The sequence below is a fragment of the Musca autumnalis genome, unplaced genomic scaffold, assembly GCF_047663935.1.
Source record: "Musca autumnalis isolate F117 unplaced genomic scaffold, ASM4766393v1 scaffold_5, whole genome shotgun sequence".
Taxonomy (NCBI): Eukaryota; Metazoa; Arthropoda; class Insecta; order Diptera; family Muscidae; genus Musca; species Musca autumnalis.
In genome coordinates this window covers 51,569,139-51,713,317 of record NW_027412088.1, presented here as the reverse complement: position 1 = coordinate 51,713,317, position 144,179 = coordinate 51,569,139, and the positions used below count along the sequence as shown (strand labels likewise).

General features: G+C 35.8%; 2 protein-coding genes across 4 annotated transcripts; both read left to right on the top strand.

Annotated features, from left to right (window-relative positions):
* The first annotated feature begins 66,072 nt into the window (after positions 1-66,072).
* LOC141405177 (uncharacterized) lies at positions 66,073-119,564 on the top strand. Of its 3 annotated transcripts, none has more exons than XR_012413150.1 (4): positions 66,073-67,649; positions 117,317-117,928; positions 117,997-118,941; positions 119,014-119,521. XR_012413150.1 is itself a non-coding variant. In XM_073989254.1 (4 exons), exons 2-4 carry the CDS (start codon positions 66,583-66,585, stop codon positions 118,238-118,240), a joined length of 1,923 nt encoding a protein of 640 aa, XP_073845355.1. In that variant the 5' UTR covers positions 66,125-66,422; positions 66,543-66,582; the 3' UTR covers positions 118,241-119,564. The 3 variants fall into 3 exon arrangements, 2 of the variants coding, with proteins under 2 accessions (XP_073845353.1, XP_073845355.1); XM_073989254.1 differs by having other exon boundaries at positions 66,125-66,422; positions 66,543-67,649; positions 117,997-119,564; XM_073989252.1 differs by having other exon boundaries at positions 117,997-119,564.
* An 11,760-nt stretch (positions 119,565-131,324) lies between these two features.
* On the top strand, positions 131,325-141,013 carry LOC141387634 (sensory neuron membrane protein 1-like). Its single transcript, XM_073957582.1, has 8 exons — positions 131,325-131,713; positions 131,771-131,928; positions 131,999-132,140; positions 134,388-134,642; positions 139,978-140,274; positions 140,343-140,546; positions 140,614-140,792; positions 140,850-141,013. Exons 1-8 carry the CDS (start codon positions 131,603-131,605, stop codon positions 140,977-140,979), a joined length of 1,476 nt encoding a protein of 491 aa, XP_073813683.1. The 5' UTR covers positions 131,325-131,602; the 3' UTR covers positions 140,980-141,013.
* The last annotated feature ends 3,166 nt before the right edge of the window (positions 141,014-144,179 follow it).

Here is a 144,179-nt window from a genome sequence, read left to right as displayed (position 1 = left end):
TGATAAGACTGTGTGCTCCAATTATAGGGGCATAAGTCTGCTCCCTATTGCATATAAGATAGTATCTGGCATATTGTGTGAGAGACTAAAGCCTATGGTCAATGAAATTATTGGACCCTATCAGTGCGGCTTTAGACCTGGCAAATCCACCATTGACCAGATATTTACCTTGAGACAAATCCTGGAAAAGACCCAAGAAATGCAGATCGACACCTTCCATCTTTTCGTCGATTATAAAGCAGCATTCGACAGCCCTATACGTTCAAAGGTGTTCCAAGCCATGTCTGATTTTGGTATTCCTGCAAAGCTCATTCGACTTTGTAGAATGACATTAACTGAGACGAGATCCTCAGTTAAAATTGGAAAGAACCTCTCCGAAGAGTTTACTACCAAAAGAGGTTTTCAGACAAGGAGACGGCCTGTCGTGTGATCTATTTAACATCCTACTGGAAAAGGTCATACGAGACGCGAAGGTCAAAAGAAATGGAACAATATACACGAACAGCCACATGTTACTGGCTTATGCCGACGACATTGACATCATGGGTCGATCGGTAAAGGAAGTAACTGACACCTTTGCAAAAATCGAAAGAGAATCTGCTAAAGTTGGTCTGGCAGTAAACGGCGTAAAAACCAAGTTGATGGTATCGACGCGTAATATGTCCATAAACACCGCACCATCTGTGAATGTTGGTACCTATAATTTTGAGGTAGTAAAGGACTTCGTCTACCTCGGCACCGCCATAAACACAACAAATAACATCAGTTGTGAAATACGAAGAAGAATAGTGTTGGCTAACAGATGCTACTTTGGGCTGAGTAAGCAGTTTAGGAATAAAGCCACCTCTCGTCAAACAAAAATAACACTGTACAAAACACTGATACTACCCGTGCTAATGTATGGTTCCGAAGCATGGGTACTTGCTCAAGCAGATAAGGCAGTGCTTTGTGTGTTTGAGAGAAAAATTCTTCGAAAGATCTACGGGCCAATCTGTGTTGACGGCGAATATCGGCGTCGTATGAACATCGAGCTGTATCAACTATACAATGACATCAATATAGTTGAACGAATCGAGATACAACGAGATAAGAATGAGTGATGATGAACCCGCTAAAAAGGCGTATAAATACGGGCCGCATGGAGGTTCTCGCAGATCTGGAAGGCCAAAGCTTCGTTGGAGCGAACAAGTGAAACGAGATATCACAAAGCTACATATCCCAGATTGGGAAAATACAGCAGCAAACAGAGAGGATTGGAGATTTTTTCTTAGTTCGGCTTATGGAACAAATGTTCTGTAAAAGGCCAGCTAAGTAAGTAAGTAAGTAAGAAGACATCAAGACGTCTTCTGCGTATAGAACACCTCAAGGGGTTTTCTGTCTATAGAAGACCTAAAGAGGTCTTCTGTCTATAGAAGACCTCAAGAGGTATTTTGGCTATAGAAGACCTCAAGAGGTCTTCTGTCTATAGAAGACCTCTAAAAGTCTTCTGTCTACGAAGACCTCAAGATGTCTTCTGTCTATAGAAGACCTCAAGCGGTCTTTTGGCTATAGAAGACCTCAAGGGATCTTCTGCCTATAGAAGACGTCAAGAGGTGTTTTGTCAATAGAAGACTTCAAGAGGACTGCTGTCTGTACAAGACCTCAAGAGGTCTTCCTTCTATAGAGGACCTCAAAAGGTCTTCTGTGTATAGAGGGTCTCAAGAGGCCTTCTGTCAATGGAAGACCTAAAGTGGTCTTCTGTCTATAGAGGGTCTCAAGAGGTCTTCTGAGGAGACTTCAAGGGGTCTTCTGTCTATAGAAGATCTCAAGTGGCCTTCTCTCTATGGAACACCTCAAGTGCTCTTCTGTCTATAGAGGACCTCAAGAGGCCTTCTGTCTATGGAATACCTCAAGTGGTCTTCTGTCTATAGAGGGCCTCAAGAGGCCTTCTGTCTATGGAAGACCTCAAGTGGTACTCTGTCAATGGAAGACCGCAAGAGGTCTTCTCTCTCTAGGAGACCTCAAGGGGTCTTCTGTCTATAGAAGATCTCAAGTGGTCTTCTGTCTATAGAGGACCTCAAGAGGCCTTCTGTCTATGGAATACCTGAAGTGGTCTTCTGTCTATAGAGGGCCTCAAGAGGCCTTCTGTCTATGGAAGACCTCAAGAGGTCTTCTCTCTCTAGGGGACCTCAAGGGGCCTTCTGTCTATAGAAGACCTCAAGAGGCCTTCTGTCTATGGAAGACCTCAAGTGGTCTTCTGTCTATAGAAGGTCTCAAGAGGCCTTCTGTCAATGGAAGACCTCAAGTGGTACTCTGTCAATGGAAGACCGCAAGAGGTCTTCTCTCTCTAGGAGACCTCAAGGGGTCTTCTGTCTATAGAAGGTCTCAAGTGGTCTTCTGTCTATAGAAGACCTTAATTGGTCTTCTGTCTATGGAGGACCTCAAGAGGCCTTCTGTCTATGAAAGACCTCAAGTGATCTTCTGTCTATAGAAGACCTCAAGAGGTCTTCTATCTATAGAAGATCTCAAGTGGTCTGCTGTCTATGGAAGACCGCAAGAGGTCTTCTCTCTCTAGGAGACCTCAAGGAGTCTTCTGTCTGTAGAAGATCTCAAGTGGTCTTCTGTCTATAGAGGGCCTCAAGAGGCCTTCTGTCTATGGAAGACCTCAAGTGGTCCTCTGTCTAAAGAAGACCTCAAGAGGTGTTCTGTCCATAGAAGACCTCAAGTGGTCTTCTGTCTATAGAAGACCTCAAGAGGTATTCTGTCTATAGAAGTCCTCAAGAGTTATTTTGTCTGTAGAAGACCTCAAGAGGTGTTCTGTTTATAGAAGATCTCAAGAGGTCTTGTGTCTATAGAAGACCTCAAGAAGTATTCTGTCTATAGATGACCTCAAGAAGTCTTCTGTCTATAGAATATCTCACTAGGTCTTATCTCTCTAGGAGACCTCAAGGGTCTTCTGCCTATAGAAGATCGCAAGTGGTCTTCTGTCTATAGAAGACCTTAAGTGGTCTTCGGTCTATAGAGGACCTCAAGAGGTCTTCTGTCTATAGAAGACCTCAAGAAGTCTTCTGTCTAAAGAATACCACCAATTTTTCCATGGGGTCTTCTGTCTATAGAAGACGTTATGAAGTCTTCTGTATATAGAAGACGTCAAGATGTCTTCTGTCTGTAGAAGACCTCAATAATTCTCTTGTGTCTATTGAATACCTCAAAAGGTCTTCTGAAGAAAAATAGAAAATCTGAAGTGGTCTTCTTCCTACAGAAGACCGTAAGAGTCTTTTGAATACCTCAAGAGTTCTTCAACGTATAGAAAGCCACAAAAGTCTACTGCCTAAAGAAGACCTCAAAGTTTTTTTATGTATCTACAGAAAACCTTAAGGAGTCTTCTGTCTATAGAAGACCGCAAGAGGTCTTCTGTCTTCTGCATATAGAAGACGTCAATAGGTCTTCTGTCTATAGAAAACCTCAATAGTTATTTTGTCTATAGAAGACCTCAAAAAGTCTTCTGTAGTTGACATCTCAAGAGGTCTTCTTTCTATAGAAGACCCTAGGTGTTCTTCTGTCTATTGAAGACCTAAAGAGGGCTTCTGTCTATTGAAAACCACAAAAGGTCTAATACCTAAAGAAGACCACAAAGTTTTCTATACACAGAATAGTCTATAGAAGACCTCTAGAAGTTTTCTTTAGAAAGACCTCAAGAGGTCTTCTGTCTATAAATGACCACAAGAGGTATTCTCTGTATAGAAGACCTCTAGAGGTCCTCTGTCTATAGAAGAGATCTTTCGTCTATAGAAGACCTCAAGAGGTCTTCTGTCTTCTTTCTGAAAAAGAGCTCTGCCTTTATAAGGTCTTAACAGGTCTTCTGTCTATAGAAGACATCAAGAGGCGTTCTCTCTATTTGCAGGAAATTTGTTCCATGGTTAAAGAAATGTTTATAGGATGTTTTAAGAGATAAGATCTAATTAAGCGTTCTTATACATATACAAAAATTCGGAAAGTATTTCAGTATTTCACAAAACAGTAAACTGTTCAATCAGTTGGTTTTCTATACGATGTTGCCGCAGGAGAACTTAAAATTTTCTATAAACAGTGATACTGTTTGATGCAATTTTATCTGCAATCACGTACATATGAATGCATATGTATAGATGTATGCGAACATGTTAATATATCCCGATATAATAAATCCAATCAAGTTTTGAATAATAATAATTTTTCAACCTCAACAAGTGAAACTTTCGAAATCTTTTGCAACTTCGTTAAGAAGTCATTCGTTATTCGCAGAGCATAAACGCGATATTTATTATAGTAGCCGTATAAAGTAAGTTTCGGTGTCATCCACATTAGGAATGGCAACAATCTAACCCATTGTCATCTATGAACTCACCACACTAGTCAATGAAACGGGTAAATTAATGTGACAAGATCACAATAAATAAACAAAACAAAGCAACAACAACTACAACTCCGTCTACAAAATGTTGATAATACTACCATCCTAATGTACGATGTGTGAGGGCACGTAGATTTAACATTTCCCATTTATCATTAACTGGCCGAGCGACCGACGGATCACTGATGAATATCTTCGATTAAAATCATGTCATTAGATTGGAGTGTGTTGTCTTGTCTGTTTTTGTTTGTTGTTTGATTTTTTATTATGTTTGACGAATTGAAGTTGACAGAACAAGTTGTGTCGAATATGTGAAATGAATAAAAAGAATTGAAATTTCATTTCATCTTCTATAGGCTCTGTGTAAATGTTCCACATTAGGCAAACATTGATATATCGTTACAATTAAAAATACACATGTAAATAAATATGTTTGCATGAACCACATAACACTTTCTCTTGGAAAATGTTAATTTTCTCCGATCTATTGTAGCTCCATATGTATTGCTAAAGTAGAATTTACAACGACTTGTCCTAATTTTAGGCAGTTTTATTATTTCGGGTCATGCCACATTGCTTTTTAAACCACCAATTCGTCGGTTCTTAAACCCGTCTTTCACAGCAGGCCAATTAGGATCAAAGTTGTTCGCAGCCAGGTGACAGTCTATTGTTGGACCTATTTAACATCCTTCTGGATAAGTATCAGACAGCTTCTTCTTACAAAAAAACAATAACATGCTAAGAACTTATTCGTCTTAAAATAAAATAGAATTTTCGTAGGTTACAAAAGAGGTATTGGAAGTTTTTAGTGCCCATTTTTAGGCGTTTAAGTATCATAAACGGGATGCCTAATTTTTCCACTGACAACCAAATCACCCCTGACGACCACGGAATAAAATATTGCATTTAAACTAACAACGACTTAAGTGAGAGATGTATGAAGGAGTGGCCATAAATATTATGTTATTTCGGTGCAAATATGTATCTCTAAGGAAGTACCCCCTAGCAAAAAAAATATACACGCTGAAAAATATATGTTAGAAAATTTTTTGGATCCAAACAAATATTTGTTTGTGTTCAAATAAATATATGTTTGCAACATTTTGCAAAATATTTCAATCTAATATGTTTGAGTACCAACATATTTTTTATGTTAGAACATATTTTTTATGGGTGGAGAGAATTTTTGTCAAAGAGGGTAACAACAGGGCTCTCGCAGCTGCGGAATGCTGGTTTATAATAAATAGCTGTGTGCATGGTGTAACGCGTGAAACACGTCTGTTTCGTGATTTGCTGTTGTTAACCAACGTAGCAATCGAAGAGGAAAAGAAAAAAAAATGGAATTAATTATGTTGGTCTTTTTTCGTCAGTTTTCTAAATACAATCGTTGAGTAAAGACGGTAAGTGAGTGAATAAATCGATGTTTTGTCTTTTCTTAAAGAAATTGTGCTTTTTAGTAAATTAAATGTCCAATACATTTTATAATTGAATCAAAAAGGTGAATGGAAATATTTTATTGGACAAGGAAGAAATCGCATTTAATATTGGTAATTACTTCAAAACATTTTTCATATACATACATGCATATGTATGTTTGAAATATGGATGTACCTATTTATTGCATTATATAATCATTTGATTCCAGATGCCGATTTCCCGCCAATGAGAAGCGTTCAACGATGTTTCTATATATTTTTTTAAATGGTTTTATTTTCTTTTTAAAAGTGCGACTTTTTATAAGTTTTTTCATTCAGTTTTGTTTTTCTTTTATTAAAGTCTGTTTTGTCTTTCTTTGGATTTTTGTATGTACCTATGTGTCTTTGTTGTTTTGCCTTTTTTCTATGCCCTTCAATAAAAAAACACCACCATTTATAAATGTGTTTACATGTTAGAAATAACCAGTGAGCGCTTGCTGAGAGCAAGTGAGAATACATTTCAATGTGTTTCACATTGACATCTACGCTCCCTTGCTCTCAGAAAGCGCCTACTGGTGCTTGGGTTTGTTTTTTGTGGCTTTTGGGATTGTATTTGTTTGCACCCAAACATATATTTCTTTGCAGGACCCAAACATATGTTATGTTTGGACAGCTTGCAAACAAAAATATGTTTGGGACATATGTTAGAGAGGCCATTTTTTTCTGTGTGTAGTATTGGAGTCAGGATAACAATAAGTGGACGCTTTTACAATTCCATGATGGACTACGGGTCTTGGTCTAATTTTGGGAATCAATCCTTTCGGCAGTTATTGTGCCAACAATTTCTTCTATACAGATATAAGACTTTTCAGAGCCCTTCTATCGAGATAGAAGACCTTCTAATGCACTTCTATGGTGATAGAAGAACTTTTAGAGCCCTCCAAGGTGATAGAAGACCATTTAAAGTTATTCTATGGAGGTAAAAGACCTTTTAAATCTCTTCCATGGAGAAAGAAGATCTGTTAAAGCGATAGTAGAGATCTTAAAGCTCTTCTATGGAGATAGAAAACCTTTTACAGCTTTTCTATAAATATATGGAATACCTCTTAAGCTCTTCTATGGAAATAGAAAATCTCTTAATGCTCTTTTATGGAGATGGAAGACCTTTTAAAGGAAGAAAAAATTTAAAGCTCTTCTATCGAGAAAGAAGACCATTTAAAGCTCTTCTGCGGAGGTAGCATACCTACTGCTCCTCTTCTATAGAGATAGAAGACCTTTATAAGCTCTTGTATTGAGATCTCGTCCATTTTAAAGCTCTTCTGTAGAAATGGAAGACATTGTAAAGATCGTCTATGAAAATAAAAGACCATTTGAAGCTTTTCTATGGAGATAGAAGACATTTTAAAGCCCTTCTATAGAGATAGAAGATTTAAAGCTCTTCTACGGAGGTAGAATACATACTCCATCTCTTCTACAGAGATAGAAGACCTTTAAAAGCTGTTTTATTGATATATCATATCTTTTAAAGCTATTCCGTAGAGATAGAAGATATTTTAAAGCTCTTCTATGAAAATAGAAGACCATGTAAAGCTTTCCTATGGAGATCTAATGATCTTAAAGCTCTTCTGTGGAGATAAGAAGCCTTTTGAAGCTTTTCTATAAGTTACAAGTTAGAGGACCTTTCGAGCTCTTATATGGAGATAGAAGACCTTTTAATGCTATTATATGAAGATAGAATTCCTTTCAAAAGCTCTTTTATGGAGAAAGAAGAACATTTAAAGCTTTTTCTATAGAGAAAGAAGGCCTTTCAAAGCTCTTCTATAGATATATAAAATCTTTTGAAGTTCTTTTATGGTGAAAGAAGACAATTGAAAGAACTTCTATAGAGATAGAAGACCACTTAAAACATTCCTATAGAGAAACCTTTTAAAGCACTTCTAAATACATGTACGATTTTTAAAGCTCTTCTATAGAGAAAGAAGATTTGTTAATGCTCTTTTATAGAGATGAAAGTGCTTTCCATAGAGATAGAAGACCGGAGGTATAAAATAATGGACCTAATCACCAGTATCTGAGAGTGAGGAGGTTCTGGCTGATTGGGTCCATTATTTAGGAGATAATGACTGGTTAGGTCCATTAACACGGAGACAATGCCTGATTAGGTGTATTATCTCTGAGATAGTGACTGTTTATTTCTGAGATAATGGCTACTTACGTCCGCTAATTCTTAGACAATGGCTGATTAGGTCCACTATCCATTATGGTTCAATATCAATTGCTAGGGAAACATGTCATTGGGAAGTCTTAAGCGAGGAAACTTTAAGCGACCACCAACAAATTACGATGGCAATAAAGCACAACACAAGCCCTGTGAATCCACCTAGACCAAGATGGAATACAAAGAAAATGAATCCGAAAAGATGTAAGGACAAAATAATCGAGTTAAGAGTAAGGTACAAAATAGATGACCAAAGAGATATTAATAATACAGTGAAAGATCTGACGGACTTATTAACGCAACTATGTGATGCGGGTATGCCTAAAACTACAAATATCTGTGTATCAAAAAACAAAAAACAACAAGCCTATTGGTGGAACAACGATATCGCAGAGTTACGGAAAAAGTGCCGCAAAGCGAAGAGAACCGCAACCAGAAAAAAAAGCGACGCTGAAGCAACGGAGACATATAGACGAGCAAGAAACAGCCTACGGACGGCTATAAAAGAGTCCAACAAAAAATCGTGGGAAGCGTTGTGCGAAGAAATCGAAAATGATACTTAGGGCCTGCCGTACAAAATAATCATGAAGAAGACTGGCAACAGAAACTGTATACCAGGAATAAAACAACCCACAGTGCGCAAGAACAATTGTAAGCACGCTGCTCCCAAATAGTTTAACGCCTCCAGAACAAATGACCTTCCCCGGCATACAAAATGTGCAGTATTTTGCTATAACTGAAATTCAAAACATTTGACGAAAGCTTAAAACGCGAAAAGCACCAGGTTCAGATGGAATACCAAATGAGGTTCTCTCACTAGTTGGAAATGTGTGGCCGGAGCTCCTCCTACACACTTTTAATAAGTCCATCAATTATCTTATTTTCCCAAAAATATGGAAAAACCAACAGCTTGTGCTACTCCAAAAACACAATAAACCCTTAAACAACCCTTCATCATACAGACCACTCTGCATGTTAGATACCAGTGGTAAACTCTTTGAGAAGTTACTACACGTATTAAGCAGACTTGAAGACGAAGTAAGCAAAAGTGGAGGATTTTCAAAGATGCAGTTTGGCTTCATTAAGGGAATGTCAACAGTAGACGCAATAAAAGAAGTGGTAAAGACGTCAAAGAAAGCCATGGAACAAAAACGTTTTTGTGCAGTAATAACACTAGACATAAAAAATGCGTTTAATTCTGCCGATTGAAATATAATACGACAAACGTTAAGATCTCGAGCATTTCCGTCTTATCTCATCAAAATGATTGACAGCTACCTCGAGGACAGAATACTACTGTTTGATACCGACACCGGTTTCCAAAGTTATGAAATAACATCTGGAGTTCCACAAGGCTCCATATTATGCCCATTCCCAAAAAGTGCAAAGTTAGTTGGATACGCTGACGACGTAGCACTATTGGTTGACCAACCCACAACACCCTTAATAGAAATAGTCGCAAACGACTGCCTGTCGAAAATTTCAATTTAATTTCAATCAAAAAGATTGTCGCTCGCTGCACACAAAACGGAGGTTATCCTAATAACCAGAAGACGTGCTTTCGACAACCCTAGGCTAATGGTTGATGGACATAATGTACAGATAAGCACAAATCTCAAATACCTAGGAGTGTTTTTGGACTCTAAACTGTCTTTCGAACACCACGTGAAAACAGCAGCAGAGAAGGCTCTAGCGACAGCAAGCAATTTAGTACGATTAATGCCCAATCTAAAAGGACCTGGACAAATAACTAGAAGACTAATATTACACTATGCAACACTGAAAATGCAAACAACTTCTAGTATGGATTTTTTGAAAGTATATATTTAGACTACAGAAACCCTAGTTGGGATTTGTCCTGTCAGATCCAGTTCGGATTTATGTATATGGCCTCATCTAAACCGGGCTAAAACTACACTTTTTTGCATTTATCAGGCGTTTATCTCAGAAACGAATAGGAATTTGGCCTTGCTGGCTTTAGCAATATTGTAGCCCTAAACTAGTAGAACTTATCTGTTGAACACACTACACTAGAAAAACTTCATCTAGGGCATCAAAATCGATAAAATATGGAAAATTTTACATAATTTCTGGAATTCTGGTTGGTATCAGCTAAACTATTGGGAGTTAAGCCAAGTAACCTTTTGCAAAAATCATCCAAATAATGTCCTCAGCAATTCTTCAGAATATTCTGAAACTCTAAAATACTTACTTAATGTTGTTTCAGCGGTATTTTGCATCATATATTTTACAACACGTATTTCAAACACAGTTCAGACCAACAGTTTATTCTCGCATTTCGGATTTCTCTACATTATTGACATTTTTATTAAATCGTCGTTGAAAAATGTACTGAAAACAACGGCATAGAGGCATTTTACAACAATGACATGTTCTGAAGAGTTGTGTATTACATTCCAGGGAATATTTTTCCAAAAGAAAATGTTCAGAAAAAATTAACGGTTTTGGAGATACGGTGCGAAATGTATAAAAATTGTTGAATTTTTGCATATATTTTGAAATTTGAGGCAATAACTGTAGTTACTCTTGTCCTTATCTACAAATTTGCTTCAGAGGTCAGAAGAAGATTCGCATTGGTTTCAGAGATATAGCCCCGAATTTCTTTAAAAACGCAATATTTAATCATATTTAGATGGGGCCATAAAATCCGAGCTGGATCTGACACAACAAAACCCAACTAGGGGTTTTTTCGTTTGGGTCTGTACTTTCAAAAAATCCACAGTTCGAATTGTTTGCACAAGATCACCTTAAAAATGTTGCACAGTGTTATCAGTAGCTTATGCACAATTGTTGTACGCAGCACCTATTATAAGCAGCGCCATAGAAGATAGTAAAAAGCTGTCGAATATCATTGAAAAGGTTCATCGTGTGTGTTCTTTGAAGCTCTGTCCGTACTATCCGGTATATCACCCATAGTCTTACAATTCGTGGAAAGGAAGTATGTATATGAACAACGGAAATCCCTACCAAACCTTCTTACCAACAGAGAAATACAGCAAATTAAGGATGAAGCTAGACGTAAACTGCTTGAAAGTGGCAAGAAGCTTGGGTAAACAGCAGCAAAGGAAGATATACATATGAAATAATTTCATTTATACAGTCCTGGAGCAACAGAAAGCACGGAGAAGTAAATTTTTTCATAACACAAGTACTCAGTGGTCATGGAAACTTCGGCACCTATTTGCACAGGTTTCATATTAAAGGAAGTGCAACATGTGAAATTTGCAACGAATACAAAGACGCTGTGGAACACTCACTGCTCAAATGCAAGAATTGGGAAACCAAAAGACTTGAACACGATATAGTTCTATATTCGAACGATAATATACAAGATATTATAATGAAAATGCTTGAGTCAAAAGAAAACTGGAAAAAATATGCAATATACATCCAAGATGTGCTGATGGAGAAAACCCTGTATCAACGTAGACAGGAACCGAACTCCTAATCATGTTAGTAGTATACAATGGACGGGGGAGTATATCATCGTAAGAACTGCATAGAACAGCCAATGAACCCCATCCCTCTACAAAGCCATTTTGGCGCTGAGGCATTTGAAACTATTGTAACTATGTTTTGAAATAAAGGATCACATATTATAAAAAAAGTAATGCGAAAGCGGTCCCGGGGTGGTGGTTCCAGTGTAGGACTACTATTGGTAGCCCGCTATCATTACGTCAAAAAAAAAATTCATAATATTATGGCTGCTCAGGTCCATTATCTCCGAGATAATTTTTGTTTCAATTCTATTATCTATGAGATAATTACTGTTTGAGTCCATTATTTATATTATTTATAATATATTATATATTATTTATATACATTATTTATAATATATTGGTTGCCTATGTGCATTATATCTGAGATATTGGTCGCTTGTTCCATTATATCCAAAGCCAAGACTGCTTAGGCCCATTTTCTCTGAGGTAATGGTTGGTTTTGTCCTTTATATCTGAGATAGTGGTTGCTCATTTCCATTATCTCTGAGATAAGGAAGTATATTCTTTGTTCGTCTTGTGTGATATGAGGTTTGTGTGCTTCACTTAAGTAAGTATATTAAAATATGTTTGACATCCTTGGCTTCCATTAGCCTTTAGCCGATAATGTAGATTACCATGGTCGTAACATACATAGGTATCTATTCAATCTATTAGTTAATAAGATACCTTTAACCTTGCTTACTTTGAATACTCATTATTTCACAATAGATCCTTCATAGATCCGCCAAATGTAAATTCAGCTCCCAGCGGAAACATAAAAAACCAAATTTCAATAAAACAAATTACATATCAACATAAACATACATATGTATATGTATGCATATATTTATTTATGTGCATTCTTTAAAGTAAATGTTCTCAGAAAGCCATTAAAAATTCACCGATCACCGGTCAAGGCAATAAAGTCATGTTTTGTGAATATTTTATTGGTGGTTATGTTTCCGAACACTCTACGAATTCCATTAAATCACTTTCAATTGATGTGTCCCGTCAAAGTTACAACAAAATGGAAATTATGTGTATATGTTTGGTGTTGTTCTTACGTCTAACAATAATGGAAATGAAATAATGAAACATGACAGCGGTCTTTGTGTTCTGTACCGCGGCAATTGTTTAATGAGGGTTCGATAGGTCCATCAGAGTGACAATATTTCTAAGGGGAGAGAAAAAACCTTGACCAATACCCACCACATCAATCGAAAATCAATTTTCATATTAGACAGTTACAAGACAATTTACATAGATTTTTTTGTACATAGGTTTTATGAGAGAGGGTATACATTATTATGTATAGAATGATGTGACGGGCATCCAAAAAAACACATCTAACTAATTATACTTTACACAAAAAAAGCTCACAAAAACAAACATCACAGAACAGAAATTTCAAACAAATGAAATTCTTGTTGTAATCAAATAGAGAACATCAACGAGCGCGGGAACAAATAGTAGGAAACAAAAGTAGTATCAACATTTTGAAATCTGTCGCTTTAATTTGTGTAAATAGAAATTCAAAGTACATGCGTATGAACGTGTTCGTGTCAAAGTACAACTGATGTTGTGTACTTAGATTGCTTTACATTTTCGTGGAACATCGATATCATCATCATCACCGCCGCTATATCGGATTCGAACGTTTTACATCAATAAATAATCAGAGTTCAATAACATTTCTGGCCCAATTCACGTTGTCACATTTTGTTTGGTCGATTGTTATTATTTATTCCTGGTGTTGGAACACTGAGTAGGGCCAAACGGAAGACTGGGTAGGGCCTGCCTGAAGATTACACACGCAGGTACAATGTATGCCTGGCATGAAATGGAGTACGAGTACCACGATAACCACGCATATGTTAATTGGCCTTAACAAGACTCGTTTGGGTTCGACATCATTCAATCATGCGTATCATTTAAACATCTACTTACAGATGTTCAAATGTTTGTATGTAAGTTCTTACATCCGCAAAGTTATATGTTCGTTTGAGTATATAATCACATAAATAAATAAACTTTTAATGATGGTAAGATATGCTTTTAAAATTTTTTTTGTCAAGAACATAAGACTTCATACATAGCTAGGTAGAAAAGTTATTTGGTGTTTCCGATGCAAATTCCTCAACTGAATTGACGCAGTAAATAAAAAATCTTTCAAATGAATAGTACCCATACAGGTTTGCGTTTAGGTGGATCCCAGAATTTTCAACCACATTAACTCTTATTTGGCATTTTAGGTTCTAATTCCGGCAGAGAATTGCTAATATACAGTCTGTCGCAAAAGTTAGTATGCAACATTAAAATCAAAATTCATTGGGGATAAAAAGCATTATAACATATTGAAAACGCAATTAGTTTTTTTCGATAGACACGAAGGAAGTCTTCGATTATAACAATGAAAATTGCGCAATATTTACATTCTTTAGAAAATGTACGGTTCAAATCCCAAAAAGTCCAAAATTTATATCGCAAAAGTTAGTATGCACCGGAGAAGCCTTGTGGAACTGTGTAAAAAATGCTTGACATTTTGAAACAAAATATATTTAAACAAATTGCATTTGAAAGAGTAAAAGTAAGATGATAGCGAAGCCGTCCCACATCCGATATGTCTGAGGAGCCTTTATTACTAAAGGCGAAACATGTCATGTCACATAGTGGTGGGTGTGAGGGTTCGAGTCGTCGGCTTTCCTTTTTCAGATGCATTATTGATCATAAAGCTCGATTTTCTACGAGAAATTAATAAAAAAAAATAAATTTAAATCTGTATTTAAGATCATCAGGAGAATATTAATTAGTCTTAATGACAGTTATAGTACTTATAGTGACAAATCCACCGTACACTGGTTCATAAAATCCAGAAAAATTGGTCATCTATAAATACAACTACGACAAAATTCCGGGTGTTTTTATGAATTCTAAAGCCATGTAATGCTCAGAAATCCCTAAAGTCTCAATTTGGATTTATCTCGATCGAGTTTCAACTTGTCCTGTTTAAAAAAAAACGAGAATTTTTTGAACAACACCATAATTTTGGGGCCATTGTCCTTTTGAAACATGTAATAATCCTTAATCCTTACACATAAGGACTTTCCTTTTGAATTAAATTTTCTCACAAATTGTACCCTTTTTCATATACTCACCAAAAATAAGTAGTAGGAGAACTTCTATCAAATAAAACTAATTATTTGTTGTTTTCAATAAGTTATAGTGCTTTTTATTCCTAATACATTTTGATTTGAATGTTGCAAACTAACTTTTGCTACAGACTGTAGGTCAACGTTTTCGCTATCAAAAGATTTTCAGTATTTCGAAGCTATTAGCCTTTTTTCTAAAAAATCGTTTGGAATGTGGATTTTGGAAATCCTTTTGATGGGAGAACCTCCTTGCCGAATGTGGTCAAAATAGATCCACGTTTGAATACAGTGAATGCATTCGTGAATATATATCTATCTCAACAAGTAACCAAGTGAGCAAAGGCTATAGTCGGGACGGGGCCGACCATGTGATACCCTACACCACTACCCCTGTGCATAAGCTTTCCACTGGTAAACATTTCTTTTAGGGAATAAAATCCGACTACCACCGAAAATAATATGCCTCTTTCTCTCTGGGACCCCCATAAGCAACCAAAATTTCGTGACGATCCGATCAAAATTGCGACCTGTAGCGTGATTACAAACAAATCGGAAAATGGGATGCATTACTGACTATTGCGATATCTCTGTTGTTTGAGCAGCTACAACAACCTACTTTACATCGTTGTAAAGGTGATATTTTCTACTTTCCTTTTGATATACCTCTTAAAGAAACAAATAAGTTTTTGCCCATTCCGACCCCTGAATATTATGCGACCATCATTAAAATCAGTAGGCTTCTTCCTCTGTGGGACCCCCATTAACCCCTAAAATTTCGTGACGATCCGATCAAAATTGTGAACCGGGGGCGTGATTAAAAAAATCGGAAATGGGATGGATTATCGACTATTGCCATATCTCTGCTATTTGACCACCTACGACAACTTACTTTACATCCTTGTAAAGGTGATATTTTCTACTTTCCTTGCTAGGTTTTGCTTTAGATATACCTCTTAAAGAAACAGCGATATTGGCTTTGAAATAAAACGTTGACCGTTCTCCGATCCCTGAATATTAATTGAGCATCATCAAAATAAATAGGCTTCTTTCTCTTTGGGACCCCCATTAACCCCCAAAATTTCGTGACGATCCGATCAAAATTGCGACCTGTGGCGTGATTACAAAAAAATCGGAAAATGGTATGCATTATCGACTATTGCCATATCTTTGCTATTTGACCACCTACGACAATTTACTTTACATCGTTGTAAAGGTGATATTTTCTACTTTCCTTTCCAGGTTTTGCTTTTGATATACCTCTTAAAGAAACAGAGATATTGGCTTTGAAATAAAATGTTGACTTTTCTCCAAATAAGTGTTTGCCCATTCCGACCCCTAAACATTATCCGACCGTCACCAAAATCAATATGCTTCTTTATCTGTGAGACCCCCATTAACCCTCAAATTTTCGTGACGATCCGATCAAAATTGCGAGCTGTAGCGTGATTTCCAAAAAAATAGAAAAATGGGATGTATTACCGACTATTGCGATATCTCCGTTATTTGGTTACCTACGCCGACCTAGATTGCATCATTGTAAAGACGGGATCTTCTACTTTCATAGTCAGGCTTTGCTTTTGGAAAGTTTTTAACCAAAGCTGTGATATTTGTCAATATAATTAAAATCGCAAAAATGAAAATTGGGGTTTTATTTGCTACTATTGTGATATCTTCGTTGTTTGATCACCTACGAGCACCTACTTTACATCATTAGAAAGGCGATATTATCTGCTTTCATTGTCAGGTTTTGCTTTTGGCATACCCCATATAGAAGCTGAGATGTTGGCTTTGGAAAAAAACGTTGTCTTTTTATCCATCTAAGTTTTTTGCCCTTTCCGACCCCTAAATATTATCCGACCACCACCAAAATCAATTCTTCCCCTCCGAGACCCCCATCAACATCCAAAATTTCGTGACGATCCGATCAAAATTGCGACCTGTAGCGTGATTACAAGATTTAGATGGACAGACGGACGGACGGACTGACGGACGGACACACATAGCCAGATCGACTCAGCTCGTCGAGACATTCATTTTGGTATATATATGTATGGGTCTACGACCATTATTTCGATGCGTTACAAACTTTTTGGCCAAAACCAACATATAATACCCTCCCCACATAGTGGTGTAGGGTATAAAAATATAAACTATGAAATGTACTGGGAATTAAACAAAGAAATACGAATATCAGTACGCGCTGCAAAAAACAACCATCTTATAAACCAATGCAAGGAGATAAAAAGACTAAAAAATCTACATGACGACTTCAATCTCCATAAAAAAATTAAAAGAAACATCGGGAGTTTACCGGAAAACAAATTCAAAAATCTTATATAACAGCAATAATGAAGTTGTGTTTAGCACTGAAGAGAAGAACCTAATATGGATTGAATATATAAAACAGCTATTCACAGACGACAACAGATCCACTTACGAATCCATTTCCCCACCACTCACAGGATCCTCAATTACAAAGCAAGAAGTAGAGTCGGCAATAACGTCCTTAAAAGACAGAAAAGCTTGCGGTCCAAACGAAATTCCTTCGGAAATTCTGAAGTTGATAGACGACAACATGGCCATTCTAACAGTACCCAGTTGTTCAATAAATAGCAATTGTCTACTTTGACATAGTTATGTAACTAGTTACTCAATGATCCTAGTTACTTTACACCCAAAAATGGCACACAAAATAGCCTATAGCCTGCTTTTGTCACTGGAAATGGGCTTCCCTGCCTACCATGTCAATTCACTAGTTACTGGTAATGCGGAGTGTAATCTATTGACTATTTTATAGACTACCGATGGATAATGTAATCAACAATGTTTCTCTCTTGTAATCTCTTTTCAAAATTATTATTTCTCTTTTTGAAAACAAAATAGAAAAAATGTCAATCAAGGTACAGTTATAGAAGGTAGAAGTGACAATCAGCTGTATTCTTACTTTTTTTGTAAATTTAGTTTTCAAAATGTAATAGGGTCTACTCATGAAATTTGAAACTTCGAAATTTGCCTCCATAAAATACTGTTTTTCTTCCTAAACTTGTAGTAAAAATGACCTACCACAGTTCTGAATGCTTTATATTTTTTTGGAACGAGGAAATTTTTGGAACAGAGGAAATTTTTGGAACGACCCTATTATTCAATATTTTCTTTGACAATTAATTTTCAATACCAACAATGTTGTTTTTGTAAATTTGTTAGTTGTTGTAATTCATGCACATACCTTCTATAAATTTACCTTGATGTCAATTTAATTTAATTTTTTTCTGAATTTATAAAAGACGTATTTTGATGCGTTTATGTGGAAAAATTGTTTGTTAAATGAAGATACAACAAACGTGAAGAACAGAAGAATATTTGGTAAGTATCGATATTTTTGGGACAATAGATTTTTCTATTATCTCATTACATTTTGTACATTTTATTTCAGGTACTTCTGAATTATCTGAAGGACACTTAAGATGAACATTCCCAGGACCAAATATACAGTTCTAGTTCATGGATTCACACACAAGTTTCAATAACAAGAATCAAAAGATTAACATTAAATTGTCCTTTGTGATATATGTATGTATATACACGTCATGTAATTAAATAAAGCGTGGTTAGCGCATATACAGATTAACTGTTATAATTATATTTTTTAAACTGATATAATATTCGTTACACGTTAAGCATTTACCCATTTAGCTGATCAAAACATACTAGTGATTTTGGCTATCATTTCTAACTATCGATTTAACTGGTTACTGGTAATGCATACTGGTAATTGAGTTTCCCAAGACTATCCAATTACCTGGTCACTGGTAATGCAATGAAGGGACAATTGACTTTCCAAGACTATCGAATTGCCTGGTTACTGGTAATGCAGTGAGGGGGCAATAGACCCCTTCCTATGACATCCCCATGTTAAATTCACCAGTCTATAACATTGCGAGTAGATTGGGCGGTAACTAGGGGTGTTTACCAGTAGCCAGCAAAATTGCTAGTTATTCCCTAGTTACCCGAACAACTGGGTACTGGTCAACCGAATTTACGACAATCAACATTCATAACTATCCCCAAGAAAAGTTATCCAAAATATTGCAGTGATTACAGACTAATAAGTCTAATGAGTCACGCGTTAAAAAAAATCCTCAGAATAATTCATTCCCGAATTTATAAGAAATGTGAAAGCGTCATGTGCATTACCGCAATTTGGCTTCAAACAATGCATGGGAACACGGGAAGCACTTTTCTCTATACAGACACTGGTTCAAAAATGCCGCAACGCAAAAAAGGATGTTTTCTTATGCTTTGTTGATTACGAGAAAGCCTTTGATACAGTGAAGCATGATAAACTGATAGAAATTCTTACATCCATTGATATAGACCAAAAAGAGATCCAATGTATAAAGAGCTTGTACCGGCTCCAATTAGCACAAATAGAAATAAGCGGAGAACTGACGGAAAGCATCATTATATCTAAAGGTGTCAGGCAAGGTTGTATTCTTTCTCCATTACTCTTTAACATCTACTCTGAAAAAATATTTCAAGAGGCTTTTAACAACGTTCAAAAAGGTATATATTTAAACGGAATATTCCTTAATAATATAAGATATGCGGATGACACAACAATATTGTCTGATAGTATGCTTGGACTGCAATTTTTAATGCATCAACTATCCACATACAGTCAATATTATGGACTAAAAATTAATATGCAAAAAACTAAATACATGATTATCAGCAAGAACAATAATTACAACAACATCACGCTGAAGGGAAGACACATTTATCGAAAGATTAAAGAGCTTTAAATATCTTGGATTCAATATAAACGAGAAATGGGATTGCTCAAGAGAAATTAGAAGCCGCATAGAAATGGCAAGAGACGCATTTTATAAATACAAAAAAAATTTTGTCAAGTCATGATATAAATCTTACAACAAAGCGACGATTTATAAAATCATATGTTTGGTCAGTTTTGCTATATGCTGTAGAAACATGGACTTTAAAATCAGCAGACATAAAAAGATTGGAGGCATTCGAAATCTGTATATATGGGCGTGTACTGAGAATATCATGGACTGATTTCATACCAAATGCCGAAATCCTGAGAAAAATGCACTGCGAGAGAGAGTTGATCGATTTGATAAAGAAAAGGAAGACAGCATACCTAGGACATATTATGAGAAACCCCAAATACAAATTGCTACAAAATATAAATTGCTGGCAGACCGGAAAGAGGAAGAAAAAAAAACTAAATGGCTAGACAATATCCAAGCATGGACTGGAATTCGGGATTCTGTAAGACTTCTAAGTGATGCTAAAGATAGGGATGCCTTTGCAGGGATCCTGAAAAACATATGAAATGATAATATCTTAAGCATATAATTAATTTTTGTAATATTGTTTTGGTCGCCTATAATTCGAAAACCGAATTGGCAAATAAACAAGAAGAAAAGGTAGTATGCAACATTAAAATCAAAATTCATTGGGGATAAAAAGCATTATAACTTATTGAAAACACAATTAGTTTTATTTGACAGACACGAAGGAAGTCTTCGATGATAACAATGAAAAGTGCGCAATATTTACATTCTTTAGAAAATGTACGGTTCGAATCCCAAAAAGGCCAACATTTATATCGCAAAAGTTAGTATGCACCGGAGAACCCTTGTGGAACTGTGTAAAAAATTCTTGACATTTTGAAACAAAATATATTTAAATCTCTATTTAAGATCGTCATAAATACAACTACGGGTGTTTTTATGCATTCTAAAGCCATGAAATGCTCAGAAATCCCTAAAGTTTCAATTTGGATTTATCTGGATTGAGTTTCAACTTGTCCTATTTGAAAAAAACGAGAATTTCTTGAATAAAACAAAATTTTGTTGACATTGTACTTTTGAAACATGTAATAATCCTTAATCCTTACACATAAGGACTTTCCTTTTGAGTTAATTTTCTCACAAATTGTACCCTTTTCCATATTTTCACCAAAAATAAGTAGTAGGAGAACTTCTATCAAATAAAACTAATTGTTTGTGGTTTTCAATTAGTTATAGTGCTTTTTATTCCTAATACATTTTGATTTGAATGTTGCAAACTAACTTTTGCGACAGACTGTAGGTCAACGTTTTCGCTATCAAAAGGTTTTCAGTATTTCGAAGCTATTAGCCTATTTTGTAAAAAATCGTCTGGAATGTGGATTTTGGAAATTCTTTTTGTGGGAGAATTTCCATGGAGAATGTGGTCAAAATAGATCCACGTTTGAATACAGGGATTGCATTCGTGAATATATATCTATCTCAAAAACCTATTAATGTAGTTTGTATACCAATAATACAGCCCTTAAACTGGCCTTATGTTGATCATTTGTGAGGGAGTTATTCGAAGATGTTTTCCCATATGGACCCTCTTATTACTTAAAATACGTACGTCTGGAATGTTTCGGTGCAATCGAATATTTGAAATTTTTAAGGATCAACCGACTTCATGGTTTTGTTTTTTCTGTGTAACCAATGTTTGAGCTTTAATTTCGTTTACGCTTATTTCCAGCTAAAGTTTTGCAAATTATAGGAAACGAATCAGATGGGTACGCTACTTACATATAGCAGATATTAGCACTTTATGACGCACAACAATAAATTTTGCTCCATTATTTTTTTAGTACTATTTAGCAACAAATTAATCTAAAGTAAGATGTTTGTTCAATCATTGTATGGCTTTCATGACAAACGCTTAGCGTTGTCTTTGAAAGTTGAGAGTTTGGCTCTGTACACACGCAGAGAAAAAATATTTTTCGCTTTTGTTGGAACAAAAATATATGTTTTGGTTCCAAAAAATGTATTTGTTTTGTTTAAACATTGTAATCCAAATCCAAAAATACCATCTTTTGTTCCAAACATAGAAAACAAAAACAACTTTCGAATTTCCGCAATATTGTTAAAATCGTTAACAATACCGATTGTAGGAACTATCATAATCTAATTTTGTTTACAAAAAGTATTGTCAATACAGAAAACCAGCCCAGAAATTTTTGATTTGAGTGCATATACTTCTCATATACACTTTTCGCATAATTTGGATATAAATGTCGCGTATAATATTGCAATCATTGATGAACACAATACATGGTTTGCTGCATTGGCTGACAACAAAGACAAACAAAAAGCACAAGAACCCACCACAACATAAGGAATAATTAAACACCATAACAAACATGAAAAGGAAAGAAGAATGAAACAAAACAGAAACAAATAAAAACAAGAGTCTCACAAGTACATACACACAAAAACAAAGGTAAAGGCAGCATGTCATACAAACACACCACAACTCACCAAAATTGTTTTTTCAACACGGCATCGAATAGCGAGAGAAGAGAAACAAATTTTCGAAGAAAAGAGAGAAATATTGTTCAGTTGACACAAACTATTTTTGGATTTACAATACTACATGAGGAATCCAACAATATGTTAACAATACATATTTTGCTCTTGGAATATTGTTGGATCAAACATATTTTTTTCTCTGCGTGCACTAACACGCCGTAACAACACTTTTGTTTTTTAGTTATCAATAGGCAAAATGTCATTCTTTCGTACAACAGGAAATAATGTTTTAATTTTTTTTTTCAATTCATAGTATTTTTTCAAAAATAAAATGTTTATAGTGGTTTGTGCGTGGCTTTTTTAATAATTAAATGGAATGAAAGTTATTTGTGGCATGAATAGCAGAAGTTCATTCATTCTCGCTACAGGATATCATTTTTGAGAAAAAAAGGCCAAAATGTCATAACCCTAATATACATTTTGATACTACCAAAAATGTGCCTCATCGAAATAATGGTTTTAGACCTCAAGCATGTTTGGAAGAAATTCGTTTCAGCCAATTTGGAGTCGATTTAGCCATGTCCGGCCGTCTGTCTGTCTGTCTGGCTGGCTGGAGCGCGCGATAACTCTCGAACGGATCAACCGATTCGAAACAAATATGTATTGCACTTCGTAATAGTTTGCCCAACCTTAGTGCAAGTTCGACGATGAGCCTTCTCCTCGAGTACACAGAAAAAAATAATTACTTACATTTCAGGAATAGTGTTCATAAAGTCTTGCCAAGGTTCAAATTTCTGCATTTCATGAACGCTTTTCATAAAGCAAAAAATACTGTTTTTTTTCTGAGAGATTAAAAAAAAACAAATTTGTCAAGTTGTTTGTTGTTTTTGTTATTATTGACTAACAACCATCAACCAAACCATAGACAAATTTTGCTCCTTTATTAATTCTTTTGTATTATTGTAACTTACCGTTTCTTCTAAAGATTTTCACTGTAGTTGTTATCGTCTTGTGAACATAGCAGAACAATACGAAGCATATGTGCATACATATTGAGTCTATCAGCACTAGGTCGAGATATTAGATGTTGCCTTTATATTAAAGAAATTAAAAATTTGTAGTTGCGAACTATACAGCCAAACACTGTGTTTTTTTTCGACACCAAACGCACTGTAGTTGCTTGGTTTGTCAGTTAACTAACAAGAAAATTGTTGCTACCTACAGTGTTAGTTTAGGTATGTTGTGTGGTGTGGTTTGTTGATATCCCTGCAAACATTTGGAAGATTATTGGACGGTTTTTTCGATCAGATTATTATTCTGCGCTTCTTCCCGGCGATCTTTTAGCGAATGTGTATATAAAATACACCCACGCGATTAATTTGCCATTCGTAGACGATTCTCTAAAATTATTGTTTATGTTCAATCACTACGAAGAATCTTCTGCTATGCATCTCGGCCATCTTTCCGCGAATTTGTATTATGTTCGGCTGTTGTTAGTGCAGGCGAATAATATATTATCCTTCCGAAACCCGATCACCCGATTGTTACTAAAATTTTTGATTTGGTTCCATATAATTCTCATATACACATTCTACATAACTTTGATATAAATGGCGCGTATAATATTATGAGTATTGACAAACAAAACACACATGCGGATTTTGCCAAGTGAAATGAAGAAAATAAATGGAACCAGTATACAACCTCTACAATAAAAGGAAAAATTAAAAATTATAACAAATCAGAAAGAAAACAAAAAGGGTAACAAGTAAAAAGTCGTTAAGTTCGGCCGGGCCGAACTTTTTATACCCTCCACCACAAAATAGTCTTAATTAAAATGGAATAATTAGGGTCCTTTCACAATTTAAGGTGGGACAACTTTTCGACAATAGATAGACCACTATTGCTTAAATTACACTGTAAACACAAATGTTGGGGCAGAGATAATTCCTTTTGGAGATGAAAGCCCTTGATGTGTGTATATTAAAAACCCCGAAGGACAGGTGCGCCGTGAGTCGAACTTCCGCGTTATGGCTTGATGAAGTTTTTAAGCCATCATGAATTAGCTAGTTCGGTTAAAAATTGCAGCTAAAATTCTCAAAATACCGAAAATCGGGAGATACCGTTATATGGGGGGCTATACCAAAACATGGTCCTATGCCCATATCCTTTGGGATATAAGTTTATTGATCACTAGGAACCCTAAGTGCCAAATTATGGCTAATTCGCTCTGCAAATGTGGCGAAGAACGTCAAAATACCTCAAATCCGGAGGTATCGTTATATGGGGGCTACACGAAAGAGAGGACCGATATAGCCCATCTTCGAACTTGAACTGCCTATGGAAAAAAGACCCTCGCGTGCGAAATTTCAGCACTCTATCTCAATTATTGCGGACGCTAGAGTGATTACAACAGACGGACAGACGGACATGGCTAGATCGTCTTAGAATTTTATCCTGATCAAGAATATATATACTTTATAGGATCGCAAATGATTAGTTCGATGTGTTACAAACAGAATGACAAACTTAATATACCCTCCACACGCAGAGAAAAAAATATGTTTGATCCAACAATATTCCAAGAGCAAAATATGTATTGTTAACATATTGTTGGATTCCTCATGTAGTATTGTAAATCCAAAAATAGTTTGTGTCAACTGAACAATATTTCTCTCTTTTCTTCGAAAATTTGTTTCTCTTCTCTCGCTATTCGATGCCGTGTTGAAAAAACAATTTTGGTGAGTTGTGGTGTGTTTGTATGACATGCTGCCTTTACCTTTGTTTTTGTGTGTATGTACTTGTGAGACTCTTGTTTTTATTTGTTTCTGTTTTGTTTCATTCTTCTTTCCTTTTCATGTTTGTTATGGTGTTTAATTATTCCTTATGTTGTGGTGGGTTCTTGTGCTTTTTGTTTGTCTTTGTTGTCAGCCAATGCAGCAAACCATGTATTGTGTTCATCAATGATTGCAATATTATACGCGACATTTATATCCAAATTATGCGAAAAGTGTATATGAGAAGTATATGCACTCAAATCAAAAATTTCTGGGCTGGTTTTCTGTATTGACAATACTTTTTGTAAACAAAATTAGATTATGATAGTTCCTACAATCGGTATTGTTAACGATTTTAACAATATTGCGGAAATTCGAAAGTTGTTTTTGTTTTCTATGTTTGGAACAAAAGATGGTATTTTTGGATTTGGATTACAATGTTTAAACAAAACAAATACATTTTTTGGAACCAAAACATATTTTTTTGTTCCAACAAAAGCGAAAAATATTTTTTCTCTGCGTGCATACCATGGTGGAGGGTATAAAAACAAAGACAACAAATGAAAGAAGCAAAGAATAATGAAAAATAAATTTCCTTTAATTTTTTCTTTATATTTTCTTCTTAAGATCTTCCATATGATTCGTCAGCGAATCTTGGTCGCGATTCGCATTGCATAAACACTTACTTTAGCTTTGTTCCTTTACTTTATTAATAGTAAAAGTAGCAAAAGAGAGAATTTCCATCTTCTCTCAGAAAACTGTGAAAATTGCTCTCACGTAACAAATTTTGCACAAAAGTAAAGAAACGGAAAAATAGTAGATCTGGCAGCAATGTCAAAAAACAAACATGGCTGCTTAAAAAAATATCAAACAAAATAAATGTCACTGTTTTTTTTTTTATTTTGCTTTGACAAAGCGCGTAGTTTTCTTTTTTCTTTTTGCCTTAATTGTCAAATAAATATCAAATTAGCAGTTACACAACGAAATTTGTCGAGCAGAAAGTAGTAAAAGAGAAAGCCATTTTGGCACTCTCTCCTCTCTCACTCGCTTAAAAATTGCTTCCAGTTTTACTACATTTGGGGTTAAGGAACGTGTTAAAAATGGTAAAACTTGAAGAAACTTTAACGTAAAGGAACAAATTTTTTAGGTTGGATGTAAGCGGAAGATTTTTATGCGATATCGCCTGCGACAAATTATTCGCCCAGGAGAATCGCGAATTATTCTTAGACGATAGAAAATGTTTGCGGGGATAGTCCCACTGGGATGAGACATTTACCAAACAAGAGAGGAAATATGAAAGCAAATAGTGGAATATAGCGAAAAATATGAAAGTGATTTTGCATCCCATGAAAATCTTACATATGCTTGAAAAAATAGTGACTTTCGGATGGAAATTAGAAACTGCACATGTATGTTATGTGAGGTACCTGTACAGTATGAAAAAACTACATCACGAACGAAAATATGTAAAAATGCTTGAAATATTTTTTCTGTGTACCTTCCACACAAAAGTTTACAATTTTACTGTAAAGTGGTGTGAACGCTACGCTGAACGACCTACACAACATTTCGGAGAAGTGCAATTTAAGACACCTTCTCGTATGCCTTTGATTGTTGTAACAACTTTTTTCGGGGGCAAGTTCACACTTCCTGAGATCCACTTCTTTGATGAACCTTTTTATGCAGGAAATATTATCTTGTGTTACTTTTTCAGTTCAAGAACAATAAGGACATGAGCTTTAAGGACAAAATATTCGACAGAAGTATTCCTTATTATATTTAACTGAAAATATGTATGTCATCTCAAAATGATGAAACAATATCTCGAAACAAGTGATATAAACCCAGCAAAATGTTCGATGCCAAAGATGCCACTCAATCATGGGTGCAAGTGATCAGGCATGTCATCTTTTTAGCATCTTCATCGATGAATTTTATATGAGCGTGGACCCCAAAAGATGCTATTCAGTTTTGGATCCGAAGCCTGTCATTTACACCAATGCTTTGACATGTCATTTTCACCAATGATTTGGCATGTCAATTCCACCAATGCTTTGGCATGTCATTTTCACCAACCTTTTGCAATGACATTATCATTACGACGAGAGTTTTAACAACGTTGGTTGTGATTTCGAGTCTCCGACAACATCAAGCCTATTGTAAATAACACTGTGAACCGAAATTTTGGGGGGTGGAAAATTCCTATTGGAGATGAAAGCCCTTGGTGAGTATACACAGAAACCCGAAGGACAGATTCGCCGTGAGTCGAACTTTCGCGATATGGCGTGATGAATATTTTGCTGGAGACCCTAAAAGCCATCTGGAATCAGCGTTATATCTTTGTTCGCTGTTGTTTAAGCTTATATTTAAGATGACATGTCTTCAGTCAAATCAAATGAGAATTTTTTTCGTAGAACATTTCGACCTTCTAACTCGCTTCCTTCAATGTCCTTTTCGTCCTTTATTTCAAGAACCGCAATAAAAGTGGCACAAGATGGCATTTTTCAGCTTCGGAATATTCTACAAAAATGTCGCTCGGAAGATTTTAGGTACGGTTCCCAAAGACATAAAATCGATAAAATCATGTTTAAGCGGTCGTTTTTCACTTTTACCCGAATCTTGCTCAGACAGCCCTATATCTATTTATCTCAATATATTATTGTTAACCTATTGATGGCCTAGAATTCTCGAAGTCATTAAAACAGTTGTATCTTGTTTGGCTAAGCACGTTAATTTCATTATTTTTTGGAATAAATATCCGGATATCCGAATTATGGAACCGGTTATTCTGATATTAAAACCGAATTTTTATCCGGTTTTTATGAACCGAATAACCGTATATGTATATCATTAGAAAGCTATTAAAATTGTCAAACAGATATGACTAATATGCATTAGACGTTTTAAGCGGTTATGGTGCTGGAACACAAAAACCGTATTTTTTAACCGTTTCTTAATGTTTGTGAGGATACATTTCTGTGCGTGAAAAAATTATGATCATGACCTGGGGGGTGGAAAATTCTTTTTGGAGGTGAAAGTCCTTGATGTGGGCATACAGAACCCTGAAGGGCAGATCCGCCGTGAGTCGAACCTTTGTGTTATGGCGGGTTGAATTCTGGGATGGTGACCCATTATTGCAAGCGTAAAAATTTACGTAACTGAATTTCAAGTGAGTTTAGGTGCAGTATGTGCTAAGCCAAATAGTTTCAAGACGATTTCTGTAGAACATTTAGTGTCTTACTCTTATCCTGCTTTGTTGTTTATGTCCTTTTTGTTGAAGAAGGTATAAAAATATACTTTAAAGAAAAGGAAAGATACAATTTCAGGGTTAAAATACTAAAAAAAACCTCAGCCGATTTGGCTAGGGCATGTCACGAAAATAATCTTACGCCGACATAGCACCATAAACCACTTGAAATTCAGTTACGTAACTTTTTACGCTTGCAATAATGGGTCACCATCCCAGAATTCAACCCGCCATAACACAAAGGTTCGACTCACGGCGGCTCTGCCCTTCAGGGTTCTGTATGCCCACATCAAGGGCTTTCACCTCCAAAAAGAATTTTCCACCCCCCAGGTCATGATCATAATTTTTTTCACGCACAGAAATGTATCCTCACAAACATTAAGAAACGGTTAAAAAATACGGTTTTTGTGTTCCAGCACCATAACCGCTTAAAACGTCTAATGCATATTAGTCATATCTGTTTGACAATTTTAATAGCTTTCTAATGATATACATATATGGTTATTCGGTTCATAAAAACCGGATAAAAATTCGGTTTTAATATCAGAATAACCGGTTCCATAATTCGGATATCCGGATATTTATTCCAAAAAATAATGAAATTAACGTGCTTAGCCAAACAAGATACAACTGTTTTAATGACTCCGAGAATTCTAGGCCATCAATAGGTTAACAATAATATATTGAGATAAATAGATATAGGGCTGTCTGAGCAAGATTCGGGTAAAAGTGAAAAACGACCGCTTAAACATGATTTTATCGATTTTATGTCTTTGGGAACCGTACCTAAAATCTTCCGAGCGACATTTTTGTAGAATATTCCGAAGCTGAGAAATGTCATCTTGTGCCACTTTTATTGCGGTTCTTGAAATAAAGGACGAAAAGGACATTGAAGGAAGCGAGTTAGAAGGTCGAAATTTTCTACGAATAAAATCCTCATTTGATTTGACTGAAGACATGTCATCTTAAATATAAGCTTAAACAACAGCGAACAAAGATATAACGCTGATTCTAGATGGCTTTTAGGGTCTCCAGCAAAATATTCATCACGCCATATCGCGAAAGTTCGACTCACGGCGAAACTGTCCTTCGGGGTTCTGTATATACTCACCAAGGGCTTTCATCTCCAATAGGAATTTTCCACCCCCCAGACTTTGAGCTCCATTTTGTTGCACAGTGTAATTAATCTTATACACTCCACGTCAGTAGAATAGAACACCAAAATTGTTGTTAATGTTAGCTTATTTATCCCAAAACGAATGAATCTGCGTTTTCAATCTTGTGGGGATGTAAAGTCTATGATGTTCCGTATCAACCACATAAAAAATTATGTTTCTACCTCTTCGCGAAATGATTTTCTGACCAATTTTCCGATAGTACTATGAAAAATAGGCATTTATTTTTGGTCATCAGGATAGAACAGTCACTTTATTTTCGCGAATTTTTGCTAAAATTTCCCACAGTGTATTAAAATAGCGGTTTTGTTGATATCAGATTATTTTCCTCTAAATCTGGAGCATATTTCCAAACCATTAAATGACAGACTTGTTCGCGGAAAAACCATTTTATTGAACAAATCATCATGGTTTTTATACGAAATTTTGACGTTTTTCATAAATATTTTGAAAATGTTCCATCTTATCAGCATTCGAAGCACTCGATTGTATCCGTCGAGGTTATCTGTGTCATATTGTATCTTATTGTGAAGATATTGATATTCCAAGATGTTTCCAATATCTGTCAATTTAAACCCTTTAACGCTGTTATTTCGCTGACCGCGGAATAATTTATAGGTTTTCTTTGGTGAAAAATGATTAGAAAGCCTTGCTTTATCGATTGAAAGAAAATTCGGCGTTAATATCTCAAAAATTCGCGAAAATAAAGTGACTGTTCTATCCTGATGACCAAAAATAAATGCCTATTTTTCATAGTACTATCGGAAAAATGATCAGAAAATCATTTCGCGAAGAATTAGAAACATAACTTTTTCTGTGTTTGATATGGAACATTACCGATTTTAAATCCCTATAAAATTAAAATCGTAGATTCATTCGCTTCGGGATAAATAAGCCAACATTAACAGAAATTTAGGTGTTCTATTCTACTGACGTGTAGTGTATATCTAGAAAAAAGTGTATAAATAAAAACACAAAATTCATATCTATTGGATCGATGGAATGGGTTCAAATGCTGATGAAAAGATTGGATCTTTCACGACATCCTTTGCATGGGTTCAAATGCTGATGAAAAGATCGGATCTTTCACGACTTCGTTTGAACCAATGCAAAAGATGCCATGAAATCACGTCATCGCATGGAAACCCTTCCTTCAAATTTTGCTATCGGATCCTATCATTCCCAAGGGGATTTTTCCACCCCCAGATCTTGACCTCCATTTTGAGTCACAGTGTAATCAGTATAAGTAGAATGTAGAAAAAATGTTGCCCGAAGTCGGAGTCCGAGTTATTTATGTCTGACTCCGACTTCGAAACACTGCTTTCAACTCTCTCTTTTTGCTTCATTTGGGGTTTCCTTCTAATCTTACAGATACTATATACCAGCCCAATATTTTTTAAACGTCTTTTGGATAATCACAATGGACCGGAAGGTTTCCGAGTGGCGTAGTCACCAAAGTGGCTACATATCTTCTAACGCCTACACTAAAGACTTTTTAAACGTCGCATTGGATATATGAAAGTATTTGGGCGCCAAATACAAGACATTATTATTATTTTTTAGGAATTAATTTCAAAGCGTAGAAAATGAAACCAACTCATTTGGATAATACTTAGCACAAATTTACCTGGATAACATGGAACCTTCAACAAATTTTCTTCCACAAGTTATTATTTTAATTGACATAACTACCGATGAAATTGTTGGTTATTATCACCACATGTGTTTGTTGGCTGTGTGTGTAATACCAACAAAATATGACAAACATTTCATTAGGCCCTTATAATTTCACAGACATCAGTCGGTAGTTGTTGGTGTTTTACAAACAAGACAGCCTTGTGTTAACCGCATTCATTAATTTTTTGGTATATGCAGCGTTAAGGGACACATTGGTGGAATACTCATGGTCTTGGACATCATCACACCACAAGTGCTGAGTATAGGTGGGGCACACATGGAAGGCACTTCCTTTCCCCACAACAAAAAAAAAAAATAAACAAAAAACAAAATATTTCATAAAGACAACAAAACGAAAAGAAACGTCAACATGCAATTTTGACTTAATTATATCAGAGATGCCTGTAATTTTGACAATTTTGTTTAGTTTCCAATTTTCGTGTTTCCTTATCATTTAAGGCCGGGTTATTAAGTGGAGCTGGCTAAAGCAAAAGCGCTTAATGTTATTTGCCATTGTCAGGGCTTCGGCTGCTGCTGCTTCTGACATTTGGTTGTCTTCAACATGCGGGTACCCGAAAAGAAACCACTTAAATTAGCTACACTTTGAAATGGCCTCAACTCCACAGTTTGGCAGTTGTCCGTTGATAATATTGTTGTTGTCGTTGTTATTGTGGTTTGGGACCTTCTTTTTTGTGCCTTGAATTTGTGTGTTTGTTGGATTTTATTGGTCATTATGGACATCAGCAGCAGCAGCACCAACCATTCATTCATTGATGATAGCGCTGGAGACGTAACACACAAAACATCCATTTCAAAAGCGAATGAACAAACGAGCTCATCGCTCAGACCATTTTTTTTTTTTTTTTGTTTAGTTTTACCTTCTTCTTAATATAACGATAACGTGATGATATACACTTTACTAAGGTTGAGGTTTGGCAAAATCACGAGACCAAAAACAGCACCTTCAAAAAGCACGAGCTATAATAATGTTGTCTGTTTTTTTTTCGTTTGGCAGTTTTCGTTGGCAAAGAGTAAATTTCTTTTCTTTAACGTTATCTTTAAGTTATTTTTGTGTTGTTGTGCGGAATGTAAGGATCTTGAAAATGTTTGGCATGTTTTTCTTCTTCTTGTCACTTCATTGTCATGCCTTGCTACTTCACTTTCACTTGCAGGCCTTTCGTTTATAACACTTAGCACTGTGTATTTTTTATACCCTCGGCGAGGGCATATACACTTTGATACGATGAAAATGAGGCTCATCGCAATAATGGTTTTAGACCCCAAGTACTAAGTTTGGACGAATCCGTTTCAGACAATTTGGAGTTGATTTAGCAATGTGCGTCCATCATCATATTTTGCCCAAACTTAGTTTAAGTTCGAAGATGGACCATATCGGCCCACTCCCTAGGTTAACTCCCCCACAAAAGTTCCATTTTTTTGCAACAATTATGCGCACGAAGGGACTAACCGATTTGGCCCTTACTTTGCACATCGTAATATATCTACTAGACATACATAGATAACCTTCGAATATGGACTATATCGGTTCACTCCTTTGGGTACCTCCCACACAAAATTTCGGAAAAGTGCAGTTTAAGGCCTCCTCTTGAATTATTTTGATTGTGAAAGTCCATACTTCCCGAGAAAATTACCTGAAAGCTGTAAAAATCCGATGTGTTGTGGATGGAGCTCGCGGTAAGTCTCGAACGGATGAACCTCAAGAGTCTTTGCTACGGGCGACAAAAGCAAAATCATTCTGTACGATTGATGGCATACTTGAAGAGCTTCAGTAGCGAAACCACCCAGCTCATCTTCCAGACTTCGGGAAGGATGTGGGTGTCTTTCGACTGGTTGAGAACTTTGGTGAGATACTCGACTACCGGTTCATACAGTTGTTTATGCATTACCATGGAGACTCCATCAGGACCCAACGCTTTGGATAATTTAGCGTTCGTGGTGGAATTCGCAACATCATCCATTAATCGAATGCACAGTAGTACTCTTCTCTTCGCACATGGGTTTCTTGGCAAACTGTCGATTAAAATAAATAACACACCTCTTCGGATCAGCCAGCGTAACGTCGCTAAACGTCTTCCTTCTTTCCAGGGTTTGTAGATAATTTACCCGTTGGCTACAATTCACTTATTCCAGCTCCAATGGTACAACTCTTCAGATGATTTAGCCACTTGTCCTGTCACTATATTAACTTTAAGTGTCAGCTCTCTGACTCTAGAGTCAGTTGTTTTTGCTCGACGAAGCTCATCAAGCTCATTTGCTAATCCCGTCGCCTATGCTGCGAATTTTTGTCTCACTTTGGGTATTCGTCCAGCGAGCGGCTGCAGCAGTGATGATGTGTCGGAAGGTCACCTCTTTTCCCCAACATCAGGTTTTTTTTGATGTTCCCAGTTGTCGCAAAACATATCCACCTAAATTTGTCAACGTAGGTTCATGTTTTAGTATAGCCCCCATATAACGATACATACCGACTTTCGGTATTTGGAGGATTTTAGCTACAATTTTTGACCTACCAACCTGTAATTTGACAGTTGAGTTTTCTAGTGATCACAAAACATATCTACCAAAAATTGTCAACATAGGTCCATGTTTTAGTATAGCCCCCATATAAAGTTACCTCCCGATTTTCGGTATTTTGAGGATTTAGCTAAAAGTTTTAACCGAACTAAGTTGGGCTGGTCTAAAACTAGGCCAATTAGCTTTAAAGTGATTGCCGAAAGTGCGGCATTCAGAGGTGATGATATCGTGCGGTATTCTGATGGAGATAGTTATGGGCAGATAGTCTCACCCAGGAAAAACGTCGGTTTTCCAGGTGACGTCATTTGTCAGACCAGGTGACAGGATGGTTGTATCAGGTGAACTGTGACACTCTCCGTTAATTTTGGTACGAGCGTCCTCATTGACCATGCAAAACATAAAGCTATCAATCTGCTCAGCCAGCACTATACCCCTCCGATCATTTCCGATAACCGAAAGCCACAACTCGTAATATTTTGTGCAATCTTAGTTTAAGTTCGAAGATAAGGCATATCGGTCCACTCCTTCAGGTACCTCCCATACAAAAGTTCAAAAATGTTTGGAAAAATTGTGCGTACGATAACTATTAAAGAGAGCGACCGATTTGGTCCATACTTTACACATCCTGATGTATCTACCAGATATAGATCAGGTTCGAATATAGACTGTATTTGTCCACTCCTTCGAATCACTTTGGTTTTTATTGAATCAACTTTCATTCGCTGCCTCAAGTACGACGGTAAAAGTTGTTTCAGGGGCAAGTCCATACTTCTTGAGAAAACAGCCCGAAAGGTGTAAAAACCCCTATGGCACCATATGTAGTGGCTGGAGAGCTCGAACCGAATAATTCGTTCGTACACACTTTGGATATCGTAATATTTCTTTGAATATTAAATGAAATTCGAAGGTGGTGCTTATAGGTCCACTCCTTCCGGTACCTCCCCCACAAAAGTTCGAAAATATTTGCTAAACTGGTATACGCAATATCTCATAAATGTAGCAACCGATTTGTTCCAAACTTAATTTATGTTCAAATGTTCAACAGTTTTGTGTGGTTTATGGTCTGTTCGAGGATCCTTTGGAAATTTTTAACGGAGGTTTTCCTGTTTACAGCGATATTATGTTTTTCTTATGCAAGAATGGTACAAAAGTCCTATCTATATAATCCCCCGCAAATATTTGAGCTTTAATCCAATCCATATTTTTGTCGGTTCATAAGGCCAAAACCCCACCCTAAATACATACGTTTTTTTGGGAAAAAGTGTTTCAATCCATACAGGCTGAGGGTATATCTCTGTAGGCAAAGCCGACTGATACTTTTTTACTTGTTTTGAAAATAGAAACATCTAAAAATCTACAGAAAATACCAAAATTTTCAGAATTAATTAATGTAAAATATACATACGCAGGAAAGGTAAGTGTTTTTCCTGCTCATTCAATATACATACATATGTTACACGTGTTATGTGTTCAAATTCTTATGACAACGAGGAAGCAAAAAGTAACGAAAAATAAATTATGTTTCTCCAGATTACGAATGGTGTCGTGGAAACGGTTTAATTCGTGTACGTAGTTCGAGAGGAGAGCAACGTACTACAAACGCTCGTATGAACATGACATTATGGTATATAAACAAAATAAAAAATGTTAGCCTGTACAGGACATAAAGCATGAGTTTGGTTGCGGATTTGTAGTTGGTCGGAGGTTAAAACACCTGGTCTCTAGCTTCACACCAGTGAATGAAAGACTTGCTAAAATTCTTCAACATCAGCTTTATTTGCGCTCATGCACCCATTGAAGACAAGGACGAACTGACAAAAGATATATTTTATGAGCGTTGTTGTCCTGCCCATTACATTAAAATTTTCTAGGCGATTTTAATGCCAAAATTGGAAAGGAAAATATCTTTGGCCCAACAGTCGGAAAATTAAGTGAAACATCTGATAGACTTCGCAGCGGCAAAAAACATGGTACTTAGCAGCACCAGATTTCAACATCTCGACATCCATAAGGGCACCTGGCTGTCTCCAGATCAGAAGACAAGAAATCAAATTGATCACGTTGTGATAGATGGAAGACATTCATTGAGCGTGTTGGATGTGAGTTCGTTCCGAGGAGCAAACATAGACTCGGACCACTACCTTGTTGCAGCAAAGGTACGCACCCGGTTAAACGTAGCAAACAAAGTACGAACAGATACAACACGAAAGTTAGACATCGGTAAGCTGCAATCACAACAGATAGCCACAGCATATTCCACTCAACTAGCCCAATTGCTTAATCAAAGGACTCCTCATCCCGATAAAATATCAGCGCAATGGCAAAGTATTGCCCACTCTATGCAAACAGCCGCAAAATCCATACTTGGATACCAGAGACCTCCACCAAGGAATCCATGGTATGATCAGGAGTGTCGTGCTGCTACCGAAGAGAAAAATGCGGCATATAAGGCTACTTTACAATCCGTAGCAACGCGTAGCGCACGAGAGAGATATCGGGGAGAAACGTCTTTTCCGCAGGAAGTAGAGAGAGATGGAAAAGCGGGAGTCTGAAAAAATCGAGATGTACAGGAACCAAAAATTCTACCAAAGAGACAAGCATCAAACTGATGGCTTTGGTACAGGCACATTCTGCTGTAGAGACCAGCAAGGTAATTTGGTAACTGATACAGATAGTGTGCTCAGGATATTTTTCAAAACTGTTGGTATCCAATAGCAGCGAAGACGAAGATACCACAGACCCAATCCCAGAAGATGGTATTGAATGTATACTGCCCAGCCAAGATGAGGTAAAGACAGCAATAAATCGGCTGTAGAATAATAAGGCAGCATGAACCGATGGCTTACCAGCCGAGCTGCTCAAAACCGGAGGCGACACGCTAGTAAGGTGTACTCATCAGCTAGTTAGCACCATCTGGAAGGAAGAACGAGTACCCGACGATTGGAACCTGAGTATCCTGTGCCCCGTCCACAAGAAGGGAGATAAGACTGTATGCTCTCACTATAGGGGCGTAAGCCTACTCCCTATTGCCTACAAGATCGTGTCAGGGATATTGTGCGAACGACTAAAGCCTATGGTCAACGAGATAATTGGGCTATACCAATGCGGCAAGACCTGGCAAGTCCACCATTGACCAGATATTTACTCTGCGGCAAATCCAGGAGAAGACCCAAGAGATGCAGATCGACACCTACCACCTTTTTGTCAATTATAAAGCAGCCTTCGACAGCTCGCTGCATGCAAAGGTATTCCAAGCCATGTCTGAATTTCGTATCCCCGCAAAGCTCATCCGGCTTTGTAAAATGACTTTAACTGACACGAAGTCCTCAGTTAAAATAGGAAAGAATCTCTCCGAAGAGTTTTGTACCAAAAGAGGTTTCAGACAAGGAGACAGTCTTTCGTGTGATCTCTTCAACATCCTGTTGGAAAAGGTTATACGAGAGGCAAACGTCAAAAGTAGTGACACAATCTACACCAATAGCCACATGTTATTTGCTTATGCTGATGTAATAGACATCGTGGGACGATCAGTAAAAGAAGTAACTGATACCTTTATGAAGGTCGAAGGAGAATCTGCTGAAGTAGGTCTGGCGGTAAACGGTGAGAAGACCATGTTAATGGTGTCGATGCGTCCATTGAGCTCGGACCATCTGTGGAAGTTGGTTCCTATAATTTTGAGGTAGTAAAAGACTTCGTCTACCTCGGCACCTCCGTAAACACAACAAACGAGATCCGTTGTGAAATAAAAAGAAGAATTGTATTGGCCAACAGATGCTACTTTGGTTTAATTAAGCAGTTTAAAAAGAAATCCACATCTCGTCAAACAAAAATAACGCTCTACAAAACACTGATACTACCCATGCTGATGTATGGCTCCGAAGCCTGGGTACTTGCGCAAGCAGACAAGGCAGTGCTTGGTGTGTTTGAGAGAAAAATTCTTCGAAAGATCTACGGACCCATCTGCTTTGACGGTGAATATCGACGTCGTATGAACCACGAGCTGTATCTGCTATACAACGACATCAATATAGTTAAACGTATCGAGATGCAGCCTTTGCGTTGGCTAAAAAGGCGTATAAATTCGAGCCACATGGCGGTGCACGCAGAATTGGCAGGCCAAAGAATAGATGACTAGAGATGGTATTTACCGGGTATTTACCCGGTAAATACCCACACGGTGGGTAAATACCGGGTAAATACCCATTTGTGGGTATTTATTTGGGTATTTACTATATTGAATCGCCAATACAACATCTTACACCCTATTTCTGGGTTTAGGTTGTGAAATCGAGTATTTACCCAAATATAGGGTAAAAACTCTTTATCTGCCGAACCACTTGACGTAGGCTGACGAAATTTGGCTCAAAACTTTTTTATATCAATAGTATTAAAGGTATTGAAAATGGAGTCCCTGGGTCCATGTTTTGATATAGCCCCCATATAGCCGTACCTCCCGATTTAAGGTATATTTCACGTATTAGCCACATTATACAACCAAATTAGCTGTAATTTGGCACAGTGAGTCCTCAATGAGTATAAAATATCCTTGCAAACATTTGTCAACGTAGGTCCACGATTTCTTATAGCCCCCATATAAGGGTACCCCGATTTCGAGTATTTACCCAAACATAGGGTAAAAACTCTTTATCTACCGAACCACTTGACGTAGGCTAACAAAATTTGGCTCAAAACTTTGTTATATCAATAGTATTAATGGTATTGAAAATGGAGTCCCTGGGTCCATGTTTTGGTATAGCCCCCATATAGCCGTACCTCCCGATTTAAGGTATGTTTCACCTATTAGCCACATTATACAACCAAATTGGCTGTAATTTGGCACAGTGAGTCCACAATGAGTATAAAATATCCTTGCACACATTTGTCAACGTAGGTCCACGATTTCTTATAGCCCCCATATAAGGGTACCACGATTTCGAGTATTTACCCAAACATAGGGTAAAAACTCTTTATCTACCGGACCACTTGACGTAGTCTAACAAAATTTGGCTCAAAACTTTCTTATATCAATAGTATTATTGGTATTGAAAATGGAGTCCCTGGGTCAATGTTTTGGTATAGCCCCCATATAGCCGTACCTCCCGATTTAAGGTATTTTTCATCTATTAGCCACATTTTACAACCAAATTGGCTGTAATTTGGCGCAGTGAGTCCACAATGAGTATAACATATCCTGGCACAAATTTGTCAACGTAGGTCCACGTTTTCTTGTAGCCCCAATATGGGTTTCTTTGTTTTCTGAATCGCTGGACAATGATTTTTTTCCGACTCATAAACTGTATGTTTTCGCTGACATTGTTGCGGATACTATTGCAATCGTAATTGAGGATAGACGATGCATTTCCGGGACGCTAAACAACAACATGGGGTGTTTGATGCTGTATTTGATGTTGTTATGAAGACGGAGGGAGCGTCTAGTATTCCGACGGCGAAGATGAATCCGATGACGATGTTGGAGACACGCCGGCATATGTTGTAATGCAGCAAATAGCTATACACATACTATCGCAGTAGCCATGGATTCCATACATCCATTACATCTCACCGATGTTGATATATGGTGAATGCGTATCTGGCGAACGCAGCAGATCCATGGACCGATCGACGCAGATATAGTAAAATAAAGTGAGTCTAAAGAATAGATAAAGATGCCTCCTGCAAAAGTGCCCGATTTCACTCAAAAATCCTCATATATGTATATTAGGGCGGCCCAAAAAACGACAGAGTTTTTTTGAATCGTTTACCCCTTAAATGTTTTCCATTTGATCCAAAACCTTATATATGAAATTATATGGCAACCGATCAACCCTCTGCCACCAGAGGGATCTTTGATTCATAGTAATATGTATGGGACCAAAGGTGCATTTTCACGAAAATTCCCTAAAATACGCATTTATGGTCCAATCGATGAACATTTATACCAGTTCAAATTACTAGGGAAACAAATTTCCTACTGGTGGCACGGGTTTCATATATAAGGTTTTTGGATCAAATAGAAAAAATTAAGGGGTAGGCGTTTCAAAAAAAAATGGGTTTTGGGCCGTCCTAATGTATGTAAGCATATTTATTTATTACATTATCTGTTTCGGTTAACAAAGTCATAACTGTAGTAATACGCCCATCATTTCATGATTTTGTTTCACTAATGTGCAAATAACCAGTTTCTCTATGCTGCTAATTTAAATCCATCGAATATTGAACTGTGATTGATATTTTCAATAGTAGCACTTCATTCAAATAAACAAACTTATCGAACAAAAACTCTTATCTTCTGACAATGAAATAAAACAATTATGCAAATTATTATTGGCCTATGTACGGCAGATTGATGTGGTCACTTGAGGAATTCATTCAAATTTGATATGAGATGTCTTGCTTTTTACAGCTGTAAGTAATTTATGTGGGATGATATCTTTTTTTCATTTTTATGAATGAAGTTTTTGCATTATGACTTCATTAAGAAAAATAAAACATTTGTAAGCAGATTTAGGTATTAAATTTGTAGTAGAACTTTTGTGATAAAAGACCTGTTTTGGTTCCTCCCACACCTAATTGTTGCCATTTGCCACTTTATACGCGTTAATTTACAATATCGGAAGCAGTGGGTGAGCTGTAAATAGCTTCCAATTTTATGGGAGAATATTCGTAATGTGATCTATTCGCAAACTTAAGTTGTCAACAATAGTGAGAATTTGTTGTGGGCTTATTTGTAGGTTGCCTTTGTTTTGCACCCTTCATATGTACACAAAATCAGACTGGTTGAATTTTGTTCGTGTTTTGAGTTCGCAAAAAACTTATTTTTTTTTTGTGCAGATATATACAAATTGTACAACACATGTTGTATACCTGTATAAGTTTGATACGCTCCAACTCACGCTCAACCCGAGCTCAGTGCATACCAATGTGAGCAAACTTAACAATCTTCACCCGTTGTCATCTGCGTTCTACGGCCTCCGTAGAGGCAAATTCCCAAGGAGGTAACCGATTAACTGAAATCGGAAATTTGAGTTGGAACGTATCAAACTTATACAGGCATTAAACGTGGTTTGTGATGGAGATACCCCAGAACCAATCCCAAACGAAGGTATACCACCCAGTAGTATGTAGCCGTATAAATCGACAAAGATCTCAACGATCACTATGATTTTCTCTGCTATTTCAAAAACCTCATGTCCTTCCGTCCGTATGTCTGGCTGAAGCAAATCTTGCACTTCGTAATATTTTGCCCAAACTTAGTTCAAGTTCGAAGATGGGCCATATAGGCACACTCCTTAGGGTACCTCCCCCACAAATTTTCAAAATGTTCTGTAAAATGGTGTGAACGACAACTCTCGAAGGAAACAATCGATTTGGTTCAAACTTGTACATCATATTATTCCTTCCAGATACAGATCGGGTTCAAAGATAACTCTCAAATGGAGTTTCTGATTGGTCCAATCTTTGCACATTATATTATTTCATCCTCTCATGTATCAGGTTGGAATATGGACTATGTCGGTCCCGTCCTTAGGGTACCTCCCACACAAAATTAGGAAAAAGTGCAGTTTGAGGACTCGTCTCGGATCTTTTTGAAATTTTTGCAGAAGGTTGTTTGCACGGTGCCTATTACAACGGAGCTCCAAAAAACCCTGTCTGCACATATTCAGAGCAATCAAGAATATTTACTTTGGATTTTTTCTTCCCGGAAAATAATTTTAAAAAGTTAAATTCTTTAAAAATCAATATTTTATAATGCACGGTGCGCCTTAACTAGATTTAAATGAAAGGTGCTTACACCTGCTGATTCTGAAAGTACATTGTTCATAGATGAGAAAAATTAAAAAAAAATCGCCGGAAGGATTTTCAAATAAATCGCTGCCAAAGTTCACATTTTTAGGGCTTTTTTAAGTTTTCCCGATTTTGCTTGGAAACCGCGATCCGTATCGTAATGCGACTAATAAAAATGTTGTAGCAGTGAAAATTCTCTTCAAGATTTGCCTTTATGACTTTTTCCTAGGATTTAAAATTTTTTAGATATTGAAGTTCAAATTGGGACAATGGACTGACTGTATCGTCTCCTTATAAAACAATGCCATGACTGCAATTTCCCAATTTAAACTTATACATATATCTAAAAAATGGTACAGCCTAAGAAAAAATCACACAATCAATCTTGTAGAGAATTTTCACAGCTATGAGATTTTCCCAGGTCCCATATCGCCGTATTCATGCAAAAACGCGAAACCCTAATAAAAAAAAAAACAAAAAATGTAACCTGAGCTTCTTTATCTCAAAAATAGTACAACCTAGGAACAAATCATTAACGTCAATCCTCTATAGAATTTTCACAACTACAACAGTTTCTTTAGCTTCATTGTCATAGGACTTGCGGTTTCCAAGCAAAATCGCGAAAACCTAAAATAAACCTACAAATTTGAACTTTGACCGCGACTTATTTAGAAATTCCTACACCGATTTTTTCTTGTTTTCGAATTTTTCTCATCCAACAACATTGCTGTTTCAGAATCCACAAAACCATCCCAGATGTAAGCTGTTTTCACTTAAAGTTAGTTAAGGCGCTCCGTGCATGACATTATTTTTTAAGGAGGCGATACAGTCCATTGTCCCAATGTGTACTTCAATATCTCAGAAATGGTAAATCCTAGGAAAAAGTCATAAAGGCCAATCTTGTAGAAAATTTTCACTGCTACAACTTTAGTCCCATTACGATACAACTCGCGATTTTCCAAGCAAAATCGTGAAAACCTAAAAAAAATCCCTAAAAATGTGAACTTTGACAGAGATTTATTTGAAAATCCTTCCGGCGATTTTTTTTTTTTGTTTTTTGATTTTTCTCATCTATGAACATTGTAGTTTCAGAGTCCGCAAAAACTTCCCAGGTGTAAGCACCTTTTATTTAAATTTAGTTAAGGGGCACCGTGAATGTTGAAAACTACTCGGATCACAATATTAAAAAATATTTGTTTTTTGCACTTAAATGTGGAAATAAAAAATTGTTAAATTTCAAACGTGTAATAAAAAGGACCCACGACAGTTTTGAATGCTTTATATTTACATTTTGATTCAAGTTTGTTCTATGTTAGAGGATTTTCAAAATGTATTTATGTTTTTCCTGCGAAAATTTTAAGAACAACCCTATTATTCAATATTTTCTTTGACATTACAATGTTGTTTTTGTAAATTTGTTAGTTGTTGTAATTCATGCATATACCTTATACATACATATGTGCCTTGGTATAGCTCCACATTACCATGCCTACAGATTTCACTTACTTTGAAGCAAACTCGTAATTAATACAAGCTTTGTTTCCGTACTTTTTAATAGTAAAACTCGTAAAAGAGAGAAAGAGAGAAAAATTGTTGTCACACAAAAGTTTTTTCAAAAATTTCGGGAACGCAAAAATGGAAAAAACGTCAAAAAAGCTGGAACAAATGTCAAAGTCGGCGTACCAGCCAATCAGACGCCGGCATCCGTGTTACTATTTTTTACACGCTTAAATTTGTCGAGTAAAAAGTTTTTAAAGAGAGCGTCATTCAGCGCCATTTTTGTTTAAAGAGAAGTGAACATTTTACAACTATTTTGTGTACGGGAACGGGTTTTCGGGTAAAATGTGTAAAAGTCGTAAAAATGTTTAGTTTTTAGTTAACTAGAAACTAAAAAAAATTAAACTTTTTAGTTCTGGAACAAAGCTATATATACAGTGACTGTCACTGAAAATTATGCAACCTGAAATACAAATGTAAACGTTAATATCTTGTAATAGAGTAGAGATTTTTTAACAATTGAAATTGAATTTAAGATGGCATACAAAAATATTCCTTTTACAGTATCGTTATACCAAAAATATCCAAAAAAAAAATAAAAAAGAGCATTTTTAGATTGTGCATTAAAAATGACGCACCACAATAATCGATTAATAATTTTCAAATTATTTGCTTTTTACGCCATCCTATCGTTTTCAGTAGTTTTGTCATTGATTCCGATAGAAAAAATGATGTTCCTGACGTAGTTTTGGTATTATTGTAATTAATAATTAAAAAAGCCCATTTTTTATTTCTGTATGCCATCTTAAAGACAACTTTCCAGCCTACAAAATTGTTTTTTGAATTGTTAACAAATCTCAACTCGTTTCCAAGTTGTCAACGTTTAGATTTTTTATTTCAGGTTGCATCATTTCAGTGACAGTCACTGTATGCATTTTATATACGACATTTTTATTGTGTTTGTTTCTTTTGTTTGGTCATAGGCTGAGGGTATATCTCCGTCAGCACAGCACACAGAAAAAACTCTTCTCTTTTCGCGATATGTTTCCTTGGCGTTTCATGTTGCTATAGACTGAAGGCCATGGATTTTTAGGTAAGGATCCGAATCGATAACACTGCTCAACAAATTTGAAAAAGTTGAATGTTTCAACCGAAATTTTTGTTGTTTCTAAATGAATTCGACGAGTTATTTTCAAATCCGGTCACGAATCAGCTCTTGTTCTTGAGATATAGCTCAAAATCGGTTTTTACGACTTTTACCCAGAATTTCGTTATTTCCGGATACAAACAAATATTTGTTTGTGGGTTTTTCGACAGTAATACATATATTAGGGAAATGTTGTACGTTCGAAACAAACAGTTTTTGAAATAATTACAGTGAATATATAACGAAAAAATATAGATTTGAAAATAACTCGTCGAATTCATTTAGAAACAACAAAAATTTCGGTTGAAACAAAATTCGTGTTTACCAGTGTAATCGGTGTATCAATATGATCGGCATGATTTCTTGTATTTCCATCTGGGAACAGCCCGCTACCATATTTTTTATCGTTGATCAGACTTAGTCCGTTGTCCGATGTTACTTCTAGTGTGCTACATGTCACATACTGCACATTCTGGTCTTCTGTAGAAGCATGCACTTATGGATGATATACATACATATGTATGTATGTTCTTATGATGATATGTTTCTATCATTCCCCACCTACCAATTAACAATAGTAAATTATACATTTCACAATATAAATTCACAAAATAAGAATTCAAATAGAACTTCAACTGCAAATGAAAATAAAGAAATTTGGTGACATGCAACCAGAGATACAGATCTCCCATAAGATAATTGGCTACAAAACTATTCTCTGCTAATTGACAATCTACAGCCCAACAACATTGCTAACAGAAACCATGCTATCGTTCCAATACCAGGAAAATATTGATGGTTTGATTTTAAAATGCATTTCAAATGAAATGAATTGACCCAATTCTTGGCAGGTGAATAACGTAAAGTAAACACTTTTCCACTTTTCTGCAAATAGTCTCCTTTGTCATCTGTTACGCTGTGATAACTTACCTGGTTGGCAATTGTAGCAAATGCTGCCACACAGATAAAGAAAGAAAAAAATAGGAAAGAAAGGTAGGAATATTGAAACATTGCCTTTAAAATATGAACAATTGTATGTCTGTATGTCTGTCTTACATGTAGATGAATAGAAAACAGATGATAGCATCCTTTGGCAAACAATAGCGACTCACAGGAATACAACAATGGAAAAAAGAAAGAAAGAAAGTTACAACAATACAACTGTATATGTATATGGCCATAGTATCATCTATAAACTTTTACCACAATCAAACCACCCCTGAAACTACCAGTTAAAGTATACATCACATACACAAGGCACTTTTGAAGTCATACATACACCATACATATGAAATACTGATAGCATGCATGAATCAAACAAATATCCTTTTTTTTAAATTGATGTATCCATCTCTTCAGTCAACGGAATCAATGTTGCCACTACAATTTTCCTGGTTGGGGAAATCGACCAAACAAAAAATCAATAGAAGGGGAGTAGGTGAATCCTATGGCCTCGGTAGTAATCAAAAAAAAAAAATGGGAACACTGGGAATATGCACCCGGATTTAGAATTTCTCCCGATTGTGCGTTGAAATGTACAATACGTAAAGGCACCTTTAGGGGCCTTCGTGAAGCCATACACAACCATTAATGTGGGTTTCTGCTTAGCCCTGTATCCATCCATATTGCATACATACATGACGTTAAACCAGAAGTTGATAGTATCAAGACCCAAAACGTTCAGTAAACTTGGAGAAACAGTGAAAATTAAAATGTACAATTCACGAAGGAAAACCCCCATCGATTGTATATGTGTATGTAGTGAGAACTGATTCTAGATGGGTTCATCATCGCTCATTGCTATGACATGGCCTTCCCAACGATCGATACGTTTAACTATATTTATAGTTGTTAAGCCGATACGCTCGTGGTTCATACGACACCGATATTCACCGTCAACGCATATTTGGCAGTAGATCTTTCGAACAATTTTTCTTTCAAACACACCAAGCATTCATTGCCTTATGTGCTTGCGCAAGTAGCCAGTACAGTTCTTCTTCTTATTTAACAACTGATGTTGTTTGTTGTGTTTATGGCGGTGCCAATGTAGGCTAAGTCTTTAATTATCGAGTCTTTAACTATCTATTTGGTCTCAATTTTCAATGAAAATAGAAAATACCAGAGGTTTATGCAGTGGTAGAAGGTAATGACAAGATGTTTCTAAACGACAACCTCGCAATGCCTGAGATTTAATTTGGTCCTGCGGATTTGTCCCTTGATCCTTTTTCAACACAGCCTGAATTAATATTAGAAGCACTCTTTCTTTCAGAAAAGGTTCATAAGAGAACCCTTTCTTTCAGAAAAGGTTCATAAGAGCACCCTTTCTTTCAGAAAAGGTTCATAAGAGCACCCTTTCTTTCAGAAAAGGTTCGTAAGAGCACCCTTTCTTTCAGAAAAGGTTCATAAGAGCACCCTTTCTTTCAGAAACTCCTTTCTTTGAGAAAGGGTCTATAGAAGCACCCTTTCTTTGAGAAAGGGTCTATAGAAGCACCCTTTCTTTGAGAAAGGGTCTATAGAAGCACCCTTTCTTTGAGAAAGGGTCTATAGAAGCACCCTTTCTTTGAGAAAGGGTCTATAGAAGCACCCTTTCTTTGAGAAAGGGTCTATAGAAGCACCCTTTCTTTGAGAAAGGGTCTATAGAAGCACCCTTTCTTTGAGAAAGGGTCTATAGAAGCACCCTTTCTTTGAGAAAGGGTCTATAGAAGCACCCTTTCTTTGAGAAAGGGTCTATAGAAGCACCCTTCCTTTGAGAAAGGGTCTATAGAAGCACCCTTTCTTTGAGAAAGGGTCTATAGAAGCACCCTTTCTTTGAGAAAGGGTCTATAGAAGCACCCTTTCTTTGAGAAAGGGTCTATAGAAGCACCCTTTCTTTGAGAAAGGGTCTATAGAAGCACCCTTTCTTTGAGAAAGGGTCTATAGAAGCACCCTTTCTTTGAGAAAGGGTCTATAGAAGCACCCTTTCTTTGAGAAAGGGTCTATAGAAGCACCCTTTCTTTGAGAAAGGGTCTATAGAAGCACCCTTTCTTTGAGAAAGGGTCTATAGAAGCACCCTTTCTTTGAGAAAGGGTCTATAGAAGCACCCTTTCTTTGAGAAAGGGTCTATAGAAGCACCCTTTCTTTGAGAAAGGGTCTATAGAAGCACCCTTTCTTTGAGAAAGGGTCTATAGAAGCACCCTTTCTTTGAGAAAGGGTCTATAGAAGCACCCTTTCTTTGAGAAAGGGTCTATAGAAGCACCCTTTCTTTGAGAAAGGGTCTATAGAAGCACCCTTTCTTTGAGAAAGGGTCTATAGAAGCACCCTTTCTTTGAGAAAGGGTCTATAGAAGCACCCTTTCTTTGAGAAAGGGTCTATAGAAGCACCCTTTCTTTGAGAAAGGGTCTATAGAAGCACCCTTTCTTTGAGAAAGGGTCTATAGAAGCACCCTTTCTTTGAGAAAGGGTCTATAGAAGCACCCTTTCTTTGAGAAAGGGTCTATAGAAGCACCCTTTCTTTGAGAAAGGGTCTATAGAAGCACCCTTTCTTTGAGAAAGGGTCTATAGAAGCACCCTTTCTTTGAGAAAGGGTCTATAGAAGCACCCTTTCTTTGAGAAAGGGTCTATAGAAGCACCCTTTCTTTGAGAAAGGGTCTATAGAAGCACCCTTTCTTTGAGAAAGGGTCTATAGAAGCACCCTTTCTTTGAGAAAGGGTCTATAGAAGCACCCTTTCTTTGAGAAAGGGTCTATAGAAGCACCCTTTCTTTGAGAAAGGGTCTATAGAAGCACCCTTTCTTTGAGAAAGGGTCTATAGAAGCACCCTTTCTTTGAGAAAGGGTCTATAGAAGCACCCTTTCTTTGAGAAAGGGTCTATAGAAGCACCCTTTTTTTGAGAAAGGGTCTATAGAAGCACCCTTTCTTTGAGAAAGGGTCTATAGAAGCACCCTTTCTTTGAGAAAGGGTCTATAGAAGCACCCTTTCTTTGAGAAAGGGTCTATAGAAGCACCCTTTCTTTGAGAAAGGGTCTATAGAAGCACCCTTTCTTTGAGAAAGGGTCTATAGAAGCACCCTTTCTTTGAGAAAGGGTCTATAGAAGCACCCTTTCTTTGAGAAAGGGTCTATAGAAGCACCCTTTCTTTGAGAAAGGGTCTATAGAAGCACCCTTTCTTTGAGAAAGGGTCTATAGAAGCACCCTTTCTTTGAGAAAGGGTCTATAGAAGCACCCTTTCTTTGAGAAAGGGTTTATAGAAGCACCCTTTCTTTGAGAAAGGGTCTATAGAAGCACCCTTTCTTTGAGAAAGGGTCTATAGAAGCACCCTTTCTTTGAGAAAGCACCCTTTCTTTGAGAAAGGGTCTATAGAAGCACCCTTTCTTTGAGAAAGGGTCTATAGAAGCACCCTTTCTTTGAGAAAGGGTCTATAGAAGCACCCTTTCTTTGAGAAAGGGTCTATAGAAGCACCCTTTCTTTGAGAAAGGGTCTATAGAAGCACCCTTTCTTTGAGAAAGGGTCTATAGAAGCACCCTTTCTTTGAGAAAGGGTCTATAGAAGCACCCTTTCTTTGAGAAAGGGTCTATAGAAGCACCCTTTCTTTGAGAAAGGGTCTATAGAAGCACCCTTTCTTTGAGAAAGGGTCTATAGAAGCACCCTTTCTTTGAGAAAGGGTCTATAGAAGCACCCTTTCTTTGAGAAAGGGTCTATAGAAGCACCCTTTCTTTGAGAAAGGGTCTATAGAAGCACCCTTTCTTTGAGAAAGGGTCTATAGAAGCACCCTTTCTTTGAGAAAGGGTCTATAGAAGCACCCTTTCTTTGAGAAAGGGTCTATAGAAGCACCCTTTCTTTGAGAAAGGGTCTATAGAAGCACCCTTTCTTTGAGAAAGGGTCTATAGAAGCACCCTTTCTTTGAGAAAGGGTCTATAGAAGCACCCTTTCTTTGAGAAAGGGTCTATAGAAGCACCCTTTCTTTGAGAAAGGGTCTATAGAAGCACCCTTTCTTTGAGAAAGGGTCTATAGAAGCACCCTTTCTTTGAGAAAGGGTCAATAGAAGCACCCTTTCTTTGAGAAAGGGTCTATAGAAGCACCCTTTCTTTGAGAAAGGGTCTATAGAAGCACCCTTTCTTTGAGAAAGGGTCTATAGAAGCACCCTTTCTTTGAGAAAGGGTCTATAGAAGCACCCTTTCTTTGAGAAAGGGTCTATAGAAGCACCCTTTCTTTGAGAAAGGGTCTATAGAAGCACCCTTTCTTTGAGAAAGGGTCTATAGAAGCACCCTTTCTTTGAGAAAGGGTCTATAGAAGCACCCTTTCTTTGAGAAAGGGTCTATAGAAGCACCCTTTCATTCAGAAGGTGTCTATAGAAGCACCCTTTCTTTCAGAAGGTGTCTATAGAAGCACCCTTTCTTTCAGAAGGTGTCTATAGAAGCACCCTTTCTTTCAGAAGGTGTCTATAGAAGCACCCTTTCTTTCAGAAGGTGTCTATAGAAGCACTCTTTCTTTCACAAAGGGTCTATAGAAGCGCCCTTTCTTTCAGAAAGGCTCTATAGAAGCACCCTTTCTTTCAGAAGGGGCCTATAGAAGAACCGTTTCTTTCAGAAAGGGCCTATAGAAGCACTCTTTCTTTCAGAAAGGGTCTATAGAAGCGCCCTTTCTTTCAGAAAAGCTCTATAGAAGCACCCTTTATTTCAGAAAGGGTCTATAGAAGCACCCTTTCTTTAAGAAGGGGTCTATGGAAGCACCTTTTCTTTCCGGAGGTGTCAATAGAAGCACCCTTTCTTTCAGGAGGTGTCTATAGAAGCATCCTTTCTTTCAGAAAGGGACTATAGAAGCATCCTTTCTTTCAGGAGGTGTCAATAGAAGCACCCTTTCTTTCAGGAGGTGTCTATAGAAGCATCCTTTCTTTCAGAAAGGGACTATAGAAGCATCCTTTCTTTCAGAACGGGTTTTTAAAAGCACCCTTTCTTTCAGAAGGGGCCTATAGAAGCACCCTTTCTTTCAGAAAGGGCCTATAGAAGCACCATTTCTTTCAGAAGGGGCCTATAGAAGCACCCCTTCTTTCAGCAAGGGTCTATAGAAGCACCCTTTCTTTCAGGAAGGGTCTGAAGAAGCACCCTTTCTTTCAGGAAGGGTCTATAGAAGCACCCTTTCTTTCAGGAAGGGTCTATAGAAGCAACCTTTCTTTCAGGAAGGGTCTATAGAAACACCCTTTCTTTCAGGAAGGGTCTATACAAGCACCCTTTCTTTCAGGAAGGGTCTATAGAAGCACCCTTTCTTTCAGGAAGGGTCTATAGAAGCACCCTTTCTTTCAGGAAGGGTCTATAGAAGCACCCTTTCTTTAAGAAAGGGTCTATGGAAGCACCTTTTCTTTCAGGAGGTGTCAATAGAAGCACCCTTTCTTTCAGGAGGTGTCTATAGAAGCACCCTTTCTTTCAGAAGGGGCCTATAGAAGCACCCTTTCTTTCAGAAAGGGCCTATAGAAGCACCATTTCTTTCAGAAGGGGCCTATAGAAGCACCCTTTCTTTCAGAAGGTGTCTATAAAAGCGCCCTTTCTTTCAGAATGGGTCTATGGAAGCACCCTTTCTTTCAGCAGGTGTTATAGATGCAGCCTTTCTTTAAGAAAGGGTCTATGGAAGCACCCTTTCATTCAAAAAGGTTCTGAGAAGCATCCTTTCTTTCAGAATGGGCCTATAGAAGCACCCTTTCTATCAGAAGTGGTCAAAAGAGGCACCCTTTCATTCAGAAGTAGTCAATAGAAGCACCCTTTCTTTCAGAAGGTGTCTAAAGAAGTATCCTTTCCTTCAGAAGGTGTCTAAACAAACACCTCTTCTTTCAAAAGTGGTCAATAGAAGCACCCTTTCTTTCAGTAGGGGTCTATAGAAGCACTCTTTCTTTCAGAAAGGGTCTATAGAAGCACCCTTTCTTTCAGAAGGGGTCTATAGAACCACCCTTTCTTACAGAGAGGGTATATAGAAGCACCCTTTCTTTCAGAAGTGGTCTATACTTTCTTTCAGAAGTGGTCTATAGAATCACTCTTTCTTACAGATAGGGTCTATAGAAGCACCCTTTCTTTCAGAAGGGGTCTATAGAATCACCCTTTCTTACAGAGAGGGTCTATAGAAGCACCCTTTCTTTCAGAAGGGGTCTATAGAAGCACCCTTGCTTTCAGAAGGGGTCTATAGAAGCACCCTTGCTTTCAGAAGGGGTCTATAGAAGCACCCTTTCTTTCAGAGAGGGTCTATAGAAGCACCCTTTCTTTCAGAAAGGGTCTATAGAAGCACCCTTCCTTTCAGAAAGGGTCTATAGAAGCACCCTTTCATTCAGAAGGTATCTATAGAAGCACCCTTTCTTTCAGAAGGTGTCTATAGAAGCACCCTTTCTTTCAGAAGGTGTCTATAGAAGCACCCTTTCTTTCAGAAGGTGTCTATAGAAGCACCCATTCTTTCAGAAGGTGTCTATAGAAGCACCCTTTCTTTCAGAAGATGTCTATAGAAGCACCCTTTCTTTCAGAAGGTGTCTATAGAAGGACCCTTTCTTTCAGAAGGTGTCTATAGAAGCACCCTTTCTTTCAGAAGGTGTCTATAGAAGCATCCTTTCTTTCAGAAGGTGTCTATAGAAGCACCCTTTCTTTCAGAAGGTGTCTATAGAAGCAACCTTTCTTTCAGAAGGTGTCTATAGAAGCACCCTTTCTTTCAGAAGGTGTCTATAGAAGCACCCTTTCTTTCAGAAGGTGTCTATAGAAGGACCCTTTCTTTCAGAAGGTGTCTATAGAAGCACCCTTTCTTTCAGAGGGCGTCTATAGAAGCACCCATTCTTTCAGAAGGTGTCTATAGAAGCATCCTTTCTTTCAGAAGGTGTCTATAGAAGCACCCTTTCTTTCAGAAGGTGTCTATAGAAGCAACCTTTCTTTCAGAAGGTGTCTATAGAAGCACCCTTTCTTTCAGAAGGTGTCTATAGAAGCACCCTTTCTTTCAGAAGGTGTCTATAGAAGGACCTTTTCTTTCAGAAGGTGTCTATAAAAGCACCCTTTCTTTCAGTAGGGGTCTATAGAAGCACCCTTTCTTTCAGAAAGGGTCTATAAAAGCACCCTTTCTTTCAGTAGGGGTCTACAGAATCACCCTTTCTTTCAGTAGGGGTCTATAGAAGAACCCTTTCTTACAGAAGGGGTCTATAGAAGCACCCTTTCTTACAGAAGGTTTCCATGGAAGCACCTTTCTTTCAGAAGGGGTCTATAGAAGCACCCTTTCTTTTAGAAAGGGTCTATAGAAGCACCCTTTCTTTCAGAAGGTGTCTATTGAAGCACCCTTTCTTTCAGAAGGTGTCTATAGAAGCACCCTTTCTTTCCGAAGTTGTCTATAGAAGCACCCTTTCTTTCAGAGGGGGTCTATAGAAGCACCCTTTCTTTGAGAAAGGGTCTATAGAAGCACCCTTTCTTTGAGAAAGGGTCTATAGAAGCACCCTTTCTTTGAGAAAGGGTCTATAGAAGCACCCTTTCTTTGAGAAAGGGTCTATAGAAGCACCCTTTCTTTGAGAAAGGGTCTATAGAAGCACCCTTTCTTTGAGAAAGGGTCTATAGAAGCACCCTTTCTTTGAGAAAGGGTCTATAGAAGCACCCTTTCTTTGAGAAAGGGTCTATAGAAGCACCCTTTCTTTGAGAAAGGGTCTATAGAAGCACCCTTTCTTTGAGAAAGGGTCTATAGAAGCACCCTTTCTTTGAGAAAGGGTCTATAGAAGCACCCTTTCTTTGAGAAAGGGTCTATAGAAGCACCCTTTCTTTGAGAAAGGGTCTATAGAAGCACCCTTTCTTTGAGAAAGGGTCTATAGAAGCACCCTTTCTTTGAGAAAGGGTCTATAGAAGCACCCTTTCTTTGAGAAAGGGTCTATAGAAGCACCCTTTCTTTGAGAAAGGGTCTATAGAAGCACCCTTTCTTTGAGAAAGGGTCTATAGAAGCACCCTTTCTTTGAGAAAGGGTCTATAGAAGCACCCTTTCTTTGAGAAAGGGTCTATAGAAGCACCCTTTCTTTGAGAAAGGGTCTATAGAAGCACCCTTTCTTTGAGAAAGGGTCTATAGAAGCACCCTTTCTTTGAGAAAGGGTCTATAGAAGCACCCTTTCTTTGAGAAAGGGTCTATAGAAGCACCCTTTCATTCAGAAGGTGTCTATAGAAGCACCCTTTCTTTCAGAAGGTGTCTATAGAAGCACCCTTTCTTTCAGAAGGTGTCTATAGAAGCACCCTTTCTTTCAGAAGGTGTCTATAGAAGCACCCTTTCTTTCAGAAGGTGTCTATAGAAGCACTCTTTCTTTCACAAAGGGTCTATAGAAGCGCCCTTTCTTTCAGAAAGGCTCTATAGAAGCACCCTTTCTTTCAGAAGGGGCCTATAGAAGAACCGTTTCTTTCAGAAAGGGCCTATAGAAGCACTCTTTCTTTCAGAAAGGGTCTATAGAAGCGCCCTTTCTTTCAGAAAAGCTCTATAGAAGCACCCTTTATTTCAGAAAGGGTCTATAGAAGCACCCTTTCTTTAAGAAGGGGTCTATGGAAGCACCTTTTCTTTCCGGAGGTGTCAATAGAAGCACCCTTTCTTTCAGGAGGTGTCTATAGAAGCATCCTTTCTTTCAGAAAGGGACTATAGAAGCATCCTTTCTTTCAGGAGGTGTCAATAGAAGCACCCTTTCTTTCAGGAGGTGTCTATAGAAGCATCCTTTCTTTCAGAAAGGGACTATAGAAGCATCCTTTCTTTCAGAACGGGTTTTTAAAAGCACCCTTTCTTTCAGAAGGGGCCTATAGAAGCACCCTTTCTTTCAGAAAGGGCCTATAGAAGCACCATTTCTTTCAGAAGGGGCCTATAGAAGCACCCCTTCTTTCAGCAAGGGTCTATAGAAGCACCCTTTCTTTCAGGAAGGGTCTGAAGAAGCACCCTTTCTTTCAGGAAGGGTCTATAGAAGCACCCTTTCTTTCAGGAAGGGTCTATAGAAGCAACCTTTCTTTCAGGAAGGGTCTATAGAAACACCCTTTCTTTCAGGAAGGGTCTATACAAGCACCCTTTCTTTCAGGAAGGGTCTATAGAAGCACCCTTTCTTTCAGGAAGGGTCTATAGAAGCACCCTTTCTTTCAGGAAGGGTCTATAGAAGCACCCTTTCTTTAAGAAAGGGTCTATGGAAGCACCTTTTCTTTCAGGAGGTGTCAATAGAAGCACCCTTTCTTTCAGGAGGTGTCTATAGAAGCACCCTTTCATTCAGAAGGGGCCTATAGAAGCACCCTTTCTTTCAGAAAGGGCCTATAGAAGCACCATTTCTTTCAGAAGGGGCCTATAGAAGCACCCTTTCTTTCAGAAGGTGTCTATAAAAGCGCCCTTTCTTTCAGAATGGGTCTATGGAAGCACCCTTTCTTTCAGCAGGTGTTATAGATGCAGCCTTTCTTTAAGAAAGGGTCTATGGAAGCACCCTTTCATTCAAAAAGGTTCTGAGAAGCATCCTTTCTTTCAGAATGGGCCTATAGAAGCACCCTTTCTATCAGAAGTGGTCAAAAGAGGCACCCTTTCATTCAGAAGTAGTCAATAGAAGCACCCTTTCTTTCAGAAGGTGTCTAAAGAAGTACCCTTTCCTTCAGAAGGTGTCTAAACAAACACCTCTTCTTTCAAAAGTGGTCAATAGAAGCACCCTTTCTTTCAGTAGGGGTCTATAGAAGCACTCTTTCTTTCAGAAAGGGTCTATAGAAGCACCCTTTCTTTCAGAAGGGGTCTATAGAACCACCCTTTCTTACAGAGAGGGTATATAGAAGCACCCTTTCTTTCAGAAGTGGTCTATACTTTCTTTCAGAAGTGGTCTATAGAATCACTCTTTCTTACAGATAGGGTCTATAGAAGCACCCTTTCTTTCAGAAGGGGTCTATAGAATCACCCTTTCTTACAGAGAGGGTCTATAGAAGCACCCTTTCTTTCAGAAGGGGTCTATAGAAGCACCCTTGCTTTCAGAAGGGGTCTATAGAAGCACCCTTGCTTTCAGAAGGGGTCTATAGAAGCACCCTTTCTTTCAGAGAGGGTCTATAGAAGCACCCTTTCTTTCAGAAAGGGTCTATAGAAGCACCCTTCCTTTCAGAAAGGGTCTATAGAAGCACCCTTTCATTCAGAAGGTATCTATAGAAGCACCCTTTCTTTCAGAAGGTGTCTATAGAAGCACCCTTTCTTTCAGAAGGTGTCTATAGAAGCACCCTTTCTTTCAGAAGGTGTCTATAGAAGCACCCATTCTTTCAGAAGGTGTCTATAGAAGCACCCTTTCTTTCAGAAGATGTCTATAGAAGCACCCTTTCTTTCAGAAGGTGTCTATAGAAGGACCCTTTCTTTCAGAAGGTGTCTATAGAAGCACCCTTTCTTTCAGAAGGTGTCTATAGAAGCATCCTTTCTTTCAGAAGGTGTCTATAGAAGCACCCTTTCTTTCAGAAGGTGTCTATAGAAGCAACCTTTCTTTCAGAAGGTGTCTATAGAAGCACCCTTTCTTTCAGAAGGTGTCTATAGAAGCACCCTTTCTTTCAGAAGGTGTCTATAGAAGGACCCTTTCTTTCAGAAGGTGTCTATAGAAGCACCCTTTCTTTCAGAGGGCGTCTATAGAAGCACCCATTCTTTCAGAAGGTGTCTATAGAAGCATCCTTTCTTTCAGAAGGTGTCTATAGAAGCACCCTTTCTTTCAGAAGGTGTCTATAGAAGCAACCTTTCTTTCAGAAGGTGTCTATAGAAGCACCCTTTCTTTCAGAAGGTGTCTATAGAAGCACCCTTTCTTTCAGAAGGTGTCTATAGAAGGACCTTTTCTTTCAGAAGGTGTCTATAAAAGCACCCTTTCTTTCAGTAGGGGTCTATAGAAGCACCCTTTCTTTCAAAAGGGGTCTATAGAAGAACCCTTTCTTACAGAAGGGGTCAATAGAAGCGCCCTTTCTTTCAATAGGGGTCTATAGAAGAACCCTTTCTTACAGAAGGGGTCTATAGAAGCACCCTTTCTTTCAGAAAAGGTCTATTAAAGCCCCTTTTCCTTCAGAAAGGGTCTATAGAATCACCCTTTCTTTCAGAAGAGGTCTATAGAAGCACCCTTTCCCTCAGAAGGGGTCTACAGAATCACCCTTTCTTTCAGTAGGGGTCTATAGAAGATCCCTTTCTTACAGAAGGGGTCTATAGAAGCACCCTTTCTTACAGAAGGGGTCTATAGAAGCACCCTTTCTTTCAGAAATGGTCTATAGAAGCACCTTTTCTTTCAGAAAGGGTCTATAGAAGCACCATTTCTTTCAGAAGGGGTCTATAGAAGCACCATTTCTTTCAGAAGGGGTCTATAGAAGCACCCTTTCTTTCAGAAGGGTCTATAGAAGCACAGTTTCTATCATAAAGGGTCTACAGAAGCACAGGTTCTTTCAGAAAAGTTCTATAGAATCACCCTTTTTTCAGAGAGGGTCTATAGAAGCACCTTTTCTTTCAGAAAGGGGTCTATAGAAGCACACTTTCCTTCAGAAAGGGTCTACAGAATCACCCTTTCTACAGAAGCACCTTTTCTTTCAGAAAGGGGTCTAAAGAAGCACCCTTTCTTACAGAAAAGGTCTATGGAAGCTCCCTTTCCTTCAGAAAGGGTCTATAGAATCACCCTTTCTTTCAGAAGGGGTCTATAGAATCACTCTTTCTTTCAGTAGGGGTCTATAGAAGAACCCTTTCTTACAGAAGGGGTCTATAGAAGCACCCTTTCATTCAGAAGGTGTCTACAGAAACACCCTTCCTATCCGAAAGGAGTTATAGAATTACCCTTTATTTCAGAGAGGGTATATAGGAGCACCTTTTTTTTTAAGAAAGGGTCTATAGAAGCACCCTTTCTTTCAGAAGGGTTCTATAGAAGCACCCTTTCTTTCAGAAGGGGTCTATAGAAGCACTCTTTCTTTCAGAAAGGATCTATAAAACCACCCGTTTTTGGGCGGACGTCTATATACTCCATTGGTATCGGTTGTTGACTGCATTCCCATGCATTCCTGCTTGGAGGGTCGTTGTTCGGACATCTGGTCATTCAATATCAAGGGAAAGACCGTTCTTTAAAAAAAATTGGCACCATGCGGCAAGTTTGATGATCGAAGTCAATCGATTGAATTATATTTGCATGTATGTATGTGTGTATAAAATGCCATTCTACCTTACCGTATCGAAAGCTTTGGCAGAACAACCTATTAAAAACTGCATTTAATTTTTGATCCAAAAATACCAAAAGTGGCAATGCTGGTTTTGTGTATCCTTTTGGCATTATCAAATTGGACTACTACAACAATCACATTAAAAATGGGTAGAGAACATTTATTTGTTGTATGACAAGTAGTAAGCGAAGCCTATATGCCTCCAATCAAAACTGGCAATATAAAGTTGACACTAAACTACTCTTCGAATAAACACACACTAACACATGCATAAAGACCTACACAATAAATTCAATTCTATACGATATGCACACATATCCACATATCCTTTGGCATAGGCACTCAGGCATCCTGCCTGTATTATTATTTCATCTTCTATTCATTGCTACAAATACCACAATGTATGTGTGTGTGTTTGGGTATCTCATATCTAACCATGGTTGTTTGTTTGTATTTCGTTCAACTTTTTCTTCTTCTTGTTGTTCTTCTGCTTGATATTGATGAGATATAGTACGTTTTTTGTGTCGGTTTTGTGTTTTCTTGTTTGGCTTCCTTATTTACACAGGGAACACTTTGGTGTCAATAGACGTTAGTCTGTCTGTCTGGCTCATGGGTGTTTTTTCGTCCGTCCATCCCCATGCTTTCATATGGAAGTGTGTATGAATATCTATCGCCTGTACGATATTTTCATGGAGCTGTAAGCATAAGTGTCTATTCGTGAGGGAGTTTGCAGTACGTATGGTTGGATGGGATGGGTGTCTGTGTATGAATGGTTCGGGTCTGGGTCTGGTCGTTTGTAATATTTACTTTATCACATCAAGTAAACATCATTTCATTGCTGTCTAGTTTGTTGATATTTTTTCTTTCTCGATTTGTTATTTGTTCTGTTTTTGTTTTCAGAGAGAATGGTTTTTCGTTTGAGAGTGAGAAAATAATTTTCGTATTTTTGGAGAGAAATTGTCCTATTTAATGAGAGAAGAGATGGCAAGGGACAAAGAAGTAGGGTAAACAAAGTTGTAGTCGTATAAAAGAAGGCCTTTATAAAAGTCGGGGCCTTATTTTCAAGCGGTGCTTTTTTTCCAAACGGGACCTTGTTCTCAAGCCAATATATAAAGGGTGTCCTAGCTAAAACGCAATTTTTAAACTTTAAATAAAACACAGATATTTAAAAAAAGTCTTAAAACTTTATTATATCGCAATGTAGATAGAATGAGGTTATGGAACAAGATATGGTGCAGATGGCGCTGCGATCTTTTACTGAAATTTTCAATGATCGTTTCGCATAAATGCTGCGGTATTTCATTAACGCAGCGTCCAATTTCCTCTTTTAAGGTTTGAGTCGTCTTCGGCTTATTCACGTAAACCATCGACTTCAAAAAAACCCAAAGAAAAAATCTAAAGGTGTTAAAACGCACGATCTAGGCGGCCAATTCTGATCTCCAAAACGCGAAATAACTCGACCGGGAAATGACTGATGCAGCAATTGAATTGTTTTTCTGGCTGTATGACACATTAATTTCTTCAATTCACATTCATTTCCTCAAATCTAGGCAAGGAAAAACTGGTTTTCATTTCACATTACCGAACACCATTGACTGTTTGCGCTTGATCTGCCTCATTTTCATAAAAAAGGTCCAATAATTCCTCCAGCCCCAAAAACCACACCGCATGAATCACTCTAGGATTTTCCTCAACCCAAATGCGACAATTCTGCCTATTGACGAAGCCATCAAGATGGAAATGGGCCTCGTCACTGAAGATGATTTTATCGGCAAAATCAGCATTTTCATGTTGTTTCTCCAATACCAATGAGAATGCGTTGTGCATTAGTGTAGTGCTCCATTTTTACTAACCTCGTACCTTCTACTAGCAAACAATAACAATTGTTCAAATGTCAAACAATGACACTTCGAACGGCGTCAAATTTAAAAATTGCGTTCTAGTTGGGACACCATTTACAAAGAACAAATTGAAAAGTATAAGTCGGGTTTACCTGCAAAGATATTCCCTCAGCCTCGAATACCGGCTAAACAACCGGAAATCTTTTCCCCAAAAAATTGGTTTTTAGGAGTTTTCGGGGTTATTTGAAACATTTCCATCCCCATCGAGAGAACTATGCGTTATAAAAAATACCACAATTTTAGTGCCAGAGGTATATGAAAGAATGGCCCAACATATCTGGACATTTCGGGACCCGTATCGCAGGAAGTATTGGTGTCACATACACAAATATATGTATATCATCTTGTAGGCATGATCACAGGGAGCCACTGTAGTGCAGTCGTAAGCACGTCCGCCTTACACTCATAAGGTCTGCGGTTCGATCCCTGACCAGAACATCAACATTTCCTGAGTATTTCAGCTACGAAAATCTTCTCTACAGGTGGTGGCGTAAGGCACGCCTTTCGGACTTTCGGCGAAAAAAGTAGGTACCATATCATTGAGCCAATATGAATCGGCGTGTACTCATTGATTTGAGAGAAGTCTATCGCCTTTCTTCGGGAATGTTGTGGGAATATACATATGTACGTATGTAGTCCTGATCACAATGACTACCCGCTATTAAAACTTCTACATGATCTGAAAAGTGGTCTTAAACCGAATTAAAACATAAAATAGTTGAACTTTTGCGGAGAACCTACTGAAGTAATGGACAGGCATAACCCAGCTAGGAACTGGATCTAATTTGAGACTCATTCATTCCATAGTTTTCGTGTCTATCAGAAACTTTAATTGGTCACCGGATGATTTTTTAGAGCTTTTGGGTTACTACGATACATTATAACCAGAATCACAAGGACTACCTTCCATGAAAATGTCAAAACAATCCCCGAAAAGCCCTTAAACTGAACTTGAGCAAAATTTCAAATATTTATGAGGCAGGTACCCGAAGGTGTTGTCTGATATAGTCCATCTTCGTCAGTCACTCGCCCAGTTTTTAGAACTTTTTAGCTATTATGTCAGGAAGGATGTTCCTGCCCATGAAAAAATTATATAAAAATGTAGATCTCATAAGGTTAGATGATGTAGTAGCACATTGGTGGCCTAGCAGATCCATAAATTGCTAAAAACGATTGACGTAAAGCCACCCAAGCTAATCATTTGCTAATTGGTTTCCCATTATTTTACTACGAACTTTAACCCAGAATGAAGCGATATTTCGTGTAACATAGAACCTTTCTGCAATCACGGATAACTCGAGAGTTTATTAACCATGATTTGAGAGCCTTAAGAGCCGCCTGATAATCGTCCTCTAACACTCGTTTCTAGACTTTTAACCAATTCTCTTGCCTTCCTGTTAGACGAAAGACGCTACAGTTATCATCAGCCAGTGCCTTCCTCCACATTGGATCCCTCTGAATATATTGATACACCATTCAGAGGAGAGTTACCTTCAGCCCAAATGTCCCTGCTTAAAACAATTACAGAAATTGAGTCGAAGCTAAAAGAGGTGAAAATATAATCTATTATGCGATTCCTGCCGAATTCATCCTGGCTATCAATTAAGGTTAAGACTTTCGCATGTCTGAACTGTGACGCCACTATCCTGTTCTTAGAGAGCCCAAAAGCCGTCTACGCAGCCCGGCATCTGAACCAAAATATTCATAAATTGGAGATCCAGTATCACGTTGAAAGCAGCTTGAGGAGTTTGTCTAATTGCTCCGGTAATCCGAATTGACACAACTCTTTGGGCAGAACCACAATCACATACATCCAGTGTATGACTTCAGATCTGAGTCCCCAACTTTTTCTAATGGAGCTTTCGCAGGAGTAGATTGGAATGAGACATTTTTTCACCCGCTCATCGGTATTCCTTTTCCATGTCATATGTAAGAGCATATGATATAATTGTGTGTTCGTTTTCCTACTTAATCCGGATCAGGCCCTATTTCCATGTCTAAGAATATGGCTGATCCGATGAGTTGTTACCCTAAAACTACTGGAGCTACTTGAGTAGTTTTGTATTGTGAGAACGTACTCCGCATTATGGGCAGATGTTTTGCACGGTGTCATCAATACTTGCCCTATAGGAAGTATGAGGGATACACCATCCGGAGCGTAGTTGAGCCAAAATTTCTGCTGCGATAGATGAGGGATTTACTTGGAGGACCTCATTAAACTATCGTGTGAATGACATCTGTGACTGAATCTGTGAGAATACAATCGATCTAGGCTCTCTCTCTCCCTTCATCCCTCTTTAGATCATGAAGATTCCTCCTGACATGCCTGGTTGTGAGAGTCCTGCCACCACATGAGGACTAGAATGACTCTCACCGTAACTCCCGAGCAAATACTGCAACGAGATCATGGTATTTCGTTGATGTACTGGAAAAATTCTCGTTTCGTCATGCAGATGGTCCACCAATGACATGAGGAGCCGCTCTTTAGCAGTTCTCAGGGCGGCTTTCTGACAGGTTTTAATTTTGTTCCATCGGCTTGCACTTATGTTCGTGGATCATTCTGTGCTCACCTCTGTAGTCCATATGACGAACAGCGCAGTAGCAGATTAAGTGGCGGATATTTACATATGTATACCTCGATTGGTAAAAGACTGTAAGATCCGTCAAATAGGAGTTTAACCTTTCACAAATGACATCAATCAGATCGTACAATCATCAGCATACGTTACAATCTCAATGCCGTCTGGTAGGCAGGGAATAAAGGAGAGGTTGAGGTTAAACAGTTCCAGAGATATCACCGCACCTTGGGAGACTCACCTTTTTTACAGAGCTAGAACTTTTTTTAATTCCACGTACGACTGAAGTTCACACATACAATTGATCATTCAAGGTGCATAACACTGAGGCCATATATAGCCTGCAGAACGCACCTTAAGGACTTCTATAGGAAACGGAATACATCTTGATGTATTCTATAGACAACAGAACTCCGCTTGAGGTCTTCTATAGACATTAGAATTCCGCCTGAGGTATTCTATAGAAAACACAAGACCCCCTCTGTTCTTCTATAAATAACAAAAGACCTATTGAGGTCTTCGATAGGCAGCAGATGCCTTCTTTAGGTTTTCTATAGCCAGCAGAAACCCTAGTGACGTCTTCTGCCTTTCTCCTGAGGTCCTCTATAGGAAACAAAAGACCTTTTGAGGTCTTCTGTAAGAAGCAGAAGACTTATTGATGCTTTTTATAGGCAGCAGAAAACTTCTAGAAGCCCAGCAGAGGACTTCTTAAGGTCTGCTAAAGACAGCAGAAGAACTCTTGATGTATTCTAGACGTAGCAGAAGACCTCCTCTATAGGTTGCAGAAGATCCTTTGAAGTATTCTATATCGTTGTAGGAGACCTCTTAAAGACTTCTAAAGACAGCAGAAGACGCCTTGTGGTTTCTATAGACAGTAAAAGACCTCTTGAGGTATTCTATAAACAACAAAAGACCTCTTAAAGTGTACTATATGGCACCAGAATACCTATTAAGGTCTTCTGTAACCAGGAAAAGAATTTTTGATGTCTTCTAAAGACAGCGAACGACCTCTTAAGGGCTTCTATATGTACTAGAATATCTTTTGAGATCTCCTATGGGCAGCAGAAGACTTATTGAAGTCTTATATATGGCAGTAGAAGACTTCTGAAGGTCTTCCAAAGACGTTAGGAAGCGTCTTAGTGTATTTTAGACGTAGAAAAAGACCTCCTCTGGAGCCAGCAGAAGACCTTTCGATGTATTCTATATGGCAGCAGGAAATCTCTTAAAGTCTTCTATAGACATCAGAAGTCTTCTATAGGTAGCAGAAGACCTCTTGAAGTATTCCATATGATAGCAGGAAACCTATAAAACAGCAGAAGATCTCCTATATGGCAGCAGAGAACCTCTTAAGGTCTTCCAAAACCAGCAAAAGATTTTTTGAGGTCTTTTAAAACAGCAAAAGAGGTGCTCGACAAACTGCCGATTAGCATAACTTCGTCACCTTTTTGGATCAGTCAGCGTCACCTCACCAAGATGATTTTGGTCCTATTTACCTTCTTTCTTAAAACGTTGCCTGCAATTTACTAATTCCCGCTTCAAATTTGTAACTCTTCTAAACACATGGTCTGTTTGTGCCCGCCGACCAATCTAGTAACTTCGTATATTAGCTCCCTAACTCTCGGGTCACTAGGGTTGGCTAGACGAAGCTCGTCACGATCATTTGCTCGTCCCGCTGCCTCTGCTGGGAACTTTGGTCTCACTTCGCGTGTTCGACCAGCAGGTATATAACGAACGGCTGTTGCTACAATGATGTCCCGAAACATCCTTTTTGCTACCCAAACATCCGTAGAGTTGGGTAGTCCTCGGTGAAGCTGTGATTGGTGAACTCTTTGAAACTAGGCCAATTAACTTTCCCATTATATATGAAATTCCGGCGTTCAGTTGGTAATGAAGTCGGGCGGTCCGCTGATGGAAACAATCATGGGGAGACAGTCTGATCCAAGAGACACGACGAGTTGCCAGGTGACGTCTTTGCCCAACCAGGTGACGCGATGGTTATGTCATGCGAACTAAGTAATTCTAAACAAGTGAAACATATATTTGTATCAAGTCATTAAGGCAATTGGCAAGGTTTCGAAAGGTTCTAATGAGGGGTTTCCTAAAGAAGCTACCAGCACGTGGCGCCCAATATGGGGAAATCTTATGTGAAATTGTGGTTAGTGGTCTTCCTTTTATGGGGAAGAATTAAAAAAGAAAAATTCCATCACTATCAGCTATTTTTTGAAAATCTATAGTTTTCCGAGAGTTGCCTCCCGTTGGGCGCCATATCGATAAACTGTAGCATTTAAAAGTATTATTTATTATTTATTTATTTATTACATTTATCATATATTAAATATATAATAAATAGGGAAGACAATTATATCATAAGCAGCTTAGGCCATGAACTGTTTAAAAATTATAAAAAAATGTATTTGCATCAAATGTCAATTCCAAAGCGCAAACATCAAATAAATCCTCATAAAGAAGTTAACCCGGCAAAAAGCTCTAATGCAAAAGCCGCTTAATTGACAAGGTGGCGCCCAACACGGGGAAGAAGAAAACAATTGGCAAGGTTTACCAGGGTTCGAAACCTCTTGTTAGCTATACAAATGCTATTAGAATGTGGCGCCCAACACGGGGAAGAAGAAAACAATTGGCAAGTTATTAACAATTTTTTTTTTTGAAAAATTTTAGTTGTCGGATAGTAGCCCAACGTTGGGAGGTTTAAAGAGTCTAATGAAGGACTTCTAAAAATAGGCTACTAAAATGTGGCGCCCAACCTGCGAAAATCTTATTAGAGATCGTGATTGAAGTATAAAAAAAAAACAAGTGAAAAAGTATCAGTCGGCTTTCGGGGCAGAGATATACCCTCAGCATGTGTGAATTAAAACTTTCAGCTATTGACAATATCGAATCGAATGCAGGTGACGCAACCACCCAACTTCCCCAATATATACATATGTATGTATGTATTTAGGAGGTTTTCATATTTTGTGATTCTTTTTGGACGTATGAACTTGCCGACAAAAATATATTTGGATTACAGCTCGAAAGTATTGCGGAGGAGATATTTTGGGAGTCATTCCTTTCAATAGATATCGCGCCCACTAGTCATTCCAGTTGGTCACCTTATAACTTAGAGATTTTGGGCCATTATGTCAGTAAGCATGGACTTCCCCACAAAAAACATAATATCTCAGTAAACATGACAACAAGGAGTAGCATCGGTATAATTTCCCAGAGGATCTTCGAACAGATCCTAAACAGAACTTAAACAAAAATGTTGAATTTTTGTGGGGGAGGTACCCTAAGGAGACGACCAATATGGACCATTTTTGAAGTTACACTACATTTGGACAAAACATTAGGAGATCAACAGATATAGCGCGAACCATTTTAGTGACGTTTTTATCAAATTTTTGGGAGGATATACCAGAATGTGTAGAACAATAGTGGTGGAAGCTACCGGAAGGTGTAGACCGATAGTGTCCAACTTCGAAATTAAACTAAGTTTGGACAAAATATTACGACAGCCGAATTTTGGACCGAATCGACTGATCCTTTCGGGAGTTATCGTGAGCTCCAGCTACTACACATGGTGCCAGAGGAGTTTTTGACCATTTTCGGGCTAGTTTCTGAGGAAGTATGGACTTACCCCTGAAAAAAAAACTATCACCGTGCAATGTATGGATCAAAAAGTTTACTCCCTTCCTTTTTGTGGGGGAGGTGCCTGAAGGAGTGGACCGATATGTCTCATCTACGAACTTAAACTAAGTTTGGACAAAATATTACGATGGTCTAATTTTGGACCAAATCGGTTCATTCGTTCGAGAGTTATCGTGCGCTTCAACCAGCCAGACATACGGACATTGCTAAATCGACTCCAAATTGCCTGAGACGGAATTCGTTCAAACATACTTGGGGTCTAAAACCATTATTTCGATGTGGCACATTTTGCCCGTATGAAAGTGAATATACCCACGTTAGCATAAATGCTGAGGGTATAATAATTCAGTGACTATATCAACTATCTTTTGATTTTTTTTATTTGTCAGAGAACTAACCCACATTGGGCGCCACATTTTTTAAAGAATAAGTCATATATTTGTATCAACTAATTTCAGACAATTGACAAGGTTTCAAAAGGTGTTTCAAGAAGAAGCAATAGAATGTGGCGCCCAACATAAGAAATCGTGATTTGTTGTAATTCTTTTATGGGAAAGAATTAACAAAGAATAATTCAAACACTATCAACTATTTTTTGAACATTTCAATTTGTGGTATTTCTTTTGTGGAAAAGAATTAAAAGAAAAATAATCAATATCAATTATTTTCTGTCCATTAGTCGATTTAGAAATTCCTGGTGGCTTTCTTAGCCCTTTAACATTCCTTGTATAGGGCCTGCATATTCACAATCAGCAATGCGTCCCTGTGCACTGGGTGATAAGAAATCTCGTTAAATGAAAACCTGTTCAACAACAGAGAGAAAACAAAAATGCACCAAATAAATTCTCTCTCCCTGTCTCTCTCAAAAATGCATTTCACTCTCATTACAACAACAAAATGACCAAGGGAAATAAATGAGTGAGAGAGCGAGAGGGAAAAGAGAGGTATTTTGGTGGTGGTTGTTGTTTTTGTATTTCAAACTGTCAATTAACACATGAAGTTGTCGTGATAGATGAATGGCTGACTGCCTGAAGTAAACAAAATATTTTACAAATCAGTTTTTGGCGGTACATCGAACGTTACACATCGTGGGCGCGTTGATTAACGACGACGACGACGACGGTTGCTTATTTCTTTTCGTTCAAACAACAAACGACGGTTTCTCAAGGAATACGAGACAACGGATATTTTCGAATCAAATACAAAATTCGTGAAAAATAAAACAAAAAAATTCAATACAAAAATTATGACAAAATTCAAAATGGAATACTAAAATCAAGAAAAACAAAATTTATGTGAAATAAATAACAAAAATTTAATTAATTAAAATGCAGTGAATTTTCAAGACAAAACCAATTAAAGTGTTAGGGAACGGTGCAGAGTTTTTTGTTTTATTTAAAAAAATTAATTTTAATTTAATAAAAAAAAGAAAATTATCTAAATTTAACATTAAAATCAAAATAAGAAAATTTCAAATTTTAATAAAATGTTTAGCACACCAAGAAAGCAAAAACACCAACAAAATATTACTAATATGGATGCTAAGGAAAATAACCCCCATCATTTTGAACAACTGATGACAACAAACACCCTTAATTCTGCGGCAACAACAACCCCCTGTTCATCCACCAACAACTCATCGACTTGCTTTGAAAATACTACGCCAAATTCCAAATTGAATATATCATCATCAACATATCACTCGGCCATGACAACGGATTCTGCAGTCATGATTAACTCGGGCGGCGGCAGTAGCCAAAGCTTGAATCGCCGTTCTGGTGAATTTCTACCAACAATGGCCTCCACAATAGCCAACACTGAGGATATGGCTGTGGAGAGCACCGCCTTGTTGGAAACAACCACTGCCATTGATGAGCAGCAGCACCGTGGTGAACATGACCCAGATATGACCACAGCTGCTGAGCCGCCTCATCATAACCATCAGCATCAGCAACACATGCTGGCTGATGAATTTGAACAATTCATTTTAAATCGTACCACTTCGGATAGCAACATTTTGGAATCAAGTATTTACAGTGAATTGCAATTTCCACCCTCATTACATGGCAGCAGTATTATGATCGGATTAACTGGCCATGGTGGGGGTTATGTAAGCACTAGTGGCGGGCCCATTACTGCTTCATCGCCTGCCGGCGGCGGCACCCCTGCCCAAATGGCTGGACCACAAACACCTGCGGCACCCAGTGGCCGGACCACAAAACGTACCAAACGTAAACATAAAACCAAATCAAAGTGTACCGCTACTGCAGCCTCTTTGGCTGCGGCAGCTGCTGCCGGCCAAAGAGCATCGCCCACCGGTCATTATCCACCACGTTATACGGCAATTTTTATGGATCCTCATCATCATCAATATGGAAATGTTACAACGTCATCGGCGACAGCAGCACATCATCACAGTGGCAACGCTGCCAATGCATTGGGACAAATTGCAAGTGCGGCAGCGTCATCGCCATTCTTAAATGGATCTATGGGGGTGGCCAGCGAGGCGGCCTATATGCAACAATTTCAATATTTCCAACAGCGACCAATGGTCACAACAATGGCACCAATGCCGGGCAGTGGCCATCGCAGGCATCATAGGTAAGTTCCATGAAAGGGAATCTAATGTTATATGAAAAAAATTGGAATTTTGGGAAGAGAAAGCTTTGAAATGTGGAGATATTTTTGGAGGATGTTAAGGTTAAGACCTTTGGAAAGTCTTTGGTGGACTTTTAAAATCTCGGTACATAAACAGCTTGGCATTCTTGCTTAAAGGCCTGGGTAGATAAGCTGCCTAAAGGCATAACTTCCGAAGGCTGCACTAAAAAGCGTTTGTCATGGAAGTCATACAGTTTGAATGAGAAAAAAGCTCATATCTCTGTAAAAAAAATAAAACATTGCATTTGAGAAATGAAAAATTCGATGACAGAGAAGCCACTCCCCAGCCAATATATCTGACGATCTACTACAGCCATGCACGCGTCTTTACGAAAAAGTTAACTACAGCTCTCTTTCCCATACAAAAACCAAAAAAGCATTCTCTTCTTGTGCACCATTGATCTACTACCAACCGCGAAACCAGGTCATATTATAGTGGTTGTGTGGGTTCGAATCTTCGGCTTTTTTTGAAATGAAATCAGTCTTGTGTGACATTCGACTTTGAATACCTGTCAAATATATGACGTGCTTGCTCAATGCCATTTGTTTAGATACCAGTACAAATTAGTTTTAAGAGATCCCCGAATTTGACTTCCTTCCGTTGTTCACAGTTAAAATTTATCTCACCATTTATTTATTCATTTCACTTTCTATAGGAGATCTTAAATTGGATTACAAAATGTTGTTAACTTAACTAATGTCTCAACATAGTCTTCCTCTAGCCAACTATGCTTACAAAACCAAACCTCAAGTATGTGGCACGAGTTAAATCATTGACATGAATTCTTTTGAAAATGCCATATCCTCATCATCAACATGTTGCAGCAGCCGGCGAATCATTTCAATATGGATTTCCGGTCTTGTTGGTGATTTACTTCTTGCTTTTGTTTTTATTACAAGCTCCAAACAAAATCACTGACTTGTTAATGATGAGGATGATGACGGTTCCTTCCCCAAAACCACGAATAACAATTATTATGATCTACTTGTTAACTGCAGCAGCAGTTAATATTGCATTTTGGTAGTTTCTCCCTCTCTCTTAACTGGGTTAAATATAATTTCATAAGATTTTATTTTTTAGTTTTTTTTTTTAAGTAATTTCTTTCAAAACTAAATTACTTGGTTTGAAAATAATAGTCTATAAAAAGAAATAAACCAAACCTACCTCTCTCTCCCAGGCTCTGGCTCTTCTGGCCAAAGAAATACATAAACCCCAAAGACCATCACCTTAAGTACTCTGGTAATTACATTTAAAGAGGTTAAATCTAAATTGCTTGATTGGCCTGCTGAGATTATGCTTGTGGTAATGTTATTTCTTGTTGTTGTTGTAGTTGGTTGGTGCTTGCCATAAAACAAAATGTTTAAAACTCTTGTTAAAGTAGGACAAAAACTGTTAGTCAAACCATTTTTTTCCATTTATGACGAGAGGTAAAAATAAAAAAGGAAGAAGAGGTCATGTATAGGTTGATGTGGAGGTTAAAAGGAGGCACATTATGTTGTATTTTTTCCCAATCGAATATGAAGTTTTTCTTGCAAGGCGGGAAACTTGTGGCAGACAGGCTGGCAGGGACAGGCCTAGTCATAGGGTGATGGAGAATTTAATGTTAAAGTTTATTGATTTTTTATAAATCATTTCGAATTAAATTTTCCGTTGAATTTCTATTTAATGGAGTTTATAAATTAAAAAAAAAATATTTTTGCTAAAAAACGTTTGTGTAAATGTGCTATTATATGAAGTTACAGCAAACCCAGTGTGGTTTTGGCTACATTTAGTGCTGGAAAAATAAGTCCTGATTTTTGGGGGTACGAGTTTGTTAAAATAATGGGTTATTATACTAAGTTTACAGTTAAGAAATCCACTTGTTTTCAACTGTAAATTCTTTTGTGTATACGTCAAGTTAAAACCCATCTGAAATCCATTGGATTCCATTTGACGTTTTAGCAATGGAATTGACAGTTAAAACCGAGTTGATTTCGTAAATTTTGCTTGGTAGTTCCATTTTTTCACTTTATAGAACAGTTCAATTGATCATCTGTTCAGTTGCTCATTTAGTGAATCGTTCTTTTCATGGCACAATAATACAGGTACAACGGCAAAACAGCTGATTATCACAGTAGTTGTCAAAATGCATTATTGTGAATAAAATCACATACAAAATGTAAACAAGCAATTCACAGTAGTACATTATTGTGACCAAATTTGACGTTTGGCATGATTTGATGTAACATCTTCTTATTCCACCATGTATTATTCCACTATTGAACTTATTCATTCGTTCCTTTACTTACCTGAGGTTACCATTTGTTACCATTTTTAACCTGCAATGCTGGAAGCAATTTTTAGCAATTTTAAGAGAGTGAGAGAGGAGAGAGAGCGAAAATGGCTTTCTCTTCTACCACAGGCTACCAGCAAAATTTCTGCAGGTAAAAAATTGCAGAGCTGATTTTTCGACTTTTGCTTTTATTTCACAATGAAGAAGAAAATGGACGAAAAACAGAAGAAAAAGTCGAAAGCTGACAAAACTAAATTAAAAACTGTAAAATAAAAGACGAAAATTGATTTTTTATGTTTCTTTTTGACATTGCTGCCAGATCTACCATTTTTCCGTTCTTTACTTTTCTGGTAAAAATGTTCATGAGAGAGAAATTTTGAGCATTTTTGACACTTTTCTCTTTTACCACTCTTACCATTAAAAAGTAAAGGAACAAAGCTACTACTATTAAAGATGATTTACACTAGAGTTTATTGTCGTCATAATAGCTCAACCAATAACCAATAATATAAAAAACAATCATAATCATAATAATAATAATAATAATTATAATAATAATAATAATAATAATAATAATAATAATAATAATAATAAAAATTTAAAAATTTATTTCTACATGCACGAAGGCCGTCGCCATACCGACTAAAAAACACCCTATTCTCTTTCCCGTGGAAATTTTGTCCACCCTGGAACCGGGTTTATCATTACTTCGGGGTGGTTTCCTACATAGCTGCGTCAGCTCCGTCTATTTCAAATGCCTGCGTCCACGCCTCCGCCTGCTTCTCTGGTCTGCTCTGCATCATCAATGTCTCGCTTTTTGGATCGAAGAACGTCTTCATAGAACTTCTTTACAGCTTTCCATATGCTTAAGTCACTTAACATTTTGGGTATTAGCATAGCAGAACCACCAGGTAGTGGTATCACACCAGCTGATCGAATATGAAAAGTCTGCTCCGCTTCATCGATGTCTCGCTTTTTGGATCGAAGAACGTCTTCGCAGAACTTCTTTACAGCTTTCCATATGCTTACGTCACTTAACATTTTGGGTATTAGCTTCTCAACCGTTATTAGCCCTGTCAGAGTTTCAAGCTCTAACCGCTTCTCGCTCCATTTTTTACACTCGAATAGTGTATGCTCGGCGTCGTCCGTATGGTTTTCTTCCTCGTATATGCAGTACAGCGTATTTCGTTTGCCTATGTTATATAGATACTTCATAAAATACCCATGGCCTGTGAACATCTGAGTTAAGTAGTAGTCCAGTTCGCCGATTTTTCTTTCAATCCAAGATTCAAGACTTGGGAGGAGTCTTTTTGTCCATCTACCTTTGGTCTCAGCTGTCCATCTCTCTTGCCAGGCTTGAAGGGTTTCCCGCCTTATTTCATTTTCTTCTTCCTGTTCAAGGCTACCACTTTGGTTTTTCGTCCATATTTTCTTTCGTTCGCGTATAGTGAGATTAATGGGGACTACTCCGGCTATGACGAGGACTGCGGCTCCGGAGACTGTTCGGTACGCGAACGTGATCCGTAAAGTGGCTGTTCTCTGGACTGCAAGTAAGGAGTTTGCTCTTTTCTTCCACTTGCATTCCCCCATCGCACAGTGGAAAAAAGTACCGATTTAGCGCGCCAAAAGTAAAAGTCTATGTTTTATTGTATGTTTGTCAATAAATTCGATATGAACAGCTATAAATTGACAATTTTACTTCATTTATTAATATATTTGGTAAATTTGTATTTTTATCGTAGAATGGTACCTATCGACTTTCGGTATTTTAAAGATTTGTACCACATTATCCAACCGAAACGGCTAGGATTTGGTATTTAGTCTCCGTGGGGGTTATGCATACACTCCTATAAACATTTTCGGTATAGGACCATGTTTTCATATAGCCCCCATAGACCGGTACCACCGATTTCGGTAATTTTGGAGGTTTTAGCCATATTATCCAACCGATTTAGCTGAAAGTTGACATGTAGTCTTCGTTGGTAGTATAAAATATTCCGACGGAGAATTTTCGGCACAGGAACACGCATTGATATGGCCCCCATAGAAAGGTACCGCTCTAATTTCAGCATTTTTACATAAAAAATGATATTAATAAAAATAGTAATAAAATAAAATGTTGCAGTTTGTTGCAGCTAAAATTTTACAAATTAGTTAAGAACTATGTGTACTAAAAATAAAATAAAAAATCTACGCGCCATCCCGCGACACTCCTTAGTAATAGCTTTAACAAAGTGCTCAATTTGGAAAAAAACGGATGCCACATGTTTTAAGTGTAAAATCCGAGTTGCAATAAATAACATCTTATATTCAACATTTTTTAAATCACCTGCTTCACGAAATGTTAAATTCAATAAACCTTTAAAATTACTTTGTAGGAAGAGTGCATGCGACGATCACAAATTTACTACTAAACTATATTATGAAAACTAGTTAAAAAATGTCAACCAAAAACGGACCGTTATTCCGCTTAGGCTGATGCAAAACAAATTATTTTAAATGCAGTTGCATTCTGTGGACACCTAAGATTAATACTGCAACAATCATTTTTAAATTGGCGTATGTGATTTTTTTGACTTTTGGCGCGCTAGATCGGTATTTTTTTCCACTGTGCATCGCCCCATATTTCACAACCGTACAAAAGTATGCTATTATTGGTTTCTATCAACAGACGTCGCTTGTTTTGTGTTGGACCTCCGATATTAGCCATCAAACGGCTGAGTTAGTTGCGCTGTTATTTTCGCTGCTTTTGTAGCAGCATGTTTTATTTGATAGGAAAATGTCATCTTGGAGTCCAACCTTATACTCGTACCTAGGTAATTAATACTTTTACTCGAATTAAGTGTCAGGTCGCCGACGTTAAAAGCGATCTCTGTTGGTATGTGCTGTCTTGTGAGAAGAAGTATCTCCGTTTTGTGAGTAGCTAAGCTAAGACCATGTATGTCTAGCCAGCTTTTGGTTCTGATCATGACTTGCCTTAACAGTATCTCTGGCGCTTATGACCGCTGTTATGTCGTCAGCGTAGCCCACAAGGAACGTGTCTTGGGGCATTTAAATTTTTAGTATCTCGTCGTAGCTTATGTTCCATAGATCTGGGCCAAGAATAGAGCCTTGTGCTGCTACCGATGTAATTTCAACACACATCTGTCCTTCTGTTGTGTTGTAAATCAATTCCCTGTTGTTTAGGTAATCGGCTAAGATGTAATTCAGGTAAGCTGGTATTTGAAATTTTGATTCCAGTGCTTCTATGATGTCTCTCCATCTGAGGCTGTTAAAGGCGTTTTTAACGTCGAGGGTGGCTAGCAATATCAGAGGTCTGCTATAATGGGTTTTCTTTTGTGCGGCTTCAAAAGCCTGCGTGACGTCTCTCAGGGCACCAACCGTTGATCTGCCAGGTCTAAAACCGTGCTGTCTGTTCGACAAGCCTCCTCTATCAGCAATAGCTTCTTCCAGTCTCGGTTTTAAAAGCCTTTTGAGTAGCTTGCCCGCTGTATCGAGCATACAGAGTGGCCTATAGGCCGATGGGGAATCCGGGTCGCCTTAGCCTTTGCTTATCAATACCAATTGCTGCGTTTTCCAAATTTTGGGGAATTTCCCTTGCGTTAAGCATGTGTTGTATGTGTCAAGAAGTATTTCTGGGCGATTTGTAGCTATTTCCTTCATCACTTCTGTTGGTATGCCATCTGGACCTGGAGTCTTCTTAGACTTTAGTTTTATTGCAGTTGCGACGATTTCTTCTTTTGTGAAAAGTGGGATATTTGTGTTTTCTATAGGCATTGTGCGTTCTTCCCGGTGGTCGTGTGTGGGGAAGAGCGATCTTACAATGGAAGTAGTTTTGACCTCGTTCATTAGTGGTGTGGGATTTTTCGGGTTTAGCTTTTCATAACAAGTTTATATCCTGTGCCCCAAGGGTTGGAGTTGATATCCTCACGTAGAGCTTCCCACATTCGCCTTTTGCTATCGAAATTTTTATTCTGTAGGTTCTTCTTGGCCTCTTAGTAGATACTTCTCTCGTTTTCAGATAGATACTTCTTTCGTTTCTCGTTTTTTCGTTTCTGCGCCTTGCCCTCGTGTATCGTCTTCTGCATTTGAGACATTCTCGTCTTGCATTTGCGATATCTTCATTCCACCAGTGCACATCAAATCGTTTTAGGGAATCGTCAAAGCTGTTCTCAACACGACTCTATAAGAGTCTCCGTCAAAAAAATAAAAGTAAAAAATATACCTAAAGGTTAATCTGCCCTCCTCAATGTGAGGCACCTTAATTAAAATAATCTGGCGAACGAATACTTGGCAAGCGAATTTAACACAATTACTGCAGACCTTAACAGATTTTCAGATTTTTTTTCAAATAATGTTACTGTTGTCTTGTATTTTTTATATTTTTCCCCATAAAAAAGAACCCAACTTTAGGCTAAACAACAAAAAAGCAAACAAAGCAAAAAACAGAAACATAATAAAAATAATAATAATAACAACTTGACAGTGGCATATTTAAATATTGTCTGTAATTGGCATGCTCCAAAATGCCCCCCATCACCCGTCTTCACTATTCAAGAAAATTTCCTCATAAAAAAGCTAAACAAAAGACAAGACCCCAAAAACAGCAACAACAACAATAAAATAATGATACTATGGAGCAACAACAAACCAAGAAAATGGGCTGTCTTAGTTTTTGTTGTATTTCTTTGACAGTCCCTTTTTGTTTTTTTCGGGAGGAAATATCTAAAACGTTCATAAGATTAGCATATTGACATACATGACGTCCAGCAGCCAGCATTGAACAATAGAGAAGTCCAGTATCATTATTACGATGATGATGATGATGCGGATTGTAGAGCCCTTAGCATGGAGGAGAACTTCAGACATTGTTTGCGTTGCAGCAAGCATTTTAAAAATGACGATGACAAAGAATGTCCATTATAATATTTGAAATATTCAAAAAAAAAAGAAGCTGGTGGCAGCAATCCCCAAGAATTTTGGGGGGACAACCACTTTATTCACAGAACGACAACAATAACAAAAGAAATAGCAACACCAGCCAAACTCTAGCCGCCAACAACAATAGAGATCCATTCGGCATGCAACATCAAAAGCTCTTATTGCCACAGAACAACAAAAAAACACACAAAATACTGAAAAAAGAAGACTAGCACACCGACCGACTTAAAATTTAAGCGTCAAACAACAATGCCAATGTGATACGTTTAGCTCTCGTTTTTATTATATGATACAATATCCACTACAATAGACACACAAACAATCATATGGGGGGACAGACAGGCATACAAATAAATAAATACCCCCAAAACACCATCCATCCATAGTCGACACACCAAAATGCTAAGAAGTGTCGACTTCAGTTGTGGTGTGCTTTGCTTTGAGTATGAAAATAGCCTCAAAGAACGACACAAAAACTGTCACGCATGCATTTAGGGGTCTCAGCTACTAACAAAACAATTGGTAGTAGCACATATCACAAACGAAAAAAACTGAAGTGGCATCGTCAGCAGCAGCATCATCATCATCGGTTTCAGGCGGCAGATCATTATCATGCCATGTCCATCAATCTCATTGTGAGGAGCAAAACACACAATATTTACGTTTGTGTGTTTCTGCGTATCGGTCCGAACGAATTTTTTTGTGGCATCTTTTTTTTTGGAGATTTCTTTCATTCGTTGCTTGTTTTGCCAAGAGACACTTAAGAAAATCCCAACCAATTCAAATCCAAGTATTCAACTTAACTTAAACCTCTTCGACATGGCATCACAATTGTCCACAGTGCCACAGCAAACCAAACAAAATCGTTTTACCTTTAAAGCAGTCACGAAGTTTTTTAGTTGTTGTTGTGGTTTCCAAAAAAAAAAAAAACACAAAAAATACGATCTTGAACGACAATGTATAGGGGTTATTACTCGTATATTAAAATCAGATCAAAAGACAGTAGCCCTTAAAGCAAACAAACACACACAATAAAGCAAGGTAAAGCTGAAAATAATAGTGTAAGCACTAAGTGATGCTAGAGGAGTGAACGAGGAAGATATGGCAATGATGGGGGAATTTAGTAAATGCCCAAAGATGAGAAAACAAATGAGTAATTTAGGCATTTATTTGACCAAATCATCGGTGTGTGGAACTTAAAAGAACTACTTGAGTGGCCTAGTTCTGGGGTTTTCTTTAGTGAATGAACCGATTGTGAAATCGAATGAATAATTTACACACTTATTTGACAAATGATGTACTTTTGTGTGGAACTAAAAAGAACTACTCTTTGTGACCTAGTTCAGTGGTTCCTTTCAGTGAATCGCAAAGTAAAACAAAGTGCCTTTCTCTTGCGCCAGACATCGAAAACATAACATGAAATTTTTTTAACTTTCAGGAGAGAGAGTTTTGAAGGAACTCCCTTCTCACTTCTTACCCATAAACTCAAAACATTTTCATAAAAATTTTCATAATCTGACACAAGACTAATACGGGGAAAGGATTGATCATGGCATATTTATAGAAGGCAGTTGCATAAATTACAACTAACAATTTAACAAAAACAACAAAATAAATGCATTTTGAAAATCATCTAAAATTGAAAAAAATTAATTTAAAATTTAAAAAATGTAAGCATGGTAGAACAAATACAAGGTAAAGTTAATACTACAACAAATACAACTCGAACAACAACCACAAAGGAATTTGTTTTTGTTTGTAAACGTTAGTGTCAACGTAAATGTAAACAAAACAAGGAAATGTCTATAAATTATTGGAATTTAAAAAACTAATAATTTTTCACATTTGATTGAATATTTTGGAAAACATGAATGAAAATTCGTCAGATTTTCAATTTGAATGTTTCCATATCATTCCACTAAATGCATAATTTCTCGCAGAAAGTAGAATACTTGCAAAAATGTTTCGGGTCGCTGGTAATTCATTGAAAAAAGAGAAGATGTTTCAATCATTTGCTTTTGAAAACAAAAAAGCACATGTTTATTAGGGCTTTATTCTTTTCAAGTTTAACAAAATACCACACATATTAACAAATATTGTACCGCCTCTATAAGCGGTGTTTTAGTGTGCGGCATGTCGTTCGGACCTGGAGGAGGTTACATGTCAATGATATGAAGCCGTCTTTATGGGAAATAGGTTTTTTTTTCTGATGAATAAATTTGTTCTTGAAAAATATATATCCCTAATATACATCGAACATAGAAATAAATACATAAAATGTCGAATGGAATTTGACACTAACACTACAACCCAGTTCAGTCAGCTGGGTATTGCTGCTACCTTTTCTTGTTCTACCATGAAATGTAAGAAAAAAGTAAAAATACAGCTGATTTTCACTTCTACCTTAAATAAATATGCCGCAGGACAGATGATAGATTCTTTTGTGGAACTAAAGAGAACTATTTTCAGTGGTTCATTTTAGTGAACCTTTTTGTGGGAAAAGCGTTGCTAGACAACTGAATGAATAATTTAGTCCCGATCCACGCAACGAGTAATTTCACTGAAATTTTGACCTGCAAGTAAAAGAAAGTGTAAAATAAAACCGTCTGATTGTTCCACACGAATATTGCAACAAAGCAAAATTGCAGAACACATCAAAGCGTGTACACTAATTTCTTGAAATTATGTTTTTTCCCCAAAAAAATTCAATATTGCATGTCAAAATTTCTTTGAAATTACTCCAGTGCGGACCGGGACTTACGAACTTAATTGACAAGTGATATATTCAGCCTTTGATATACTTTTCTGTAGTGTAGTTCAGTGGCTCTTTTTAGTGAAACGTTTGTTTGAACTACATAAAAATAAAGACTTTTATTTGCAAGTTATGAATTTTTATTTTCTTGTAGATATTCTTAGAAATCTTTTCAATACCAAATCAGTTTTAACTCACCACGGCCTCGGCGTCATAAAACCCAAGAGAATTATAAACAATTGGAATAATTTATTTTTTATATCAAATCATGGGCTCAATTCTGTTTCTATGAAAATGTGCAATGAAAACTTTTATAAAGGAAAAAACTGTCAAATGAAAAAATATATAAAGGAAATATTTTTCATTTCGAATTTTCATAGAACAAGAATCCAGCCCCATGTCTTGATACATCCCTCATCTTATCCAAAAATGAAAAGACATGTAACAGTTTTTTTATCTTATGCCTTATTAGAACGATTTGCGTCGTAACTGGAAAAACGAACGAATAAATTTACGCACTTCATTGACAGATGATATACATTGGCCAAGTTCAGTGGCTCCTTTTAGTGAATCACAAATAATGAAACAAAGGGTCTATTATGGGAAAGGCGTACCTAGAAAACCGAATGAATTATTTACTCGCTTAAGTGGCAAATGCTATATTCTCTCTTTGATATACTCCTCTGTACTTTGAGTGACCTAGTTCAGTGGCTCTTTTTAGTGAAGCGTTTGTTTGAACTACATTTTATGAATTTCAATTTTTTGATGGATTTTCGAATAGAAATTTCTTCAATACCACATCATTCAAAGTTTACCACGGTGTCAACAGCATAAACTCCAAGAGTTTTAGAAACTATTTAAATAATTCCTTTTTTTTCGTGGGATATGAAGTCATGTTTTGATACACCGCCCCTTCTAATCTAAAAATGTACAGACATGCAACATTTTCTTTTCTAAAAATACATACATATGAACATCTGTACATACTTTCCAAACAAGAGTTGTAACTTGAACAAAAACATGCATCCCAGAATCATTGTTGCATCCATCTTCCAATATCTCTGTTGGACGGCCCTAAAATGAAATTTCTACCACATATTGTAACCATAATTTAATAACACCTTGTAACGTGTAAGCATTTTACGGAATAGATGACGAGATTAGGTATTGTTTTGAAAATAGAAATTTGATGTTGAATCATTTATCAACAGAAATAATTTGTAAACGAAGGGAGAAAAGGAAGATGATGGAGAGGTGGAACATTAATAATATTTTTTTTGTTTATTAGAAGTGTTGATTAGAGGTATTTCTTTAGGGCGGGGGAAAGAAAAGAAAACAAAAATAATTTAAATCAATCAAAGTCGAGAAGTTTTTTTAACAGATTTCTTGTTTTCTGAGAGTAGCACCACATTGGGCGCCATATTTTAAAAATTAAAGCATACTTGAGTGAAACAGGTATTTGCATCAGGTGATGAAGGGCAAGATTGGCAAGATTTAAATTACGATTTTTGAAGAAACTATTAAAATGTGGCGCCCAACGTGGAGAAATCTTGTGAGAAGTCTTGAGCTGTGGAAATCCTTTTATGGGAAAGAATTACAAAATTATTATTACAACAGCAATTACATACATATTTTTTAAAAAAAAATATATTGTTTTTTTTTTTATTTTTTTAAAAATAAATTACTATAAATGAGAGAAATCGTGATTTGTAGAATTTCCTTAATGGAGAAGAATGAAAAAAATAATTCAATTACCATCCACTATTTTGGGAAATTTCTCATTTTTAGAGAGTTACACCAAATTGAAAACAAAAATAATTTAAATCAATCAAAGTCGAGGAGTTTTTTTTTAACAGATTTCTAGTTTTCTGAGAGTAGCAACACATTGGGCGCCATATTTTAAAAATTAAAGCATACTACATAAGCGAAACAGGTTTTGTATCAGGTGATGAAGGGCAAGATTGGCAAGATTAAAATAAGGATTTTTGAAAAAACTATTAAAATGTGGCGCCCAACGTGGTGTCTTGAGTTGTGGTAATCCTTTTATGGTAAATAATTAAAATAAATTATTATAACAACTATTACATATTTTTTAAAAAGCTTACATATTTTACATCCATATTTTTAAAAAGCTTCTAGTTTTCAGAGCATTGCCTCAGGTTGGGCGCCATATTTTTTAAAAAAGAAATAATTATAAATGAGCGAAATCGTGATTTGTAGAATTTCCTTTATGGAAAAAATTACAAAAATAAATCTATCACTATCAACTGTTTTCGGAAATTTCTTAGAATAAATCATTCTAACTGTCTAAAACATGTTTTAACATGGGATTAAGAGCAATTAGCAAGGTTTAAATGTGTCTAAGTATGGCTTAAGTAGCAATATATAGAACCCATATCTATCTACAACATCTAGATGAAATGATTCCACAGTTAATATTATTAAACTATATTCCTTATTTAAATTTTGTTATTTAAAAATGGCGCCAATTTGGGAATTCCACATTTTTTAATTTTTTTTTTTCAAAATTTAAAATTTCAGTGGCGCCCAACGTGGCTCTCTTAAATTATCCTGTCCGCATTGGATTTGTAGAGAAGTTCTATCAACAAAATAATAGATTTAATAAATTGATAATAAACTGAACCACAGGAAAAAAGTGTTGTCACGGCGTGTTAGCGTTCAGAGCCAAACTCATAACTTTCAAAGGCAGCGCTAAGCGTTTGTCATGAAAGCACAACTAAATGGGAAAATCCTCATTGTTGTAAAATACAAAACAAAAATGCATTTGAAAGAAGAAAAGTTCGAGGACATCGAAGCCGCTCCACATCCGATATGTCTGAAGAGTCTTTACCGAAGACGAAACATGCATGTCACATAGTGGTGGGTGTGTGGGTTCGAATCGTCGGCTTTCCTTTAAAAAATAAAAAAAAACACACGTCATTTTTTCAGTTTATACAAAATGTGGCGCCCAATTTGGGTATCAGTTGGCCCTCATCAGTTAGGCCACCTGTTAAAAGTCTCTCAAGAGGCCATATCTATAGCTTCTTGATAAAAATGGTACCCATTTTGGAATTCCACACTTTTAAAAAAATGTTTTCAAAATTTAGAATGTTAAGGAAAATGGCGCCCAAAGTGGATCTCCTAAATTATTCTGTCCGCATGGGATTTGTAGAGAAGTTCTATAAACAAAATAATAGATTTAATAAATTACTGAATCTCACGCCATTTTTTTTTCAGTTTATACAAAATGTGGCGCCCAATTTGGGTAACAGTTGGCCCTCATCAGTTCAGCCACAGGTTAAAAATCTCTCAAGAGGCCATATATATATGTTCCTCATAAAAATTATTCCAAAGTTGACATTATTAAACTTTATTTCTTTTTCAAAGTTTTTTTTTCGAAATATGGCGCCCAACGTGGGAATTTAATTGCAAACGGCCAATATGTAATTTCTTTTACCAACGAACTCCCACATTGTCACATCCGTCAACCTGGGTGTTCAAATAGTAAAACAAAACTTTAATTACCCGAAAAAAAACTTTTAATGATGTGTTCAGTTATGTGCCTTAAGGCGTTGATGGTTACGACTTCCTCCATTGTTGGTGCGTTTTATTTGTTCGTGCCATAATTTAACAACGGAAATTCTTGGGGGTATTTTATTGAATCTCCAAAAAACCAATGTAATTAATACACAATTAATTGGAATTTTATGGTTTAAAACAATTGAATTCGACAACTATTTAGGGAACCACAAAGTTCTTTTGGAACCTGTGATGAAGCCGCAAGGAAAATTTACATTTCCTATAGAATCTCCAATAAAAAATTAGAAATTCTTATTTTTTTTGTTAAATTTCAAACGCCAAGTGGCATTTCCTGTCCACCGGTTCCCTTGTGGTAGACATGTAAAGAAGCCATATGTATGTTAGAATGGGGGAAGAGACTTGCTTTTCAGTTCTTTTGGGGATTAACTAAAGAACACACATAATCCCAACCACAATTACCCTGCATTTCAAACAATTCAAATATATTGGCTTTAGATTTTCGAATTCAATTCAAGCAACCCATTGATATGGTTAATTACACATTTGCCGGCAAATGGCTCAAAACCATAGAGCGTGATGCAGCATATAAAAAGAAAACTCCGCTGGAGCGTAAACTGTATTAGCTATAACTAATTACATGTATACTTGTCATTGCATATCAAATGGCGACTGCCGTAGACTCAAAATAACTTTTAAAGGAAATATTAGTAGCTATTTCAAGTACTTAGTTACTTTTGTTTCTGAAGTGTCTAACGGTTTCAGCAAATGAAATGTATCGGCATTTTGGGCTTTCATCTTTATATGGTTTGGTTTGGTATGTGTGTGTGTTTTGTTATGCAGGTGCTGTATTTTTTTTAATGGAATTATATGGCACTTGATTTGTAAGTAAGCCGATGCGACACATAATGTTGGGGCGTTAATGCTTTAGAATATTTCTAGTTTTCTTTATTTGGTATTGTGAGTTGGACTTATTGTGGGAAGTTTTTTTTTTTTTTTTTTTGTTTAATGACCCACTTTGTATTTGTTAAAGTAAAATTAGCATTCTCTGTAGAAATGTAATGCCATGGAGCCGTAAGTAGCAATTTAATGCACTTGACATCGAAACGCTTTAATGACAATTTACAACATGACTAATTGTATGATGTGTAAAGCATTTAATTTCGAAGAATTTTATTAGGTCTCGAAGATAATTTAAAATTTTGCAAAATGAAAGTTTATGGTCAGTTCCGGTACTGCAAGAATCTACTAATTCTTACTATTTTTTTTCGATATCATAAAGGACAAATTGTTATCGTAGTAAAAAAATAGTAGCTTCGTGCATGTTCTGGAACAGACATTTAGTTTCATTTAAACCTTTCAGCAAGGCCATATTTCGCATGTTTTCTTTTTCAAAATTACAAAATAAAACAATTATTTTAAAATTCTACAAATGTTTCATCTAATTAAAATAATTATTTTCACGTTGGGCGCCAAATTTTCTACGTTGTTTACAGAAACACTTATACTTCGATCTATTTAAACCTTGGTAATTGTCCTTTGTCACGTTACGCAGGTATATTTACTGTTTATGTAGAGTGCTGCATTTTACCAATATGGCGCCCAACATAGGGTAAATATCTGACAATCATACTTGAAACACACAAGTATCAAAAAAAAAAATAAATAAATAAAATATATAAAATCAAGTTTGAAGACAATGTAGGAAAGACAAAATGTTGAAAACGAATTTTTGAATTGATCTCATTAAAAATGTTTGCACACGTTGGGCGCCAAAGTTTTAATAGATTTTTTTTTACAAAAAGGCTGACATTTCGTTCTATTTAAATCTTGCCTTTAATCACTTAATACAAATACAAATAATTTTTTGCTTCTTTTGCTCGATATGGCGCCCAATGTGGGGGAACTCTCTGAAAATATTAATTTTAAAAAAATAATTGTGATTAATTTATTTGTTTCATTATTTCCCATAAAACAAATTCCGCACTCTTTCACAATTTTTTTTAAGATTTCCACATGTTGGGCGCCACAGTTTTATTTAGAAAACCCCTAGTTAAATCCTTTTAAACCTTGTCAAAATTGACCCTAATTATTGATTAAAAACACATATTTTGCTCATTTAGAACAATTCATATTTAAAATATGGCGTCCAACGTGGGGCAACGTGACAAGTAGATAATTAAAAAAACAAGTAAAAAAGTATCAGTCGGCTTTGCCGACAGAGATATACCCCCAGCCTGTGTATTTTGAAACGAATTTTTCTCAAAAAACTTATGTATTTAGGGGGTTTAAAAAATTGTGTGCGTTTAAACCGACAAAAATGTTGATTAGTTTGCGGAGTAGATACTAAAAAGAATGGATCTCCAGCCACTGCATATGGGGCCATAGGGGTTTTTACACCCTTCGGGCTGTTTGATCAAGAAGTATGGACTTGCCCCTGAAAAAAACTTTTACCATCGTAATTGAGGCAGCGAATGCAAGTTGCTTTAACAAAAATCAAAGTTAGTCCATATCAGGTCTTAAAGTGAACTTATCCGAAATTTTGTGTGGGAGGTACCGGATGGAGTGGACGAATATAGTCCATATTTGAACTTGATCTATATCTGGTAGATATATTAGGATGTGTAAAGTATGGACCAATTCGGCCACTCCCTTCAAAAGTTACCATGCGAACAATTTTTCCGAATATTTTTGAACTTTTGTGGGAGAGGTACCCGAAGGAGTCGACCGATGTGGCTTATCTTCGAACTTAAACTACGTTTGGACAAAATATTACTAAGGCCACATTTTGAATCGAATCGGCAGATCCGTTCGAGAGTTATTTTGCGCTCCAACCACCTCACACGGTGTCATAGGGGGTTTTTGCAACTTTCAGCCTATTTTCTCAGGAAGTGTGGACTTGCCCCTGATGAAACTTGTACCGTCGTGTGGAGGGCAGTGAATACAAGTTGCTTAAACAAAAATCAAAGCGATTCGAAAGATGGCCCTAAACTGAACTTTTCCGAAATTTTTTGTGGGAGGCACCCGAAGGAGAGGACCGATTGAGTCCATATTGCAACCTTATCTATGTCTAGTACACATTTCACGATGGGCAACGTATGGACCAAACCGGTTACTCCCTTCAAGAGTTATCGTGTGCACAAACTTTCCGAACATTTTCGAACTTTTGTGGGGGAGGTACCGGAAGGAGTGGACCGATGTAGCTCATCTTCGAACTTAAACTAAGTTTGGACAAAATATTACGAAAGCCAAAATTTGAACCGAATCGGTTCATTCGTTCGAGAGTTATCATGCGCTCCAGCCAGCAGGACAGACAGACGGACGGACATTGCCAGATCGACTCCAAATTGTCTGAAACACCTTTCGATGAGGCACATTTTCATCGTATCAAAGTGTATATACCCTCCTTAGCCTAAAGGCTGAGGGTTAAATATAATTACAAAAAAAAACAACAAATCTGAAATTTCTTAGGACATTCCTACAAATCTCTTGTGGATAGAATAATTTTTAAGAGGTCCACGTTGGGCGCCATTTCTCAAAACATTCTGAATTTTCAAAAATTATAAGTACAACAATGGAAATTACAAAAACAACAAATCTGAAATTTCTTGCATTTTTACGGGTTGCAGGTTGGGCGCCATCTTCCTTAACATTCGAAACTTTCTAAAATATGGCTCAAATAAATTCAGCAAAATCCAAAAATTACACAAACAAATCAGAAATTACCTTATTTTTACAGGTTGCAGGTTGGGCGCCTATTAAATTTCAGAAAATCAAAATATTTATTGCCTTATTTTAAAGTAGAAGTAGCAGAGGTCCACGTTGGGCGCCATTTTCATAACATTCTAAAATTACAAAAATTTGGTCCAAATTATAAATAAATAAAATAAACAACAATAAAAATTACAAAAACAACAAATCAGAAATTTCTTGTATTTTCACAGGTTGCAGGTTGGGCGCCACTTTCCTTAGCATTCGTACATTCAAAAAAATTCAGCAACATCCAAAAATTCCACAAAAAAAAATCAGAAATTACCTGTATTTTCACAGGACTCAGGTTGGGCGCCATAATCTTTAAGGAGTGACGGCCTTAAATTTCAGAAAATCGAAAAAAAATTATTGGCTTGTCTCGAAATGACATTCGATGGTGCCAATTCTAGATCGAAAACTAATGAACCGATTTTCATACAATTTTGTGTGGTTATCAAGAATATCAAAATCTAAAAAATTAAAAAAATTAATCCGTTTGATGACCTGAAAACGTCAATTTTGTAGAAAAAAATTGAAATTTTGACTTTTTTGTTCCACCATTTCAGTAAAATCTAATATTTTTTTTAAATCGATCGATAAAGGACTAGATCTTTATATTCTAAATAAGTCCACAAAAATATATGACGATCGGTTAATTAGTTTTCGACTAGACTTGGTACCGCAAAACGCTTTTACAAAAAAAGGTTTCGTGGAGGGCCATTTGCCACAAATCCACATAATATTTTTCAACAAAAAAATGCAGACACTCTTTCAGATGAAAAAGAATCTAAAAAAAAGGTTTGGTCATTTTCTTGGAAAAAAATCATGAAAAATTTCCTTTTTTTGGGTTTTACAGGTGGGGTCACCTTTTAAATATTTTAAATGGAACAAATACTTTGCAATAAACATCAAAAAATCTGCCTTAACATTTGAAAATGATTTCCATATTTTCTCAAAGCTCAGATTTAAGTTGGAATGATTCTAAATGTTCAAAACTGTAGCTCAAATTTAACCTTACCTTCACAAAAAAAAATAAATAAATAAATAATAATAAATAATTCAACAAAAATATGCATCGTTTTTCAGAATTTGAAGACACTCTTTTTTTCCAAATAACATTTATGACATAAAATCAGCTTAAGACTACTTAAGCAGCTTTTGTATAATAAAAAGAAAGCTTTTCTTTCCAATTTTTGTGATATTTATGATTTTATTCGAATGGTCATAAAATTAAAAATCCATAACTTATCAAAGATTTTGATAAAAAAGAAGAAAGAAAAGAAATTTTCATTTGGAGTTGTTGGCTTTTTGTGTAGAATTTATGGCTATCAATTTTTTTGTTATATTAAAAAAGAAGGGGACAGAATAGCGGTATTTTTTATGTTTGCGGCAGCCGTTAAGTAGTCTATGACAAAGTCGGAAGACTTGTTAAGCTGCTTAAAATCCCCATTTAAGCTTATTTAGGGGGTCTTTACAAAACGTTTAAAATGATATTTTTCATTTTATTGAAAATCGGTTGAAGCAGCAGCGGCGTGTCGGGTCTATTAATTTTTTGATTAAAAAGAGACACTACTGGTTTTTTTCTGTTTTGGATAAGGAGTGGGGGCGGCTGGCTTAATGCCATCATTTGTCAAGAATAATATTAAAATTTTTTACAAAAACTTGAAATGTAAATGAGGAATTTTAGTAGTATTTAATTAAGGGGTCCAGACCATGGTTTGTTTTCCACATTGGGCGCCATTTTTGGCGATACTAATGGGTAATTCATTGGCATTTTTCAGCAATTCTAATAAAAGTGTGTTTAAAATTGTTAATCAAACCTTTATTTTAAATCGATTTTTATGGGAGAATTTTGTCATGGTTCATCCCCTTTGCTTTTAATTGCTTTCCCCTGCAGCCGTATCAGCTGCATCAAAACTGATTTACAATTTGTGACGCAGTATTTATTTCTTCTACTACAGAAAAAAATTCAATTTAAATGGTATTAGTTTTAAGATAAATAACCAGAGGGATGAAGAAAGGTGGGAGGGGGCAAGTTAAATGTTGCATTGACACCAATATCAGCAACAACATTATCCACCCTTAAGCAATCTGCCATAGACATTCTTCTATACAAACAAAAATACCAAATGGGAATAAATTTCAAATCCTTTAAAACGGGGGAAAAGGGAAAAACATCTTCTGCTTTAAAGCTTTCAAAGACAATTTATGGCCAATGGTGGTATAGCACTTATATTCTAATATCCCCAAGGGTATTGTGATAAGCAGAGAAAAGGAAGAGCTGGAGAGAAAAGAAATGAAAATTGAACAGATGTCATAGGTTGGTCTAAGGAGACATTAGCAAATAGAAAAATACCAAAGAAAAGCATAAAGGGTGGTGTTGTAGATATTCAGCACGTTGTCATAGTCATTTGTGGCATTTGCCTTTGTTTTCTTCTTTCTCTCAATTCTGCTGCTGTAGCGACTAAGATAACGCTGACACTTTGCCTAGTCAAAGTAGCACCAACGAAGAAAAGTGTGAAGTTTGTGGTATGTATTTCTAACGTAATATTTAACTGCGAAATGGTAATTCAATATATTTAAGTAGATTTAACGAAACGATACCCCCCCCCCCCCCCCCCCCCGCGTCTAGCATTAAGTAGAAGTATTCATTTCATAGGCTAGGTTTTTTTCTATCTATTTTTGGTGTGATAAAAGTCAGGAGGACAGACTGTGGTAGCTTTATCTCCTTCAACCAAAAAAACCACAAAAACGCAAAAAGGTGGTTAAAAGTTCATGTGAAGCATAAATCTTTCGCTTTTTGGGCTTCCATGATTTTGCTGTTATCACATTTCCAAAAAGGTGGTTATAATTTTTTGAAAAGGGCTTTGATTTTTTTTTTTTTTTTGAACAATTAAAGATTTATTGCCATCGATGAACTTTAAGGGAAATTTTGCCAATAATTTGCAGGAAAGGTATTCATTTCAGGGGATTTATTGCTGCCCAGTGTGGTCGATTCGTTTGGGGTAATGGTTTTAATTCTCATTTACTTTAAAAAATAGGAACATATATTTTTTTTAGTAGACATTCTAAGTTTGGAAGCAATATCACGATGTACAAAGTTTGGAACAAATCGGTTACTCCTTTAATATTAAGCATTCACTTCTTTAATTTTTTCAGATTTTTTTAGGGTAAAAACGGTTTGTGTGTACTAATATTGAAAAAAATGATTAATTAAATCATAAACAGAATCAAATCTACATTGTCTGAGCAACTAAGTCCCCCAAAAGAACTATTTTAAATTAATACAAAATAAAATTCCCCGATTTGGCGCCATTTTCACATTTTCCCCCTTTTATACACTTTTATGAGTAAAATTTTTCCAGCTATTCAGGCCTCCATGGAATTTGTTTTATCATTATTTTTTTAATTAAAGAAAAAAATGAAATTCCCCACTTTGGGCGCCACTTTCCCAAATATTCACCTTTTAATATTGTTTTTGGTTGTAAATTTATGGATGTAAATATTTATAACACGCAAAATGTACTTGTTCCAGCAATTCAATGTTCCAAAGGGATATTTTTAACAAATGCAAAAGAAATTTCCCATGTTGGGCGCCATTTTCAAAAATTTTTAAATGAAACCAAAAAACAAATTAACAATTTTTAACTGTAGTAACGTTTTCTCCAAATGCAATCCCGCTTTTTCTTAGTCCTATACCTTCGGATAATAGTACAAAACTAATTCCCACGTTGGGCGCCATTTTCACATTTCTTCCGCTTTTTTATACCCTTTTATGAGTAAAATTTTTCCTGCTATTCAGGCCTTCATAGAAACTGTTTTAATTTTTGTTTTTTAATTAAATAATAAATGCAATTCCTCCCGTTGGGCGCCACTTTCCCAAATATTCACCTTTTTATATTGTTTTTGGTTGTAAATTTATGGATGTAAATGTTTAAAACGCGCAAATTTTAGTTTTTCCAGCAATTCAGTGTTCCAAAGGGATATTTTAAACGGATGCAAAGAAATTTCCTAAATAGGGCGTCATTTTCAAAAAAAAATTTAAGTGAAAAAAAATCAAATTAACAATTTTTAACTGTAGTAAAGTTTTCTCCAAATGCGATCTCCATTTTTCTTAGTCCTATACCTTTGGGCGCCATTTTCACATTTCTTCCGCTTTTTTTATACCCTTTTATGAGTAAAATTTTTCTAGCTATTCAGATCTCCAGAGAAACTTTTTTATTTTTTTTTTTTAATTAAATAATAAATGAAATTCCCCACGTTGGGCGCCATTTTCCCAAATATTTACCTTTTAATATTCTTTTTGTTTGTAAATTTTTGGATGTAAATGTTTATAAACCGTAAAATGTACTTGTTCCAGCAATTCAGTGTTCCAAAGGGATATTTTTAACAAATGCAAAAGAAATTTTCCACGTTGGGCGCCATTTATAAAAAATTGTAAATGACAACAAAAAACAAATTAAAAAATTTAACTGTAGTAAAGTTTTCTCCAAATGCAATCTCCATTTTTCTTAGTTTTATACCTTTGGAAAATAATACTAAACTAATTTCCCACGTTGGGCGCCATTTTTCAGAATTATACTATTTTTTTGGGTTTTATTGTTTTTTAGCCAAAATTTATTTTTGATGATAATTTTGTGTTCCAAAAGCTTTTTAACTATAATAAAAGAAATTTCCCACGTTGGGCGCCATTTTAAAATTTTTTGAAGTGTTTAAACCGAATTAAAATTTTGTTAGCTATAGATAATGTTTATTGAGGTGCAATCACCCATTTTATTAGTCCAAATTTACATTTATTTAAAATAATACAAAAGAAATTTCCCACGTTGGGCGCCATTTTCACAATTTTTCCAAATTTGTATACTATTTTTAGGTGTAAATGTTTGTATGTAAATGTTCAAAACCAGCAAATTTATTTTTTCCAGACATTCAGTGTTGTGAAGTCTTTTTTAACTAATATAAAAAAATCCTAACGTTGGGCGCCATTTTAACAATTTTTTTTAAGTGCATAAAGCAAATTAAAATTTTTTAGCTATAGAGAATGTTTTTTGAGGTGCAATCATCCTTTTTATTAGTTTAAATTTATATTTATTTAAAATAATACAAAAGATATGTCCCACGTTGGGCGCCATTTTCACAAATTTTCCAAATTTGTATACTACTTTTAGGTGTAATTGTATGTATGTAAATGTTCAAAATCAGCAAATTTATTTTTTCCGGAAATTCCGGGTTCCGAAGACTTTTTTAACTAATACAGAAAAAATTCCCCACGTTGGGCGCCAATTTCACAAATTTTTAAGTAAAAAAATGAAAAATTTTAAGCTGTAGCGAATTTTTCTCCATATGCTACCTCCCTTTTTGGTCCTGTATTTGTTTCGTCCATAGACATATTTAGTTAAAATAATAAAAAATTAATTCCCCGCTTTGGGCGCCATTTTTACAAATTTTCGGCTTATTTTTAACATTTTTAGAAGTAAATGTTTGAATGTAATTGTTTATAAGACAAAATCTTAATTTTTTTAGCAATTTAATGCACAAAAAATGTTTGCTAAACAAAAACAAAGGCAATTCCCCGCTTTGGGCGCCATTTTCACAAACTTTTAAGTAAAAAAATAACAATTTTAAGTTGTAGTGAATTTTTCTCCATATGCTACCTCCCTTTTTAGCCTTATGTTTGTTTCGTCCATAGACATATTTAGTTAAAATAATCAAAAATTAATTTCCCGCGTTGGGCGCCATTTTTAAAAATTTTCGGGCTTATTTTTTAGGAGTAAATGTTTGAATGTAAATGTTTATAAGCCAAAACATAATGTTTTTAGTAATTAAAAACTCCAATAATGTTTGCTAAAAATTAGAAAAGCAATTCCCCACTTTGGGCGCCGTTTTTACAAATTTTTTGATTTATTTTTAATATTTTTAGCGGTGAATGTTTGAATTTAAATGTTTATAAGCCAAATCCTAATTTTGTAGTAATTTGACGCTTCAAAAATTTTTGCTAAACAAATACGAAAGCAATTCTCCGCTTTGGGCGCCATTTTCACAAATTTTTAAATAAAAAGAATAACCAATTTTAAGCTGTAGCTAATTTTTCTCCAGATGTCATCTCCCTTTTTAGACTTATATTTGTTTCGTCCATACACATATTTATTTAAAGCAATAAAAAACTATTTTCACGCTTTGGGCGCCATTTTCACAAATTTTTTGGTTTATTTTTAATATTTGTTATGAGTAAGTGTTTTAATGTAAATGTTTATAAGCCAAAATCTTAATTTGTTTAGCAATATAATGTCCAAAAATTTTTGCTAAACATATTCGGAAGCAATTCCCCGCTTTGGACGCCATTTTCGCAAACTTTTAAGTAAAAATTAACAATTTTAAGCTGTAGTGAATTTTGCTCCAGATGCTATCTCCATTTTTAGCCTTTTGTTTATTTCGTCCATAGACATATTTAGTTAAAATAATAAAACAGAAATGCCCCGCGTTGAGCGCCAGTTTTGAAATTTTCTTCTGGTTTATTTTTAATACCTTTTAGGGGTAAATGTTTGAATGTAGATGTTTATAAGCCAACATTTATTTTTTAGCAATTTAGTGCTCCAAAAATGTTTGCTAAATAGATTCAAAAGCAATTCCCCGCTTTGGGCGCCATATTCACAAATCTTATTGTGGAAGAAACAAATAAACGATTGATTTTGAATTTATTGAATTTCCGTCAGACATTATCTCCTATTTTAAATTTATATGTTTATATGCTTTTCCATATTTTTTGTTATAATTATACAAAAATAATAACTCCCCAGGTTGGGCGCCATTTCCACAATTTCCCAGCTTTCATACACAATTTTTTAACATACTATAGGTATTTACTATTAATTTATTTAGTAATTCAGTGCCCCTGAAGCATTTTTGTTAAAGAAAACCTAATGTAATTACCCGCGTTGGGCGCCATTTTCAGAAATATTTATTTGCAAGAAACAAATGCACAAACTTTTCAGTTCCAGTGAATTTCTTTCTCCGAGTGTTAACTTCTTTTTCTAATTTTACATTTATTTGTATTATCCTTTCCCATTCTTTGTAACTTGCCGCCTAAAACCGCCTCACAAAAGAAACTAATTGTTGTGTATTTGGGTTTTTAATTAAATTTCACAAATGTAAGTTGGTTGGCTGGATGGGAACGTACGAATGAATGAATGGCGGCCATAAACCACAATAAAGTCAACTCATTAGAAATTCCGTAAAGAGCCTAACCTTGGGTTGCTTCTAATCCAAAGGGATTAAAAGGATTGTGGGTATGTGGGAGCTGAGAGAGAGAGAAGAGAATTGCACGCAATATTGGTGGCCACATTTGAATATTTTTACTTGGCAAGAAGAAGGCAAACAAAATAAATGTTTGTAGGTTAATTAGCTTTTGCTATTATGGTTTACATTTTCATTTAAATTTTCCACGGTCGTAATGAAGTGTCAGCTGTTTGTGGAATTTATGCATTTGAGGTTTTTGTGGACAACATAAAAATCATACTCATGTCACATGTTAAAAAATTTAAAAAAAATTTTGTTTCGAACCAAAACCACAAACAACAAATTGTATGCACTGGAACCCTTTTCATTTCACACATGTTGTTGTAATATTTTTTGTTTTTTGTTATTCTTACAAAAAAAATGTTTTTCATTGAACAACTTCAAAGGCAAATAGCCGATCGGAACGACCACAACGACCCCAAGAACTACTTAAGGCCTCTTAACTAAACAATGGTGATGGCGGACGACAACTGAAATGGAAGCAAAACTTAAAAAGTGTTAGAACAGCAATAACAAAAAAAAGAAAGAGATTGAAACCCCACAACTGTCCCCTTGATTTATTTTTGTTGTTGTTCGATTTTCAACATAGTTGAGCAAGACATGAGGGCGATAATTCTAAGGCAGTGGCGAGAGGAGGAGAGACTAAGAAGAAAAAAAAGCAACACCGTATTGTGGGCAGTGGCAATGCATTTTTTCCTTCCATATGGCAAGCTGAAGAAACAGTCTTTTGGGACAGACAAACTGAATGCATACCATTATCAGAAGAAGAAAAAAATAGTCTAGCCGCCTTCTATGCGCTTGAATTGACATGCCGCCACAGCTCATAAATTCACTGTACTTATTTGGTGAAGGTGCCATGATGGTGTTTCGATAATCAACTTTAACAAAAAATCGATAGAAAGAAAACCTTTTAAGGAAATTTTGAAAACAAAAAAACTAATTACAAAAGTTTTCTTTGGTTTGAGACTAGGGACTCAGGGGAACTAGAGAATTACCATATTCCAATTAAGCCGAAGATCATCTTTACAACATCTTTACCTTAGTCAGATGCTGTGTTATAAATGATATTTTAATTAACATGTTTAGCATTCTAATTGGCTAATTAGAAAGAGATCACAACGATTGAAATGAGATAATAATCGTAAAACTTGTCAATATTAGTGTTTATGTAAATTTTCAACGTTTTAAAACAAAGATTACCAATAGAAAGTAAAGTGGAAATGTCCGAGCGTGGGTAGTTGAACTAAGCTTCCAATGATTATTAACAAAATGGGGAAGTTGTTTTAATATGTCATTCTACTTGTGTGTGTGGGAAGCTTTTAATTGCTGAAATATTCGGACAATACATTGTCTGTCTGATTTGAAGACCTCTGGAAACGAAATAATAGTTTTGTTCCAAAACTAAAAAAGCTTCTCCTATTCTATGCTTATATCTGTCTCAAATTCCCCATACTTTTTTTGGAAAAAAAAAGTATAAAAAATCCCCGGTTTGGGCGCCATTTCTCAGCTTTTCTATACTATTTTTGGGTGTAGATTTTTGAATCTAAATATTTATAAGCTTAAATTTATTTTCTTTAGCAAATTTGTGCCGCAAAACGATTTTTTAAATAAATACAAATACACGTTGGGCGCCATTTTCACTAATGTTAAGGTAGAAGAAATAAATTAATAAATCATTTTCTAATTCTACATTTGTCTCAGCTTTTTCACCCTATTTTATCTTTATGGCTGTCTTAGCTTTTCCAAGATTTTGAAGTTTTTTTTTTCAAAAAAAAAAAAAAAATAATAAATAAATAAATGAACAAATAAATAAATAAAAAAACAAATAAAAAAACAAATAAATAAATAAACAAATAAAAAAACAAATAAATAAATAAACAAATAAATAAATAAATAAATAAATAAATAAATAAATAAATAAATAAATAAATAAATAAATAAATAAATAAATAAATAAATAAATAAATAAATAAATAAATAAATAAATAAATAAATAAATAAATAAATAAATAAATAAATAAATAAATAAATAAATAAATAAATAATATTTATAAGCTTCAATTTATTTTTTTAGCAAATTTGTGCCGCAGTGTATTTGGGGTTTTTATTGAATTTCAAAATTATGGAAAGTTTTAGATTTTTTATTAGAATTCTCTCCTATATTTGTTTTTAGCCTTTCCATCATTTGTCCAAAGATATTTTTTTAAATAAAAAAATAATTTCCCGAGATGGGCGCCAACTTTTAGTCTTTTTTATTCCATTTTTTGGGTGGTAATATTTATAAGCCCAAGTTTAATTTGTATATGTTCTCCAAAGGTATTTTTCTTAAACAAATGCAAAAATAACACCGCCACGTTGGGCGCCATTTTCATAAATACTATTAATGTGAAAGAAACAAATAAAAGATTTTCAGCTCTAGTGACTTTTTTCACCAAATGCTAACTTCTTTTTTAGCTTTAACTTCTCGCATGTCTTAGGCATTTTTGTTACAGAAATATAAAAGCAGTTCCCCCATGTTGGGCGCCATTTTCACAAAGGTTTATGCAGCTGAAACAAAGAACACATTTTCAGCTCTAGTTAATTTGCTTTTTTTTCAAAAATGGACTCATTTTCTAATTCTACATTTGCTTTAGCTTTTTCATCCTTTTTCGCTTTACACCACGAAATTCTGTTTTTTTTTCAAAAGTTGTATCCTAGCTAAAAAGTCAAAACAAAAATGGCACTCTCTTCCCATATTTTCTTACTTCACTTTTACTTTTTCCAGACCTTCGTATACAATTTAGCGTAGATGTTATCCGGGTTAAAGCATATGCAAAAGTAATTCCCTGTGTTGTGCGTCATTTTCACAAATATTAGTGTGAAAGAAACAAGTAAACGATTTTCAGCTCTTGTACCTGTTTTCCCAGAAGCTATCTTCTCTATTAGCTTTAACTTTTCCCATCGCCATGGCATTTTTGTCAAACAAATACAGAAGAAATTCCCCCACGTTAGGCGCCATCTTCAAAATGTTTATGTAGAAACTCTTGTGAATTTGCCTTTTTTAAACATTCTGAAAAATACTTTTGAGCCACAAATTTGCTAAAAAATGCCTTAGATTTTTTATCTTTTCTAGCTTTTTTTCTTTTTCGCTTAACTCCTTGAGAAGCTTAGGGCCTCTCGCTTCACACTACGAATTTTTCTTTTTTTCAAAAGTTGTACCGCAGCCAAGGGAAAATGGCCACTCTTCTCATATTTTCTTACTTTATTCACTTATTCCAGACCCCTGTATACAATTCAGCGTAGACAATATTCGGGTTATTGCATATTCAAAAGCAATTCCCTGCGTTGGGCGCCATTTTCAAAAATATTAGTGTGAAAGAAACAAGTAAATGATTTTCAGCTCTTATGACTTTTTCCGCAGATGGTATTTTCTCAATCAGCTTTAACTTTTCCCATGGCCATGACGTTTTTGGAAAACAAATACAGAAGTAATTCCACCATGTTGGGCGCCAGTTTCACTAATCTTTATGTTGAAGTTCTTGCCAATTTGTCTTCTTCAAAAATGCGCTTTCAATATAGACGTTCTCACTGAAATTTGAACTCTCCATTCTCTTTCCTATCCGCTCTCTTTCCCATCAACTCATTTTTCTTTACTAAACGATTTAATACTTCACTTTGCCAAAAGACATTTTAAGCATTAGTGTGAATGCGGTTTAAGATGTGTTAATAAAACGCTTCATTGAAGTTGTCAATTCCATTGAATATCTGTCAAATAAATTAAGTATTTTGGCATCGAAAACAAGTATTTGGAACAAATGGTCATTTGTTTGAAAGGCATTTATTCAATGTAATTAACAACTAATACTACGCATTTTATTAAGACTTGGTTGATGTAAATGTGACGATCAGCTGGTCTTGCCGTGCCACCTATCAATTGCATAATGAATTAAGGTTTTCTTAAAACGAATACAATAAAGGGTCAATGTAAAGCGTATACGGACCTAATTACATTTATTAGAGTATAAGTCGTTTACAGTATTTTGACATCTTATGTTGCCAACAATTGCCGATGCGGCTACCTGTGTATTTGTTCCATGGTATTATTGGTGAAAAAGTAGTATTTTGGAAGTTAAGACGCATTTACATCATGTTTATGTTGTCAATTCCATTGAATACGAATATCTATCAAATAAATAACAACAAAATTTTACAGCTCATCACAATTTCGAAGGCTAAATGCATCCAACCAACTGGCTAAAGACCTTTTAAAACGCTTTTAGGTGACCTTTTAGTAAGTTTTATTGCTCCCCAAAACAAACAAGATAAGTTGTACTACTAAATTATATTTCCAAGTGAGTGTTCCTTCCTAAATCATAAATCACACTAAATAGTTTATTAACTTTGTAAATATTATTATTTCTAGGTTCTTGTTGGGTTTGTTTTTTCTTCAACTTGGTGTGATTATTTTCATATCTTCCAACACCACCACCACCACCAAAATGAAAAGGGAAGAAAAAAATAAATAAATAAAACAAATGTTTACTTTACAATTTTCTAAACAAATAGTATGGTGGTAATACACTGAAGAGGCTTCCAGTTTCTCTCTCTCTCTAGCCTACAAGTGACCTTTTTTCCTTGGTGGTTATCATTCACCCACCAACCCTCAAACTCAAGATAAGTTCATGGTGATAATAATTATTTAAACAAAACATGAGATTTGTTTATAAAATTAGCATCAAAATGGGGGTAAAACTACAAAAAAATATATGGTTATAATATATTGTAAATATTTTTGTAACAAACATGTGTTTATTTTACTCTATTTTAAAGACCACTAGAGGATGAATCCCCTGCTATTTACAATATTGAAAAGTTTAAAAAAAACTAAAATAAATAAATACGCAATTGAATATTTAGCGCCTACTCAAATCTCGAAATGCCACATTTACAAAAGTTTGTTTATTTTTCTTATATCCGGACTAGTTAACATATTGGCGTCAATATGACCAAATATGTAATTGAATGAGGCGTCTTATTAGAATTGTGTTAATTTAAATAAATAATATTTGTAATTTCAATTCAACTTCAACTAAACTCTACACTATACTATGAATATTATTCGAATGAGAAGAGGAACTCGAATTAGCTGTGGCGAAAGATGGTCAATGTAAAAAGTAAGTCATTTGATATTGGATATGTAATTGATTGCACCAACTTCTATTTGACTAAGTATTCCAAGCAGATTTTCCATTGATTTTAAATATTATTTTCTATTTTCATTGAAATATAAGTTAAAACATTTTTCCTAATATATTTATGAGAAAAAAATTATAATTAATATTTTCATCGAAATATAGAAGCGATTACTCTATGGTGGAGTTAAAACATTTTTTCCCAATATATTTGTGAGAAAAAAAATTATAATTCATAAGAAAAAACACTCCTCAATTCCTACTCCTCCTTCAAAATCCAAAATATTTTTGTTTTTGTTTTTTTTTTTTGAATCTGTGTGTTCATTAAAAATTAGCCGGCAAATGGGGTTCCCTTGTCAGAATAGACCCCAACCAACCACTGGCTAATGATAAATTGGTAATAATTAATTTTTGTTACCAATCATGTGTGACAAGTGCCAGGCAGACAGACACCCCGCCCTTACAGACGGCGTTGCAATATCGCTTTTCATTCGGTTTTCTTTGAGTTTTGAAGAATAGGGGAAATTTTTAGAAAATATACCCAATGCAAGAATGAAGGAACACATGTTGTTATCTTTCCCTTGTTTTTTTTTTAAACAAAACAAATGGAGAAAAAATATTGTAAAATGACCTGATTTAAAAAATACACACACACACGAATTTTTAAAATTTGTTGTAAAGGGGAAGCAAGATTTTGAAGAGTCTTCAAAGAACCAAAAAAACTGAAATCATTTACATGAAGACATTATGGAGTTGTTTTAATGTTAACAACAAAAATCCGGAAATATTAAAGAATTTTATTTTGTTTTACAATGAAGACAACAACAAAAAACAAGTACTTGAAATTTTCAAGTTTCAAGATTTGTAAAAAGGTTTTTTTTTGAGTTCTACTTAAAAAGTTTTTGTTTTATTATTTTTTGTTTAAGCCTTCTTGAATTAGCATGATAATCTTGCAAAATAGCTCTCGAGGAGGGTGTGATAATTTTGGGAAAATATGATAAATTTACAAATTGAATTTTGTATTCACCTTAAGAACCATGTGAATGATTGGACTAGAGGAACAAAAGGAACTTGGAAAATGAAAGAACTAGCTAGCGCTCCTACTATTCATTTCACAGAATGCTATCGTTGAACTAGTTCTTTTCGGAACCACATTACTCTATTAGTGAAGATTTTTTTTAGTTCCAGCTGCCACTGCTCTCTAATACTATGTTTACATTTATGAAATACACTCGATTTCAACTGTCAATTCCATTGCTCAAACGTGGATAAAGCCTTTAAAGTCAATCGAATAATGGGAATAAAGTATTTTAAGTATTTAAATTACCATATAGAGCATTTATGGTACTTAAATAATAACGGATAAAACATTTTTGTTACGTGGATAATGTGGAAACGCTTTTAGATCACTCGATTAGCATGGATGAACATTTTAAGCTACACGGATAATGTGGATAAAGCACTTAGGTGGCTTAAAGAGAATAAACAATGTATTGGAAGCAATTGGATAACGTGGATAAACAATTTTATTCACTTGGATAAGGCGGATAAAGCTTTCAACACACTCAGATAGTGAGGAAAATCATTTACACTATTTTTGTTACTTGGATAATGTGGATAAAGTATTTAAATCACTCGAACACCATGAATAAATCTTTAGGTCGTGAGGAAAATCATTTACAGCATTTATGCTACTTCCATAATATGGATAAAGCATTTTTGGATAAAGTGGATAAAACATTTTAATCACTCGAACACCATGAATAAATCTTTTGGGTCGTGAGGAAAATCATTTACAGCATTTATACTACTTGCATAATATGGATAAAGCATTTTTGTTACTTGGATAAAGTGGATAAAACATTTAAATCACTCGAACACCATGGATAAATCTTTTTTTATACATATGGATAATACGGATAAGGCATTTAGTTAGCTTGCGGAATAAAAACAACGAATTGGATAAAGTTGATATAGCATTTTGTCACTTGGATAACACGGATAAAGCTTTGGAGTCAATTGGATAATGGGGATAAAACATATAAAGTATTTTAATAACTTTAAGAACCATTTACTCGTATTGTAGTAAAGTGACAGGGATAACGCATTTACGTTACAAGGATAATGCGGATAAAGCATGTTCGTATCTCTCAAATGCTATGCATAAATATTTTAAGTAACTTGGATAATGTGGATAAAGTATTTAGTTACCTAGAAGAAAGAAAACAAGAAATTGTAGCAATTGTATACCGTTGATAAAGCATTTCGGTTGGACGGATAACACGGATAAAGCTTTTGAGTCCCTTTTGGATAATGGGGACAAAGCATTTTACGTATTTGAACAACCTAAAGAAGCATGTAGTGTACTAAAAAAGAATGGATAAAGCATTTTAGTTAATAAAGCATTTCGGTTACTTGGATAACACGGATAAAGCATTTAAGTCCATTTGGATAATGGGGACAAAGCATTTCAAGTATTTGAACAACCTAAAAAAGCATGTAGTGTACTAAAAAAGAATGGATAAAGCATTTTAATTGATAAACCATTTCGGTTACTTGGATAACACGGATAAAGCTTTTGAGTCCATTTGGATAAAGGGGACAAAGCATTTCAAGTATTTGAGCAACCTAAAATAGCATGGATAAAGCATTTTAGTTACTTGGATAACTGGGAAAAGGTATTTAGATTACTCGAATACCATGGATAAAACATTTAGGGTCACACAGATAATACGGATAATGCATCTAGGTTGCTTGAAGAAAGAAAACAGCGAATTTTTAACAATTTGATATTTTTGAAAAAGCTTTTTGGTTACTCGGATAACACAGATAAAACTTTTAGCTTACTCAGATAACACGGATAATGTGAATAAAACACTTTGGGTACTTGGATAATTTAAATAAAATAAGTATTCAAAGGCAAAAACACATTTAAGTGACATAGTGGGAGATTTTAAAGCATTTGGAATACGTAGATAAAACATTTGGCTGCGTCGTTAATGCGGATAAAACCACTTGGACGATTGGATAATGCGATTAAATGGTTTAAGGCATTTGGATAATGTGGATAAAGCATTTAGAGTATTTGAACAAAGATATAAAAGCATTTATTGTATTTGGATAATGCGGATGAAGGCTTTAAGATATTAGGATACATCATATAAAGCGTTTAGGATACTTGGATTATTGATTTAAAGCTTTTAGAATACTAAGATAATTTACATAAAGCTTTCAAGTTACTTGAATGGTGTGGATACATCCGTTTGGTTACACAGAAATTGTGAGGAAAGTACTTTAGGCATAAGTGGGATAGAGCTTTAAAAATGCTACGAAATATTGATAAAGCTCTAAGATTGCTTTAATGTTGTAGATGTATCAATTCAATTACATAGTTATACTGGATAAAGCATTTTGTATCATGGATAAAGCTTTAAAGTCATTTGGATAGCATAGTAAAACTTTTGGTTTGTATTTAAGTTTAAGCTTCGTTAATGTGCCTAAAGCTTTTAACTTGTGGGATAACACAAATAAAGCTTTTAAAATACTTTAAGAGCGTAGATAAAGCATTAAAATGGCATTAATTTATGAAGTTGATAAAATATCTTTTTTCCATTGTCATTCGCCTACCTATCGTTTGAAGAACTCCGAAATACGCAATTTCTTAACAGCTTCTTGTTCTCCGTCCTACGCCATTATTCAGCTTCAGTAGCCAAGTAACGGAAAATACTTAATGTTAAGTTAATTATTTGAAATAAAACGCGTGTCGAAAAACATTTATTGGAAAAGTTCTTCGAAAAAAATCCAAAGAAAGGCACGTACAAGACAAATTTCAAATTAAATTTTCATTTCCAAGAAGCACAAGAAGACGACGAATAGATGGATGGCTCTTCTACAATGATAAAAATAAATCAAAACAAAGGTAACTTTACAGTGAAATTTAAAATAGAGGCGAAGAATAGAAAAAACCAAATTTATGAGCTAACTTTAGAGAATGAGACAATTTTTATTTTCACAACTTGACAAATCGAAAATTTACAGTTCTTAAAGGAAAAAACACACACAAAAGACTTTTCCCTAAAGAAAACATTTAAAATTTTGATAATACGTCTTGGGGAATTTTATGGACAAGGGGGAGGAAATATCACGCAACACTCCCCCCAACACAAACAGGCATATGGCAAGAATAACAATGTAAAAATAACAACAACAACAAGCAAATCGTCAGCTAGAAAATGTGTTAAGGTCGTTAATTATACACTGGAACATCAAATGCAGCAGCTGCAATTTGAATTCAGGGTTCCGACTCTGATTTCTTTTGTTCTACTTTTCATGTTTTCTTTAGTTCGTTTCATTTCTTTTGTGTCGGGGCAAGAAGAGAGATAGTGTTTGGTTGCTGGTTGGGGTTTTCATTTCATTTGTTTGAGATTTGAAAATAAATGTTCTGGCATTTATAACTAATTGATTACAAATGTATTCGAAACAACAACCTACACAAAAATTTTGATTTACAAAAAATCTAGAATTTTTTTAAAATAATTTGATAATTAATATAAAATATAACCTTTGTATAGATGTAAAAAAAAAACTAAAATAAAAATACTGGACCCCCATTAACATTTCCCTTGTTGAGAAATTGCCAAAGCTTTTAAGTTTTTCAATAAATTAAAATTAATTCCCTCTTTTTTTCCATTTCACTTTCCCAATAGCAGATTAATTGGCTCAGCAATGCTCTGAGAAGAGAGATTAAAAAAATAATTTAAATTGTAAAGAAAAAAATGTTTTAGATTTCATCAGTAATCAATTGATTGACTAATTAATTGCAGCAGTAGCATCAACGCCAGAAATAAAAAACACCAAACTTTTTTTATGGCATCTTTGTAATTAATTTTATTTTGTATTTCTTTTTTGTTTTTTGAATACTTTATTAGCGCCGCCGGCCGCCGCTAAACGTTGTAGTAATTACACATTTCATTAAATGTTCATTAGGCACGAGGGTTTTAAAAAACACAATTTTATCTCTTCTTGAGCTACAAAAAATTACCAAGAATTTGTCTCTGAGTTGTTGTTTTTATTGTTTTGCTTTCCTTTAAATAGAGATAAAATAAAATATGAAATTAAAAGCCTTTTACATTTTGTTGTTGTTGTTAGAAATTAAGCCATAAAACATAACTGTCTTTTGTAGCCAATAAAAAATTTTCTTGGAATATTTTAAAGCCCCAAGAAAATTTTTTGTTCTCTAAGATTTAAGGCCGTTAGAAAAAACACATGCGGCCTTTGACCTGTTTGAGAAAAGCTTTTTCGATGGAAGCTGAAAACAGTTATGTAAATAAAAGCTCTGTTCCTTTACGTTCAAGAATCTTCAAGTTTTACCACTTTTTACTCGAAAAGCGTTCCTTTACTTCAGACACAATACAATTGCCGGTTTTTCCATTCTCAGAAGTAAAGGAACAGACCAAAAAAATGTACTGTATTCGACCATGATGACTATGTCTACGTTTACATTAGTGTTTTTTATCAAGATAATCTCTCTTGATCTATCCACTGGATTTCAAATCCATCAAAAATTCTCACAAAGAAGCTTGTTAATCCGTCAAAAAAAGGCCCTAATGTAAATGGCGTTTAATGGGATTTAAATAGTATCATCTTAAACGGCGTTTGCATTAGAGCTTTTTGTCGGGTTAACCTTCTTTATGAGAATTTATTTTACGTTTGCGCTATGGAATTGACATTTGAAACCCAGTGGATTTCTTAAATACGGTTAAGTGCAAACTGGGTATGATTCACAAATGAAACATGTAGTTCAACTGAATTATTCTCTAAAATGAGCAACAAAACCATATCAGTCCTGGAGCTCAATTCCGTTTCTATGAAAATGTGAAATGAAAACTTTTAAGCCTTTACCTAATTAACTGCGTGTTGCGTGTGCGTTCAAAAATACAAAAACAAAATACATGTATTTCAAATTGACAACAAAAACAAATACATGTATTTTGTTTTTGTTTTTTTAAACGCACACGCAACACGCAGTTAATTAGGTAAAGGCTTTAAAAAGGAAAAAACTGTCAAATGAAAAAAAATATATAAAGGAAATGTTTTTCATTTCAAATTTTCATAGAGAAAAATCCAGCCCCTGACCTCTGGAAAAAATATAGTTGTGTTCTTTACTTGCCTGAGTTTACCATTTTTAACCTGCAAAACACTTCTTAACCCCAAAGAGTGGTAAAAATGGTAGTACTTTTTAAGAGAGAGAGAGAAAACAAAAATTGATTTGCTTGCAAATTTCTTCGGGTAAAAACAGGTAGAAATATGTTGTCGCTTTTTTTGCTGGGTTAACCTTTTTTATGAGGATTTATTTGACATTTGCGCTATGCAATTGACATTTGAAACACTGTGGATTTATTAAATCCGGTTAAGTGCAAACTGGGTATAATGCACAAATGAAACATGAAATTCAACTGAACGATTCTCAAAAAGGAGCAACAAAACCATATCAGTCCTGACCTCTGCAAAATACATATAGTTGTGTTCCTTTACTTGCCTGAGTTTACCATTTTTAACCTGCAAAGCTTTCCTTCACCCCAAAAAGTGGTAAAAATGGTAGCAATTTTTAAGAGAGAGACCAAAAATGGAGTTCTCTTTTACCGCAGGCTACCAGACAAATTTCTTCGGGTAAAAAATGACAGAAATGATTTTTCGACATTTGTTTGAAGATCATTTGGCAATGATGAAAAAAAATTAACAAAAACCAACGAAAAAAGTGAACACTGACAAAACAAAATTAAGAACAGTGAAATACAAAAAAAAAAAAAAGAAAATTGAATTTTCTTATTTTTTTTTTTGACATTGTTACCAGATCTACCATTTTTCCGTTCCTTTACTTTTGTGGTAAAACTGGTCATCAGAGAGCAATTTTGATAGTTTTCACTTTTACCACTTTTACCACTAAAAAAGTAAAGGAACAGAACTTATATTAACGACAGATATTTATATGTGACCATGACGGAATAAAAATGTGTTACATCAGTTTCTCAAAATCACTCTAAACGTCAAAATTTTTTTCACAAAAATGCATTACTGTGAATTTGCTGTTATACTAAGTTTACATTTACTAAATCCACTAGATTTCAACTGTCAATTCCATAGCTCAAACGTCAAATGAAATCTCATCTGGATTTCATTTGACGTTTAACCTATGGATTTGACAGTTGAAAACGAGTGGATTTCGTAAATGTAAACCAAGCATTACATCAATTTCTCAAAATCACACTAAACGTCAAAAATTTTTCATAATAATGCATTACTGTGAATTTGCTGTTGACGTTTCCTGTGTGATTTTATTCACAATACTGCATTTTGACAACCAGAACAATAATCAGCTGTTTTCGAGTAGTACCTTATAATGAACCAGCTGTTAGTCGAAGAGCACATTTCATTGCAATGAAATTTCTTTCATGAAATTACTTTAGTATGCACTTCAACGTAGCAAGGTGTCGTCCGCCCTATTTCACTGAATACAATAAATAACCATTACTTTTCCCATTTTCCAATAATGAAATACTACAGTTTTCCTCTTCTGCTCCTTGTTAATCAATTGTAATGGAAATATTTCTATAGCTGAGATATTTTCTAGGATCACAGCTGAAATCTCCACAATTGACATGGAAATCCCCATAGATGGCATTTTCAATTAGTATTCATTCATAGTAGTCTGTCTCTAGTCTGATTTCTACGTCTTACCTCAAATTTATAAACATTGAGATCATTAAGGAGGTAATAAACGCTAGTGTAAATGTTCTTTAAAAAGTGATGCCTAGTTCACATATGAAACAGTTCAATTGAAGGATTCTCTGAAAGGAGCAACTGAACTACATCAATCAAAATCGAAAAAATCTGTTATCAAATGAAAGAGGTAAAAATTTCAGTTTTGATTTGAGATTTCTCGAAATATCAATTGCTGTCAAAATATCCTGTAAAAACTGATAATGTGTATCCAGCTTTAATGACATGTAGAAGAAATGAACTAAAACAACGAGCCAACTTTTATTCGAACGATTCTCTCAAGGGAACTAGTGGACTAGATCACTTACCCCCAGTTTTTGTAAAAATTTTTATTCTTCTCACACGAATTGTCAAATTTTGTAGATCGATTTACTCGCTTTAGTGCAAATGTAGAGCGCTGATTTTTAAATGAGGAATCCTTAACGATATATGGAACGGGTATACGAAAAATTAGATGTGTATGTCATCTGGGGGCTAAGTTATGAATGCCTAAATTATTACGAATATAGACGAACGAACAAAAATAAGTTACAAAAACTGGGGGTTAAAGGCGAACAAAAGATTTGGCTCTACAGAAGGAAGAACAATAAACAAAATGGACAAATTTTGCATCCAAATCACGACTTTTGATGCATTCTAAAGATGCGAAAAAATGCAAGCCATTGCGAAATATTCCAGAATAAATAAAATGCATTTTTTATTTGTGTAAAATAAGAATATTAAGAACTTTATTACTTTAACACAACTTATGAAAAGTCTCCTTTAAATTTAGTCGCACCTCTGCATTTTATACCAGTGCATCTGATATTGCTTCATCGGCCAAAGGGTTTTGTATATGGTCCTCCCACTCCAGTTCAGATTTCCGAAAAACCTTTCTGCACTTTAGTTTGTGTTTCTTTAACAACAAATAAATTCTTAGAAATGTATACCAGCAATCGGCAATGTGCGCTTAAATTTCAATCAAAATGCATTGAAATTTATGCTCGCTTTCGCTCTTCAAGCGCACATTGCCGATGGCTGATTTATACACTCTTTTTTGTCTTTGGAAGAAATAATGTCACTGCTTTTAGGGATCAACAAACTGGCTTACTTGTAGGGATCTTTAAGCGAGTGCTTATAAAATGTATCCAACGGGGGGCAATTTTCATAACTCCGTGTGGAGTGCATCGAAAGATGTAGTGAAGTCATAACTCTACACCACTTGCACCACTTGCAATTTTTTTTGCTGGGTCAATATATAATAGTTCAATTGAGCGTTTCTCTAAAGGGAGCAACTGAACTACATCAATCAAAAAATTGTGTTTAAGGAACTAGTGGACTAGATCATTTAAAGCAAACAAAATTTGAGCATTTAGGAAGAAAATAAAGTCTTTACGACTTTTCAATTTAAACCTTCAACTAATATGTTGAACAAAATAACTTCTGACAGATATTCATTTGATTTAGCTTTACCAAAAACGAAAAGAAATCAATTAGAACGTCAAGCGTTCAACGGAACTATTCTCTTAAATGAACATGTAAATTAAATATTATGCTTGGTTTTAAATTTACGAAATCCACTCGATTTCAACTGTCAATTTCTTTGGCTATACGTCAAATGAAAACTCATCTGAAAACCATTTGATTTCATTTGATGTTTAATCAATGGAATTGACAGTTGAAATCAAGTGGATTTCGTAAATGTAAACCAAGCATTAAAGTGATGAAAGTAACTGAACAATTTGAGGAGGCTCTTAACTGAACAAATATTTTATTATTGAAATTTTGAATAGGTATTCGTAATTGGAAGCAAATTCACATATAGGCTGTTCCACTAAGACGATTCCAGTACAAATTCGTTCGAATTACTGCAAAACTTCTGTTTTTTTTTAATATTTGATTCATTTTTGTTTTCAATCAAACAAATATTTTTTTTTATTTTATATATAATTTTATTTTATGGCCAGCAAGCATTTTCCAGTTAAAAATATGATAATAACTGTTCTAAAAATTTGTTTCATTAATTGAGGAAAAGCCTGACTCGTCCCTCACAAAGTCAACGTGTGCCTTTTGTCAACATATTTTCCAATGTAAATCCAAACAGATATCCGATATTCCATTCACTTAATGCATCGGCACCATAACGCCATGGAAGCAATAAAAACCCAATACCACTTGGTGATGACATAAAAAAGCTGCAACAGCAACACCTTGATATTTAATATTTCCTCTTAGGCAATGAAATCTGAAAGAGTTTTAACGGTCAAAAGACATTTAGTTTTATTCTTTCTTCGTTTGTCTTGAAAAAAAATTAAGACATTTCAACAACAGCTGGAAAAAAGGAAAGGTAGAGAGAGACAGAGGCAAAGAAAAATGTGTTTAGCTCATAAATTAAAGACTTTATTAACACCCAGAAGAGAGATAATATTTTTCCTCAAAACAAAACAAAAAAAAATCTCATAAAATATGTATTGTAAAATAAATCATAAATAAATAAATTTGTTTTTTATAAAACAGAAGAAAAATTAAAAACCCTATTGCAGGAAGCCATTTTCATTTGAGGAAACTCAAAAAAGAAACTGATTACAAGGGAAAACTTCATGAAAATCTACAAGAACACAAAACACGATACCCATTACTATGTAGCCTGAAGCCAGCCATTGAGGAAAGCCAGCATTGAAAAGAACAGGCACACAAACAGAAATGAAAAGTGTGAAAGAAATAAGGAAACAAAAAATGTTACATAGCTGCGGGTAATTTTTAATGGGCCACAATTTATATGCTCCCCCACCCCAATCCACAAGCAAACTCTAAACAAAAAAAACAACTGGAAATTTTGATTGAACCAAAAAAATAATAACATTTTTTTCTATACAGGGCACACATCAAACATCCATTAATTTTCCAATGTTTCGTTTTTTTTTTTTTGTTCTTCAAAAGGCGGGGGCGACAAAGAGTTTATGGTTCATTCTTTTTATTTGCTCTTCCTCCCAAAAACAAAAAACGAAACGAAACATTTTCTCCAAAACATAGTGACTTTTCATCACTTCTATGATTTTAAGAGTTTATTTTATGAACACCATGACCCATTTCCCCCCTTTCTCCCATGGAGAACATTTTCATTTACATGCCACAAGGTTCCATAAATTTTATAGTTTGCCTGTCTAATCCAGCCATCCATCCATCGAACCAACCAAAACCAAAAATTTTTTTTTGGTTCCGACATGAGTTGCATTTTTAATTATTTTAACATTGCATTCCTGTTTTATGTTTTGTGGAACATTGTATAACGTATTATGCGGGACATTTCTGAAGGTTTTGGGGAAATGCCTTGCTTTTCCATTTTGTCTAGTGCAGGTTAAGAATTTTTATGGCTGCTTCAAAAACAAAATGCCATAAAAAATCTACACAAGTAACAATAACAAGTGTTAAAATTCAATTTAATGGCCCATCGGCAGTGCCAGAGATTATGAAGACATTACGAGTACAGGATATTTTGTGAATTGTGGAAAGATGTCCGAAGAGGAAAATTATCATGTTAGGAAGGAGTGTTAATATTTCACCATAAAATTTTTATGATTTTTATTTCAACAACCTTTTAAAATAGGAAATTAAGATTTTTTATGGACCCAAACGTCTGTGTCAATTGTATTGCAACTGTAATGAGAATTCCAATGGCTATTTTGTAAATGTATAAAACATTAAAGCGCAGAATGTAACCTGGATGCAGGTAAAAGTAATAAAAACTTATAATATTGTTTTATTGGAGATTTCAATAATTTGCCATCGAAAAAGAGATTTGGAGAAGAAAATAAGTTCTGATTTACATATCTTCGGGCAATTTGTATTGTTCTACTTTTTAAGCTACGCCTCTAAACCAAATTTTGGTATTTATGAACTAGTTCATAGCTCATTTAAGAGAATATTCCCATTGAACATTGAACCGCTGTTTAATTACTAATTTCTTTTCTGTTTCAGCAAAGCTTATCTGAATATCGAATAGAAGTTATTTGGTTCTTGATTTTAGGAGAAGTTAGATTTGAAAAGTCTTAGGGCCTGTTTCACTATGTCGAATGAAAATGATTGCGACATTGTGAAACAGGCTGTTAAAGCCCATTTTTGCTTTGCCTGTATTGAGCTTCCAACATAAGAAATTTGTCCAGTTTGTAGTCGTCCTGTGTACATGAGCAAATAGTTTCATCTGCCAATTTTATTCATAGTTTGTGTTTCAAACGGAACTAAATCGTTCATTTCCCAGTCAGTTTATTTGTTCACATTTAAGTGATCTAGTCCACTAGTTCATTTGAGAGAATATTTCAATTGATCGATCGACCGTTATTTTGTTAACTTCCTCTCCTCATTTCAAAAGAGCTCAGTTGTTCATCTGTCAAAAGTTCTTTTGTTTGATTTTGATAGATTTAATTCAGTTGCTCCTTTTAGAGAATCGTTCAATTGAACTGTATAATAAGTAATCTAGGCAGCACTGTTTAAACTACACTTGCACTAATGTTTATACCCCGTTTGCACTTAACCAGATTTAATAAACCCACTGGGTTTTAAACGTTAATTCCACAGTGCAAACGTCACAGAAATCCTCATAGAGAAGGTTAACCCGGCAAAATGCTCTAATGCAAACGTTTTCTTGAAAAATATTCTTAAAAATCCACGATTTCTTGAAAAAATATTTTTAAAGAAATCCACGATTTCTGGAAAAAAATATTTTTAAAGAAATCCACGATTTCTGGAAAAAAATATTTTTAAAAAATTCACGATTTCTTGAAAAAAAATATTTTTAAAAAATCCACGATTTCTTCAAAAAAAATATTTTTAAAAAATCCACGATTTCTTCAAAAAAATATTTTTAAAAAATCCACGATTTCTTCAAAAAAATATTTTTAAAAAATCCACGATTTCTTCAAAAAAAATATATTTTTAAAAAATCCACGATTTCTTCAAAAAAATATTTTTAAAAAATCCACGATTTCTTCAAAAAAATATTTTTAAAAAATCCACGATTTCTTGAAAAAATATTAAAAATAGTGCACGATATCTTGAAAAAAATATTTTTAAAAAATCCACGATTTCTTGAAAAAATATTTTTAAAAAATCCACGATTTCTTCAAAAAAATATTTTTAAAAAATCCACGATTTTTTGAAAAAATATTTTTTAAAAAATCCATGATTACTTGAAAAAATTTTGAAAAAATAATTTTTAAAAAATCCACGATTTTTTGAAAAAATATTCTTTAAAAAATCCATGATTACTTGAAAAAATTTTGAAAAAATAATTTTTAAAAAATCCACGATTTTTTGAAAAAATAATTTTTAAAAAATCCACGATTTTTTGAAAAAATAATTTTTAAAAAATCCACGATTTTTTGAAAAAATAATTTTTAAAAAAACCACGATTTCTTGAAAAAATATTTTTTAAAAAATCCACGATTTCTTGAAAAAATATTTTTAAAAAATCCACGATTTCTTCAAAAAAATATTTTTAAAAAATCCACGATTTTTTGAAAAAATATTTTTTAAAAAATCCATGATTACTTGAAAAAATTTTGAAAAAATAATTTTTAAAAAATCCACGATTTTTTGAAAAAATATTCTTTAAAAAATCCATGATTACTTGAAAAAATTTTGAAAAAATAATTTTTAAAAAATCCACGATTTTTTGAAAAAATAATTTTTAAAAAATCCACGATTTTTTGAAAAAATAATTTTTAAAAAATCCACGATTTTTTGAAAAAATAATTTTTAAAAAAACCACGATTTCTTGAAAAAATATTTTTTAAAAAATCCACGATTTCTTGAAAAAATATTTTTAAACAAATCCACTATTTCTTGAAAAAAATATTTTTAAACAAATCCACGATTTCTTGAAAAAATATTTTTAAAAAAATCCACGATTTCTTGAAAAAATATTTTTAAACAGATCCACGATTTCTTTAAAAAATACTTTTAAAAAATCAACGGTTTCTTGAAAAATATTTTTTAACGAAATAACGATTTCTTGAAAAAATGCGATTTGTTGAATTTTTTTTTTTTACAAAATCTACGATTTCTTTAAATATATTTTTAAACAAGTCCACGATTTCTTGAAAAAATATTTAAAAAAACACGATTTCTGGAAAAAATATTTTTAAACAAATCCACGATTTCTTGAAAAAAATATTTTAAGCAAATCCAAGATTTCATGAAAAAATATTTTTTAAAAAAAATTAACAATTTCTTAAAGAAAATAAAGAAAATATTTCTTGAAAAAAAATTTAAAAAAATTACGATTTCTCGAAAATATATTTAAAAAAAATACGATTTCTTGAAAAAATATTTTTTAAAAAAAATTACGATTTTTTGAAAAAATAATTTTTAAAAAATCCACGATTTTTTGAAAAAATAATTTTTAAAAAAACCACGATTTCTTGAAAAAATATTTTTTAAAAAATCCACGATTTCTTGAAAAAATATTTTTAAACAAATCCACTATTTCTTGAAAAAATATTTTTAAACAAATCCACGATTTCTTGAAAAAATATTTTTAAAAAATCCACGATTTCTTCAAAAAAATATTTTTAAAAAATCCACGATTTTTTGAAAAAATATTTTTTAAAAAATCCATGATTACTTGAAAAAATTTTGAAAAAATAATTTTTAAAAAATCCACGATTTTTTGAAAAAATATTTTTTAAAAAATCCATGATTACTTGAAAAAATTTTGAAAAAATAATTTTTAAAAAATCCACGATTTTTTGAAAAAATAATTTTTAAAAAATCCACGATTTTTTGAAAAAATAATTTTTAAAAAATCCACGATTTTTTGAAAATATAATTTTTAAAAAAACCACGATTTCTTGAAAAAATATTTTTTAAAAAATCCACGATTTCTTGAAAAAATATTTTTAAACAAATCCACTATTTCTTGAAAAAATATTTTTAAACAAATCCACGATTTCTTGAAAAAATATTTTTAAAAAAATCCACGATTTCTTGAAAAAATATTTTTAAACAGATCCACGATTTCTTTAAAAAATACTTTTAAAAAATCAACGGTTTCTTGAAAAATATTTTTTAACGAAATAACGATTTCTTGAAAAAATACGATTTGTTGAATTTTTTTTTTACAAAATCTACGATTTCTTTAAATATATTTTTAAACAAGTCCACGATTTCTTGAAAAAATATTTAAAAAAACACGATTTCTGGAAAAAATATTTTTAAACAAATCCACGATTTCTTGAAAAAAATATTTTAAGCAAATCCAAGATTTCATGAAAAAATATTTTTTAAAAAAAATTAACAATTTCTTAAAGAAAATAAAGAAAATATTTCTTGAAAAAAAATTTAAAAAAATTACGATTTCTCGAAAATATATTTAAAAAAAATACGATTTCTTGAAAAAATATTTTTTAAAAAAAATTACGATTTGTTGAATTTTTTTTAAATCTACGATTTCTTGAAAAAATATTTTTAAATAAATCCACAATTGCTAGAAAAAATATTAAAAAAATACAAGATTTCTGAAAAAAAAAATATTTTTTAAAAAATCCACGATTTCTTGTAAAATGTTTTTTAAAAATCGAGCATTTTTTAAATTAAATTGTAGGTTTAAAAAATAAAAATTCTGGATTTCTTAAAAATATTATTTAGTTGTGGATTTGTTAAAAATATTTTTTAAAAGTCCACTTTTATTACCGTGTAAGGAACCTTCAAAAAATCCACTTTTATTGTAGTCTAAGGATCCTCCCAAAAATCTTTAAAAAATCCACGCCTATTGTTGCCCAAGTGTCCTTTCACCAATCTTTCAAAAACCCATGTTTATTTGAGTCTAATGGTATTCCCAAAAAATATTTTTTAAACTCTCATCATCACAGCATTATCCCACTTCCCGATTACAATCAAGTTTGAGCAGTGTAATTTTTAATCTTTTGCAGGATTCATTTTATTCGAGGCTTTTCATATTTGACAAGTTGGCAATTATTTTCATGTTTGCTTCTTTTCCATATTTATAGTGCATTTATTTATTTGTGTTTTTTCAACAATTAAATATGGAATAAGAGAAGAGACCTGGAGAATGGAGCAACACACAAAGGCAACAACATTTTATCCTGTTATATCATCTACCTGCTTGATGCCATTCATTCAAAGGCACATACAAGTATATAAAAATACATACATATATATGTATATACGTATGTTTGTGTGTACATTCATCCATCCATCCATCCAAAAGAAACATATTCTCTCATGCATATAGCCCGAAAAAAATCTATGTCATGCTGTGCCTTTACAAAGGTTCTTCTTTTTTCCCATCCGAAAGACACCGGCTAACAGTCCTTTTCAAATACTCGCACACACATACAGGCACATTGTAGCAAATACAAGAAGATCTTTTCATAAAGATATGTGAAAAGATCTTTGGCGACAACAAGGAGCCATAGTAATGCACATGATAACAATACCAGAATTGTCCTTTTGTAACAGCAGAAGGCAGCAGCAGCAGGTAAAAAAGAGAAAACATACAACAAAAGAAAAAAATGGAAAACATTTTTCAAAAAATATTTTACATAATTTTCAATGGTTTGTTTGTAACCATGCACTGTTCCTGCTGTTTCAAACGGCTAGGATGCTGTGGATGTTGTTGTTAAGATAAAGGATAATACACCATAGTCTGGCAGTTTTCTCTTTAGCACGCACAGTGATGCTCTCTCGTACACGCACACACACATCTTGATTTCTTTACCATTCTTTCTTTAAATGAAAATCCTTTTTAATGGCTTTATGAGTGGGTGTGTGTGAGTGCGTTCCTGCATGAAAATGCATTCCATCATTGCATTGCGCTTCCTTGTTTGTATAGCTTAATGGTGGTGGCACAAGGTTTTACTTAAGACATGTTTTCTTTTAAAGACATGACATGCTACACCTGCTGCCTTTACGGTTGGCTGGCTGGCTGCTGATGTTGCTCCTTTTATAATACACTGTTGGTATTTACTTTATAACAACAACAACTCCAACGAAAAAACAATTGAAATGCATTCATTTTCAAATGTTCAGCTGGAATTTATTATTAATTCTTTGTTGTTGTCGTTGGTGTTGGGATGTTGAGAAGTTTCAAATCACCTTAACAGTCATTTATCAAGACAAAATCTCTAAACAAACGGCAGATGTTTTGAGTTTCAGTTTTATCCATTTTATCACAGAGTATTGTTTAGAAATTTTGAAATGCCCAAATCCCCAAAATTTGTTATGGTTTTCAAATTCATTAGAAATGCTGCTGCAAAGATGTGTTAAGTGGATTCTGTTTTTAAAGAAATAAAAAAATACGACAAGGAGCAGCTGTGAGAATTTAGGGTGTTGCATAAAGGATTTTTTTGGAAGGGAAAGTAATTTTTTTAAAAATGACAGAAGGTGGAAGGACTATAATTGATTTCCCTTGAACACTAGAGTAAATGATGATAGAAAATAGAAATGAAAGAATAGGAATGAAAATATCTTAAAAATCCACGTTTATAGTAGTCTAAAGGTCCTTCCAATAATCTCTTAAAAATCCACGACTATAGTCGTCTAAGCGCCCTTCCAAAAATCTCTTAAAAATCCACGTTTATTGTCATTTTTGGGTCCTCCCAAAAATCTTTTAAAAATCCGCGTTTATTACCCTCTTTGATTGCTCCCAAAAATCTTTTAAAAATCCGCGTTTATTACCCTCTTTGATTGCTCCCAAAAATCTTTTAAAAATCCGCGTTTATTGCCACCTTTGAGTCCTTCCAAAAATCTCTTAAAAATCCACGTTTATGGTCGTCTAAGGGTGCTCAATCTCTTTAAAATCCACATTTTAAGGTCGTCTAAGGGTGCTCAAAAAAATCTCTTAAAAATCCACGTTTATGGTCGTCTAAAGGTGCTCAAAAAATCTCTTAAAAATCCACGTTTATGGTCGTCTAAGGGTGCTCAAAAAATCTCTAAAAAATCCACGTTTATGGTCGTCTAAGGGTGCTCAAAAAAATCTCTTAAAAATCCACGTTTATGGTCGTCTAAGGGTGCTCAAAAAATCTCTTCAAAATTCACGTTTATGGTCGTCTAAGGGTGCTCAAAAAATCTCTTAAAAATCCACGTTTATGGTCATCTAAGGGTGCTCAAAAAAATCTCTTAAAAATCCACGTTTATGGTCGTCTAAGGGTGCTCAAAAAATTCTCTTAAAAATCCACGTTTAGAGTCGTCTAAAGGTCCTCCCAAAAATCTTTAAAAAATCCACGTTTATTGCCCTCTTTGGGTCCTCGCAAAAATCTTTTAAAAATCCACGTTTATTGCCCTCTTCGGGTCCTCCCAAAAATCTTTTAAAAATCCACGTGTATTGCCCCCTTTGGGTCCTTCCAAAACTCTCTTAAAAATCCACGTTTATGGTCGTCTAAGGGAGCTCAAAAAAATCTCTTAAATATCCAGGTTTTTAGTCGACTAAGGATCCTTCCAAAAATCTCTTAAAACTCCACGTTTATAGTCGTCTAAGGGTCCTTCCAAAAATCTCATAAAAATCCACGTTAATAGTCGTTTAAGGGTCCTTCCAAAAATCTTTTATAAATCCACGTTTATGGTCGTCTAAGGGTGCTCAAAAAAATCTCTTCAAAATCCACGTTTATGGTCGTCTAAGGTTGCTCAAAAAAATCTCTTCAAAATCCACGTTTATGGTCGTCTAAGGTTGCTCAAAAAATCTCTTAAAAATCCACGTTTATAGCCGACTAAGGGTCCATCCAAAAATCTCTTAAAACTCCACGTTTATTGCCACATTTATAGTCGTCTAAGGGTCCTCCCAAAAATCTTTAAAAATTCACGTTTATTACCCCCTTTGGGTCCTTCCAAAACTCTCTTAAAAATCCACGTTTATGGTCGTCTAAGGGTGCTCAAAAAAATCTCTTAAATATCCAGGTTTTTAGTCGACTAAGGATCCTTCCAAAAATCTCTTAAAACTCCACGTTTATAGTCGTCTAAGGGTCCTTCCAAAAATCTCCTAAAAATCCACGTTAATAGTCGTTTAAGGGTCCTTCCAAAAATCTTTTATAAATCCACGTTTATGGTCGTCTAAGGGTGCTCAAAAAAATCTCTTCAAAATCCACGTTTATGGTCGTCTAAGGTTGCTCAAAAAAATCTCTTCAAAATCCACGTTTATGGTCGTCTAAGGTTGCTCAAAAAATCTCTTAAAAATCCACGTTTATAGCCGACTAAGGGTCCTTCCAAAAATCTCTTAAAACTCCACGTTTATTGCCACATTTATAGTCGTCTAAGGGTCCTCCGAAAAATCTTTTAAAAATCCACGTTTATTGCCTTCTTTGGGTCCTCCCAACAATCTTTTAAAAATCCACGTTTATTGTCCTCTTTAAGCCCTCCCAAAAAATGTAAAAAAATTCACGTTTATCGTCCTTTTATGTCCTCGTAAAAATCTCTTAAAAAATCCACGTTCATTGTAAAAATCTCTTAAAAATCCTCCTTTATTGCCCTCTTTAAGTCCTCCCAAAAATCTTTAAAAAATCCACGTTTATTGCCCTCTTTAAGTCCTCCCAAAAACCTTTAAAAAATCCACGTTTATTGCCCTCTTTAAGTCCTCCCAAAAATCTTTAAAAAATCCACGTTTATTATCCTCTTTGGGATCTCCCAAATATCTTTTAAAAATCCACGTTTATGACCATCTTTGGGTCCTCCAAAAAATCTTTCGAAAATCCACGTTTATTGCCCTCTTTGGGTTCTCCCAAAACTCTTTTAAAAGTCCACGTTTATTACCCTCTTGGGTCCTCCCAAAAATCTTTCGAAAATCCACGTTTATTACCCACTTTGGGTCCTCCCAAAACTCTTTTAAAAATCCACGTTTATTACCCTCTTGGGTCCTCCCAAAAATCTTTCGAAAATCCACGTTTATTGCCCTCTTAGGGTCCTCCCAAAAATCTTTTAAAAATCCACGCTTATTGTAGTCCAAGAGCCGCTGCAAAAATTTTTGAAAAATCCACTTTTATTCTGGGCTAAGAATCCTCCCAACATCTTTAAAAAAAATCCACGTTTTTTTCCTCCCAAATTTCTCAAATTTCTTGACTTCGTTATTTTCTAAGTTAAAAGTTTCAACCATTTTCTAATTTCTCTCTTTTCTTATCTTTACAGATCACTATTTGATGCCACAACAACAACCACAAGCGCCTTGGGCATTGACAATCCTTTGGGTGGCCTTTCAAACGCCTCCTCACCCTCAGTACCGGCCGCGGGAATTTCACCACCTCTGCGTTTAAGTTTTCGCAAATGGTTTTCTCGGCCATCATTGCCATTTGTTATTGGCATCTTGGCATTGGGTGGTGTAGCCTGTACGCTGGGTGGTATTGTCCTCGGCTCAACCGGACTCATTGAACACTCTACACAATATCTAAGTGCTGCCCTGCTTATGATTGGTATTGGTGTTTCTCTCTTGGTTATTTCGGGTGCAATTTGGCGTCTCAGTTTGCCGGATGATGTTGATGAGTGTCCCTGTTACAGGCATATGGAAATGTGTCGCAATTGCAACAGTCCCTATTGTAATAGTCGCATTATGGCTGCTGGAGGTTATTTGTATCCTGAATTCCAACATCGGCCACCACCACCATCCTATTTGACATCGCTGAATGAATGTGCCGGCATGAGTTTGCTGTTTCATCCCACAGCCTCGGCCCAGCAAGCGGCTCATTATAGTACGATACGGGTTAATACACCACCACCACTATATCGTTCAACAAATTCTTTGAGGTGAGTTGGAAGAGAGAGAAAAATTTAGTTAAATGGAATAATAATTTTTGTCTTTTTTTCTTTTTTAGTGTTTTTGGTTCCTCCAACTCCAATAATGGGGCCGCACCTCAAACCTCAACTTTAGTTCCTAGCAACACAACAACCAGCTCTGTAGGCATTGTGCCGGATCACAGTGTCATAACCATGAGTAACGTTATGGAAAATCTACAAGCTCAGCAACAACAGCAGCAGCAGCAGCATCACCATCTTCATCACCACCACCATCAGACACAGCCATTAATTAAGGAATTCAATTATTTGGAGCTGGATTAATTTGTGGCCACCCCGCCCATAACCAACGAATTTTCCCCACGAGCAACAAACAAACCAACCAACAACCAACTAACTAATAATTGACTGATGTTTTTTTATTATTATGTCTTAAGGAAGATAAACAAAATTATTTATTTTTAATACTAAACAAAAACAAAAAAAATTTTCAACCCCATTTTTGTAAACGAAGAAAAAGAAAATTTTATTATTTTTTTATAAAATTAAGGAACAAAATTGTACAAAATTAATTATGTTTAGAGTAAAAAATTAAGAAAGAAACAAAAAAAAAACCCAAATTAATGCAAAGAAATGTAAGCCATCAAAATTTACATTATCCCAACAACCTAACCTCAATCACAAATGTCATTGTAAGAGACCAATTCCACAGTGTTGTAACACCACTGTCTTCCACTAAAGGAATCTCATAAATAGAACTGTTTTGTTACAATTAAAATCGCTAAAAAGTATAATTTAAAAGTAACACAGCCCCAAATTGTGACCATATTTAGACCTTTTAAAAAGAATCCCCTACCAAAAGTGAGGTTATGTCAGAGAAATTTTGTACTCCTTGCAGAATTAGTTTGGGGACATTCTAATGATTAAAAACAGTTAATTATTTTTTAGAAATCAAAAGATTTCTTTTTCGAGATGATCAGAACAGTTTGCTTTTAAAAGTTACTCTCTATTGTCCTTTTATAATTGTTCCACAAAAATCCCATCCGGGAGAAGGGAGACTTCTCTCATATCAATGAGAGCACCCCGATTCATATTAGATCAATGATTGTACTTTTAAGGCCCTTAATATATATATTTTTTAAATTCACGTCCATTCTTTCCAAAATCCACATCTATTGCCCTTCTTAGGGACCTATTAAAATCTTAAAAAACCCAAATAATTGTCGTTTCAAAAAAACTTTTATAAATTCAAAATCTTTAAAAATCATTTATGTCCGCTTAAAATCTATTAAAAGTCCATTATTATTTGTAACAATAAGAAAAAATGTTTGACTTCAAGGCAGTTAACAACTTTCCCAACTAACGAAGCTTGTAAAAATCCATCCTTGAAACGGGTCTAAATATTGTCAACATTATTGGCGACATGTGTCACTTTACATATTTACCTTATTATTAAATTTTTTTGTAACACCAAGTTCCCTGAAAAATAAAAGCAAAAACAAAATAACAAATCCAACAACAACTCTTACAAAATTATATATTTTTCCCCCAAAATATATAAATGTATGTATTTTATTAACTGTTATAGCAAAAAAAAAAAACAAATTAATTTTGTTATGTTTTCTTTTATATAGACACCTTATTTTCATTTATTAAAAACACAAGAAGAAATAATTCAATAATAACTATCGCTATTATTATTTTTTATTAAATATTGTATATAGAAAAATATTTTAGTTTTTTAGAAAAAAAAAATATTGTCCCCCTCTTTTTGGGGTTCAATAAAATTCCTAGTTTATTTGTTTATAGTTTAAATTTTTTTTACAAACAACAAAAAATTTCCAAATGTTATGTTTAATTATAATATGTATGTCCATATTTACATTAGGCAATTTTCATTGCGGCAATTGTCAGTTTGTTGGTGAGAGAGGGTGTTGAGAGGCAAAGGGTTACCATATGTCTCACCTCTCTCACCAACAAACTGACAATTGCCGCAATGAAAATTGCCTAATGTAAATATGGACTATGTAATAATGACCAACGACAATTTCCGTATGCCAAATTAATTTTAAAATTAAATTTATTTCTTTTTAGTTTCCTTTCCCATTGTCTTCTTAAAAACAAAAAATAACTAAACATAGGAAAAAATCGCAAAAGAAAAATAATAAAAAATATACAAAAAATTTAAAACAAATTTTTGATGTGAAACGAAACAAAAACATGAAGAAGCGTTTTATTTGCTATTGGGTTAAAGGCAAGGATATACATTAGGGTTATTACCTTTTGCCTTTTTTCTTAAAAAATATTTCCTGTAGCAGGAATGAATGAAGGGCTGACTTCCGTATCGTATACCTGTTTGCTTTTTCCTGCGTTGAAAATGCACAATTTTGACGTTTTGAAGCACGTAGTTTCGCAGTTGTTATGTACTACGGCGTTAAGAAACATAACACTTCACACATTTGCACTCATTTGCCAAGCAACTGACGATACGAAAATCAACCAAGTTTTGACTAGTAAAAAAGGGTCCGCATAAACCACTTTGAAATTACAGCGTAATCTCGATAATCCGGACACCACGTGTTTTGGCGGTGTCCAAACTATAAACATCATATCGCCGTGAGCGCTGTTATGTTCTCACTCTTCCCTTACTATTAGAGATGGACAGTGGGTAAATACCCAATGGGTAAATACCCGGTAAATTGGGTAAATACCGGGTAAATACCCATTTGTGCGTATTTATTTGGGTATTTACTATATTGAATCGCCAATACAACATCTCACACCCTATTTCTGGGTTATGGTTGTGAAATCGTTTCAAAATGGATAGTTTTCCAATACTTTAAACTAGTGGGTAAATACCCGAGTATTTACCCAAGTGTTGGGTAAAAACTCTGACGAAATTTGCCTCAAATCTTATTTATATCAAGAGAACATCTGGTATTGAAAATGGGGTCTCTGGGTCCATGTTTTCATATAGTCCCCATATAACCGTACCTCCCGATTTAAGGTATTTTTCACCTACTAGCCACATTTTACAATCATATTCGCTGAAATTTGGCACAGTGAGTCCTCAATAAGTATAAAATATCTTTGTAAAATTTTATAAGGGTACCCCGATTTCGAGTATTTACCCAAACCTTGGGTAAAAACTCTTTTACTGCTCAATGAGTATAAAATATCATTGCAAAATTTTGTCAGCGTAGGTCCACGTTTTCTTATAGCCCCCATATAAGGGTACCCCGATTTCGAGTATTTACACAAATATTGGATAAAAACTCTTTATCTGCCGAACAACTTGACGTAGGCTGACAAAATTTGGCTCTAAACTATCTTATATCAATAGTATTAAAGGTATTGAAAATGGAGTCCCTGGATCCATGTTTTGGTATAGCCCTCATATAACCGTAACTCCCGATTTAAGGTATTTTTCATCTATTAGACACATTTTACAAACAAATTGGCTGTAAGTTGGCACAGTGAGTCCTCTAGAAGTATAATATATCCTTGCACAAATTTGTCAACGTAGGTCCACGCTTTCTTATAGCCCCCATATAAGGGTACCCCGATTTCGAGTACATATTTTCCCAAATATACATAGGGTAAAAACTCTTTATCTGCCGAACCACTCGACGAAGGCTGACAAAATTTGGCACAGTGAGTTCTCAATATGTACAAAATATCCTTGCAAAAATTTGTCAACATAGGTTCACGTTTTCTAATAGCCCCCATTTAAGGGTACCCCGATTTCGAGTATTTACCCAAAAGTTGGGTAAAACCTATTTATCTTCCGAATTAATTGACGTACGGACCGAAATCTTTGTTTTTTCAAATAACTTCTGGTACTCAAAATGGGATCTTTGGGTCCACGTTTTGATATAGCCCCCATATAACCGTACCTCCCTCACTCAATTTTCAATACCTTTAATACTATTGATATGAGAAAGTTTTGAGCCAAATTTTGTCAGCCTACGTCAAGTGGTTCGGCAGATAAAGAGTTTTTACCCTATATTTCGGTAAATACTCGAAATCGGGGTACCCTTATATGGGGGCTATAAGATATCGTGAACCTACGTTGACAAATGTTTGCAAGCTTATTTTATACTCCTTGAGGGCTCACTGTGCCAAATTACAGCCAATGTGGTTGTATAATGTGGCTAATAGGTGAAAATACCTTAAATCGGGAGGTACGGCTATATGGGGGCTATATCAAAACATAGACCCAGGGACTCTATTTTCAATACCATTAAAACTATTGATAAAAGAAAGTTTTGAGCCAAATTTCGTCAGCCTACGTCAAGTGGTTCGGCAGATAAAGTGTTTTTACCCTATATTTGGTACCCACCCAGATATAGGGTGTAAGATTTTGTATTGGCGATTTAATATAGTAAATACCTAAATAAATACCCGGTAAATATTTTCTCTACTTACCATAAACAACAAAGGGGTGAACAAAGCTCACGTTCATGAGAAAAGTAGCTATTATAAATGTAAAAAAGTGAGAAAAAGAGGAAATTTTCTAGTGAGAAATCTCACTTAAGAAATCAAAGTGAAGAAAAAAATGTAAGGACGGACATTTTTTACAAAAAAACGAACCATTTTGTATTTGTAATGATAATTAACAACGCTTTACAAAACACTGATACTACCCTTGCTAATGTATTGTTCCGAATCCTGGGTAATTGTGCTAGCAGATAAGGCAGTGTTTGGTGTGTTTAAGAGAAAAATTCTTCGGAAGATCTACAGGCCAATCTGCGTTGACGGAGATGCAACGATTAGGTTGGCTAGGCCATATCATATGAATGAGCGATGATGAACCCGCTAAAAATTCGTTTAAATACGGGTCACATGGCGGTACACGCAGAACTGGCAGGCCAAGGCTTCGATCGAGCAAACAAGTGAAAAAAGAGATGGAAAGACGCGTTATTCCAAAAAGCGAATGGAGATCTTTTCTTAGTTCGGCTTTTGGAACAAATGTTCTGCAATTGTCCAGCTAAGTAAGTAAGAATCAAAACGAGTAAGAAAGTATTTGTCAGCTGTGCCGACAGAGACATACCTCAGTCTCAGACCTAAAGAAAAGAAGTAAACACAATATATTTGACGTCTCTAGCGTTTTTTTGCGCTTTTTGGGCTAATTTCTCAGGAAGTATGGACTGAACTCTTTCCAAACTTTGTGTGGGAGGTACCCAAAAGAGTGGTCCGATTTAGTCAATATTCGGACGTAATCCGAATGTGTAAGAAACAATACGATGTTCAACGTTTCGACTGAACCATTTCTCCCTTCGAGGGTTATCTTACGTACTATCCAGTTTAGTTGGCGCCGATTGCCTTTTTGGAGCTTTTGGGCCATTAACTCAGGAAGTATGGACTTGTCCGCGAAAAAAATGGGCCGTCGTAAATTTCAAAACGAACCTTTTTAAAATTTTGTGTGGGAGATACACGAAGGAATATACCGATTTAGTCGATATGCAAACCTGATCTATGCATGGAAGTAATATTACCATATGCCAAGTTATGACCCTTCGAGAGTTATCGTTGTTTGAACTTTGTGGGTGAAGTACCGGTAGGTGTGGACCAATATGACCCATCTTCGAACTTAAACTAAGTTGTCTGAAACCGATATTTCGATGAGACCGTATGAAAGTGCATATGGTAAAACCAAAAATGTTTTACAATCGATGAATCCGAGTTTCACCTTTTCAGAATTCGCGAACTATAGTATGACGGAAATTCTATAAAAATAAGTGTTTCAGGAGGGATTCCATAATGTCGACCATTAAAATTAATTTAAATGGAAGCTGTGTTTGCATCAATGTAGAAAATGGGTTGAAGCCAACAAGTTTTTTATGCTCCCTTTCGATTTCTGGCTAACCTTAGATATTATAGACCTATGTCCAAAGAAAGACTCAAAAAATACTCCACGGGAAACATGATACTAGTGCATGCTTTTTCGATATATCCACTGCATCCACCTAAAATTGATGCTGACATCTTGAAGCTGAAATTTCGGGGCTTTTGAATTTTTTTAATAATCCGGACGCCCAACAAGGTAATATTCAAAACTCATAATAGCATTACACAATGCAACACTGAAAATGCAAACAACTTCCAGTATCCATTTTTTAAAGTACATATTTAGACTACAAAAACCATAGTAGGGTTTTGTCCTGTCAGATCCAGTTCGGATTTTATGGCCTCATCTAAACCGGGCCAAATCTACACTTTTTGCATTTATCAGGCCTTTATCTTAGAAACGAATTTGGCGTTGCTGTCTTTGGCAATATTGTAGCCCTAAACTAGTAGAACTTATCTTTTGAAAGAAAATGCTTACTTCATGTTGTTTCAGCGGTATTGTGCATCATATATTTTACAACACGTATTTCAAACACAGTTCACACCAACAGTTTATTCTCGCATTTCGGATTTCGCTACATTATTGACATTTTTATTAAATCGTAGTTGAAAAATGTACTGAAAACAACAGCATAGATGCATTTTACAACAATGACATGTTCTGAAGAGTTGTGTATTACTTTCCAGGGAATATTTCCAAAAGAAAATATTCAGAAAAAACAAGTGAGCAAAGGCTATAGTCGGGATGGGACCGACCATGTGATACCCTACACCACTACCCCTGTGCGTAAGCTTTTCACTGGTAAACATTTCTTTTAGGAAATATAATCCGACTACCACCAAAAATAATATGCCTCTTTCTCTCTGGGACCCCCATAAGCAACCAAAATTTCGTGACCATCCGATAAAAATTACGACCTGTAGCTTGATTGCCAAAAATGGAAGAATTGGATGCATTACCCACTATTGTGGTATCTCCCTTGTTTGACCACCTTCGCCAACCTGCTTTACACCAATGTAAAGGTAATATTTTCTTCTTCCATTGAGAGTTTTTGCCGTTGGAATACCACTACTAGAAGCCGATATATTGACAAAGAATAAAACTTTGAATTTGTCTCCAAATGAGTTTTTCCCCATTCCGACCCCAAAATATTATCCGACTATCACCAAAATCAATAGGCTTCTTCCTCTGTGGGGCCCCCATCTACCCCCAAAATTTTGTCACTATCCGATCAAAATTCCAACTTGTAGCGTAAATACAAAAAATGGAAAAATTGGGTTTATTACTGAATTTTGCAATATCTCAGTTTGCTCACTTACGCCAACATACTTTTCATCAATATAAACGAGATCTTTTCTTCTTCCATTGACGGGTATTCCTTTTGGAATACTCCAACCAGAAGCGGAGATATTCGCATAAGAAAAAAACGTTGACTTTCCTCCACATAAGCTTTTCGCTTATTCCGACTCCTGAATATTATCCGACCATCACCAAACTAAATAGGCTTCTTCCTCTGTGGGACCCGCATCCACTCCCAAAAAATTCGTGACGATCCGATCAAAATTGCGACCTGTAGCGTGATTACAAACAAATCAGAAAATGGGATGCATTACCGACTATTGCGATATCTCTGTTGTTTGAGCAGCTACGACAACCTACTTTACATCGTTGTAAAGGTGATATTTTCTACTTTCCTTGCCAGGTTTTGCTTTAGATATTGGCTTTGAAATAAAACGTTGACCTTTCTCCAAATAAGTGTTTGCCCATTCCGACCCCTGAAAATTATCCGACCATCATCAAAATCAATAGGCTTCTTTCTCCTTGGGACCCCCATTAACCCCCAAAATTTCGTGACGATCCGATCAAAATTGCGACCTGTAGCGTGATTACAAAAAAATCGGAAAATGGGATGCATTATCGACTATTGTCATATCCCTGCTATTTGACCACCTACGACAACCTACTTTATATCGTTGTAAAGGTGATATTTTCTACTTTCCTTGCCTAGTTTTGCTTTTGATATACCTCTTAAAGAAACAGAGATATTGGCTTTGAAATAAAATGTTGACTTTTCTCCAAATAAGTGTTTGCCCATTCCGACCCCTAAATATTATCGGACCATCACCAAAATCAATAGGCTTCTTCATCTGTGAGACCCCCATTAACCCTCAAATTTTCGTGACGATCCGATCAAAATTGCGACCAATAGCGTGATTTCCAAAAAAATAGAAAAATGGGATGTGTTACCGACTATTGCGATATCTCCGTCATTTGGTTACCTACGCCGACCTAGTTTGCATCATTGTAAAGACGGGATCTTCAACTTTCATAGTCAGGCTTTGCTTTTGGAAAGTTTACAACTAAAGCTGTCATATTCGTCAATATAATTAAAGTCGCAAAAATGAAAATTGGCGTTTTATTTGCTACTATTGTGATATCTTCGTCGTTTACCACCTACGAGCACCTACTTTACATCATTAGAAAGGTGATATTTTCTACTTTAATTGTCAGGTTTTGCTTTTGGTATACTCCATATAGAAGCTGAGATATTCGCTTTGGAAAAAAAACGTTGTCTTTTTATCCACCTAAGTTTTTTGCCCTTTCCGACCCCTAAATATTATCCGACCATCACCAAAATCAATAGGCTTCTTCCCCTCCGGGACCCCCATCAACATGCAAAATTTCCTGACGATCCGATCAAAATTGCGACCTGTAGCGTGATTACAAGGTTTAGATGGACAGACGGACAGACGGACGGACACACATAGCCAGATCGACTCAGCTCGTCGAGACATTCATTTTGGTATATATAAGTATGGGTCTACGACCGTTATTTCGATGCGTTACAAACTTTTTGGGCAAAACCAACTTATAATACCCTCCCCACATAGTGGTGTAGGGTATAATTAACGGTTTTGGAGATACGGTGCGAAAGGTATAAATATTGTGGAATTTTTGCATATATTTTGAAATTTGAGGCAATAAATGTAGTTTTTCGAGTTGATTATTTATCCAAATATTTTATTCTTGTCCTTATCTACAAATTTGCTGCAGAGGTCAGAAGAAGATTCGCATTGGTTTCAGAGATATAGCCCCGAATTTCTTTAAAAGCTCAATATTTAGATGTTTAGATGGGGCCATAAAATCCGAGCTGGATCTGACACAACAAAACCCAACTAGGGCTTCTTGTCGTTTTGGTCTGTACTTTCAAAAAATTCTCAGTTCGAATTGTTTGCGCAAGATCACCTTAAAAATGTTGCACAGTGATATTGCGCCACTAGACATTTCAATTTGTCACCGTATAACTTAGAGTTTTTGGACCACTATGTCACGAAGCATGGTCTTTCCCACGAAAAGCATAATATCGCTGTAATCAGGACCATAAGGAGTGACATCGGTATAAATTTGTTAAAGTGTTGTGGGAGAGGCATCCTAGGGACATCCATGACATATTGCCAATTTTCAAACTGAAACTAAGTTTGGACAAAATATTACGTGGGCAAAATTTTTCACCGAATCGGCGCTCCAGCCACTACATATGGTTCCGTAGGGATTTTTACAACATCGGGTCATTTTTAGGAAGTATTGACTTGTCCCTGAAAAAACTTGTATCGTCCTAATGGGAGCAGCGGATACAACCTGTCGCAAATTACAGCTATTTGAGAGCAGACCTTAAACCGCACTTTTCCGATATTTTGTGTGTGAGGTACCCAAAGTAGTAGAACGATACGAGCCCTAGCCACTATTAATTCGTACATCAGGTTTTTTTTTTCACTATTTAACATGAAACTTAATTAACGTCAAATATATGTCTAAAGAAAATAGATTTTCATAAATTTCTGTAGGATTCATTTTTCAGCCATAATAATAATGAACTGGTAAACTTTTTTCCATCGATTGGAAAATAATTGTGGCCTGTAGAGCGATTTTCGGAAAATTCGTTTTTGGTCTCCATACAAAGTTCTTTGAAAAATAAAGAGCGGCCAGAGAGCACGGGTTACCGTTAACAGATCGTCATAAATTTTTGTAGAGATCATTTTTAGCCACAATAATGAACTGCTAAAGTTTTTTCATCGATTGGACCATAATTGCGGCCTTTAGAGAATTTTCGTCAAAATGCACCTTTGACCCCATACAAATTACTATGGAAACAAAGATCGCTCGGTAGATACGGGTTAACGTTAACCAATTCCCGTAAAATTTCATATAAAAGATTTTTGGATCAAATCGAAACAAATTTTGGAGGTAGGAGCTCCAAAATAAAAATATTTTGTTTTTTATGGGTCGCCCTAATATATGTACATATGTTGAAAGTATGGACCAAATCGGTTACTGTCTTTTAGAGTTATTGTGTGCATTTTATAGAAAAGTTTTTAACTATTGGGGGAGGTACCGGAATGTGTGCCGGTATTGCCAATCTTGGACCCAATCGGCTGATCCGTTCGAGAGTTTTCGTACGCTCCAGTCACTACACATGCTGCCATAGGGTGGTTTTCAGCATTAGGGCTATTTTCTTAGGAATTATGGATTTGCCCCTGAAAATACTTATACCGTCGTAATGGGGCAGCGAATACAAGTGTTTGCAAAAAGATGTGCAAAATATGGACCAACACGGTTACTGCCTTCGAGAGTTATCGTGCGCACCATTTAAACGAAAAGTTTTGAACTTTAATGCCCATCTTCGAAATTAAACTAGGCATGGACAAAATATTACGCTAGTCCTATAAAAATTGGAAAAATAATGTTGTAGCAGTGAAAATTCTCTACAAGATTGACCTTTATGATATCTTCGTAGTTTTTACCATTATTGAGATATGGACTGCAATTTCCCAACTTAAACTTATATATCTCAAAAATGGTACAACCTAAGAAAAATTGAAAACGCAAATCTTGTAGAGAATTTTCACAGCTATAAGATTTTCTCTAATCCCACTTCGATAAGACTAACCGTTTTCAAGCTAATCGTGATAACCTAACAAAAAAAACTAAAAATGTAACTTGAACTTCTATATCCCAAAACAAGTTAGAAAAGTCTATAGTCGGACGGAGCCGACCATGGGATACCCTATACCACTATCCCTGGACAATCGCTCTCCACGGAACTTCTTTTCAATGATTGTGAAAATTTAATTATCAAATATCATAGATGTAAGGTATAATACTTACTACACAGAACCCATTATATACTAGGCAGTAGGCCCGTTATCTAGAAAACACGTTATTGCAATTTACATCAGAGGAAAGGTCAGTAGTTTTTTTTTCCATATGTAGGCTACTTTGCGAAATATATATGACCTCAAGGAATTAAAATATCGACCAAAAATAAAATTTGTATATTTTTCATACAAAAGTAATGGTCCATTTCACCCGCTAAAGAATATCAGATCATCATTCAAAATTGTAGGCATCTTTTTCGATCTATACTCTTATCCGGTGCAAAATTTCGTGACTATTGATGTATAATTGCGACTTCTAGCGAGTTTATTATTACACTACAAACAAATAACGAAATATATTGGGCTGTAACTCTGTTATCTGATCATGCACACCAACATAATTGGCATCAATTGAAAGGTCAAGCGTTCCACTTTCAAGTATATCTCACTTGTCCGGAATGCCACTTCCAGGAATTAAGATATAATTAAAAATTTTCACAATTTTCACACAAAAGTTTTGGTCCATTTAACCCTCTAAATATTATCCGATCGCCATCTCAAATTTCAAGCTTCTCCTTTGTGATATACTCTTACCTTATTTAAAATTACGCGTTGATCGGACTATTATTGAGACCTACAGAGTCGCTAGAAAATTGGATAAATATTATGTTTTTGGTCCATTTCACCCGCTAAATATTTCACGATCATCACCAATAAGAATAGGGATCTATTCTGATCTGAACCCGACCTCCATACAAAATTTCGTGACGATCGGTCCATAATTGCGGCCTGGAGCGTGTTTACAATTTATAATGGACAGACGGACGGACGGACACTCATCTCAAAATCGCTTTATCTCGTCGAGATATGAAGATTGGTATACCACATTGGGGGTCTCCGACGAATATTTCGCGGTGTTACATGAATTTTTACCAAAACAAACTTATAATACCCTTTTCCACATTGTGGTATAGGGTATAATGACGCGTACTTTATATGGGGCGTTATATGTGGGTAATACTAAAACCGTGGACCTATATAAACCAATTTTGGTAGGAATGTTTTTTGGCCTCTGAAGACACAAAATACCAAATTACAACCAATTCGGTGGTAAAATGGGACAAATATCTTAAAAATGCCTTAAAACGACGACCCAAACATATTAAATTGAGATATGTTACAAAATGTTGCAAACATATATTTGTTTGGACACAAACAAATTATGTTTGGATCCAAACCTCTTTCTAACATATATTTTTCTGCGTGTTGTTAATATTCGGACATAGTTCGGGGGGTTCATGACAGTAACGTTGAGCGGATAAATGGCTCTTATGGGTTTCGGGATATGAGAACAATACTTTCCACTCATATTGACACGATATTAAAGGCCCTAGTCTAGAGGAATGGGACTAATACCAAAGGTTTACGTAAGATATAGGCAGGGGTCTGAAGCATTGGCCCATATTTCTGAATAACATGTTGCTATATTTCACACCTATGTATATCGGATCACTCATTGAGGTCTCTAGACTACAAATCCATTGAGTACTTGCCGAAAAAAAAATCCGACAAAAAGTTAAATGGAGGCCTATTTTATGCCAAAATTACACGAAAGCGGTACCACGGGTCCAATGGGGAAAAAACACCGAATTACACCAAAACACTCGTTTATTTATTGTTTGGAGGCTCGAATGTAATAAAAATAAATTCAAAAGCAAAAATATCCCTTCATTTTGTTAAAGAAATAGAAAAGTTCTTTTGTTGGCAAAAGTATAAACTTTATTTTCACGCGTCAAATTTTGGGTTATTTTGGTAATCTTCATTTATTCCCTAACGAAACGTTGGAACGGCCCAATATTTTCTTAAAAAATTTACATTTATATGTTATACGTATAATATATCTATGTCGGTGTAATAACGCAATAAAAACATATTGAGAGGTGGAAACTTTATTTTGACGCTCACTGTACTTGGGGTCTAAAACAGATATTTCGATGAGGCACATTTGGCCGTATGAAAGTGTATATACCCTCGTTAGTCTAAAGGGTATAAAAATATGGGGTGCATAAAATTCCGCTGTCCAGTTATTTTCTCCGCAAATAGGCATAATCGTATTCTTTAAAAAAATCTTACAGAGCTTCTCAATTTATAGAATATTTGAAGAGTTCTTTTTTTAAAGAAGAGGAGATGAATATACAATTAATTGTTACTAGACACCAATTCTGTAATTATCTTTCAAATTACTTAATATATTCATTGTTATGTCTAAATATAAAATATTCAGATCATGACATATGTAGGTGGTAATTTGTTACAAATAAAAAAACACATAACCTAACTTAACCCCGACTAATTGATAGAGTCCGCCCAAACTATTATTCAAAATAATATCAACAACAACGCCCTTAAATTAAAAATTGTAAAATATCTCAAACCTGCCTTTTTTGTTATCCCAACAATTTATTATAATAATAATAGTTGACATTCGAAAATATTCACATTCAAATATAATTGGCGTCTAATTGAAATTGACTCAATGTGCACAGGACAAAGGATGGGTTACGGGTATAAAAGGCTTTGTTTTCAATGAAAATCAATACAGTTTGGTTCTGACAGGTGTTAATAAAGTTGGTGTGTGAAATATTCGGAAAAAAACAAAGAAAACAAAAACTCTAACAAATGACCGAAACATTTTATAGAAAAATTGCCATAGGCAGTTTTATATTGGCCGCAATTGGTATTAGTTTGGGTATTGCCTTTCCTCACTTGCTGAGGAAAATTATAAAGAGTGTAAGTGCAAAAATAAAGCATACAAGGCCTTTTTAAGGATCGATATTTTCATTTTAGCAAATCAACTTGAAACCTGGCTCAGATCCTCGAAAAATGTGGGAGAAATTTCCCATTTCAATACAATTTTCCATTTATGTTTTCAATGTTACAAACCCCGAAGAAGTTCAGGAGGGTGGCAAACCCAAACTGCAAGAAGTTGGACCATTTGTGTTTGAGTAGGTTTGGACATCTATTCACAGTGCTATATTTTAATATGCATGATTTTTTGTATTTTCTACTTTTCAGAGAATGGAAAGATAAATACGACATTGAAGATATTGAAGAAGAAGATGCTGTTGAATATAATATGCGTAACACATTTATTTTTCGTCCAGATTTAGGCTTAAGTGGTGAAGAAGTCGTGACCTTTCCACATCCATTGATACAGGTAACAAATTACAACACTGTGGGGAAAGTTTGCAGAAAACAGTTAAAAATATAGGGAAAGGATTTGCTTCACCCTTGCGTTAACAAAATTAATATTCAGCCAGGCTGAATAGGGTTTTCGTTAAGAAAACTTCTATTCAGCCCGGCTGAATAGGGTTTTCGTTAAGAAAACTTCTATTCAGCCCGGCTGAATAGGGTTTTCGTTAAGAAAACTTCTATTCAGCCCGGCTGAATAGGGTTTTCGTTAAGAAAACTTCTATTCAGCCCGGCTGAATAGGGTTTTCGTTAAGAAAACTTCTATTCAGCCCGGCTGAATAGGGTTTTCGTTAAGAAAACTTCTATTCAGCCCGGCTGAATAGGGTTTTCGTTAAGAAAACTTCTATTCAGCCCGGCTGAATAGGGTTTTCGTTAAGAAAACTTCTATTCAGCCCGGCTGAATAGGGTTTTCGTTAAGAAAACTTCTATTCAGCCCGGCTGAATAGGGTTTTCGTTAAGAAAACTTCTATTCAGCCCGGCTGAATAGGGTTTTCGTTAAGAAAACTTCTATTCAGCCCGGCTGAATAGGGTTTTCGTTAAGAAAACTTCTATTCAGCCCGGCTGAATAGGGTTTTCGTTAAGAAAACTTCTATTCAGCCCGGCTGAATAGGGTTTTCGTTAAGAAAACTTCTATTCAGCCCGGCTGAATAGGGTTTTCGTTAAGAAAACTTCTATTCAGCCCGGCTGAATAGGGTTTTCGTTAAGAAAACTTCTATTCAGCCCGGCTGAATAGGGTTTTCGTTAAGAAAACTTCTATTCAGCCCGGCTGAATAGGGTTTTCGTTAAGAAAACTTCTATTCAGCCCGGCTGAATAGGGTTTTCGTTAAGAAAACTTCTATTCAGCCCGGCTGAATAGGGTTTTCGTTAAGAAAACTTCTATTCAGCCCGGCTGAATAGGGTTTTCGTTAAGAAAACTTCTATTCAGCCCGGCTGAATAGGGTTTTCGTTAAGAAAACTTCTATTCAGCCCGGCTGAATAGGGTTTTCGTTAAGAAAACTTCTATTCAGCCCGGCTGAATAGGGTTTTCGTTAAGAAAACTTCTATTCAGCCCGGCTGAATAGGGTTTTCGTTAAGAAAACTTCTATTCAGCCCGGCTGAATAGGGTTTTCGTTAAGAAAACTTCTATTCAGCCCGGCTGAATAGGGTTTTCGTTAAGAAAACTTCTATTCAGCCAGGCTGCATAGCTTTTTCGTTAAGAAAACTTCTATTCAGCCAGGCTGAGTAGGGTTTTCGTTAAGAAAACTTCTATTCAGCCAGGCTGAGTAGGGTTTTCGTTAAGAAAACTTCTATTCAGCCAGGCTGAGTAGGGTTTTCGTTAAGAAAACTTCTATTCAGCCAGGCTGAGTAGGGTTTTCGTTAAGAAAACTTCTATTCAGCCAGGCTGAATAGGATTTTCGTTAAGAAAACTTCTATTCAGCCAGGCTGAATAGGGTTTTCGTTAAGAAAACTTCTATTCAGCCAGGCTGAATAGGGGTTTCGTTAAGAAAACTTCTATTCAGCCAGGCTGAATAGGGGTTTCGTTAAGAAAACTTCTATTCAGCCCGGCTGAATAGGGTTTTCGTTAAGAAAACTTCTATTCAGCCCGGCTGAATAGGGTTTTCGTTAAGAAAACTTCTATTCAGCCCGGCTGAATAGGGTTTTCGTTAAGAAAACTTCTATTCAGCCCGGCTGAATAGGGTTTTCGTTAAGAAAACTTCTATTCAGCCCGGCTGAATAGGGTTTTCGTTAAGAAAACTTCATCAATGCTGCAGCCACTCGATACATGCGCACATAGATACTGATCGAATACTCGAAATTAGACAAAGTTTCCTATCTGAGGCGACGGGACTAGCAAATGAGCGTGTTCACCTTTGTCATACGAATCTTGAAGACGGAAGAGTTAGAGAACTTCCTCTTAAAGTCAACATACTAGTAGGACTAGTTCTACGTCGCTTAAGATTCCTCTCAGCCGAGAACGAACCTCCACAGTTTACGATGAGCGATGTTATAGATGTCATCCGAATTGTGAAATCATCCAACACGGAATCTCAATGGTAAAGCTTAAGCAGATGCATGAACCAGGAGTTGAGTATTTAACATGTGCTCTCATTTTGTCGTTCGCCACTCATGCTGTACCAGAAGTCGGGAATGTTGACTGGGTGGTCCCGCTATTGAAGCCAGTGAAATAAGGCACTATTTCCCGCAATAATGAGAGTCTGTTTTCTTTTTTTAGGTCATGGGAATTGCCATAAAACGTGATAAAATGGCCATGCTTAATATGATCGCCGAAGGTCTGGAGGAAATATTCAAGCCAACAAGTCCTTTTATACGTGCCCCTGTAATGGATATATTTTTTCGTGGTATTGATGTCGATTGTGGTAGCGATAATTTTGCTGCTAAAGCTATTTGCTTGAATTTTCATACCGGTGCCGTTAAGGGAGCTGAGAAGGTGGATGAAACGCATTTTAAGTTCTCGTTATTGGGAGCGGTAAGTAAACTAGTTTGAAAATAATTTTTGTATTCTTCCAGGAACGCCTCTAGAAGAAGGACCTCCAAAGAAGACCAGTGGGTCTACTTATAGAAAATTTGTTGATCTTCTTATAGAAGACCAGTTAGTATTCTTATAGAAGAACAGTTGGTCTACTTATAGAAGACTAGATGGATGTATGTTTCTGTGTTGGGAGCAGTATATCCCGGAATGCCTACTCCGAATTATTTTGGTCCGTGTCGGGACGGAGGAAAACCCAGGACCATGTTATTTGTGCTCAGTTTATCACATCCGCATCTTCAACCATATCCAACCTTCGGTGAGATGCAATAGATGCCAGGAGTGGGTAAATTTAAGGGATTGCTCTGGACGTGTCCATGTGAGGGACTACGGCAGGAACCATGTTGCGTGAATACAGTCCCCAGTGAGTCGTCGTCAGATTACGAAACTCCCCCGCTGTCCCCTCGACAGCGTTGTTGTCCCAATCCATGAAAATGCATCCTTTTTGCTATTTAATTGCAAAGGACTCCGAGGTAAGATCGAGGAAATAGTAAATTTCATGAGTCGGAAGAACATCAAGGTAGCGGTGCTGCAAGAAACCAAGCTCAACAACAACTGTAGCTTACAACGTGTTAAGGAAGGATCGCACCAGAAGTGGAGGTAGGGGATTAGCTTTCCTACTGCACCAGTTTGTCCAAAACATACCTATCTCGCTTGAGCCCGTCTCTAATGACCCGTACATGGAATGTATGGAGGTAGCAGTCATGTGTGGAACTGCTGAGATAGAGTTGCTGAACGTATACATACCGCCAAGAAATAGCTGTATCTCAGATTACTAGCCTGAGATTAGTCCGCTTTTAAAAGGTCATAATCGTCTGGGCCTGGAGGACTTTAATGCGCATCATGAGATGTGTCATTCGGCCCTCGGAAACGACCAGAGGGGTACAGCGCTGGCTGAGCAGATTGATAGCTCTATGTTTTGCATGGTCAATGAGGTCGTCCCTACCAGAATTAGAGGAGAGTGTCACTGTTCCCCAGACATAACCATCGTGTCACCTGACAAATGACGTTACCTGGCAACCCGTCATCTCCCTTGGATCAGACCATCTCCCCATAATATTTGTCGCCATTATCAGACCACCCGATTTCATCACCTCTGAACGCCGCACGTTCGTCAATCACAGGAAAGCTGATTGACCGAGTTTCAGAGAGTTCACCAATCACCGCTTCAGAGAACTGCCCAATCCTTCTGATGTTCGGGTAGCGGAAAGGACTAAACTTCCCAGCAGAGGCGACGGGATTAGCAAATGAGCGTGATGAGCTTCGTCTAGCCAAACCCAATGACCCCAGAGTCAGGGAGCTGACACTGGAAGTTAACAGGCTGGTCGGCGAACATAAGCGGAACAAGTGGTTAAATCATCTGAAGAGTTGCAACATTGGAGCCGGAATAAGTGAATTGTGGGCAACGGTTAAGTCACTCTCGAACCCTGGAAGGATGGAAGATAGGAACTTAGTCACGTTTGGCGACGTTACGTTGACTGATCCTAAAAGGTGCGGAAGTTATTACAATCGACAGTTTTTCGAGCACCCCGAGAGTAACAGGGCAAAGAGGAGAGTATTACGTCGCATCAGATCTCTTCCTGCACAGGATGATGTTGAGAATGCCTTCAGGAACGCTAAATCATCCAAAGCGTTGGGCACTGATGGAATCTACATGGTAATGCTGAAGCAGCTGGATGACCCGGGAGTGGAGTATCTCACTAAAGTTCTCAACTTGTCGCTATCCACCCTCATTGTTCCCGAAGTCTGGGAAATGGCCAGGGTGGTCCCGCTACGGAAGCCTGGAAAGGATGCCAGCAATAGTGAAACGTACAGGCCGATTTCGCTTTTGTCGCCCGTAGCAAAGACCCTTGAGGCCTTAGTCCTCCCCAGTATCAGGAATAGCTATCAAGTTGCCGATCTGCCGATCACGACAACAGCGCTGCACGCCATCTCCACATATATTTGTCAAGGACTCAACCAGAGACCGCCGTGTGATAGAACAGTGATGGTGGCGCTTGACTTATCAAAAGCTTTTGATACAGTCAGGCACTCCAAGCTGTTTGAGGACACTGAGCAGACGGAGGGCTGTTTGAAACGTTGGATAGTCAACTAAATGTGTGGACGCCAGTCGTATGTGGAATTCAGGAATAAGAAGTCCAAACCACGTAGAGTGAAACAAGGAGTTACCCAAGGTGGGGTGATATCTCCGGAACTGTTTAACCTCTACCTCTCCTGTATTCCGCCCCCTCCAGACGACATCGAGATCGTAACCTTTGCGGATTATTGCACGATCCTGGCGTCAGGTACCATCCTTGATGACATCTGTGAGAGACTGAACTCTTATTTGATCGATATTACAACCTTTTTCCACGCGAGGAATATGCTGATTTTCGCCACAAAATCTACACCCACTCTGTTATCCACATGGACAGTGTAGTTTGGAAGAGAATTGAATGTCGTGGTCGAGGGTAGCAGAATTTCGACCACAAACTCCCTCAAAATTTTATGGGTCACATTCGACACTACTTTCAATTCGACCGCGCACGCCGCAGCTATCTGCGACAAACTGAAAATCAGGAACAAGGTCCTCCAACTAAAGCAACACAGTGAGATGCTTTCATTGCAGTACTTGCCTGGATGTTACCGTGAGAGCCATCCCAATCACCATCTGCTGGCTATGCCCGACACATTCAAGCATATCAGGAAAGATATTCATGCTTTAGAGAGGGAGGTCCAACAATATAGGAGAGAACCCCTAGATCAACAGGCAGATGCTAAAGCCATAAGCCAATATAGTGTAAATAAAGTCCTCGGAGTACATCCCCCTCTATTGCAGCTGAGGAACGTCAGATGCCACGACAAACCAGAGTTGGTCTTCTTATAGAAGACCAGTTGGTTGTCTTCTTATAGAATACCAGTTGGTCTTCTTATAGAAGACCAGTTTGTCTTCTTATAGAAGACCAGTTAATCTTCTTATAGAAGACCAGTTGGTCTTCTTACAGAAAACCAATTGGTCTTCTTATAGAAGACCAGTTTGTCTTCTTATAGAAGACCAGTTGGTCTTATAGAAGAGCAGTTGGTCTTCTTATAGAAGACCAGTTGGTCTTCTTATAGAAGAGCAGTTGGTCTTCTTATAGAAGACCAGTTGGTCTTCTTATAGAAGACAAGTCGGTCTTCTTATAGAAGACAAGTCCGTTTTCTTATAGAAGACAAGTCCGTTTTCTTATAGAAGGTCAGTTGGTCTTCTTATAGAAGACCAGTTGGTCTTCTTATAAAAGACCAGTTGGTCTTCTTATAAAAGACCAGTTTGTCTTCTTATAGAAGACCAGTTGGTCTTCTTACAGAAAACCAGTTGGTCTTGTTATAGCAGACCAGTTGGTTTTCTTATATAGGACCAGTTTTTTCTTATAGAAGACCAGTTGGTCTTCTTATAAAAGACAAGTTTGTCTACTTATAGAAGACCAGTTGGTCTTCTTATAGAGGACCACTTTGTCTTCTTAAAGAAGACCAGTTTGTCTTCTTATAGAAGACTAGTTGGTCCTCTTATAGAAGACAAGTTGGTCTTCTTATAGAGAACCGGGTGATCTTCTTATAGAAGACCAATTTGTCTTCTTATAGAGGACCATTTGGTCTTCTTATAGAGCACCAGTTGTTCTTCTTATAGAAGACCAGTTTGTCTTTTTATAGGGGACCAATTTGTCTTCTTATAGAGGACCATTTGGTCTTCTTATAGAAGCACCAGTTTGTCTTCTTATAGAAGACCACTTGGTCTTATTATAGAAGACCAGTTGGTCTTCTTCTAGAACACCAGTTTGTCTTCTTATAGAAGGCCAGTTGGTCTTCTTATGGAAGACCAGTTGGTCTTCTTATAGAAGGTATTTTGTCTTTTTATAGGGGACCAATTTGTCTTCTTATAGAGGACGATTTGGTATTCTTATAGAAGACCAGTTGGTCTTCTTATAGAAAGTCTTTTGTCTTTTTATAGGGGACCAAATTGTCTTCTTATAGAGGACGATTTGGTCTTCTTATAGAAGACCAGTTGGTCTTCTTATAGAAGACCAGTTGTTTCTTATAGAAGACCAGTTGGTCTTCTTATAGAGAACCGGGTGATCTTCTTATAGAAGACCAATTTGTCTTCTTATAGAGGACCATTTGGTCTTCTTATAGAGCACCAGTTGTTCTTCTTATAGAAGACCAGTTTGTCTTTTTATAGGGGACCAATTTGTCTTCTTATAGAGGACCATTTGGTCTTCTTATAGAAGTACCAGTTTGTCTTCTTATAGAAGACCACTTGGTCTTATTATAGAAGACCAGTTGGTCTTCTTCTAGAACACCAGTTTGTCTTCTTATAGAGGACCATTTGGTCTTCTTATAGAAGACCAGTTGGTCTTCTTATAGAAGGTATTTTGTCTTTTTATAGGGGACCAATTTGTCTTCTTATAGAGGACGATTTGGTATTCTTATAGAAGACCAGTTGGTCTTCTTATAGAAGGTCTTTTGTCTTTTTATAGGGGACCAAATTGTCTTCTTATAGAGGACGATTTGGTCTTCTTATAGAAGACCAGTTGGTCTTCTTATAGAAGACCAGTTGTTTCTTATAGAAGACCAGTTGGTCTTCTTATAGAGGACCACTTTGTCTTCTTAAAGAAGACCAGTTTGTCTTCTTATAGAAGACTAGTTGGTCCTCTTATAGAACACAAGTTGGTCTTCTTATAGAGAACCGGGTGATCTTCTTATAGAAGACCAATTTGTCTTCTTATAGAGGACCATTTGGTCTTCTTATAGAGCACCAGTTGTTCTTCTTATAGAAGACCAGTTTGTCTTTTTATAGGGGACCAATTTGTCTTCTTATAGAAGACTAGTTGGCCTTCCTACAGAAGACCAGTTTGCCTTCTTATAGAAGACAAGTTGGTCTTCTTATAGAGAACCACTTTGTCTTCTTAAAGAAGACCAGTTGCTTTTCTTATAGAAGACCAGTTGGTCTCCTTATTGAAGACCTAATGGCCCAATGGTTTTCTTATTGAAAACCTAATGGTCTTCTTAAAGAAGACATAATGATCCCTCTATGGAAGACCAGTTGGTTGGACCACTTGGTATTCTTTTTGAGACCGGTTGGTCTTCTAATATAAGAACCAATGGTATTCTTATCAAATACCAGTGAGCCTTCTTATAGAAGATTTGTCGATCTTCACTATAAAGACCTTGGGAACATACACGTCTTCTAAAGGTGTTTCTGTTGTTTTAGATCAAGTGTTTTGCCATTATTTCTTTAAATTTATCTTTCACCACCCAGGGCAACCACAGTGATGGCGGTCGTTTCAAGGTTTCCCGTGGTACCCGTGACTATCGCATGGTTGGTAAGGTACTGGAATTCGATAATGATGAACAGCTAAATGTTTGGCCAGAGGATGAGTGTAATCAGCTACGTGGCACGGATTCAACTGTGTTTGCACCACTAATGAAACCCAGTGATGGTTTGTGGTCATTCTCACCGGATTTGTGTAGGTCACTGGGGCCACAGTTTCAAAAGAAAACCACCTATAATGGTTTGCCGGCTTTACGTTATGTTATGGATTTGGGAGATGTTAAGGTAGGAATTGCAACAAAAATTAAAAAAAAATCAAATTTTATTAAACACTCTCTCACTCTCTATTTTAGAATGAACCCGAAAATCACTGCTTTTGTAAAGATTACCCAGACGTGTGTCCCCACAAGGGTACCATGGATTTGTCGTTGTGCAATGAAACACCCATGATTGCATCGCAGCCACATTTCCTAAATGGCGATCCAAAGTTATTGGCCGATGTTGAGGGTCTTCAGCCGGATGAGAAGAAACATGGCATTTTTATAGATTTTGAAATTGTGGGTGTCGACCTCGAAGTTCCAATTGAACTATAAAATAATTAAAATTTTTTTTGACGTTGTTTAGATTTCCGGCACTCCTTTGGCCATAGCCAAGCGTCTGCAATTTAATTTGGATGTGGAGCCGATTGATAAAATTCCAGTTATGAGTAAATTACGACCCTTGGTAATGCCTCTATTTTGGATTGAAGAGGCCGTAGCTTTGAGTAATGATTTTACCAAAATCATCAAGGGCAAGGTTTTCACGTAAGCTTGGATACTAATTTTGAGAATTTTTTCTAATTAATTTTCATTAATTTCTAGAACCCAAACCATTGTCAATGTGTTTATGTGGAATTCTGTTGTCATTGGGTTGTGTGGTGTGGCATTTTCTGCTTTCATGATTTCTGTTCGTCGCCAGGATGCTCAAAAAATATTCGATATTAAAACGTAATAAATATACAAGAAAAACTACATCGATATATCTCAAAATCAAATTGCCACCCACAAATACATACATACATAAGTAAAATATTCGAATTTGCCATAAACATTTTTTTTATAAAATTTTTTGGAGGACCCAAACACTACAATAAACATAGAGTTTTTATAGACTTTTTGTATGACCTTGAGAAAACTATAAACTGGGTGCTGCTATAGACCCTTTATGAAGGAAAGGCTGCGCCTATAGATACTTTCTGAAAGAAAGGGTGCTCCTATCGACCCTTTCAGAAAGAAAGGGTGCGTCTATAGACCCTTCTAGAAAGGAAGGGTGCGTCTTTAGACCCTTTCTAAAAGAAAGGGTGCTCCTATAGACCTACAGACCCTTTCTAATATAAAGGGTGCTCCTATAGACCCTTTCTAAAATAAAGGGTGCTCCTATAGACCCTTTCTAAAAGAAAGGGTGCTCCTATATACCCTTTCTAAAAGAAAGGGTGCTCCTATATACCCTTTCTAAAAGAAAGGGTGCTCCTATATACCCTTTCTAAAAGAAAGGGTGCTCCTATATACCCTTTCTAAAAGAAAGGGTGCTCCTATATACCCTTCCTAAAAGAAAGGGTGCTCCTATAAACCCTTTCTAAAAGAGAGGGTGCTCCTATATACTCTTTCACAACGAAAGGGTGCTCCTATAGACCCTTTCTAAAAGAAAGGGTGCTCCTATAAACCCTTTCTAAAAGAGAGGGTGCTCCTATATACCCTTTCTAAAAGAAAGGGTGCTCCTATATACCCTTTCACAACGAAAGGGTGCTCCTATAAACCCTTTCTAAAAGAAAGGGTGCTCCTATAAACCCTTTCTAAAAGAAAGGGTGCTCCTATAAACCCTTTCTAAAAGAAAGGGTGCTCCTATAGACCCTTTCTAAAAGAAAGGGTGCTCCTATAAACCCTTTCTAAAAGAGAGGGTGCTCCTATAGATCTTTTCTAAACGAAAGGGTGCTCCTATAGACCCATTCTAAAAGAAAGGGTGCTCCTATAGACCCATTCTAAAAGAAAGGGTGCTCCTATAGACCCATTCTAAAAGAAAGGGTGCTCCTATAGACCCATTCTTAAAGAAAGGGTGCTCCTATAGACCCTTTGTGAAAGAAAGGGCGCTCCTTTAGACGCTTTATGAAAGAAAGGCTGCGCCTATAGACACTTTCTGAAAGAAAGGGTGCTCCTATCGACCCTTTCAGAAAGAAAGGGTGCGTTTATAGACCCTTTCTGAAAGGAAGGAAGCGTCTATAGACCCTTTCTAAAAGAAAGGGTACTCCTATAGACCCTTTCTAAAAGAAAGGGTGCTCCTATAGACTCTTTCTAAAAGAAAGGGTGCTCCTATAGACCCTTTCTAAAAAAAGGGTGCTCCTATAGACCCTTTCTAAAAAAAGGGTGTTCCTATAGACCCTTTCTAAAAGAAAGGGTGCTCCTATAGACCCTTTCTAAAAGAAAGGGTGCTCCTATAGACCCTTTCTAAAAGAAAGGGTGCTCCTATCGACCCTTTCAGAAAGAAAGGGTGCGTCTATAGACCCTTCCTGAAAGGAAGGGTGCGTCGATAGACCCTTTCTAAAAGAAAGGGTGCGTCGATAGACCCTTTCTAAAAGAAAGGGTGCGTCGATAGACCCTTTCTAAAAGAAAGGGTGCGTCGATAGACCCTTTCTAAAAGAAAGGGTGCGTCGATAGACCCTTTCTAAAAGAAAGGGTGCTCCTATAGACCTACAGACCCTTTCCAAAATTAAGGGTGCTCCTATAGACCCTTTATAAAAGAAAGGGTGCTCCTATAGACCCTTTATAAAAGAAAGGGTGCTCCTATAAACCCTTTCTAAAAGAGAGGGTGCTTCTATATACCCTTTCTAAACGAAAGGGTGCTCCTATATACCCTTTCACAACGAAAGGGTGCTCCTATATACCCTTTCACAACGAAAGGGTGCTCCTATATACCCTTTCACAACGAAAGGGTGCTCCTATATACCCTTTCACAACGAAAGGGTGCTCCTATATACCCTTTCACAACGAAAGGGTGCTCCTATAGACCCTTTCTAAAAGAAAGGGTGCTCCTATAGACCTTTTCTAAAAGAAAGGGTGCTCCTATAGACCCTTTCTAAAAGAAAGGGTGCTCCTATAAACCCATTTTAAAAGAAAGGGTGCTCCTATAGACCTTTTCTAAAAGAAAGGTGCTCCTATAGACCTTTTCTAAAAGAAAGGGTGCTCCTATAGACCCATTCTAAAAGAAAAGGGTGCTCCTATAGACCCATTCTAAAAGAAAGGGTGCTCCTATAGACCCTTTGTGAAAGAAAGGGCGCTCATTTAGACCCTTTGTGAAAGAAAGGGCGCTCCTTTAGACCCTTCATGAAAGAAAGGCTGCGCCTATAGACACTTTCTGAAAGAAAGGGTGCTCGTATAGACCATTTCTGAAATAAAGGGTGCTCCTATCGACCCTTTCAGAAAGAAAGGGTGCGTCTATAGACCCTTTCTGAAAGGAAGGAAGCGTCTATAGAGAGGGTGCTCCTATATACCCTTTCTAAAAGAAAGGGTGCTCCTATATACCCTTTCACAACGAAAGGGTGCTCCTATAAACCCTTTCTAAAAGAAAGGGTGCTCCTATAAACCCTTTCTAAAAGAAAGGGTGCTCCTATAGACCCTTTCTAAAAGAAAGGGTACTCCTATAGACCCTTTCTAAAAGAAAGGGTACTCCTATAGACCCTTTCTAAAAGAAAGGGTGCTCCTATAGACCCTTTCTAAAAGAAAGGGTGCTCCTATAGACCCTTTCTAAAAGAAAGGTGCTCCTATAGACACTTTCTAAAAGAAAGGGTGCTCCTATAGACCCTTTCTAAAAAAAGGGTGCTCCTATAGACCCTTTCTAAAAGAAAGGGTGCTCCTATATACCCTTTCTAAAAGAAAGGGTGCTCCTATATACCCTTTCTAAAAGAAAGGGTGCTCCTATATACCCTTTCTAAAAGAAAGGGTGCTCCTATATACCCTTTCTAAAAGAAAGGGTGCTCCTATATACCCTTTCTAAAAGAAAGGGTGCTCCTATACACCCTTTCTAAAAGAAAGGGTGCTCCTATATACCCTTTCTAAAAGAAAGGGTGCTCCTATATACCCTTTCTAAAAGAAAGGGTGCTCCTATATACCCTTTCTAAAAGAAAGGGTGCTCCTATATACCCTTTCTAAAAGAAAGGG

What these genes read in the sequence shown, in the direction of transcription:
- LOC141405177 (XM_073989252.1), top strand. Translation starts at nt 66,535, where the DNA reads ATGTTTAGCACACCAAGAAAGCAAAAACACCAACAAAATATTACTAAT. An exon ending in GGCCATCGCAGGCATCATAG is followed by an intron (nt 67,650 to 117,316) that starts GTAAGTTCCATG and finishes TTATCTTTACAG; the next exon opens with ATCACTATTTGATGCCACAA. An exon ending in CGTTCAACAAATTCTTTGAG is followed by an intron (nt 117,929 to 117,996) that starts GTGAGTTGGAAG and finishes TTTCTTTTTTAG; the next exon opens with TGTTTTTGGTTCCTCCAACT.
- LOC141387634 (XM_073957582.1), top strand. Translation starts at nt 131,603, where the DNA reads ATGACCGAAACATTTTATAGAAAAATTGCCATAGGCAGTTTTATATTG. An exon ending in TTCCACATCCATTGATACAG is followed by an intron (nt 132,141 to 134,387) that starts GTAACAAATTAC and finishes TTCTTTTTTTAG; the next exon opens with GTCATGGGAATTGCCATAAA. An exon ending in ATCAAGGGCAAGGTTTTCAC is followed by an intron (nt 140,793 to 140,849) that starts GTAAGCTTGGAT and finishes ATTAATTTCTAG; the next exon opens with AACCCAAACCATTGTCAATG.